Here is a 139911-nt window from a genome sequence, read left to right as displayed (position 1 = left end):
AGTTTAGTTTCATCTGCAAACTTGCTGAGAGTGCAGTCCACACCATCCTCCAGATCATTAATGAAGATATTGAACAAAACCGGCCCCAGGACCGACCCCTGAGGCACTCCACTTGAAACCGTCTGCCAACTAGACATGGAGCCGTTGATCACTACTCGTTGAGCCTGACGATCTAGCCAACTTTCTATCCACCTTACAGTCCATTCATCCAGCCCATACTTCTTTAACTTGTTGGCAAGAATACTGTGGGAGACCGTATCAAAAGCTTTGCTAAAGTCAAGGAATAACACATCCACTGCTTTCCCCTCATCCACAGACCCAGTTATCTCCTCATAGAAGGCAATTAGGTTAGTCAGGCATAACTTGCCCTTGGTGAATCCATGCTGACTGTTCCTGATCATTTTCCTCTCCTCTAAGTGCTTCAGAATTGATACCTTGAGGACCTACTCCATGATTTTTCCAGGGACTGAGGTGAGGCTGACTGGCCTGTAGTTCCCTGAATCCTCCTCCTTCCCTTTTTTAAAGATGGGCACTACATTAGCCTTTTTCCAGTCATCCGGGATCTCCCCCGATCGCCATGAGTTTCCAAAGATAATGGCCAATGGCTCTGCAATCACCTCCGCCAACTCCTTTAGCACCCTCGGATGCAGCGCATCTGGCCCCATGGACTTGTGCTCGTCCAGCTTTTCTAAATAGTCTTGAACCACTTCTTTCTCCACAGAGGGCTGGTCACCTCCTCCCCATGCTGTGCTGCCCAGTGCAGCAGTCTGGGAGCTGACCTTGTTCGTGAAAACAGAGGCAAAAAAAGCATTGAGTCCCTAGTCTCATTCCACATCCTCTGTTACTAGGTTGCCTCCCTCATTCAGTAAGGGGCCCACACTTCCCTTGTCTTTCTTCTTGTTGCTAACATACCTGAAGAAACCCTTCTTGTTACTCTTAACATCTCTTGCTAGCTGCAACTCCAAGTGTGATTTGGCCTTCCTGATTTCACTCCTGCATGCCTAAGCAATATTTTTATACTCGTCCCTGGTCATTTGTCCATAGACAACCAGTTTATCAAAGTAATTTATAGTAATAAAAAATGTTTTCCCCTATGCTTTTGCTAACATTGGTTCTTTTTTAGTGAGGACAATTTGAAGCAGCCTTTTTAAGTTAGTGGATTAGAAAAGGAGAAGACCCCTTGGTAAGACAAGCCTATCTGAAGATACATCCCTCCATTTAACACTTTTACATGTGTGTTTCAATAAGAAATGAGCATGCAGAAGCACCCCAGGATTAAACCCACAAACCCTTACTAACAAAAAGTGTTTAAAAGCGTTTCCCTAGGCTTTTAGTGAGGACAATTTGAAGCTGCAGCAAAACCAGCGTCTGTGAGCCAGTAGATCAGAGATGAGAAGGCTGCTTCTTCCCGCACTTTTTAACAAATAGAGGAAAGTTATATTGAGATTTGTAAAGGAATAAACACATCAATAGACAAACCTATGTGAAGACACACCCCTTTATTTAACATTTTTACATGTGTGTTTCAATAAAAAAAAAAGAGCATGAGAAACACCCGAGTGAAAACCACAGAACCTTAGTAACAGCCAGTTTATATTCCCCTTATTCTGTAATCCAGTGGATCAGAGAGAAGTTTATTTTCCTCCCCACTTTTTAACAAATCCATGTGACAGTTATATTAAGCTTGCATTTTCTTAGCACTTTTAGACTGAAGTAGGAATTTTTCTGTTGCATGATCAGAATGTCTTTGTTTTTAAGTAATAAGGAGTCTGGTGGCACCTTAAAGACGAACAGATTTATTTGGGCATAAGCTTTCGTGGGTAAAAAACCCACTTCTTTCCAAATATGCCCAAATAAATCTGTTCATCTTTAAGGAGCCACCGGACTCCTTGTTGTTTTGGGGATACAGACTAACACGGCCACCCCCTGATATTTGTTTTTGAATGTTTGCAGTCCATGTGCTGAGACACAGGTACAAGCTCCTGTGTTTGGTTTGGGTCCATAGATTTTATTAAAATAATACAGCGCAGGCTGGAGCTGTGGCTTTCGCTACATCGGGGGTGGCCAACCTGAGCCTGAGAAGGAGCCAGAATTTACCAATGTACATTGCCAAAGAGCCCCAGTAATACGTCAGCAGCCCCCCATCCGCTCCCCCCACCCCGCTCCCAGATCTTCCCACCCACCAGCAGCCCCGCGGATCAGCGCCTCCCCCTCCCTCCCCTCACATCCCATCAGCTGTTTCATGGCATGCAGGAGGCTGGCGGGGGAGAGAGGAGCGAGGGCATGGCAGGCTCAGGTAGGGTTACCATATTCTGTGCCTCCAAATGGAGGACACTCCACGGCCCCCGGCCCCGCCCCCAGCCCCGCCCATACCCCCGCCCCAACCCCGCCCCCTCCCCAAAGTCTCCGCCCCCTCCCCTGCTTCCCGCGAACATTTGATTCGCGGGAAGCCTGAAGCAGGTAAGGGGGGTGTGGGGGGGAGGAGGCGCGGCCCAGGCTGGCCCCCCGGCGGCTCCAGCCTGGGTCGGCTCGGGCCCTGGGGTGCCGGCCCCGGCCGACCACCCCCGGCCCGCCCAGCACTGCCGGCCCCCGGCGGCCCGGCGCACCCCCGGGCTCCCCGCGGGCCCGGCTCCCCGGCTCCCCGCGGGCCCGGCTCCCCGCGGGCCCGGCTCCCCGGCTCCCCGCCGGCCCGGCTCCCCGCGGGCCCGGCTGACCGGCTCCCCGCCGGCCCGGCTCCCCGCCGGCCCGGCTGACCGGCTCCCCGCCGGCCCGGCTCCCCGCGGGCCCGGCTCCCCGCCGGCCCGGCTCCCCGCCGGCCCGGCTCCCCGCCAGCCCGGCTGACCGGCTCCCCGCCGGCCCGGCTCCCCGCCGGCCCGGCTCCCCGCGGGCCCGGCTGACCGGCTCCCAGCCCGGACCCCGGCCCGGCACCGCGCCCCCGGCTCCCCGTCCGGCCCCGCACCCGGCACTGCGCCCCTAGTTCCCGGCCCGGCACCATGCCACCGGCCCCGCACCGCCGGCCCAGCACCACCCAGCCCTCCCGATTTTCCCGGACATGCCCGGCTTTTGGGGATTTCCCCCCGGACGGGGATTTGAGCCCCCAAAAGCCGGACATGTCCGGGAAAATCCGGACGTATGGTAACCCTAGCTCAGGGGAGGGGGTGGGAAGGGGTGGAGTGGGGTCAGGGCCTGTGTCAGAGCCAGGGGTTGAGCAATGAGGCCCACCCCCCCACTTCCCGGCATATTGGAAAGTTGGTGCCTAGACAAGGAGCCGCACACAGGCGAGTCTCATCTTACGCGCATTTAACATGCATGAATTCAGCTTTGCACGATCGGCAAAAAAAAAAAAAAAAAACCATTTAAATACTGTACCTGCGATTCCGCCCACCATTACACTCAAAGTAATTTTGACTATACGCGAGTTTCGCTTTACGCGCTGACAGCGGAACGTAACCCCAGCGTGAGATGAAACTCGCCTGTATTAACTTCTGAGGAGCCGCATGTGGCTTCGGAGCCACAGATTGGCCACCCCTGCTCTACATTTAAAAAACAGATCAGACTAGCAGATAAGGGTAGCCAGTGACCATGCACTATAGTCTGCCTTACAATGCTCTAGGGGTCAGTCACCCCTTCGGTTTGCTTGTTTTTTACACAGACATCTTCTTTCCTAACTTTTTAAATGCTGTTAAAGTTTTAACAAATGGTGAGATTGCATTGAAAGACACTTTGTGAAAGTTATCATAAGTATTTTATTCCATTTACTGATTGTAAAAGACAAAAACCATCACTTTGTGACTGCATGAAGCTCAGAGATAGCCTGTCTGAAGGACACCCCACGCTTGACTTTCCCCCATACTTTTAACACTTGCTAAACATGCAGTGTTTCATTATATAAAGGTGTTTTTAACATTTAACATGAAAATACAGCATTGACTGAGATGAAACACAACATGACCTTTTTTAAAGATAGTCTGTGTGCAGTGAGGCCTATATGAAGCATTATGTTTGTTTGTTTTGTTTTTTAAAAGTTTAACATGAAAAAGCAACATTGACTGAGCTGTAACAAAACAAGGCCCCTCTTAGGGATATTTTGTAGAAGTTTAGGGAACTGAAAAGGCTGAAGATACCAGCCTGTCCTTTTCAAAATAGTGTTTTTAAAGTACCAAAACAGCAACTGGGTAAGAATATGAAAACTGGCAATTGAGAGGAGTTTACAGATGTGTTTTAATTTAAAAAAAAAAAAATTAACAAAAAAATAAACAAGATTGCTTTTTAAAGTTTGGATTTATACAAAAAACACAAGAAAAAATTAAGTATCAGAGGGGTAGCCATGTTAGTCTGGATCTGTAAAAAGCAACAAAGAGTCCTGTGGCACCTTATAGACTAACAGATGTATTGGAGCATGAGCTTTCGTGGGTGAATGCCCACTGCGTCAGATGCAAGAAAAACTTAGCTTAAGTGAAAAAAAGTTAGTTGGTTTTTTTTACCAGCGATAAGAAGTTGCCCCCTCTCCCCCCCCCACAACTTCCTACTCTCCCCCCACTTGCTTCTTTTCGAATATTTTTTAAAATATAAACCGAGGACAAACAAATTTTAAAAAACGCCACAGCCACAGAGCTCAGGCCACGGGGTAAGAAAGCTGACCTGAGTGTCAGGGGAAAGTTGATAACTCTTTTAGTGAAACAGGTTTGTAGGCAGCCATTCCATGTTAGTTGTTATGCTTTAGCACCAGCAAGCGGTTGTCATCAGAAGCACTTTCTCACTTTATGAGGTATTATCTCCCCCATCCTACGGCCTATCAGAAATATTAACAAAAACAAACTTAAAGATACCTTGTAGCAGGGCCTGCAAAGCAACAATTACAATTTTGTTTATCGTTATCTTGTCTAAGCCCCTAGAGAATAGGAAATCAGAGGGGTCATGATTAAGTCCTAATGCAGAGGGCTTGGGGTGGAAAATGAAAAGGTCCAGCCGAAGCAGAAGACGGTATGATTGAAGAGGGGTTCTGGGGCTGCTTTGCAATGGTCCAGATGCCCCAACGGCTTATATACCTCATGCACAAGCGCCTAGAGTGGGTGGGCCTTTGTTAGAGTAACAGGCCGCTCAGATACTTCTTGTTGTTGAAAAACTGTAACCTAACTGCACATATACTATGGGGCAACCTACTGCCCTTTTGACAAACCCCACGCCCCTTGAACTCCATAAAGACCATGCTCTGCTTTCATACAGGCTTGTCTTTTAAAGTGTTTATTCCTTTACAAAACTGAATATACCTTTCTTCTATTTGTTAAAAGTGGGGGAAGAAGCAGCCTTCTCATCTCTGAACCACTGGCTCACAGACGCTGGTTTTGCTGACAGTGGCTTAGCTGCACAAGCCTGCTGTTTCAAACTGTCCTTACTAAAAAATGACCAATGCTAGTCTACAACATCGGGGGAAACTTTTTTATCACTATAATTTACTTTTATAAACAGGTTCTCTGTGTTTTTAACCCTGGGATGTTTCTACATGCTCACTTTTTATTGAAACATATGCAAAAGTGCTACGTGAAGGGATGTGTCTTCATATAGGCTTGTCTTTTAAAGTGTTTATTCCTTTACAAGACTTTGTAGTAAAATGAGACCCTGAAATATAAATCCTTGTATCAGAGGCCCGGTGTGAGGCCTGAACTAAAGGAATGGTCAAGACTTTGCTAACATAGAGCAAAGTTAAGCTGTGAGGCAGAGGCAGGCCCTGCTCACAGAAGCTGGCAAGAAGAAGGTTGTTAATTGGACGTATACACGTATCTGAAGGGTATCAAGCACTAATAGAATAAACATGGACCAGGACGGCACCAGAACAGTCCGGTACAAACGCATTCCACAGAGATAACAAGGAACAGGCTGAGCCATCCTAAAAGACAGGGTCAAAAGGATAATATGATGGACAGACTTGTTTGTTCAAACCAACCTGTACCAGGAGAGAGGCAGCACCCCAACACGCAGAGGGGTTGTACCTCGAGGTGTCAGGAGTGATGTGTAACTTGTTTGTACCTGTGTATAAAAATGCAGCCCTGGGGCGGTGTCTTTGTCCGGCCTAGGGGGCAGTGGAGTGTCCCGCCACTGACTGAGCCGGGTCCATTGTCAGGGAGAACATATGTACTAGCAGAACTGTAGACGTCTGATCCAGGGAGCTAGAGACTGTTTTTTGTTTGGCAATAAACCTGCCGGGTGCCTTCGTACCTTATCAGAGTCTGTGGTCATTGGGGGTTCTCCCGGGTCTGCTGTGTCAGCTATCTGCGCACAGAGAGGGAACACACGCACGCAGCCGACTGTTATCAACATTGGGTAGAGCAGAGCACACACCGGTGACGTCTGACAACAGACTCAATATAACTGTCACCTCTATTTGTTAAAAAGTGGGGGAAGAAGTAGCTTTCTTATCTCTGATCCACTGGCTCACAGACGCTGTTTTTGCTGCAGCTTCAAATTGTCCTCACTAAAAGCCTAGGGAAAAGCTTTTAAACACTTTTTGTTAGTAAGGTGTCACGGAGTCCCCGGGCGATGCTCTGGAACTTCTCCCCACAAAGCCAGTCAGGACTTTGGGGAGCCTCCTCTCCCATGGAGCAGACTGTCTTCAGGGCAAGAAGCTCACACGGCTTCACCTCCTGGGTCTGACCTTGGAGCATTCAGCATATGCCCCTCCGTGCGCTTCCCACAGCGAGTCCGCCCCGGCGGGGTCCTGGGGAAGCCAGAGGGTCCTGCACCCCCACTTCACAGTCAGACATGACTCTCAGCCAGCCAGTAACACAGAGGTTTATTAGATGACAGGAACATGGTCTAAAACAGAGCTTGTAGGTACAAAGAACCGGACCCCTCAGCCGGATCCATCCTGGGGTCCCGCGAGCCAGACACCCCAGTCTCCTGCCCTCCCTCCTAGTCCCCAGCCAACTCCAAAACTCTCACTCCCTCCAGCATCTCTCACCCAGCCTCCCCCCGGCTCCTCCCCCAGCCTTTGTCCAGTTTCCCGGGCAGAGGTGTCACCTGGCCTCCAACCCCCTTCCTAGGTTAGAATCATAGAATATCAGGGTTGGAAGAGACCTCAGGAGGTATCTAGTCCCACCCCCTGCTCAAAGCAGGGCCAATTCCCAACTAAATCATCCCAGTCAGGGCTTTGACAAGCCTGACCTTAAAAACCTCTAAGGAAGGAGATTCCACCACCTCCCTAGGTAACCCATTCCAGTGCTTCACCACCCTCCTAGTGAAAAAGTTTTTCCTAATATCCAACCTAAACCTCCCCCACTGCAACTTGAGACCATTACTCCTTATTCTGTCATCTGCCACCACTGAGAACAGTCTAGATCCATCCTCTTTGGAACCCCCTTTCAGGTAGTTGAAAGCAGCTATCAAATCCCCCCTCATTCTTCTCTTCTGCAGACTAAACAATCCCAGTTCCCTCAGCCTCTCCTCATAGGTCATGTGCTCCAGACCCCTAATCATTTTTGTTGCCGTCCGCTGGACTCTTTCCAATTTTTCAACAGCCTTCTTGTAGTGTGGGGCCCAAAACTGGACACAGTACTCCAGATGAGGCCTCACCAATGTCGAATAGAGGGGAATGATCACGTCCCTCAATCTGCTGGCAATGCCCCTACTTATACAGCCCAAAATGCCATTAGCCTTCTTGGCAACAAGAGCACACTGTTGACTCATATCCAGCTTTTCGTCCACTGTAACCCCTAGGTCCTTTTCTGCAGAACTGCTGCCTAGCCATTCGGTCTCTAATCTGCAGCAGTGCATGGGATTCTTCCATCCTAAGTGCAGGACTCTGCACTTGTCCTTGTTGAACCTCATCAGGTTTCTTTTGGCCGAATCCTCTAATTTGTCTAGGTCCCTCTGTATCATGTCCCTACCCTCCAGCGTATCTACCACTCCTCCCAGTTTAGTGTAATCTGTAAACTTGCTGAGAGTGCAGTCCACTCCATCCTCCAGATCCTTAATGAAGATATTGAACAAAACCGGCCCCAGGACCGACCCCTGGGGCACTCCACTTGAAACCGTCTGCCAACTAGACATGGAGCCGTTGATCACTACCCGTTGAGCCCGACGATCTAGCCAGCTTTCTATCCACCTTACAGTCCATTCATCCAGCCCATACTTCTTTAACTTGTTGGCAAGAATACTGTGGGAGACCGTATCAAAAGCTTTGCTAAAGTCAAGGAATAACACATCCACTGCTTTCCCTTCATCCACAGACCCAGTTATCTCCTCATAGAAGGGAATTAGGTTAGTCAGGCATAACTTGCCCTTGGTGAATCCATGCTGACTGTTCCTGATCACTTTCCTCTCCTCTAAGTGCTTCAGAATCGATCACTTGAGGACCTGCTCCATGATTTTTCCAGGGACTGAGGTGAGGCTGACTGGCCTGTAGTTCCCCAGATCCTCCTTCTTCCCTTTTTTAAAGATGGGCACTACATTAGCCTTTTTCCAGTCATCTGGGACCTCCCCCGATCGCCATGAGTTTTCAAAGATAATGACCAATGGCTCTGCAATCACAGTTACATGCTTCTCATGTTACATGCTCAGGTATCTTCCCTCGGCCAGTCTCCCGTCCCCCAATGCAGACCGTCCCAGCCAAACTCCCCTGCAACCTTCCCCGGGCAACACTCCCCACTCAGCATTCAAAGACCACAGTCAGAACAGTCCCAGTTCGTCACAGAAGGGTTTGTGGGTTTAACCATGCGGTGCTTCTGCATGCTCATTTTTTATTGAAACACGCATGTAAAAGTGTTAAATGGAGGGATGTTTCTTCAGATAGGCTTGTCTTACCAAGTGGTCTTCTCCTTTTCTAATCCACTAATTTAAAAAGGCTGCTTCAAATTGTCCTCACTAAAAAAGAACCAATGTTAGCAAAAGCATAGGGGAAAACTTTTTTTATTACTGTAAATTACTTTATAGTAAAAAAATAAAAAAATAAAAAAATAAACTGATTGTCTGTGGTTTTAACAATTTGAAGCTGCAACAAAAACAGTGTCTGTGAGTCAGTGGATCAGAGATAACAAGATTGCTTCTTCCCCCATGTTTTAACAAATACAAGTGAAAGTTATATTAAGATCTGTAAAGGAATAAACACTTTAAAAGACAAACCTATATGAAGACACATCCCTTTATTTAACATTTTTACATGCGTGTTTCAATAAAAAAAATGAGCATGAGAAACACCCGATGAAAACCACAGAACCTTAGTAACAGCCAGTTTATATTCCCCTTATTCTGTAATCCAGTGGATCAGAGAGAAGTTTATTTTCCTCCCACTTTTTAACAAATCCACGTGAAAGTTATATTAAGCTTGCATTTTCTTAGCACTTTTAGACTGAAGTAGGAATTTTTCTGTTGCACGATCAGAATATCTTTGTTTTTAAGTAATAAGGAGTCCGGTGGCTCCTTAAAGACGAACAGATTTATTTGGGCATAAGCTTTCATGGGTAAAAAACCCACTTCTTTCCAAATATGCCCAAATAAATCTGTTCGTCTTTAAGGTGTCACCTGACTCCTCGTTGTTTTGGGGATACAGACTAACACGGCCACCCCCTGATATTTGTTTTTAAATGTTTGCAGTCCATGTATTCAGACACAGGTACAAGCTCCTGTGTTTGGTTTGGGTCCATAGATTTTATAAAATAATACAGCACAGGCTGGAGCTGTGGCTTTCTCTACATTTAAAAAACAGATCAGACTAGCAGATAAGGGTAGCCAGTGACCATGCACTATAGTCTGCCCTAGCAATGCTCTAGGGGTCAGTCACCCCTTCGGTTTGCTTGTTTTTTTACACAGACTTCTTCTTTCCTAACTTTTTAAATGCTGTTAAAGTTTTAACAAATGGTGAGATTGCATTGAAAGACACTTTGTGAAAGTTATCATAAGTACTTTATTCCATTTACTGATTGTAAAAGACAAAAACCATCACTTTGTGACTGCATGAAGCTCAGAGATAGCCTGTCTGAAGAACACCCCACGCTTGACTTTCCCCCCTACTTTTAACACTTGCTAAACATGCAGTGTTTCATTATATAAAGGTGTTTTTAACATGAAAATACAGCGCTGACTGAGATGTAACACAACATGACCTTTTTTAAAGATAGTCTGTGTGCAGTGAGGCCTATATGAAGCATTATGTTTATTTGTTTTTTAAAAGTTTAACATGAAAAAGCAACATTGACTGAGCTATAACAAAACAAGGCCCCTCTTAGGGATATTTTGTAGAAGTTTAGGGAACTGAAAAGGCTGAAGATACCAGCCTGTCCTTTTAAAAATAGTGTTTTTAAAGTACCAAAACAGCAACTGGGTAAGAATATGAAAACTGGCAATTGAGAGGAGTTTACAAAAAAAACCCAAATTAACAAAAAAATAAACAAGATTGCTTTTTAAAGTTTGGATTTATACAAAAAACACAAGAAAAAATTAGCTTATGTAAAAAAAGGTAGCTGTTTTTTTTTCACTGGAGATAAGGAGTGTGCCCCCCCCCCCCACACACACACACTTTCTTCTTTTCTAATGTTTTTTTTTTTATCTAAACCGAGGACAAACAAATTTTCTAAAAAGCCACAGAGCTCAGGCCACGGGGTAAGAAAGCTGACCTGAGTGTCAGGGGAAAGTTGATAACTCTTTTAGTGAAACAGTTTTGTAGGCAGCCATTCCGTGTTAGTTGTTATGCTTTAGCACCGGCAAGCGTTTGTCATTCAGAAGCACTTTCTCAGTTTATGAGGTATTATCTCCCCCATCCTACGGCCTATCAGAAATATTAACAAAAACAAACTTAACAATACCTTGTAGCAGGGCCTGCAATGCAACAAAACAATTTTGTTTATTGTTATCTTGTCTAAGCCCCGAGAGAATATTTTTTGGTTTGTTTTTATAAAACACTTTTTATAAAACAAACAGTAACCCTAGATGCTGCACATCATTAAATCATAGGAACCAGTAGACGAGAGACCTGAGACACTGTTGAAATCAGAAGGGTCATGATTAAGTCCTAATGCAGAGGGCCTGCGGAGGGAAATGAAAAGGTCCAGTCGAAGTGGAAGATGGCATAGGTGCCAACTTTCTCCGGCGCCGGTGGGTGCTCGTGCCCCTGGCCCCGCCCCAACTCCACCCTTTCTCCACCCCTGGCCCCGCCCCCATTCCAACCCCTTCCCCAAAGTCCCTGCCCCAAGTCTGCCCCCTCCCTGCCCCTATTGGATCCCTTCCCCAAATCCCCGTCCCAGCCCCGCCTCTTACCCCAGCATCTTACCTTCCACCATTTCCCCCCTCGTTCCCTGCCCTGCAAAACAGCTGTTTCGCAGCACAAGCACTGGCAGGGAGTGGCGAGAAGCAGGATGCAGTGGCGTGCTGGCGGAGGAAGTGGAGGTGAGCTGGAGCAGTAGGGTGGGGCCACAGGGAGCTGCTGGTGGGTGCTCAGCACCCACTAATTTTTTTCTGTGGGTGCTCCAGCCCTGGAAGACGGTTTGATTTAAGAGGGGTTCTGGGGCTGCTTTGCAATGGTCCAGATGCCCCAACAGCCTATATACCTCATGCACAAGCGCCTGGGGTGGGTGGGCCTTTGTTAGAGGAACAGGCCGCTCAGATACTACTTCTTGTCGTTGACAAACTGTAACCTAACTTCACGTATACTGTGGGGCAACCTACTGCCCTTTTGACAAACCCCACGCCCCTTGAACTCCATAAAAACACGTTCTGTCTTCATATAGGCTTCTCTTTTAAAGTGTTTATTCCTTTATAAAACTTAATATAACTTTCACTTGGATTTGTTATAAAGTGGGGGAAGAAACAAACTTCTTCTCTCTGATCCCCTGGTTTATAGAATAAGGGGGATGTAAACTGGCTGTTACTAAGGACCTGTGCTTTTAAACCTGGAGTGTTTCTCATGCTCTTTTTTTCTTGAAACACACCTGTTAAAATGTTAAATAAAGGGGTGTGTCTTCATACAGGTTTGTCTTTTCAGGTGTTTATTCCTTTACAAATCTCAATATAACTTTCCTCTATTTGTTAAAAAGTGCGGGAAGAAGCAGCCTTCTCATCTCTGATCTACTGGCTCACAGACGCTGGTTTTGCTGCCGCTTCAAATTGTCCTCACTAAAAGCCTAGGGAAACGCTTTTAAACACTTGTTGTTAGTAAGGGTTTGTGGGTTTAACCCTGGGGTGCTTCTGCATGCTCGTTTTTTATTGAAACACGCATGTAAAAGTGTTAAATGGAGGGATGTTTCTTCAGATAGGCTTGTCTTACCAAGGGGTCTTCTCCTTTTCTAATCCACTAATAATCCTGATATAAGGGCTAAGGGAGGCGCTGGGTCAGTCTCACTCCAGTCTTGGAGTGGGAAGGGCCTGGCTGCCTGGGAGCACAGGGCACCTGAAGCAGAGCAGTGCTGGGGAAGGGCAAGAGGAGCTGGGAAGCTTCAGCCTGGTAACTCCCCAGGCTGAGGCCTGGTTAAGGCTAAGGAGGTACTGGGCTGGGAGGTGCAGCCCGGGGATGGGCAGAGGCAGCAGGTCCGACCCCCTTGCCAGTGATGAGTGGCCATGACAGACTGCATCTGCCCAGAGAACGGGGGCAAGATGACGACTGGCAGTAGCCCCTGAGGCAAGATGGGCATAGAAAAAGGGAGTTCCCCGGGGAGGGGACACCCAGAGTGTGGGGGCACTGCTGTGGGACAACACCCCAAGGGTAAGGGGCACCGGGTCCGGGAGGGACATGGGTCCTGAGACAGGAGAGACACTGGCCAGCAGGAGGCGCTCCAAGTGTTGGAATTGAGCTAATTCCTGGATGACCAGTGGGAGGCACTATGGCAGTGAGTGCTTGAAATGCTATGGGGGGTATGGAAGGGAGATGGCTCTTGTTTAAAAATCTTGGGACTATAGGAATGGTTCAGGAAAATATATTCTATGACGCAGCTGTAGAACAGCCTCTGATTGGTCTGACCCAAAGGCGGCGATAACTAGCCTGAGGGGTTATGAGCCTTGGGAGCTCCCTCTTTCCCCAGGAACAGCCGCAAGGGTAAGACCTCTCTCTCTCTCTGACTCACCCATGTGCTGCCTATCTTCGCCCTTTGCAAAGGGGCTTTCTATTCCCTTTTCCTGCCCTGTTCTTGCTTTTAACCTATCTTTATATTTTTCAATATTATTTAATGTTTTTAAATCCTCTTTTCTTAACCTACCCTTATATTTAATAGTTTAAATGCTTTTCTCTTAACCTCCTTTTATATTTTACCATGTGCTTACCAAGCAGTCTCCACTTTATAAAATTTTCTTTTTTTGCCATTTGTTCTTTTTTTAACCTATCTTTATATTTAATAAACGTTTTAAATGTATTTCAAATTTTGTTTATTCTTTAATAACATGCCAAACTAGGGCCTTTAAAATCATCTCTCCTTACTAAATCTAACCAAAAGTCTTTCTTTTCTTTAATAATTTGCCTCTATTCTTTCAAACTAACCCTTTAAAAACAAAAATCTTTATTTTTCTTTAAGTTCTCTCTTTCTGTTCTTTCAATGTTTTTCTCTAAACAATCAACCAAATATATCAAAGTACAAGCATGCAACATACCCCATCGTCAAACATAAAAAATCATTAAAAAGAAATTCAAAATGGCCAGTGGCGCCAAACCTCAACACCAACGGGAATGGAGGGCGGAATATGAGCCCTAAGTGGGGCGTGGAAACCTGTCAAAAAATACATAGTGGTGAATACTATGGTGGTATATACTACTGAGGTCTATAAAATTATGACTGGTGTGGAGAAAGTAGATAAGGAAGTGTTATTTACTCCTCATAACACAAGAACTAGGGGCTACCAAATGAAATGAATATACAGCAGGGTTATAACAAACAAAAGGAAGTATTTTTTCACACAATGCACAGTCAACCTGTGGAACTCCTTGCCAGAGGATATTGTGAAGGCCAAGACTATAACAGGGTTCAAAAAAGAACTAGATACATTCATGGAGGATATGGCTACTAGCCACGATAGGCAGGGATGATGTCCCTAGCCTCTGTTTATCAGAAGCTGGGAATGGGAAACAGGAGGTGAATCACTTGATGATTACCTGTTCTGTTCATTCCCTCTGAAGCACCTGGCATTGGCCACTGTTGGAAGACAGGATACTGGGCTAGATGGACCTTTGGGCTGACCCAGTATGGCCATTCTTATGTTGAAACTGGTTGAAAGATTGTACTCAGAGATTAGGTCTGAATGGTTTGCTGTCAGACTTAGAAGGCGTATCTGGTAGGGTCCTGTAGGGGTTAGTCCTGGTTCTGGTACTACTGCATTGATAATGGAGTGGGAAATATGCTTATAAAATGTGTGGATGACACCACAGTGGGAGGGGTTACATGCACTTTGGAGGACAGGATTAGAATTCAAAATGACCTTAGGGTGACCAGACAGCAAATGTGAAAAATCGGGACAGGGGGTGGGAGTAATAGGAGCCTATATAAGAAAAAGACCCCAAAATCGGGACTGTCCCTATTAAATCAGGACATCTGGTCACCCTAAATGACCTTGACAAATTAGAGAATTCATCTGAAATCAACAAGATGAAATTCAATAAAGACAAGAGCAAAGTACTGCACTTGGGAAGGCAAAATGAAATACACAGCTACAAATTGGGGAATAACTGGGTGGGCAGTAGTAGTGCAGAAAAGGATCTGGGGGTTGTAGTGGATCAGAAACTGAATACGAGTCCACAATGTAGTGAAGTTGTGACAAAGTGTAATGTCCCCCTGAGGTGCACTATCCGGAGTGTCACATGTCAGGCGCGGGAGGTCATTGTCCCTCTGTACTCGGCACTGGTGAGGTCTGAGCTGGCTACTGTGTCCAGTTCTGCGCACCCCACTTAGGCAAGATGTGCACAGATTGGAGAGACTCCAGGGGAGAGAAACAAAACAAGAAAAGTCTCAGAGGGGTAGCCGTGTTAGTCTGGATCTGTAAAAGCAACAGAGAGTCCTGTGGCACCTTTAAGACTAACAGACGTATTGGAGCATGAGCTTTCGTGGGTGAATACCCACTTCGTCGGATGCATGTATTCACCCACGAAAGCTCATGCTCCAATACGTCTGTTAATCTATAAGGTGCCACAGGACTCTTTGCTGCTAAAACAAGAAAAGGTTTAGAAAACCTGGCCTGTGCGGAAAGGTTAGACCGGGTATGTTTAGCCTTGAGAACAGGAGACTGAGGGGGGACCTGCTAACAGTCTTCAGCTACATTAAGAGCTGTTACAAAGATGTCAGGGATCAATTGTTCTCCATGGCCAGGGATGGGAGAACAAGAAACAAACTGCAACACGGGATGGGCTTAATCTGCAGCATGTAAGATGTAGGTGAGATTAGGAAGGACTTTCGAACTCTTAAGGGAAGCTAAACTCTGGAGCAGGTGCCCAGAGGTTGTGAGATCCCCGTCATCAGAGGTTTGTAAGACCAGGTTGGACAAACCCCTGTCAGGGCTGGTCTAGGATTACTTGGCCCTGCCGAGATCCCTTCCCGCCCCACATTTCTACTTTGATGCGTCTCTGGAAAGGTTCTTTCCCAAGAGCCTGGGCAGATTGTGGGCATTCATAGACACCACCCCAACAACTCTCTCTGCTGCTAGAAGGCAAACAGCCAAGACACACACACCCCGCCCGCCCCAGACAGCCCTCTCATGGGGAACTCACTGCCACCCAGTCTGCACCTTGCACCAGCTCCGCTACCTTGATCTTAGGTGGCACTTACCGACTGGGGCATGAGGACGTAGATATCTCTATATAGGATCAGATCAGGGGTCCTCAAGTCCAGTCTCCTGTCTCTGGCAGTGGCCACCACTGCCTCCTTCAGAGAAAGGGGCAAGAACCCTGTGGTGATGAGCTAATCTGCCCCCAGAGGAAGTCCCCCCCCACACACACACACAGGGTCTTGTTATTCATAGAAATGTCCAGCTCTTCTCTGAATCCCGCTAAGCTCTCAGCCTCAAAGTCCTGTGGCAATGAGTTCCACGGGCTGATTCTGTGTTATGTGAAAAAGCATTTGCTCTGATCCATTTTGAATTTCCCACCTTTCAGTCTTGTCAAATATCACCTTGGCCCTGTACCTGGAGACAGTGGGAACAGAACCTCCTACTCTCCCTTCTCTATCCCCATCGGTAATCTCTTATTTGTCTCCTCGCTAATATGACAGTCCCTATCTTTTCAACCAGGGGCAGGACAGGGGAGAAACCCACCTTGAGGCAGACTGTAATCTCTGCTGTGCTGGGTGAGGTGCAGAAGGTCTCCCAGATGCATGTGAAGACTGGAGATCTGCTAGATCACATGACAAAGGGTCCTTCTGCCACAGCGGGGGGGCTGAATGCGGTCCAGAGTGGGGGGCCAGAGCCTGCACAGGGGAGCCCCCTGCTCAAGGGGGAAGAGATGGTCCTTAGCCAGACACCGCAAGCCTGGGAAAGAAGGGCAGAGCGCTCATCGGAGGGACGTGTGAATGGGGCGAGAAGGGGGAATGGTCTGTGTGCTCTACTCTTCACATGGGCCGCTAAGGGGCAGGGCATAGGACTCTGGGCAGCCCTGGTCTGCCTGGGGAGGGCTTGGACACTGCAGTGCTGGGCAGGCAGGCGGAGACAGGCCGAGCGAGGAAACACTAAGAAATGTCTGTTAGTGGGCGCCCCCTTGCCCCCCTCGCTGGGTAACAGAACAGTAAATCTGGCCTCTCTGCCTGGGATGGACACTATGTGGCCCATCCGTGGCTGCAAGAGCCTGACCTGCCCGCAGCAGTCCACCAGTCACACACATCCTCCCCTCCTCTGCACAGCAGGGCCTGGTCTGCCGGCCATACGCAAAGCCCTATCCCCCACCCCGTGGTTTTCTCCAGCAGGGCTCCCAGAAGGCCCTCACCCTGGGGTCTAGGCTTGGGAGGGAGCCTGAGTCCCCACAAAGCCACTAGAACAGTCCATCAACAGGTACGTGAACAGGAGACCGGTTGTCCCGGTGCACGAGGAGCCAGGCTCCAGGGCAGTGAGCATTAATCCCTTCTCTTTTCCTCAGCCCGCTTCCCAGCATAGCCCAAAGGGGTGCTGCCTGTGGGGGGGACCTCAGCGTCTGTGTTATACAGACAAAATTACACGGGATCTTTTCAGGGGGCAAGACAAAGATGCCACATTTATGATGATAATTTGATTTATGACCAATAACTAATATCTTAATCCTTATACACACACATTCACACACACACACACATATCCATCAGATGTTCTGCATCTGCTGCATAGTTACCAGTCCTGAACATAGCTTGAGTCTGTGGCTTGAGTTTGCAGCTTGGGTTCGTAGCTTGTGGCAGTAACTGGCCAGGAAAGCCGGGCACAAGGACGAGCTGGGTCTCTGTTGGGCGCACCGATGCCCTTCCATGTTGGCAGCAGAATGTTACCCTCCAAAGTCTTTCATCTCAACAATCCTTTTTGTAGGCTTTAGTTTGAATCCAGAGTCTATAGGTCTTGCTGTGTCACGCTGCCTCTGGGTTTGGTGATTGATCACCTGTCAATTGCAGACATGACTTTCAGCCTTGGACCTGGCTTTGATCTTCCTTCTATTGTACCTTTTCTTTTTAGGGTGGATTCTTCTTACTTTGTTAGGGCTCTTGTCTGCATCTTCAGCCCTTGGTGTTTGAACTCTATTTCATCAGGACAGGCTGGGGCTGGAGGTTGATTCCATCATCCATACATACCTCATTCACACATCTAAACTAAACTAATAAGATTACCGCAGGGTTTGCAAAAATGAAGGTTGCAGCAAGCCCTTACAAAATGGAGTAAGCGTTTTAAAATGGGGTTTGAATTACAATATGGCAAACAGTGAACAGAAGTTACAATATAGACAAGTGTAATAAATGGTGAACAGAAGTTACAATACTAAAACAGTGCAAGTCTCAGGGTACATCTACACTACAGGGGGGAGTCGATTTAAGATACGCAAATTCAGCTACGTGAATAGCGTAGCTGAATTCGACGTATCGCAGCCGACTTACCCCGCTGTGAGGACGGCGGCAAAATCGACTTCTGCGGCTTCCTGTCGACGGCGCTTACTCCCACCTCCGCTGGTGGTGTAAGAGCATCGATTCGGGGATCGATTGTCGCGTCCCGACGGGACGCGATAAATTGATCCCCGAGAGGTCGATTTCTACCCGCCGATTCAGGCGGGTAGTGTAGACCTAGCCTCAGTGATTTAAGCAGGAATTGGATTGATAGTGAAACTTACAAAGGCAGCTGACTGAACAGCTATGGCTCTTAACAAGCATCTTAATTGTCAATTAGCTGGTTATTGGGGTAACCGGTTTTATGAATGAATATTGTTTCATTCATAAAACTTTACTTATGAAGTTATATTAATACAGTGAACAATTAAAACCAATTTCATTGATCAGTTCTACATCTGCACGTAACGAGCACTGATGGGCCTGACTTTCGCATTTAAATCTGTGCAGCTCCGTGCACAAAACCGCATGTGCAGTCGCCTGGCTGATAGGCAGGTGCAATGCCGGGACGTGCACACACCTGTGATCAGAGAGGGGCACACCAGGTGTTTAGGCATGGAACTGTGCACCCCGCAGGCCCTGGGCGAAAGGCCAGCTCTGTGCACAGATGGGCCTGGCGTTCTATGGGGAGTGTCTTTCTCCCTTCGTGTGTGCTCTCTACAGAGACAGGCCGGGGTCTCGCCCTCTCCAGGGCTGGGCGGAGAGCTGCAGTGGCCTGTCTGCACAGCTCCCCGGGCGGGAGGGAAGTTTGGGGCTGGTGTGAGCTCCGGAGGCAGGTGCGACATGCTGCTGCAGAACAGCCCAGCCCCAGCTGCACCACGTGGCTGCACCACGACTTCGCTGGGGCCAGGCCCGAAAGGAGCCCCAGCACTAGGCCTGGGACAGTCCCTGGCTTCAGTGAGGCAGGGACCCCCCAGCACTGAGCGCCCGTGCGGTGTGACGGCTGGGCGGCAGGCACGGGGCGGCCGGCTGACGGGGGAAGGACAGGAGTCTGGTGGTGCCCCCTCTCCTGGGGGGAAACAGCCACTCCGAGCTGCATCCCCCCCTCCCCCGGAGCCAGAGGAGTTTGGGGGGGAGGGAGGAGGGAGCAGCTCACAGGAGGGGAGGGGGAACAGAAAGAGCCCTGCCTACTCCCTGCAGCCCCCACCTGGGAAGGGGCCGAGTAGGGTGAGGGGCCCCTGGAGGAGCCGGCCTGGGTGGGGGTAGAACTGATGTCGGAGCAGAGCAGGGCAGAATTAATTGCTGGGGGGGGGGGGGGGGGGGAGCTGGGAGCCCAGTGCTGAATCCAGCTCCCTGTAACTTGATCTCAGTCGCCTTGTTCCAGCTCCAGAAATGTGGGTTGCTGGCAGGAGCGCGGAGGCCGTGAGGCGCTGGGGGAGCTCGACAGCCAGAGGCCAGGCCAAAAGGCACACGCTCCTCGTGTGAAGATTTGTGGGGCTGGCTCGTGCAGTATGACCTTGGGGGCCACATCCCGCAGGCTTGGCTCCTTGGCCAGCTGCCCCGGGAGCTGGAGGGAGCCTGGATTTCCACCGGTGGCCACCAGGTGTCACCTCATGTCAGTAAAGCCACCCCATAGCTGGCCGGGGGCACTGAGGCAGCCCCCAGAGAGGGAGAGCAGGCCCCAGCCCCAGGGTGCGGCTCTGGGGCAGAGCAGGGGGCTCCACGTGTGGGCCCACGAGTGACGGCCGGGGCGCTCTGGAAGCATAGGCGTAATTTGATGTCTACAGTAGAACTCAGCGTTACGACCCCTCGAGGATGGAGGGTTTGTAACTCTGAAACGGGCGAAACTCGGACAAAACCTCCTGGTTCCTTCCAAAGTTACAGCAGAACAGTGACACTGCAGCTTCAAAACGTTTCTGTGCAGAAGGAAAATGCTGCTTTTACCCATGTGAGTTTAAATGAAAGACGCACGGGAAACAGTTTCCTTCCCCATCAAAGCTTTTGTAAACTTGCCCTTCATCTTGTAGTAGTTCACGTTTAACACAGAACTGTGTGGGATTCGCTTCATTTATTTTATTTCTTTACTGGTCTCTGCTGCTGCCCGACTGTACTTCCGGATCCCATGAGGTGTGTGCTGACCGGCCAGTTTGTAACCCTGCTGTCCATAACTCCGGGGTTCTGCTGTATATTTGGGTGGGGCAGCTCCGGTCAGGCCAATGGGGCCGTGCGTCTGTGTGTGTGGGGGCGGGGAATTCTACACCTGCCCCAAGCTTGCAGTCTGGGGGGACTATGCCCCCCCACCCTCCCCAAACTACGCCCATGGTTGGAATGTGCCCATTGGGGCCGGGGCCTCACCCCACGGAGTGCCCTGCCCCACCTGCAACCTCCCTCAGGCCTAGTGTCTGTGCCTGAGGGCAGGGATGGGGGGGAATTATCCCCACCCCACTGTGCACTGTTTTCCCCATCCCACAAACCACTGCCCACCCTCCCCTACTGGGCCCTGTCCCATCCCCCAAATAGGCCTTGCCCCCCCCCCACCACAGCCCACTGCTCCCACCTCCACCAGGCCCCTCCTTGTCACCCACATAGAAGAACTGAATATCAGGGTTGGACGGGACCTCAGGAGGTATCTAGTCCAACCCCCTGCTCAAAGCAGGACCAATTCCCAACTAAATCATCCCAGCCAGGGCTTTGTCAAGCCAGGCCTTAAAAATCTCCAAGGAAGGAGATTCCACCACCTCCCTAGGTAACCCATTACAGTGCTTCACCACCCGCCTAGTGAAATAGTGTTTCCTAATATCCAACCTGGACCTCCCCCACTGCAGCTTGAGATCATTGCTCCTTGTTCTGTCATCTGCCACCACTGAGAATAGCTGAGCTCCATCCTCTTTGGAACCCCCCTTCAGGTAGTTGAAAGCAGCTATCAAATCCCCCCTCATTCTTCTCTTCTGGAGACTAAACAATCCCAATTCCCTCAGCCTCTCCTCATAAGTCATGTGCTCCAACCCCCTAATCATTTTTGTTGCCCTCCGCTGGACTCTCTCCAATTTTTCCACATCCTTCTTGTAGTGTGGGGCCCAAAACTGGACACAGTATTCCAGATGAGGCCTCACCAATGTCGAATAAAGGGGAACGATCACGTTCCTCGATCTGCTAGCAGTGCCCCTACTTATACAGCCCAAAATGCCGTTAGCCTTCTTGGCAACAAGAGCACACTGTTGACTCATATCCAGCTTCTCGTCCACTGTGACCCCTAGGTCCTTTTCTGCAGAACTGCTGCCTAGCCATTCGGTCCCTAGTCTGTAGCAGTGCATGGGATTCTTCCGTCCTAAGTGCAGGACTCTGCACTTGTCCTTGTTGAACCTCATCAGATTTTTTTTGGCCCAATCCTCTAATTTGTCTAGGTCCCTCTCTATCCTTCCCTACCCTCCAGCGTATCTACCACTCCTCCCAGTTTAGTGTCATCTGCAAACTTGCTGAGAGTGCAGTCCACACCATCCTCCAGATCATTAATGAAGATATTGAACAAAACCGGCCCCAGGACTGACCCTTGGGGCACTCCACTTGAAACTGGCTGCCAACTAGACATGGAGCCATTGATCACTACCCGTTGAGCCCGACGATCTAGCCAGCTTTCTATCCATCTTATAGTCCATTCATCCAGCCCATACTTCTTTAACTTGGCGGCAAGAATACTGTGGGAGACCGTATCAAAAGCTTTGCTAAAGTCAAGGAATAACACATCCACTGCTTTCCCCTCATCCACAGAGCCAGTTATCTCATCATAGAAGGCAATTAGGTTTGTCAGGCACGACTTCCCCTTGGTGAATCCATGCTGACTGTTCCTGATCACTTTCCTCTCCTCTAAGTGTTTCATAATTGATTCCTTGAGGACCTGCTCCATGATTTTTCCAGGGACTGAGGTGAGGCTGACTGGCCTGTAGTTCCCCGGATCCTCCTTCTTCCCTTTTTTAAAGGTGGGCACTACATTAGCCTTTTTCCAGTCATCCGGGACCTCCCCGATCGCCATGAGTTTTCAAAGATAATGGCTAATGGCTCTGCAATCTCACCCGCCAACTCCTTTAGCACCCTCGGACGCAGCGCATCCGGCCCCATGGACTTGTTCACGTCCAGTTTTTCTAAATAGTCCCGGACCACTTCTTTCTCCACAGAGGGTTGGTCACCTCCTCCCCATACTGTGCTGCCCAGTGCAGCAGTCTGGGAGCTGACCTTGTTCGTGAAGACAGAGGCAAAAAAATCATTGAGTACATTAGCTTTTTCCACATCCTCGGTCACTAGGTTGCCTCCCTCATTCAGTAAGGGGCCCACACTTTCCTTGACTTTCTTCTTGTAGCTAACATACCTGAAGAAACCCTTCTTGTTACTCTTAACATCTCTTGCTAGCTGCAACTCCAAGTGTGATTTGGCCTTCCTGATTTCACTCCTGCATGCCTGAGCGATATTTTTATACTCCTCCCTGGTCATTTGTCCAATCTTCCACTTCTTGTAAGCTTCTTTTTTGCGTTTAAGCTCAGCAAGGATTTCACTGTTTAGCCAAGCTGGTCGCCTGCCATATTTACTGTTCTTTCTACACATCGGGATGGTTTGTTCCTGCAACCGCAATAAGGATTCTTTAAAATACAGCCAGCTCTCCTGGACCCCTTTGCCCTTCATGTTATTCTCCCAGGGGATCCTGCCCATCTGTTCCCTGAGGGAGTCAAAGTCTGCTTTTCTGAAGTCCATAGTCCCATGCACGCCACAGGGCACTGCTCCCCCTGATGGGCACTGGCCCTGCCAGGCCTCCCCTCTTCCTCTGAACCCTTTTCTTTCCCTGTTTGCAAGCCCATCCTCGGCCCTTTGTACTTCTGTGTCTGCTTCCCCCCTCCCTGGGTCCTATCTGCTCCTGGGAGCTCCGAGCACCACTCCCCAGCATCACTGACAGCTCCTTGTGTGTGGATCAGTGGGCACCGGGGGGGGGCAGGGGATTGGTGCCCCCCGCACATCAGGCCAGGCTCTTTCCCACAGCCCTGCTGCAGGCTGCAGCCCGGGCCCCCGGGGAAGCTGCGTCTGTGGCGGGGTGGGGAGCAGCTCTCACATCTGCTGCCGAGTTTACGAGCGTTGGCGTTGCGTGCAGCAGGCCCTGCTCCAGGGCCGGCCCCGCAGGACCATGGGGCCTGCCCAGGAATGAGAGGAATGCTGCGTCGCAGCGCGAGACAGACACATGCGAACCTGCTTTGTGCTGCGCGGCCCAGGCTGGGCGCTGGGCACCGGCCCCAGCTCCAGGGCCCCAGGCAGAGGCGCCTGCTCCCCCAGCCCAGCGCTTCCTCTCACAACAGCAGCCTGGAGAAAACAGGAGGTGGCAGCCAGACAGGAGGGTGGCCACAGGCACCCGTAGTGCATTTGGGTGCAACCCCCAATGGGCAGGGCCATTCCAGCCCTTTGCCACTGGGCCACTCCTGCAGAGCCTGCCTGAACTCGGCTCTGAGCCCTGCTTCTGGAGGGGACCGAGCGCCCTTCCCTCAGAGCCTGTTGGGCCGTGTCGGCCCGAGAGCCTCTCCCTGCCTGGGGAGGGGTGATGCCAGTGGGCTGGGGCAGGGCTGTGGGTTACGCTGGCTGATCGAGGGTTTCCGGGCTCTGTGAGGGAGGCAGCGGGGCGCGTAGGGTGCTGTGTCTAGAGGCACACACTTGTACAGCGTGGGGGCTGTTTGGTGATCACTGGCTCCTTGCGCTGGCCTCAGGGCAGAGCCGGTCAGGCAGCCCCACAGAGACCTCAGCCCCCTAGGGCATTCGGGCAAGGGCACAGCTCAGCTCTCAATGGGCGACTCACCAGGGACGAGGCTGGGAGGGGATTTGGGGGGCAGGACAGGCTCTGAGGTGGCTGAAGGCAGCGTGTCCGAGGGGGAGCCAGGGACGAGGCTGGGAGGGGATTTGGGGGGCAGGACCGGCTCTGAGGCAGCTGAAGGCAGCGTGTCCGAGGGGGGAGCCAGGGACGAGGCTGGGAGGGGATTTGGGGGGCAGGACAGGCTCTGAGGCGGCTGAAGGCAGCATGTCCGAGGGGGGAGCCAGGGACGAGGCTGGGAGGGAATTTGGGGGGCAGGACCGGCTCTGAGGCAGCTGAAGGCAGCGGGTCTGAGGGGGGAGCCAGGGACGAGGCTGGGAGGGGATTGATGCGGGGGCTCCCAAGCAGCTCCAGTTGTTTGGAACCTCAGATCCGAAGTTTTACGGAGCTCGTAAAATACTTCCCATGGAAACGTCTGGCAGTAACCAGGCCGATGAGCTAGAGCGGCAGAGACCAGTGGAGTACCCGCAAGCTGCTCAGACAGGTGTAAGAGCCCTCCTGGGCCTGCCCCATGCTCTCCAGGGAAGGGCCACTGCAGCCGAGCCCGGGGCTCGTCCCCCGGCCACCCTCCCACGCTACAGCTGCGGTTCCCAGGCTGCCAGATGTTGCACACCCGCACTGGTGCTACGGCGGACACCCAGTGCACTGGAGTCGCCCCTGGGGAGCTGTGCTGAGCTCTGCGCCCTGGAGCCGCCCGAATTCCCGCCAGCAGCGCCCCTGGAGCCCACGCGTGGGAGTCTGCTGAGGCTGCGGCCTGCTGAGAAAACAGCCGTAGCCGGGCCCCGAGCGCGTAGGCTCAGGCCTGTCCAGGGGAGAGCAGCGCTGCCACCCCTCTGCCCTGCAAGGCAGGGTGCGGGACCCCGTCCCATCCACACCCCCAACGCGCTCGGGTGCTCGCACCCATGGGACCACGAGGCCTCCTGCTCCAGGTGTGTGGGGAGCAGAGCTCGGCGCGGCACAGCTCCACTCTGAGTTTGCCAGCTGAGAGCCCCTCTGCCACCCCCATGCCACTTCCACACCCCCCCCCCCACATGCTCTGGCTCCAGTCCTGTGCCAGTGCCCTGTAAGCTACATGGCACGGCGACTCCACCGGGGACATTGCTAGAGGCCGTGGGTACATGGGAGGGGCGCAGGGGGAGCGCAGGGGTTGCACCTGGTTTGACAGCTGGGGGCTGCAGTTCTGCTGGGGAAGTACCATCCAAGGGCCTGGGGAGGGTCTGGGGAGCAGCTCAGCAGGGGCACAGGTCGGGGAAGGCGCCAGGCAGGGATGGGGGGCTTCTAGTGGAAGCTAGGGGGGAGGATGATATGGAGGGGAGCCTGGTCCTGCTGCCGGCGAGGGGGATACTCCTGATGGTGGCTTGATGCAGAGGCTCACCCCCAGGACCACACTCCCATCACACCCGTCCCGCAGTGCGGGTCCGGCTGGGGATTGGCTGCCCTGAGCTCCCAGAACAGGCAGCCCACCCCAGAGAGGCGGAGTGCCCCTTCCACCCCCTGGGGCGTTGACTCTTGTCCCTAAGGATGGCGGAGCGCTGTGAGCTTTCAGCGGGGAGCTGGTGAATGTGCTTCCTCCCCCGTGACCGCCTGCAGCCCGGGGCGTCCCGGCCGCGCTCCAGGATTTGGTGCCGGGATCGTGGGGCCAGCGCGCGAGGCGCCCACGGGCTGCAGCCGCCGGCCCCGATCCCCGCAGCCCCCAGCTGAGCGCTGGCCTGGGGCGGGGCTGGCCGAGGGGGCGCCCAGCTCTACCGGGCCGCGGATCCGCCTCCAAGCCCCGGTGCAGAGCCCCGCGGGCCGCCCCGGCCCAGGCCAGCGCGCAGCCCGGGGAGGGACCGGCGGGCGGGCACCGGCGGGCGGCTGGGTCGCTCCTGGCGGCGTCGGAGGCGGCAGGGGGCGCTGGGCGGCTCCGCGGCGGCGGGCTCTGTGCAGTCACGTCCGGAGGGAGGCGCAGGGCAGCGGGGGCCGGGGCCGGGGCCGGGCCGGGGGAGGAGGCGCCTCTCCTGGGGAGCTCGGCGCATTCGGAGCCAGCGGCGGCCGAGGGAGCAGGAGCCGCGTCCGGAGCGTGGCACCGACAGCCCCGCACGGCTTCCCCCGGGGCAGGCTCGGGCCCCCCATGGCGCCGCCGCTGCTGCTCCTGGCCGCACTCTGGGCCGCCGGGCGCGCCGAGCCCGAGGACGCGAACCGCAGCCTGAGCCTGGCCGTGGTGCTGCCGGAGCGCAACGTGAGCTACCCGTGGGCCTGGCCGCGCGTGGGCCCCGCCATCCGCCTGGCGCTCGAGGCGCTGGAGCGCGGCGACCCCCCGCTGCTGCCCGGCCCGCTCGCCGTCCGCCTCCACTTCAGGAGCTCGGAGCTGGAGGGCGCCTGCTCCGAGTACGTGGCGCCCCTCAACGCCGTGGACCTGAAACTCTACCACGACCCCGACGTGCTCTTCGGGCCGGGCTGCGTCTACCCGGCCGCCTCGGTGGGGCGCTTCGCCTCGCACTGGCGCCTGCCGCTTATCACGGCCGGGGCCGTGGCCACGGGCTTCAGCCACAAGCGGGAGCACTACGGCACCACGGTGCGCACCGGGCCCTCCGCGCCCAAGCTGGGCGCCTTCGTCTCGCAGCTCCACGCGCACTTCAACTGGAGCGCCCGCGCCGCGCTGCTCTACGCCGACCACAAGACCGACGACCGGCCCTACTACTTCACCATCGAGGGCGTGTACCAGGAGCTGCAGGACGCGCTCAACCTCACCGTGCGCTACCACATCTACGCGCCCGACGAGGGCGGCGCCGACGCGGCCATGCACTTCCTCCGGGCCAGCGGGCGCGGTGAGTGCGCGGGGCAGGGCGCAGCGCGGGGCGCACGGGCAGAGGGGGCCCGGGCTGCAGCGGGACGGCCGGGCGCACTCATGGCTCGGTTCCCGAGGGGTCCGCACCCCCGTTTTGCTCCCTGGGTGGGCACTGTGGGCGCGCGCAGCCCTTGGGAAATTGGGCTGAGTGTCCGCGCAGGAGGTATCACCGGGCCGTCAGCGGAGCAGGAGGCATCGCCGCGCCCGGAGGAGTCCTGCTACCAGCCCGGGGTTCCGCCCGGTGCCCAGACACCAGCCACGCCTTGGTCTCCTCCACGCTCCATGGCACCTGATACAGCGCCCCCCAGCCCGGCCCCCTGCGAGGGGCAGCCCCCCGCCGCCCCCAGCCCAGAAGCACCAGCCGCCCAGCTCTCCTCGGGCCCCGGCGCGGACCCAGCCTCCCCGGCGCTGTGGCCGTCCGGCGGTCCCGGGGGGTGGAGCGGGGACAAGCGGCCGAGCCGGAGCCGGGGCAGGGACCGAGCGCGAGGGCGGCTCAGCTCTGCGGGGGCCGGAGGCGGGGGACGCGGCTCCGGCCGGAGAGTAAATGGAGCTGGCCGGGTGGGGCGGGGCCCGCAGAAGCCAGGAGAGACCCCGGCGACTCCTGGGCGAGCTCTGTGCCCGGGGGGGGGGTGAGACCGGCCAGAGGGGAAGGAACTAGCCCGGACTGAGCTGCAGGAACCCCCAGCCACCGGGCTGCGCCTTACAGGAACTGCACCCCTCTGGCGCAGCCCGCCCCCCACAGGCTGTGTAGGCCTGGCTCTGGTGTGGGGTCCCGGGCTGTTCCAGGGGCACCCTGGTCCTGTCCTGGCAATGTGGCTCAGGGGCACTGGGTGGGACTTTATTATTATTATTTGTGATAGCAGCACTTAGACCCCGGCTGAGATCGGGCCCCCGTCATGCCCAGAACCTGGCCGAGGTTGGGGCCCCCGTCGGGCCGGGTGCTGCCCAGGGCCCCCGTCAGGCCGGGCGCTGCCCAGAACCTGGCCAAGGTTGGGGCCCCCGTCGGGCCGGGCGCTGCCCAGGGCCCAGCCAAGGTTGGGCCCCCGTCGGGCCGGGCGCTGCCCAGAACCTGGCCGAGGTCAGGGGCCCCGTCAGGCCGGGCGCTGCCCAGAACCTGGCCGAGGTCGGGGCCCCGTCGGGCCGGGCGCTGCCCAGAACCTGGCCGAGGTCGGGGCCCCCGTCGGGCCGGGCGCTGCCCAGAGCCCGGCCGAGGTCGGGGTCCCCGTCCGCTGCACTGATGCAGCGAGAGACAAGCAGAGGGGAGGGGAGCAGCGCAGTAGTGGTGAAGGACATGCTAGTGCCATGATGGGGGTGGGGTTTGGCCTGGGCAGAGCCTGGGGAAGGCACCGTGGGCTAAAACCCCCTTGCAGGGAGCGGCAGAGCAGTGCCAATCTCTGAGCTGTCATGCGCCCTCTGGGCCAGGCTGGGCAGTGTCACCTTCTCCGGCCCCAGCCCGGTCCCCAAGAGGGGCAGCTGCAAGGGAGCAGAGCATGGAGCTGGAAACAAGTGCGTGACTTTTCCCGGCAGCTGGCTGGAGCTGGGATTCCAGGCCCGGGTGATGGGGGGAGGGGGCTGGGGGCTGCGCCAGCCTGCTGATGGATTGATAAAGCTGCCGGCCCACCGGGGAGGTGGCCCTGGGAGAGCGGCTATATCGGGAGCAGGAGGAAATGGAGAGGATTACGGAGCAGCTGGAGCCCAAGGGCAGCCTGAGGCTGGTTCATTATTGATGAGAAGGGGTTATTGATTCCGGAGGCAGCTGCTCGACTGCTGGCTAATGGATCTTAAGATGCTGTGTCATTAAGAAGGGCAGGGAGTCTGGGATGCTGGAGCCGGTGTGGCTGGTGGGCGCTCCGCTCTGATCCCATGGAAGCCCGGTCACAGCAGGAGTGGAGCATGGGGCAGTCGGTGCTTCGCACCGGCTCCTGCCCCAGGTGCTGGGCCTGGGGTGCCCCCTGTGCTGCCCCACACTCCTGCTGGGAGCAGGCAGGTGCAGGCCCAGGCTGGAGACGCAGTTTTTGCTGCTGAGAGTTAGGAACGGGGAACTGCAGTGCCCTGGCCCTTGGGCGGCATCCCTGAGAGCGTGAGGGGACCTGGCCCCTGAGCCCAGCGGAGGGTCTGAATGCTGGGCCCTCAGGGCCCCATGCCCAGCTCAGGGAGGGGTCAGTGACCCGGCCCTCACCTTGTGCCAGGGCTCTGTGACTGACAATAGGCAGTGGTTGGGCTAGGTCAGAGGAAGGGGACTGGGGGTGGTCCAGCGGCCAGGGCACTCGCTAGGTGCTGGAGACCTAGGCTGAGTCCCTGCTCCAGGGATGGTTTAATTAGTTATACGGGTGGCAGCGAGTCCCTGACCCCATTGCTCAGGGTGGGGAGACACCCACCGCCAGGTCTCCTCTGTTCATTGCTCTGTGGGTGCCCAGCGTCTCCTACGTCCCGGGGGAACGTGCTCGGGGCTAGAAGGCCCAGCAGGCCTCAGCTTGGGCTAAAGGGCCTGAGATCAACCGGAGAAGCGCTGGGCTGAGACGGAACGTGGGCATTCGGTCGCATTAATGTGGGCATTAGCAGATCCCTGCCCGGGAGCGATACTGGCACCGGGGCCCTGCACCCTCCTGGTTCCTTCCAGCGCCCAGGCCTGTCCCAGAGCCCAGGCCTGTCCCAGAGCCCAGGCCTGTCCCAGAGCCTGGCGTCTCCCCTGTCCCGCTGCGCCTGCTCCCCCCACGGCAGGGCGTGGGCATGCCTGTGTGCAAGCACCCTGTGACATTCCTGCTGCAGCCTCCTCCCACGGCTTGCTCAATCCCACGGCCTGCGAGTGGCTGGGGGCCCCCTTGGGGAGGGGATTTCAGCTGGCGGCCGGGGTGCTGAGCAGGGCTCTGGCCTGGCCGGGGAGACAGCCTGGCCGTCCCGTTCCTGGCCGGGGAGGCGCCGGCAGGGCAGCCGCTCTGTTTCCAATTAGCGCCGGGGCGGCGCTAGGGGCAGGAATCCAGGGACCTGCACATTCCTGCCGCCGCCGCAAACCCAAACATGTTTTCACCCCGCTTGGAGCCTGGTGGCTTTGGCCAGGGATTCCCCAGCTGCGCCAGACTTTGCCCCATGTGGGTGTCAGGGGCTCCTGGACCCAGGGCCGGGGCTGAGCCAAGGGGGACGGCTCAGAGCAGGCTCCCCCAGCACTTTTCTGCTCCACACTGAGGGGCCCGCAGAGCAGCCGGGGCCTGTTTCGAAGCCTGTCTCCCATCAAAGGCAGGCCCTGGGCTCCATCGGTGCCCCCCCAGCGGCTGCTCATGTTGTGGGTCCCCGGGCTGTTCTAGGGGCAGAGGCCCAGGCTCCGTCGGGGGCAGAGGGGCTAGGCCGGGGATAGAGAGGAAGAGGGGCAGGGATCTGGGGGCAGGTGGGCGCTGAGTTCTGGAGCTGCCAGAGCAGGAGATGGGGGTCAGGAGGGGCAGGTGCAAGGCTGGAGCAGTGGGAAAGGGCAGGTCCCCACTTAGCTACTGGAACACTTGCTGGGGTTGGCCTGGTACATGGGGCTGGCTGGAGGCCTGCAAGGGGGGGGATGCCCAGCATGTGGGGGGCTGGCGAAGGCGTTTGGCTGGAGGTCTGCTGGGGGGGGGGCTGTCACAGGGGTCTCACTGTGGATGTCTGTGGGGCTGGCTAGGGTTCTATGGGAGCTAGTTAGAGGGCGGTGTATGGGGGGGCTGGCCGGCCGGGGGTGTGCAGTGGGCTGGCTGTGGGCATGTGGGGGAGAGGGGCTGGCTGGCGGTGTGTAGGGGGACTGGCCGGAGGCATGGGGGGGGCTGGCTAGCAGTGGGGGGGGGGGGCTGGCTGGCTGGGGGTCACTTTGTTGTATGTAATTTTTTCTCCTGTAAGATCACACAAGTCTCTGCAGGTGTCCCCCTCGTCCCCCACCCTGGGGATAGAACCTCCTGCCGGCCACCCTAGAAATGGCACTTTCATTCTCCGTGGGCACTTAACAAAGGGGGGACCGGCAGGGCCATAAGCTCTGGTCCCGGTGTGCCGAGAGAGAGGAGGTGGGCGGGGGAAGTTCTCCCCCAGTGACCGTTTTTCACTCAGGATGGGATGGGTTGCTAAGAGATCTGCCCCTGGTGTCTCTGGCCCATGTCCTGGGTGGGCACAGGGGTCCTGCTGCCCTTAGAATCATAGAATCATAGAATATCAGGGTTGGAAGGGACCTCAGGAGGTATCTAGTCCAATCCCCTGCTCAAAGCAGGACCAATCCCCAACTAAATCATCCCAGCCAGGGCTTTGTCAAGCCTGACCTTAAAAACCCCTAAGGAAGGAGATTCCACCACCTCCCTAGGTAACCCATTCCAGTGTTTCACCACCCTCCTAGTAAAAAAGTTTTTCCTAATATCCAACCTAGACCTCCCCCACTGCAACTTGAGACCATTACTCCTTGTTCTGTCATCAGGTACCACTGAGAACAATCCAGCTCCATCCTCTTTGGAACCCCCCTTCAGGTAGTTGAAAGCAGCTATCAAATCCCCCCTCATTCTTCTCTTCTGGAGACTAAACAATCCCAGTTCCCTCAGCCTCTCCTCATAAGACATGTGCTCCAGACCCCTAATCAGTTTGTTGCCCTCCGCTGGACTCTTTCCAATATTTCCACATCCTTCTTGTGGTGTGGGGCCCAGAACTGGACACAGTATTCCAGATGAGGCCTCACCAATGTCGAATAAAGGGGAACGATCACGTTCCTCGATCTGCTGGCAATGCCTCTACTTATACAGCCCAATATGCCGTTAGCCTTCTTGGCAACAAGAGCACACTGTTGACTCATATCCAGCTTCTCGTCCACTGTAACCCCTAGGTCCTTTTCTGCAAAACTGCTACCTAGCCATTCGGTCCCTAGTCTGTAGCAGTGCATGGGATTCTTCCGTCCTAAGTGCAGGACTCTGCACTTGTCCTTGTTGAACCTCATCAGGGTTTTTTTGGCCCAATCCTCTAATTTGTCTAGGTCCCTCTGTATCCGATCCCTACCCTCTAGTGTATCTACCATGCCTCCTAGTTTAGTTTCATCTGCAAACTTGCTGAGAGTGCAGTCCACACCATCCTCCAGATCATTAATAAAAATATTAAACAAAACCAGCCCCAGGACCGACCCTTGGGGCACTCCGCTTGAAACCGCGTCTGCCAACTAGACATGGAGTCATTGATCACTACCCGTTGAGCCCGACGATCTAGCCAGCTTTCTATCCACCTTACAGTCCATTCATCCAGCCCATACTTCTTTAACTTGGCGGCAAGAATACTGTGGGAGACCGTATCAAAAGCTTTGCTAAAGTCAAGGAATAACACATCCACTGCTTTCCCCTCATCCCCAGACCCAGTTATCTTATCATAGAAGGCAATTAGGTTAGTCAGGCACGACTTCCTCTTGGTGAATCCATGCTGACTGTTCCTGATGACTTTCCTCTCCTCTAAGTGTTTCATAATTGATTCCTTGAGGACCTGCTCCATGATTTTTCCAGGGACTGAGGTGAGGCTGACTGGCCTGTAGTTCCCCGGATCCTCCTTCTTCCCTTTTTTAAAGATGGGCACTACATTAGCCTTTTTCCAGTCATCCGGGACCTCCCCCGATCGCCATGAGTTTTCAAAGATGATGGCCAATGGCTCTGCAATCTCACCCGCCAACTCCTTTAGCACCCTCGGATGCAGCGCGTCCGGCCCCATGGACTTGTGCTCGTCCAGTTTTTCTAAATAGTCCCGAACCACTTCTTTCTCCACAGAGGGCTTGTCACCTCCTCCCCATACTGTGCTGCCCAGTGCAGCAGTCTGGGAGCTGACCTTGTTCGTGAAGACAGAGGCAAAAAAAGCATTGAGTACATTAGCTTTTTCCACATCCTCGGTGTCACGGAGTATTGGGGGACTCAGGGCCCTGCACCCCCGGCTTCCTGCGATTCACCATGACTCTCAGCCAGCCAGTAGAGCAGAAGGTTTATTTGGATGACAGGAATACAGTCCAAGACAGGTCTTGCAGGCACAGACAACAGGGCCCCCCCCTCAGTTAGGTCCAGCTTGGGGTCCCAGGGCATGCCAGCCCACCCCCCTTTGGGGGGTCAGAGCCATCTCTGCCTCCCAGCCATCTCTCCAGCCTGCTTCCAGCACTCTGCTTTCAGCGACCCCTCCCACCGCCTTTGTTCAGTTTCCCCGGCTAAGGAGTCGCCTCGCCTTCAACCCCTTCCTGGGTTCTCATGTTACACACTCAGGTATGCGCCCTCGGGCAGCTCCCATCCTGTAATGCAGACTATCCCAGCACACTCCCCTGTCAGCATTCACAGACCACCGTGAGAACAGGCCCAGTTCGTCACATCTCTCCCCCCTTCGAGACCGAACTGAGCAGGGTCACTTTAGCCAGTGACCCGGGGAAGTTCGAACCTACCCCCGTTCCCATGGATGCCCCCGCATCCCTCCCATTCCTTGGTGAGAATTACACCAGGCCCCTCCAGTTTTACGCTCCCCCTTAGGTTGGGGTTGCTTGATGGCACTCGCAGTTCGCATGTGGGAAGGTTTATGCGGCCTGCGCCCTTTTCCCACCCCCATACCTCTGGGGCTCCGACTGGGCTGTGGTCTTCTCCCAGCGCTCCAGTCTGGAGGTCTGTGCTTTGGGCTCTCTTGGTTTAGAGCCGCCCTTTTTACCTTGGCCACCCTCCGAAAAGGCTCCTCTATGCTGGGCAAGGGTCCTAAAGCTGTTTTCCCCTTGTCCCAGGCCTTCCTCCCCCTCTGACAGGGGTCACAGGATCTGCAGTACTGTCGGACAGTAACAAAGACCCCAGGCCAGTAAAAGCTCCGTAGCAGCCTCTGCTGGGTACGCCAGGTTCCCTGGTGCCCTGAGAGAGGAATGTCATGGGCCCGGCACAGCAGCTGGCGGCGATACTTCTGGGGTACCACCAGCTGCCTCCTGATCCCCCCTGACTCCATTTTCCCTGGGGGAGCCCATTCTCGGTACAGGAACCCCTTCTCCCACAGGAACCTTTTCCGGCCACCTCGTCCCATTGTCTGTACCGCATTGAGGTCGGCCAGGTCCCTTATCTTCCGCAAGGAGGGATCTCTCTGTAACTCGGCCTGGAACTCAGCAGCTGGGACGGGGATGGCCACCTGCTCTTTCTCGCCCGCTGGGTCCGAAGCTGCAGCCTCCCTGAGCCGCGTCCCTGGGCGTTCCCTCCCCACCAGGTTAGGGTCCCGCGCCTCAGGCAAGGCACCCCCCCTAAGGCCAGGGCGCAGTGCCCCTCGCCGGCTCTGACCGCGGGTCACAACTAAGGCGGTCTGGGGGCTGCTTGGCCAGTCCTCTAGGTCCCCCCCCATCAACACCTCAGTGGGCAAATGGTGGTGCACTCCCACGTCCTTGGGGCCCTCCTTGGCCCCCCATTTCAGGTGTACCCTCGCTACGGGAACCTTGAATGGGGTCCCGCCCACCCCGGTCAGGGTCAGGAAGGTGTTGGGCACCACCCGATCTGGGGCCACCACCTCGGGCCGGGCCAGTGTCACCTCTGCGCCCGTGTCCCAGTAACCATAAACTTTCTTCCCATCCACCTCCAGGGGAACAAGGCACTCGCTCCGCAGGGACAGCCCCGCGCCAACCCTGTAAACGGAGAACTTTGAATCCGGAGCATCTGGCCCCCCAGAGAAGCTGGCCTGGGGCTCTCCTCCCACCTTAGCAGGTGGTACTCTGCCAGCCCCCCTTCCCTGGGAATGCTGCCTCTCGCCGGGCTGGGTCTCTACCCAGTCAACCCTCTGTGGGTTCGGCCTGCTCAGTCTGTCCCTGAGCCTGGGGCACTGGGCCCGTATGTGGCCCTTTTGGCCACAGTGGTAGCAGCCCATGTCCCATGGGTCCCCTTGAGTGGGTCGGATGGTCCTGATGCTGGGCATTCCCCGTGGGAGGGGATTCCCCATATTCCCCCTTTGGGAGGTCCCAGGGTGACTCTCTCTCTGCATCGCGGCGGGCCTGTTCCTTTGGGGCTCCTCCCTGCCATCCCCTGACCGGCTCTTTACAAACTCATCGGCCAGCTGCCCGGCGTGTCGCGGGTTCTCTGGCTTTCTGTCCACCAACCACAGCCTCAGGTCAGATGGGCACCGCTCATACAGTTGCTCCAGTACCAGCAGTTTAATCAGGTCCTCCTTCGTCTGGGCCCCATCAGCCCACTTGCTGGCGTATCTTTCCATGCTGACGGCTAGATGCAGATATGAGATCTCAGGGGTTTTATCTTGACTCCGGAACCTTTCCCGGTACATCTCAGGAGTCAGCCCAAACTCACGTAGCAGGGCCCTTTTGAATAGTTCGTAGTCCCCTTTCTCTGCCTCTCCCAGTTGGCGGTACAATGCCACGGCTTTGGGGTCCAGTAAGGGGGTAAGGACCCGGAGTCTGTCCGCGGGATCAACCTGGTGCAGCTCGCAGGCCGTCTCAAAGGCCTCCAGGAAGTCATCCATGTCCTCCCCCTCCTTGTATGGGGCCATGATGCACTTATCAAAGCTCCGTGCAGTCCTGGGTCCCCCCTCACTCACCGCAGCCGGGGGTTCGCTGCCCTTCAATCTCGCCAGTTCCAGGTCATGCTGACGCTGTCTCTCATTCTCCTGTCTCTGTCTCTCATTCTCCTCCCGTTCCTGCTGACGCTGTCTCTCTTCACGCTGATGCTGTCTCTCTTCATGCTGTCTCTGTTGTTCACGATCCTCCAGCTCTTTCAGTTTTAGCTCTTTCTCCCATTCCAGCCAATTCCGCTCCCCGGATGCCGAACGTCGCCGGGAGGATCCTCTGCTGGCCGGGGGGGCCACGGCGCCTTCGGTATTTGCTGGGCTCCTCCCCACCCTTCCCCTAGGCATAGGAAGGAGGGGTCTCGGGAAGCCCTCAGCAGCCGGCTGACCACTCCCAGCTGGGACAGACACTGGTGCCTGCGCTGCATTTGCCAGGCTGCTTCCCTGAGACACAGGGATCAGTTCATTTGCGCGATCTTCCGCCTCTAGCTGGGCAATGAGCTGTTCTTTGGTGAGCCTCCCAATGCGCAGCCGCCTCTGCTTGCACAGCTCCACCAGGTCGCTCTTAAGCCGCTTGGCATACATCTTCCTGCTGGCCACTCACCGGCCTGTGTGCTCACAGCTCCCCACAGTTCCCAGGGGGACCCCTAGTGTGCCAGCCCTTCTCGAGGTCACCACCTCTCTGCCAGGGTCGAGCTGCAGACTCCTCCGCCCCTGGGACCACTCGCTGCGATCCCCCCGGGGGACCCTGTTACTGCAAAAGTCCTTCTCGCTGGTCACACACTCCCAGGGGTAATAACCGTCTCTCTCCCACTCTTCAGCCGGCCTGGTCCCCGTCAATCCCCCTTCGTTTTACTGCTCCCCAGTCACTTACTGCAGGAAGCGCCGTCCACGGGGTGCAGTAGATCCCACCGCTGCCACCAGTTGTCACGGAGTATTGGGGGACTCAGGGCCCTGCACCCCCGGCTTCCTGCGATTCACCATGACTCTCAGCCAGCCAGTAGAGCAGAAGGTTTATTTGGATGACAGGAATACAGTCCAAGACAGGTCTTGCAGGCACAGACAACAGGGCCCCCCCCTCAGTTAGGTCCAGCTTGGGGTCCCAGGGCATGCCAGCCCACCCCCCTTTGGGGGGTCAGAGCCATCTCTGCCTCCCAGCCATCTCTCCAGCCTCCTTCCAGCCTGCTTCCAGCACTCTGCTTTCAGTGACCCCTCCCACCGCCTTTGTTCAGTTTCCCCGGCTAAGGAGTCGCCTCGCCTTCAACCCCTTCCTGGGTTCTCATGTTACACACTCAGGTATGCTCCCATCCTGTAATGCAGACTATCCCAGCACACTCCCCTGTCAGCATTCACAGACCACAGTGAGAACAGGCCCAGTTCGTCACACTCGGTCACTAGGTTGCCTCCCTCATTCAGTAAGGGGCCCACACTTTCCTTGACTTTCTTCTTGTTGCTAACATACCTGAAGAAACCCTTCTTGTTACTCTTAACATCTCTTGCTAGCTGCAACTCCAAGTGTGATTTGGCCTTCCTGATTTCACTCCTGCACGCCTGAGCAATATTTTTATACTCCTCCCTGGTCATTTGTCCAATCTTCCACTTCTTGTAAGCTTCTTTTTTGCGTTTAAGATCAGCAAGGATTTCACTGTTTAGCCAAGCTGGTCGCCTGCCATATTTACTATTCTTTCTACATATCGGGATGATTTGTTCCTGCAACCGCAATAAGGATTCTTTAAAATACAGCCAGCTCTCCTGGACTCCTTTCCCCCCCATGTTATTCTCCCAGGGGATCCTGCCCATCAGTTCCCTGAGGGAGTCAAAGTCTGCTTTTCTGAAGTCCAGGGTCCGTATTCTGCTGCTCTCCTTTCTTCCTTGTGTCAGGATCCTGAACTTGACCATTTCATGGTCACTGCCTCCCAGGTTCCCATCCACTTTTGCTTCCCCTATTAATTCTTCCCTGTTTGTGAGCAGCAGGTCTAGAAGAGCTCTGCCCCTAGTTGGTTCCTACAGCACTTGCACCAGGAAATTGTCCCCTACACTTTCCAAAAACTTCCTGGATTGTCTGTGCACCGCTGTATTGCTCTCCCAGCAGATATCAGGGTGATTAAAGTCTCCCATGAGAACCAGGGCCTGCGATCTAGCAACTTCTGTTAGTTGCCAGAAGAAAGCCTCGTCTGCCTCATCCCCCTGGTCTGGTGGTCTATAGCAGACTCCCACCACGACATCACCCTTGTTGCTCACACTTCTCAACTTTATCCAGAGACTCTCAGGTTTTTCTGCAGTTTCATACCAGAGCTCTGAGCAGTCATACTCCTCTCTTACATACAATGCAACTTCCCCACCTTTTCTGCCCTGCCTGTCCTTCCTGAACAGTTTATATCCATCCAGGACAGTACTTCAGTCATGTGAGTTATCCCACCGAGTCTCTGTTATTCCAATCACATCATAGTTCCCTGACTGTGCCAGGACTTCCAGTTCTCCCTGCTTGTTTCCCAGGCTTCTTGCATTTGTGTATAGGCACTTAAGATAACTCATCGATCGTCCCTCTTTCTCAGCATGAGACAGGAGTCCTCCCCTGTTGCGCTCTCCTGCTTGTGCTTCCTCCCAGGATCCCATTTCCCCACTTACCTCAGGGCTTTGGTCTCCTTCCCCCGGTGAACCTAGTTTAAAGCCCTCCTCACTAGGTTAGCCAGCCTGCTGGCGAAGATGCTCTTCCCTCTCTTCGTTAGGTGGAGCCCGTCTCTGCCTAGCACTCCTCCTTCTTGGAACACCATCCCATGGTCGAAGAATCCAAAGCCTTCTCTCCGACACCACCTGCGTAGCCATGCGTTGAGTCGCCAACCCTGGGAAGGGGCCGTGGGGGGATGTTCACGTTCTGGCTCTTGGTTAGTGCCATGTACAGCAATGGGCCCATCACGGCTCGGGCCCCATCGGCTCTCGGGCCACAGCTTGAGGTGTGGGAGAGGGAGAGAGGCGGGGGGCGGGGGAAGTGTGCGTACGGGGGGGTGCACACGTGGGGTGTGGGGGGGCGTGTGCACGCGTGGGTCGGGGGGGTTTCCTGCACTGCCGGAACGGTGTGTTCCTACCTCGAGCTCCATTAGCGGCGTTGGCTTGGCCCCGTGGCATTTAACCGGGCGCAGGAGCCTGATTTACACCCTGTGGGGAGCCTGGGCTAGAACTCGGTGAGCCGCGGGCCGACTGCGCCACTCTGCCTCTGCTTGCAGTGAAGAGGCACATTGAGTGACAGCGGGGGTGGGGGTCTGCGGGTGATAGCGGGGGGTGAGGGTGTCACGGGGTGGGTGACAGCAAGGTGGGGAAGTGGGGGTGAGTAATAGCAGGGTGGGGGCGATGAGAACTGGGGGGCTGTGGGTGACAGCAGCGGGGGGTGATGGGCTGGGGGGGGCTGTGGGTGACAGCAGCGGGGGGTGATGGGCTGGGGGGGGCTGTGGGTAACAGCAGTGGGGGGGTGATGAGAGCGGGGGGGCTGTGGGTGACAGCAGGGTGGGGGTGATGGGCTGTGGGGGCTGTGGGTGACAGCAGTGGGGGGTGATGAGAGCGGGGGGGCTGTGGGTGACGGGGGAGCTTTTCTTGGAGAAGGAGCCAGGTGAACTTTCCATTCTTCCTTAGCGAGCTGTCTGCCCCTCAGCCTCGTCCCTTCACCTTTACTCCCTTTGCTGGCCCCCGGCTCGCTTGTGGGTGGGGGCAGGGCTGGTCCAGGGGCACCACCTGCAGGGGTCCCCAGTGCCATGAGGGACATGCATTGGGGAGCTCAGAGCATGGAGGCGAGTGGGTTCGGGCCATTGGACTCCAGCCGGGGCTGCCCTGAATGTAGCGTGGGATGGGGTCGCTGGAGCCAGCATCCTAGGGACCAGTCTGACCATCTGGGGCTGCCCGAGCTCCAGCATCACCTGGCCAGAGACACCCCCCCGAGCCACGGGGAGCCAGAGCCCAGCTGCAGGAAGAGATGCCCCATCTCTTGCAAGGACCCGAGTGATGGAGGATGTGACGAACTGGGCCTGTTCTTACTGTGGTCTGTGAATGCTGACAGGGGAGTGTGGCTAGGATAGTCTGCATTGGGGGATGGGTTTGGGAGTCTGCCCGAAGGCGAATACCTGAGCGTGTAACATGAGAACCCAGGAAGGGGTTGGAGGCCAGGTGACACCTTGGCCCGGGAAACTGAACAAAGGCTGTGGGAGGGGTCGCTGAAGGCAGAGTGTTGGAAGCGGGCTGGAGAGATGGCTGGGAGGCAGAGATGGCTCTGACCCCCCCAAAGGGGGGTGGGCTGGGATGCCCTGGGACCCCAAGCTGGACCTAACTGAGGGGGGCCCTGTTGTCTGTGCCTGCAAGACCTGTCTTGGACTGTATTCCTGTCATCCAAATAAACCTTCTGCTTTACTGGCTGGCTGAGAGTCATGGTGAATCGCAGGAAGCCAGGGGTGCAGGGCCCTGAGTCCCCCAATACTCCGTGACAGAGACCCCCCCACCCCTCCCCCCGTCTCCAGGGCAGGGCAGCTCTTCCCAGGCATCGTGCCCCTCCCTAGGCCGCGTCTGGCTGGGTTTGCCCAGTGCCAGCTGCCGGCTCACTGCCCTGCGTGCGCTCCCCCGCCGAGGGGCTGACAGGTCGGGGGGATGTCGCCGCTGAGCCGTCCCTTCAGCAATCTCACCGACAGGCCAAGTTCTCCACTGTCCCCATCCTCCGGGGAGCGGGATTCCCAGGATGGGCTCCTGGCGCTGTGTGCTGCGTGTGGGGCCGCCCCTGCAGAGCTGAGACGCAGTGTGGGGAGCAGGGGACAGACGTGGGTCTGTCTCTGCGGGGAGGTTCCCCGGCAGGCGGTGCGGGCCACTGAGCGCAGCAGAGCAGGGGTAGCGCCATATTGGCTGGGGGAAGGGTCTTGCCCCACCCAGGAAGGGCAGCGGCCTTGACCCGGCACCAGCCCCTTCGCCTCCGCTACTCGCAATAGTCTGACCAGTGTCGGCAGCGCTGCAGAGCATGAGAGTAACGCGCCCGGCATCAGCCACACAGCACCGGGGCAGGCGGGCAGGGGCTGGGGGCGGCCGAGATAAACCAGGGAGCAGGGCCGGGGTTAGACTCACTGGGGCTCAGGCAGGGCCGGTGTAACCGCTAGGCAAACTAGGCAGCTGCCTAAGGCGCCAAGATTTGGGGGTGCCAAAAGGGGGTTGTGACGTTATTGATATAATCTGGGACCATATAGATCATTGTTGCAACCAAGGTCCTGTGGTGGCACCCAAATCTTGTATAAAGGGGGTCAAATGGGGTGTCTAGGACAAGGTTATGGTTTACTGGTTATGATTATGCTGTCTATATGTGTGTATCAGTTTTGTAGTTGAAGTTATGAATATTGGCTCTATACTGTCTGTATGGCAAACTTATGCTATGCTTCTGGGTGACATCCCAGACAAGCTGAGATTAGCTCTGCATAGCCTGCTTAATGGCCCATTAAGGACCATCAGCTATACAATGGACCCATTGAGAGAAGGCAGATACGCCTTGTAACTCAGCAAAGTATGCAGGGACTGGCCCATGTGACTCCAGACTCCATCTTGCTGTAATTTTCCACAGTAAGAACAAAGGTGTTCTTACACCTGGAAAAGACTATATAAGGCTGATGCCTCATCTCCATCTGGTCTTCAATCCTGCTTCATACCTCTGGAGGAACTTTGCTACAAGCTGAAGCTTTGAACAAAGGACTGAGGACCCATCCCAGCGGGGGATGTATTCCAGAGACTTGATTTGAACCTGCAGTTTATTCCATCGCTGCTGCAAGCCTGAACCAAGAACTTTGCCATTACTGTATGTAATTGATTCCATTTAACCAATCCTAACTCTCATCTCTACCTTTTTCCTTTTACGAATAAACCTTTAGATTTTAGATTCTAAAGGACTGGCAACAGCGTGATTTGTGGATAAGATCTGATTTGTATATTGACCTGGGTCTGGGGCTTGGTCCTTTGGGATCGGGAGAACCTTTTTCTTTTACTGGGGTATTGGTATTCATAACCATTTGTCCCCATAACGAGTGGCACTGGTGGTAATACTGGGAAACTGGGGTGTCTAAGGAGATTGCTTGTGAGACTTGCGGTTAGCCAGGGGGTGAGACCGAAGTCCTCCTAGTCTGGCTGGTTTGGTTTGCCTTAGAGGTGGAAAAAACCCCAGCCTTGGGCTGTAACTGCCCTGTTTGAGCAATTTGTCCTGAGTTGGCACTCTCAGTTGGGTTCCACCAGAACCGCATTGTCACAGTGGCGTAGTCGTGCTTGGATCCACAGAACCAGGTCAATTAAGCTTTGGGTCAGAACCCCACGCTATCCAAATTTGAATTTTGGGATTGAGAGTTTTGTTGGTTAAAGAGCTGCTGCAATGGCTGAGCAAAGAGCATATGAGGGACTTGGCAAAAAAGCCCTGGAAAATTTGTGTTCAGAAAAGAGGATAAGCTTTAGAAAGAAAGCTACAAATCAAGAACTGAGAAACCTGTTAATAGCCAGTGATCAGGGGGCAAGAGCACAGCCCTTACCTGAGGCTGCAGAAGAGGCAGAAAAAATTAGAATGCAAAGGGTGACAAGTAAACTGCAATTTGAGCATGAACAGAAGCTAGCAGATCTTCGATTGCTGGAGAAGCAAAAAATAGCAGAATTAGAAAGAGAGAGAGAGAAGGAGGCTGATGAGAGAGAAGAGAGAGCTCGTAAGGGACGTCTAGAGCTGCTCGCTGCTGAACAGGAGACGGCCAGACTTCAGCTCCAAGTACTGGAAGAGCGGAGAAAGTCATCCCCACCTGGTACTCCACCTCCCCCCCGCCATGAGAAAAACTGGGAAAGGATGTGTCCCATTTACAATGATACTGAGGATATAGAGGAGTTTTTGTCTACCTTTGAACGCCTCTGCAATCTGTACCAGATCCCCGAGGGTCAGCGAATGCCTGTCCTGCTGACCAGACTGACTGGAAAAGCCAGGGAGGTGTTCAATGACTTGGGGGAACAAGAAGCCTTGGATTATGAGCGGTTTAAGGATTCTGTGTTAAGGCGGTTCAAGGTTACTCCTGAATCTTACAGAGTTAAGTTTAGAGAGTTTAAAATGCCTAAGGATTGTACTTTTGTAGAATGTGCTCATAAGCTGATGGGTTTTGTTAAAAAGTGGGTTGTGGGGGCCAAGGCGCATGGGAGTTTTGAAAAACTGCTGGATTTAATAACTTTGGAACAGTTCTTAGACATTGTGCCTGACAATGTGAGAGCAGCTGTGTGTGACAGGGACCCTGAGTCAGTCCTACGGGCAGCAGAGATTGCGGATGCCCATACCCAAAACAGGGCTCGAGAAGGGTGTAAAACCCCGGGGAAAAGTAATCACCATTCTCCCCAGTTCAAGAGGAGGGAAGGATTTAAAAATAAACCTGACTCTTCTAAAGGAGTTCAAGGGGGCCTGGAGGGTAGGAACTCACATCCCAGGACGGAACAGGTTACATGCTATCACTGTGGTATCCTGGGCCACATGAGACCAGACTGCCCGACACTGAAGGGCAGCCCAAAACCAGCAACCCCAAATGCCACGGCCAATGCTAACTCTGTTGTGGTAAACTCACAGGCAAGCCACACAGAGCCCAGCATTGGTGCCCTGTGTGCAAATGCTGTTTCTGTGGTCTCTGAAGAATTTGACCTTAAAACTCACATTAAAGCTAAATATGGGGGAAATAACGCAGAGTTTATTAGCAGTGCAGAAGTGAATGGAGTAAGGTGTATGGCATGGAGGGACACCGCAGCAGATATTACTCTGGTTAAAGCAAGTCTTGTCAGGAAGGAAGATTATTTGCCAGGTGAAGATGTAACTGTTGTAGCCTTATCTAAGTATTTTGTCAGGGTGCCTTTGGCTAAAATCCACCTGAAATGGAAGGGTTTGGAGGGCACCATGGTTGTGGGAGTAAAAGACATAATCCCTAAGGATATCATGATTGGAAATGATATTAAAGCTATGGTCAGTCAAGTTAATACAAACCAAGCACAAGAGAGGATTGATCCCAAGGTTGTGCCTATGGAGGGTTTCTCCAAAAGCTTGTCCTTGGAAAGTAGCTGTTTGGCTGTGAATGAAGTTTCTGAATGTCCATCTAATGTCTCAGAAATAAATCTGGAATTAGATCAAGCGAAGGGAGAGGAGAACAAGGAGATTTTGGATGAGTCTAGGCAGTCTTGTGAACTGATGGCTTTATCTAGTCAGCAGTTTGGGGAGGCAAGGAGAGTGGAAGATGAGTGTCCCTATACCTTATCTGTTTCCTGTGCGAAGAATAGCGACAGTGAAGGAAATGTGCCTGTGTCCGTCAGGGGTATTAACTTGCCTATGGAGGAAGCTACCCCAGTCTCCAAGCAGTTGTCTGTGAACAGCCCGGTTTGCTGGGACAAGGGAAATGAAATCCCAAACCGTATGTCTAGTAAAGAAAAATGCGTCTCCAACTCTTTTTTGTCTGTGGAGCAGACAGAAGGTGCCTTTCGGCCTGTGATGGTTGAGAGTAATTTAGCTGTCTCAGAGTTGGTTCTGGATTCAACTAAAGCCCAGGAAGGGAATGGTCCTAAGTTTGCATCTGCTGGGGAGAATGGCACCATAACTAGGTTGCATCCAGTTAGTGTCTTAGCAAAATCCCAGAGACCAGAAAATTCTGGTGCTTGTATTTTGCCTGTTGCTCATGTGTGGTTGGAGAAGGGTGTAACAACTCTGTCTGATCAGGGTGATACCCTAGCCAGGGCACAAGGAGAGCGAAAAGGTAGTTTGGTTGTGGTACCTACGGACAGTTTAACGACTTGTAGCAAAAAGGAAAAAATTCCTAAGCTTGTGTGTGGCAAAGAGAAGGGAAGTATTTCTAACCGTTTATCTAGGAAGTCTATGGGTTTGCCTGAAAGGGGATTGTGTAGAGATCTGCCTGATGGGCCAAAGGTGATCCTGAATGCAAGTAAAACCCAGACAGAGCCTGTTGTTGCTCAGGAAAGTGTTCCTTTAGAGCAAGCCCTAGGTGAAGAGGGTAAGGGCAGAATTTCTGTGAGGGGTGATTTGCTGCTTAAAAAAGCTCCTGGAGAAAGGAATCCTCATGGTACTCGGTGCAAGCAGTTCCCTGCAACTGAAGGGTGTGAGAGTGATTTAATCAAGGAAGTTTCAGTTCCTAGCAGCCAGAAATTGTCTGTTGCGAATGGATCCACTGACTGTCCTTTTAAAAGATCCAGTGTGGGTAGCTTTGAGAAGGTCTCAGAGGAAGTAAAAGTTGTTAAGGAATTGAGGCAGCCCTATAACCAAGTGGCTGTGTGGGGCCAACTTGTTGGGGAGACAATGGTGTTGGAACAGAAATGTCTCCTTTCTGATTCTTTAAACGAGCAGTTTGTGCTTCAGGGTTTGAGGACAGATTTGGTTACTGATGTGTCAGAGCAGAGCAGTTTTATGGCTAAATGCTTGAGGATGCGGGGGAGATCAAGCAAACTCTCACCCGCAGACTCTTTGGATTTGTGTGGTATCTCTTTAAGGCAGAGTCCAGCCTTGGAAATTATAGCAGTTAAGGATATGAAAACTGGTGGACTGGCTCTGGTCTGGGGTAGTGCAAATTACTTGCCTGGCTGGGAAAGGGAGGACTTGCTAATAGCTGTTAGCACAGAGGGCCCACCCCATCAGCCAGTGAATTCTGTTAAGCAAGAGAAATCAGGGTTTGATTCTGCAGGACAAGGAGGACAGAGAAAACTAAATTTTGCAAAGGGAAGCCACAGGTTAACCCTAAAATGCCCAAACTCCAATGGTATTAAGCCAAAGGGGTGGCATGACAACCATGATTGCAGATGGACACTTGCAATGAACTTGTTGTTATTGCTTAAGTTTGTAATGAATGTGTTGCTATTGCCACAGACTGTAAAAATGTACAATGTGTCTAATCTTTGGGAGAATCCCTTGAACATGTTAAAAGGAATACATGAGAACACACATTATGTTAAAAGGCCTTGTTACACTGGGGTTTCACAGGTAATGCCTGTAAACAATATTGGAACTTTTCACAGGGGAAAAGACATTCCAGACCTAATGTGCGGTATGAAAAGGAAGACTGAGGCACACTACCATATTGCTTTCATAGCTAAATGCCAAGATTCCTGTACTATGAAGAACATTAATATCTGCATTTATTCGATGTTAATGGGGTTCCAAACATTTGCCCGAGCTTGTATAAATAAAGTAGCTGTTTTCTTTAGCTCTTGGCAAGATCACATGACACATACAGGAACCATGCTGCCAGAGCAGATCCAATCCACTATTGTTCTAACTAAGTGTTACCTTGAGTTTGTAAAGAGGTTCAATCATGTGGTTGAACATGATTTTGATAAACCATTTCTGTTATACACTGGTACGGCTTCTAACCCAATATTAGTTGTAGTGAGACAGAACCCAGGATGGGGAGCTCTTGGGATGCAGTCAGTGATGTTTGTGTCATCCCTTCCTGCATCAATTTTGCGTTGGGGGTGTGACGTTATTGATATAATCTGGGACCATATAGATCATTGTTGCAACCAAGGTCCTGTGGTGGCACCCAAATCTGGTATAAAGGGGGTCAAATGGGGTGTCTAGGACAAGGTTATGGTTTACTGGTTAGGATTATGCTGTCTATATGTGTGTATCAGTTTTGTAGTTGAAGTTATGAATATTGGCTCTATACTGTCTGTATGGCAAACTTATGCTATGCTTCTGGGTGACATCCCAGACAAGCTGAGATTAGCTCTGCATAGCCTGCTTAATGGCCCATTAAGGACCATCAGCTATACAATGGACCCATTGAGAGAAGGCAGATACGCCTTGTAACTCAGCAAAGTATGCAGGGACTGGCCCATGTGACTCCAGACTCCATCTTGCTGTAATTTTCCACAGTAAGAACAAAGGTGTTCTTACACCTGGAAAAGACTATATAAGGCTGATGCCTCATCTCCATCTGGTCTTCAATCCTGCTTCATACCTCTGGAGGAACTTTGCTACAAGCTGAAGCTTTGAACAAAGGACTGAGGACCCATCCCAGCGGGGGATGTATTCCAGAGACTTGATTTGATCCTGCAGTTTATTCCATCGCTGCTGCAAGCCTGAACCAAGAACTTTGCCATTACTGTATGTAATTGATTCCATTTAACCAATCCTAACTCTCATCTCTACCTTTTTCCTTTTACGAATAAACCTTTAGATTTTAGATTCTAAAGGATTGGCAACAGCGTGATTTGTGGATAAGATCTGATTTGTATATTGACCTGGGTCTGGGGCTTGGTCCTTTGGGATCGGGAGAACCTTTTTCTTTTACTGGGGTATTGGTATTCATAACCATTTGTCCCCATAACGAGTGGCACTGGTGGTAATACTGGGAAACTGGGGTGTCTAAGGAGATTGCTTGTGAGACTTGCGGTTAGCCAGGGGGTGAGACCGAAGTCCTCCTAGTCTGGCTGGTTTGGTTTGCCTTAGAGGTGGAAAAAACCCCAGCCTTGGGCTGTAACTGCCCTGTTTGAGCAATTTGTCCTGAGTTGGCACTCTCAGTTGGGTTCCACCAGAACCGCATTGTCACAGGGGTACCCCAATTTTTTTTTATACTATTGCTTAGGGGCAGGTACCTGTCAGTCTCCAGCGCTTGGGCCGCGCCAGCAGCCTGTTCACCTCGGAGTCTCCCCCACTTGCCCGGGGGCCGCTCCTCCTCTCAGGCTTCCCGGCCCTGCTGCACGGTGCAGAAGGACGGCTGTAGGCGGGAAACAACAGCAGCAGCGCGGCCTCTCCTACCCCATGGCGGGCTACGCTCCCTGTCTGCCCCTGCTGCCGCGCAGGCTGCCACCGCCCTGGCCTCGGGCCGCCCGGCTCCCCCTGAGCGGCGCCCGGTTCCTGCTGCTCTCGGCCAGCAGGCGCAGGGCCCCGGCTGAGCCCGGCCCCTCGCGTCTCCTCCGCGGCGGTGCCCCCCGCCCGTGTCCTGAGAAGAGGAGCGGCCCCCGGGCAAGTAGGGGAGACTCTGAGGGGTACAGGGGGTGACTCATTGGGGGGGCTGTCCCGGGCGGTGATTTGGGGGGCAGGTTGGGGCCGTCCCGGGGGGTGACTCTTGTTGGAGGGGTACAGGGGGTGACTCATTGGGGGGGCAGTCCCGGGCGGTGATTCGGGGGGCAGGTTGGGGCCATCCCGGGGGGTGACTGTCACGGAGTCACAGCGGGAACGGCTCTGGATGAAGTCAGCCAGGACTCTGGGGCAGCGTCTCCCCTCAGGGCACCTTCACCAGGGCAAGGAGCCTGCTCGGCGTCGGCACCTCTTGGGTCTGACCTCGGAGCGCTCAGCCCCCCGCTCACCCCGGGAGCTCCCCGCAGCGAGTCCCCCTGGACGGGACCCCTGGGGACCCTCACGCCCCCCACAGAGCCCTGCCCCCACTCCACAGCCAGCAGTGACCCAGCCAGTGTGTGACACAGACGCGTTATTAGTCGTCGGGACCCCAGCGTAGAGCAGAGCTTGTTAGTTCAGAAACATTCAGCAAAGTCCATCTTGGGGGGGACCCAGGGCTCCCTCCCCCCATCCCCACCTCCGAGTCCCAAAACAGGAGACTGACCAGCCCAGCCTCTGTCAGGCCCAGCTGCCCCCCTCTGGGGTTTGTCTCTTTCCCGGGCAAACAGCAGGTCACCTCACCTGGCCTCCACCTCTCTTTGTTCTCCACCATCTCCACCTGATTCTTGCAGGGGCTGGCTCCGGCCATCAGTTACCAGGCTACAGATTGTTGGCCATTCTCTGTCCCTGGCAGCCAGTCGGTGTCACACTTGCCCTCTAGGGGCCTCTGCAATGATCACACACCCTTGTCCCACCACCTAGGTACATGAGTAACACGTAGGGGAAACTGAGGCACACGCCGTATTCTAGGGTGACCAGACAGCCTGTGTGAAAAATCGGGATGGGGGTGGGGGGTAATAGGAGCCTATATAAGAAAAAGACCCAAAAATCAGGACTGTCCCTATAAAATCGGGACATCTGGTCACCCTACCGAATTCAGACAAAATATTAAGAACATTCCCACTTCGTCACAGACTCATTGGGGGGTTGGGGTGTGACAGGGTTGCCAACTTTCCAGTTTCCGAAAACCGGACACCCTGCTCTGGCCCCTCTCCCTGAGGCCCAGCCCCCGCTCACTCCTCTCCCCTCCAATCCAAACAAAAACCCCTAAACCCCAAAGCAGGAATTATGGCAGGAAATCGCATGTTTCCTACCCCCTCTTATCCGTGTTCTGAGGAAAGGGGTGGTGAAGCTTTGCTGCGACACTTCTCTCGTCTTTGTCGGGGACGCTGGGAAATGTCAAGGAGTTGCTCACTCCTACTGCAGTAAGTGCCGTTCCCGGTATCCCTGCCCACGCTGTGGGAAAGAGGCATGAGACTTCTGCCTTAACAACCCGTCAGCAGAGAACCGTTGGGATACGGACAGTTATACACAAGTACTGTGCAGCACGAACTATAAACCCAGAAAATGCATTTCAGCAGCAGAACCCTGCTCTGATTCCCCCTCTGTACAACGAAAGCAAACATGGATTTTTGCCGGCTGCATTTTCACTTTGGCTGAGAAGTTCATTCTTGCCCCTCCTCTATGCGAAGAGCCAGCCCCGAGCCCCACCTTCGCCAAGATCCCACTGAGATCAGGTGATGCGTTCCTCTCTGCCGAGATCTCGGCGCTGTGCAGAGAAAAGGTCCACGGCTCAACAAGGCAAGTCCTGGAATAACCCCAACGAGGTAGCGGGTATTTAGGACCCTTGTTAAGACACAGCATTGAGGGAAGCAGGGGGGGAGAAGGAGCGATATGGGCTCTACTGAGCTAAACCTCCAGCGCCCTCCCCAAAAAGAGGTTCCTAAAAAAGTCAAAGACCTTTAAATAAACTCCAATACTGACGGAATGACACCCCGGCCCCCCGCCCTCCTACACACCAGAGGTGCTGCAGCACAGAGTAATTCTGGGGGGGGGGGGGCATTGTGGTATCTGTGTTCCTCCTGGGGAATGAATGGCAGGGGAGCTGGCTCTAGTCCTGCGCGGGGAGAGGGGAGGGCTGCATGGGCAGGGTGCAGGCCTGGGAAGGGGGATGAGGCTGAGAGCCAAGGTGGCCCCATTGGGGGAGTGGGGCACACGGGGGTTTTGCAGCCACAGGGGCTGGCTGAGGGCTGTGTGTGGGGGGGAGTCGGCAGTGAGGTGACACTGCCAAGGGACAGGTGGGCTGCCCTGGGCAGGGGGGACAGCCAGGGCTGGCTTTAGGCCGATTCCCCCGATTCGGGCTGTGACGGAGCAGGGAGCGGGGCAGATTTGACCTGGGAATGTAGCCTGGGAGTTACATAGAGATACCTGAGCTGTAACCTGAGCCGGGAGGGGGGAGAAGTGACACCTTCTGCCCAGGAGACGAACAAAGGAGAGGAGGAGCAGAGGGGAGGGGGGAGAGAGCTGCTGGAGGGATTTTTGGTCTCTCTTCAGTTTTGGGCTGGGAGATGCAACGCAGGGAACCCCAAGCTGGGGTCTAAGTTCCCTGCACTCCCCAAAAGGACTTGATTGAGGGGTCCTGGTTGTATCTACAAGCTCTGCTGTAGACTGTGTTCCTGTTACCCAACAAACCTTCCGCTTTACTGGCTGGCTGAGAGTCACGGTGAATCGCAGGAAGCCCGGAGTGCTGGGCCCTGACTCCCCCACACTCCGCGACACAGGCCCCGCGCCCTAAAGAAGAGCGCCTAACTTTTAAATTTTGACTCACCTGGGGGCGGTCCGGGTCTTCGGCGGCATTTCGGCGGCGGGTCCTTCAGTGCCGCGGAAGACCCGGAGCACTGCCGGGTGAGTCATCCCTGCCAGGGCCCCGTCAAATCGGGCCCCGCACTTCCTAAAGCCGGCCCTGGGCGGGCACCCTGCCCCGGCTACTCGCCCATGCCAGGCGGGAGCTGGCGGCAGTGCAGCAGGGGCGCAGATTTGGGGGGGGGGTTGCGGAGGGCAGCTGGGCAGGAGCAGGGGGCAGGGGGGAGCCTAGGCTGCTCCTGGCTGCCCATCCCTGCTGCTGCCGCTGCTGGAGGAGGCAGCAATGGAGACTCCAGCGCGGGCACACGCTAGGAGGAGCAAAGGGGGGGGGGGGCACGGCCGCTTGCTGCCCCCGCTGCCGGCACTGTGCCCGATTCCCTCACAGCGCCTCCCTGTCTGCCAGCCTGCCTGCTTGGCCCCAACTGTTCGGCGCCCGTTGGGTGTCCAGTCAGCGTTTCTGACTGGATACTGTCAGGTGCCTTTTCAACTGGAAAGTTCAGTCGAAAAGAAGGGGCACCTGGCAATCCTAGGCCGTGTGGAGGGGGCGTCCCAGAGGGGTGATGCTTGTTGTGGGGGAATGGGGTGTGGAGGAGCTGTCACGAGGGGTTGGGATGTAGAGGGGCCGTCTCGGGAGGGTGCCTCATTTGGCGGGGGGAGGGGGGGGTTTGAGGTGCAGAGGTGCTGTCCCATGGGGGTGACTTGTTGGGGGGGTTGGGGCTCAGAAGTGCCATCCAGCTGGGGATGATGGAGCATTGAGGGTTTTTTGTGGGGGTGTAGTCACCTTAAATAGAAAGGTAGATTGGGAACTTTCCCTGTCCCCATTCCCCGCACGAGGAGAAAGGGGGAACGCCCAATGAGACTGAAAGGAGGGAAATTGAAAACGGATCAAATGAAACTCTTTTGCACATGGTGTGTAATTAGCCTGTGGAACTCACTGCCACAGGATTTCATTGAGGCCAAACTTTTAACAAGTTTCAAAGGGGATCGGCCATTCCTGAGCATTATAGCAATATTCAGGGTACAGTTAAGGCTAACAGTTCTGGCAGGGAGTGTCACGGAGTATTGGGGGACTCAGGGCCCTGCACCCCCGACTTCCTGCGATTCACCATGACTCTCAGCCAGCCAGTAAAGCAGAAGGTTTATTTGGATGACAGGAATACAGTCCAAGACAGGTCTTGCAGGCACAGACAACAGGGCCCCCCTCAGTTAGGTCCAGCTTGGGGTCCCAGGGCATGCCAGCCCACCCCCCTTTGGGGGGTCAGAGCCATCTCTGCCCCCCAGCCCTCTCTCCTGCCTGCTTCCAGCACACTGCCTTCAGCGACCCCTCCCACAGCCTTTGTTCAGTTTCCCGGGCTAAGGAGTCGCCTGGCCTCCAACCCCCTCCTGGGTTCTCATGTTACACACTCAGGTATGCGCCCTCGGGCAGATCCCATCCTGCAATGCAGACTATCCCAGCACACTCCCCTGTCAGCATTCACAGACCACCGTGAGAACAGGCCCAGTTCGTCACATCTCTCCCCCCTTCGAGACCGAACTGAGCAGGGTCACTTTAGCCAGTGACCCGGGGAAGTTCGAACCTACCCCCGTTCCCATGGATGCCCCCGCATCCCTCCCATTCCTTGGTGAGAATTACACCAGGCCCCTCCAGTTTCACGCCCCCCCTTAGGTCGGGGTGCTTGATGGCACTTGCAGTTCGCATGTGGGAAGGTTTATGCGGCCTGTGCCCTTTTCCCACCCCCATACCTCTGGGGCTCCGACTGGGCTGTGGTCTTCTCCCAGCGCTCCAGTCTGGAGGTCTGTGCTTTGGGCTCTCTTGGTTTAGAGCCACCCTTTTTACCTTGGCCACCCTCCGAAAAGGCTCCTCTATGCTGGGCAAGGGTCCTAAAGCTGTTTTCCCCTTGTCCCAGGCCTTCCTCCCCCTCTGACAGGGGTCACAGGATCCGCAGTACTGTCGGACAGTAACAAAGACCCCCGGCCAGTAAAAGCTCCGTAGCAGCCTCTGCTGGGTACGCCAGGTTCCCTGGTGCCCTGAGAGAGGAATGTCATGGGCCCGGCACAGCAGCTGGCGGCGATACTTCTGGGGTACCACCAGCTGCCTCCTGATCCCCCCTGACTCCATTTTCCCTGGGGGAGCCCATTCTCGGTACAGGAACCCCTTCTCCCACAGGAACCTTTTCCGGCCACCTCGTCCCATGGTCTGTACCGCATTGAGGTCGGCCAGGTCCCTTATCTTCCGCAAGGAGGGATCTCTCTGCAACTCGCCTGGAACTCAGCAGCTGGGACGGGGATGGCCACCTGCTCTTTCTCGCCCGCTGGGTCCGAAGCTGCAGCCTCCCTGAGCCGCGTCCCTGGGCGTTCCCTCCCCACCAGGTTAGGGTCCCGCGCCTCAGGCAAGGCACCCCCCCCAAGGCCAGGGCGCAGTGCCCCTCGCCGGCTCTGACCGCGGGTCACAACTAAGGCGGTCTGGGGGCTGCTGGGCCAGTCCTCTAGGTCCCCCCCATCAACACCTCAGTGGGCAAATGGTGGTGCACTCCCACGTCCTTGGGGCCCTCCTTGGCCCCCCATTTCAGGTGTACCCTCGCTACGGGAACCTTGAATGGGGTCCCGCCCACCCCGGTCAGGGTCAGGAAGGTGTTGGGCACCACCCGATCTGGGGCCACCACCTCGGGCCGGGCCAGTGTCACCTCTGCGCCCGTGTCCCAGTAACCATAAACTTCCTTCCCATCCACCTCCAGGGGAACAAGGCACTCGCTCCGCAGGGACAGCCCCGCGCCAACCCTGTAAACGGAGAACTTTGAATCCGGAGCATCTGGCCCCCCAGAGAAGCTGGCCTGGGGCTCTCCTCCCTCCTTAGCAGGTGGTACTCTGCCAGCCCCCCTTCCCTGGGAATGCTGCCTCTCGCCGGGCTGGGTCTCTACCCAGTCAACCCTCTGTGGGTTCGGCCTGCTCAGTCTGTCCCTGAGCCTGGGGCACTGGGCCCGTATGTGGCCCTTTTGGCCACAGTGGTAGCAGCCCATGTCCCATGGGTCCCCTTGAGTGGGTCAGATGGTCCTGATGCCGGATGTTCCCCTCTGATGGGGTTTTTCTGTATTTTCCCACGGGGAGGTCCCATGGTGACTCTCTCTCTGCGTTGTGGTGGGATTGCTCTTTTGGGACTCCTCCCTGCCACCCCCTGACCGGCTCTTTACAAACTCATCAGCCAGCTGCCCGGCGTGTCGCGGGTTCTCTGGCTTTCTGTCCACCAACCACAGCCTCAGGTCGGATGGGCACCGCTCATACAGTTGCTCCAGTACCAGCAGTTTAATCAGGTCCTCCTTCGTCTGGGCCCCACCAGCCCACTTGCTGGCGTATCTTTCCATGCGGGCGGCTAGTTGCAGATATGAGATCTCAGGGGTTTTATCTTGACTCCGGAACCTTTCCCGGTACATCTCAGGAGTCAGCCCAAACTCTCGTAGCAGGGCCTTTTTGAATAGTTCGTAGTCCCCTTTCTCTGCCTCTCCCAGTTGGCGGTACAGTGCCACGGATTTGGGGTCCAGTAAGGGGGTAAGGACCCGGAGTCTGTCCGCGGGATCCACCCGGTGCAGCTCGCAGGCCGTCTCAAAGGCCTCCAGGAAGTCATCCATGTCCTCCCCCTCCTTGTATGGGGCCATGATGCACTTATCAAAGCTCCGTGCAGTCCTGGGTCCCCCCTCACTCACCGCAGCCGGGGGTTCGCTGCCCTTCAATCTCGCCAGTTCCAGGTCATGCTGACGCTGTCTCTCATTCTCCTGTCTCTGTCTCTCATTCTCCTCCCGTTCCTGCTGACGCTGTCTCTCTTCACGCTGATGCTGTCTCTCTTTCTCCTCCCGTTCATGCTGACGCTGTCTCTCTTCATGCTGTCTCTGTTGTTCACGATCCTCCAGCTCCCTCAGTTTTAGCTCTTTCTCCCATTCCAGCCAATTCCGCTCCCCGGATGCCGAACGTCGCCGGGAGGATCCTCTGCTGGCCGGCGAGCTTCGCCGGGGGGACCCCCTGCTGGCCGGGGGGGTCACGGCGCCTTCGGTATTTGCTGGGCTCCTCCCCACCCTTCCCCTAGGCATAGGAAGGAGGGGTCTCGGGGAGCCCTCAGCAGCCGGCTGACCACTCCCAGCTGGGACAGACACTGGTGCCTCCGCTGCATTTGCCAGGCTGCTTCCCTGAGACACAGGGATCAGTTCATTCGCGCGATCTTCCGCCTCCAGCTGGGCAATGAGCTGTTCTTTAGTGAGCCTCCCAATGCGCAGCCGCCTCTGCTTGCACAGCTCCACCAGGTCGCTCTTAAGCCGCTTGGCATACATCTTCCTGCTGGCCACTCACCGGCCTGTGTGCTCACAGCTCCCCACAGTTCCCAGGGGGACCCCTAGTGTGCCAGCTCTTCTCGAGGTCACCGCCTCTCTGCCAGGGTCGAGCTGCAGACTCCTCCGCCCCTGGGACCACTCGCTGCGATCCCCCCGGGGGACCCTGTGTGACGGAGCAGGGAGCAGGGCAGATTTGACCTGGGAATGTTGCAGGGGGGTTGCAGTGGGGATGTGGGACTTCCCTTGAAGGAAGCTACCTGAGCTGTAACCTGAGCCAGGAACGGGGGTGGGGAGAATTAACACCTTCTGCCCGGGAGACTGAACAAAGGAGAGGAGCAGCGGGAGGGGCTTGGAGTTTAGTTTGAGTTGGGGCTGGGTGGTGCAACGCAGGGAACCCCAAGCTGGGGTCCAAGCTCCCTGAACCTCCCCGAGGGACCTAATTGAGGGGGTCTGGTCGTACCTACACGCTCTGCTTGAGACTGTGTTCCTGTCCTTAAATAAACCTTCTGCTTTACTGGCTGGCTGAGAGTCACAGTGAATCTCGGGAAGAGGGGTGCAGGGCCCTAACTCCCCCACAATCCGCAACAACTGGTGGCAGCGGCGGGATCTACTGCACCCCGTGGACGGCGCTTCCTGCAGTAAGTGACTGGGGAGCAGTAAAATGAAGGGGGATTGACGGGGACCAGGCGCGCTGAAGAGTGAGAGAGAGACGGTTATTACCCCTGGGAGTGTGTGACCAGCGAGAAGGACTTTTGCAGTAACAGGGTCCCCCGAGGGGATCGCAGCGAGTGGTCCCAGGGGCGGAGGAGTCTGCAGCTCGACCCTGGCAGAGAGGTGGTGACCTCGAGAAGGGCTGGCACACTAGGGGGCCCCCTGGGAACTGTGGGGAGCTGTGAGCACACAGGCCGGTGAGTGGCCAGCAGGAAGATGTATGCCAAGCGGCTTAAGAGCGACCTGGTGGAGCTGTGCAAGCAGAGGCGGCTGCGCATTGGGAGGCTCACCAAAGAACAGCTCATTGCCCAGCTGGAGGCGGAAGATCGCGCGAATGAACTGATCCCTGTGTCTCAGGGAAGCAGCCTGGCAAATGCAGCGCAGGCCCCAGTGTCTGTCCCAGCTGGGAGTGGTCAGCCGGCTGCTGAGGGCGTCCCGAGACCCCTCCTTCCTATGCCTAGGGGAAGGGTGGGGAGGAGCCCAGCAAATACCGAAGGCGCCGTGACCCCCCCGGCCAGCAGGGGGTCCCCCCGGCGAAGCTCGCCGGCCAGCAGAGGATCCTCCCGGCGACGTTCGGCATCCGGGGAGCGGAATTGGTTGGAATGGGAGAAAGAGCTAAAACTGAGGGAGCTGGAGGATCGTGAACAACAGAGACAGCATGAACGGGAGGAGAAAGAGAGACAGAGACAGCATGAACGGGAGGAGAAAGAGAGACAGCATCAGCGTGAACGGGAGGAGAAAGAGAGACAGAGACAGGAGAATGAGAGACAGCGTCAGCATGACCTGGAACTGGCGAGATTGAAGGGCAGCGAACCCCCGGCTGCGGTGAGTGAGGGAGGACCCAGGACTGCACGGAGCTTTGATAAGTGCATCATGGCCCCATACAAGGAGGGGGAGGACATGGATGACTTCCTGGAGGCCTTTGAGACGGCCTGCGAGCTGCACCAGGTTGATCCCGCGGACAGACTCCGGGTCCTTACCCCCTTACTGGACCCCAAATCCGTGGCATTGTACCGCCAACTGGGAGAGGCAGAGAAAGGGGACTACGAACTATTCAAAAAGGCCCTGCTACGAGAGTTTGGGCTGACTCCTGAGATGTACCGGGAAAGGTTCCGGAGTCAAGATAAAACCCCTGAGATCTCATATCTGCAACTAGCCGTCCGCATGGAAAGATACGCCAGCAAGTGGGCTGGTGGGGCCCAGACGAAGGAGGACCTGATTAAACTGCTGGTACTGGAGCAACTGTATGAGCGGTGCCCATCCGACCTGAGGCTGTGGTTGGTGGACAGAAAGCCAGAGAACCCGCGACACGCCGGGCAGCTGGCTGATGAGTTTGTAAAGAGCCGGTCAGGGGGTGGCAGGGAGGAGCCCCAAAGGAACAGGCCTGCCGCGATGCAGAGAGAGAGTCACCCTGGGACCTCCCAAAGGGGGAATATGGGGAATCCCCTCCCACGGGGAAGGCCCAGCATCAGGGACAACCGACCGGCTCGAGGGGACCCACGGGACCTGAGCTGCTATTACTGCGGCCGAAGAGGCCACGTTCGGGCCCAGTGCCCCAAGCTCAAGGACAGACTGAGCAGACCGAACCCGCACCGGGTTAACTTGGTAGAGGCCCAGACGGACGAGGGGCCGGCTTCCCACGCGAGAGGGGCTGGCAGCTTATCAACTGCTCAAGAGAGAGAAGGGCCCCCGGCCAGCTTCTCTGGGGGGCCAGATGCTCCGGATTCAAAGTTCTCCGTTTACAGGGTTGGCGCGGGGCTGTCCCTGCGGAGCGAGTGCCTTGTTCCCCTGGAGGTGGATGGGAAGAAAGTTTATGGATACTGGGACACGGGCGCAGAGGTGACACTGGCCCGGCCCGAGGTGGTGGCCCCAGATCGGGTGGTGCCCAACACCTTCCTGACCCTGACCGGGGTGGGCGGGACCCCATTCAAGGTTCCCGTAGCGAGGGTACACCTGAAATGGGGGGCCAAGGAGGGCCCCAAGGACGTGGGAGTGCACCACCATTTGCCCACTGAGGTGTTGATGGGGGGGGACCTAGAGGACTGGCCAAGCAGCCCCCAGACCGCCTTAGTCGTGACCCGTAGCCAGAGCCGGCGAGGGGCACTACGCCCTGACCTTGGGAAGGATGTCCCACCGGAGGCACCGAACCCTTCCCGGGTGGGGAGGGAACACCCAAGGACAGGCCACGGGGTGGCTGGGGCTTCCGACCCAGCCGACGAGAGGGAGCAGGTCCCCATCCCTTCCCCAGCCGCCGAGTTCCAGGCCGAGTTGCAGAAGGACCCCTCCCTGCGGAAGCTAAGGGGCCTGGCTGACCTCAGTGTGGTACAGACCATGAGGAGAGGATGCAAGGAGAGGTTCCTGTGGGAGAAGGGGTTCCTGTACCGAGAGTGGGCTCCCCCGGGGGAAGTGGAGTCGTGGGGGATCAGGAGGCAGCTGGTGGTTCCCCAGAAGTTTCGCCACAAGCTACTGTACCTGGCCCATGACATCCCTCTCGCAGGGCACCAGGGGATCCGGCGCACCAGGCAGAGGCTGCTACAGAACTTTTACTGGCCCGGGGTCTTCACCAACGTCCGGCAGTACTGCCGATCCTGTGACCCCTGCCAGAGGGTGGGGAAGGCCCGGGACAAGGGGAAGGCAGCATTGAGACCTTTGCCCATCATAGAGGAGCCTTTCCAGAAGGTGGCCATGGACATAGTGGGACCTCTCAGCAAGACGACCCGGTCTGGGAAGAAATACATCCTGGTGGTGGTAGATTTCGCCACCCGCTACCCCGAGGCAGTGCCCTTATCGTCCATTGAAGCAGACACTGTGGCGGATGCGCTGCTGACCATTTTCAGCCGAGTGGGGTTCCCCAAGGAAGTCTTGACGGACCAAGGGTCCAACTTCATGTCGGCCCTACTCCGGTGCTTGTGGGAGAGATGTGGGGTCCGGCACAACTGGGCCTCAGCATATCACCCCCAATCCAACGGGCTGGTGGAAAGGTTCAATGGGACGCTAAAAATGATGCTGAAAACATTTATGAATCAGCACCCGCAGGACTGGGACAAGTACTTACCTCACCTGCTGTTTGCGTACAGGGAGGTACCCCAGGAGTCTACCGGGTTTTCGCCTTTCGAACTGCTATATGGAAGGCGGGTAAGGGGGCCCCTGGACCTGATGAGAGACGAATGGGAGGGGAAGGCCACTCCTGACGGAGAGTCGGTGGTGGAGTATGTCCTGACCTTCCGGGAACGACTTGCCGAGCTCATGGGCCTGGCCAGGGAGAATCTGGCCAGAGCCCAGAGGAAGCAGAAGGTCTGGTATGACCGCACAGCACGGGCCCGCACCTTCGCCACTGGGGATCAGGTGATGGTCCTCATCCCCGTGAGGAAAAACAAACTCCAGGCCGCCTGGGAAGGGCCCTTCAAGGTTGTCAAGCAACTAAACGAGGTAAACTATGTGGTGGAGCTGTCGAACCGGGCACACCACCACCGGGTGTACCATGTGAATATGATGAAGCCATATTATGACAGGGGGAATATGGTGTTGGCCGTGTGTGGACAGTGGGAGGGGCAGGGAGATGACCCTTTAGTAGATCTATTCCCTGGGACAAGAGTTGGCTTCCCCCTGGAAGCAATTCCCCTCTCTGATCGGCTAACCCCTGCCCAGCGAGCTGAGATCGGAGGGGTGCTGCATCTGTACCAACAGCTGTTTTCCAACCAGCCTGGACGCACTAATCTGACTGTCCACCGGGTGCAGACAGGATCGCACCCGCCTATAAAATGCTCCCCCTTCCGAGCCACAGGGAAAACTGCTCAGGACCTGGAAAGAGAGGTCAATGACATGCTGGCTTTGGGGGTGATCCAGCCGTCTTCCAGCCCTTGGGCCTCGCCGGTGGTGCTGGTCCCCAAAAAGGACGGGTCGATCCGGTTCTGTGTGGACTATCGGAAGCTCAATGCCATCACTGTAGCCGATGCCTACCCCATGCCCAGGCCGGACGAGCTCCTAGACAAGCTGGGAGGTGCTCGGTACCTTACCACCATGGATCTTACAAAGGGCTATTGGCAAGTGCCGCTGGATGCAGATGCCAGGCTGAAATCGGCCTTTGTCACCCCTCTGGGGCTCTATGAGTTCCTGACCCTGCCCTTCGGCCTCAAGGGAGCGCCGGCCACCTTCCAGCGCCTGGTGGATCAGCTACTGAGGGGGATGGAGAGTTTTGCCGTGGCGTATATCGATGACATCTGTGTCTTTAGCCAGACCTGGGAGGACCACATATCCCAGGTTAGACAAGTGCTGGACCGACTCCAGAAGGCTGGGCTGACCGTAAAACCGGAGAAGTGCAAGGTGGGGATGGCTGAGGTATCCTACCTAGGCCACCGGGTGGGAAGCGGCTGCCTAAAGCCGGAACCAGCCAAAGTGGAGGTGATCAGAGACTGGCCCGCTCCTCAAACCAAAAAGCAGGTCCAAGCCTTTATTGGGATGGCAGGGTACTATCGGAGGTTCGTGCCCCACTTTAGCGCCATAGCCGCCCCCATCACTGAGCTGTGCAAGAAGGGGAAGCCAGACAAAGTGGTCTGGACCGAGGAGTGCCAGGAGGCTCTCCGGGCGCTGAAGGAGGCTCTGGTCAGTGGCCCAGTTCTGGCAAACCCAGACTTTGACAAGCCCTTTATGGTGTTCACCGACGCCTCAGACACAGGACTGGGGGTGGTGTTAATGCAGGAGGATGAAAAGGGGGAGAGACACCCCATCGTGTACCTGAGCAAGAAGTTGCTACCCCGGGAGCAGAACTACGCGGCCATCGAGAAGGAATGCCTGGCCATGGTGTGGGCCCTCAAGAAACTAGAGCCATATCTCTTTGGGCGTCACTTCACCGTGCACACCGACCACTCTCCCCTGACCTGGCTGCACCAGATGAAAGGAGCCAACGCCAAGCTCCTGAGGTGGAGCCTGCTCCTGCAGGATTATGACATGGACGTGGTCCATGTGAAGGGACGTGACAACGTGATAGCGGACGCGTTGTCCCGGAGAGGGAGCCCTGAACTTCCCCAGGTCACTGGTCAGAGTGACCCCGCTCAGTTCAGTCTCGAAGGGGGGAGAGATGTGACGGAGCAGGGAGCAGGGCAGATTTGACCTGGGAATGTTGCAGGGGGGTTGCAGTGGGGATGTGGGACTTCCCTTGAAGGAAGCTACCTGAGCTGTAACCTGAGCCAGGAACTGGGGTGGGGAGAATTAACACCTTCTGCCCGGGAGACTGAACAAAGGAGAGGAGCAGCGGGAGGGGCTTGGAGTTTAGTTTCGGTTGGGGCTGGGTGGTGCAACGCAGGGAACCCCAAGCTGGGGTCCAAGCTCCCTGAACCTCCCCGAGGGACCTAATTGAGGGGGTCTGGTCGTACCTACACGCTCTGCTTGAGACTGTGTTCCTGTCCTTAAATAAACCTTCTGCTTTACTGGCTGGCTGAGAGTCACAGTGAATCTCGGGAAGAGGGGTGCAGGGCCCTAACTCCCCCACAATCCGCAACACCCTGTTACTGCAAAAGTCCTTCTCGCTGGTCACACACTCCCAGGGGTAATAACCGTCTCTCTCCCACTCTTCAGCCGGCCTGGTCCCCGTCAATCCCCCTTCGTTTTACTGCTCCCCAGTCACTTACTGCAGGAAGCGCCGTCCACGGGGTGCAGTAGATCCCACCGCTGCCACCAGTTGTCACGGAGTATTGGGGGACTCAGGGCCCTGCACCCCCGACTTCCTGCGATTCACCATGACTCTCAGCCAGCCAGTAAAGCAGAAGGTTTATTTGGATGACAGGAATACAGTCCAAGACAGGTCTTGCAGGCACAGACAACAGGGCCCCCCTCAGTTAGGTCCAGCTTGGGGTCCCAGGGCATGCCAGCCCACCCCCCTTTGGGGGGTCAGAGCCATCTCTGCCCCCCAGCCCTCTCTCCTGCCTGCTTCCAGCACACTGCCTTCAGCGACCCCTCCCACAGCCTTTGTTCAGTTTCCCGGGCTAAGGAGTCGCCTGGCCTCCAACCCCCTCCTGGGTTCTCATGTTACACACTCAGGTATGCGCCCTCGGGCGCCCTCGGGCAGATCCCATCCTGCAATGCAGACTATCCCAGCACACTCCCCTGTCAGCATTCACAGACCACCATGAGAACAGGCCCAGTTCGTCACAGGGAGATTAAACTTTGTTCTCAGGGCTTGAAGCAATCTCTAACAATTAGAGACCAGGATGGGGCCTAATGTGGGGTACATAATCCCACACCTGCTACTGCGGGGTGGTTGCGCCTTCCTCTGGAGTATCTCGCATTGCCCCTGGTCGGGACCCTGGGCTGATGGTTGCCGGGTCAATCCTGTCTGGCAGTGCCTGCGAACCCGTCCACGTGGTGGGGCTGGGCTCTGGGTACATTCCTCTGCTGATCTGGTGTGAGTCCTGCATTGGCCCTGAGCCTCGTGCGCTGACCTTCCATGAGGCCTGGGCCGTCGGGGCTCTGGGCCCTGCATCACACTGGGACCAGTCCCCCCGGCTCTGTGCAGACTCCCAGCTTTTCCTGCCTGGGACAGCTCGGTGTGTTCCCAGGGGGCCCGGAGCCCTCAGCCGCATGGCAGATCCCAGCTGGCCAGCGTCGGGAGAGCCCAGGCCTGCGGGTGTGAGCAGGGGCATGTGTTTGTGCAGTGAGGTGTGACTGATGCTTACTCTCCACCTGTCTCTGCCCTGCAGCGACTGACACCACATCACCCCCATTCTCTGCCTGTCTCTGCCCCACAGCGACTGACACTGCCTGTCCCCCCTCCTCCGCCTGTCTCTGCTCTGCAGCGATTGACACCACATCACCCCCATTCTCTGCCTGTCTCTGCCCCACAGCGACTGACACTGCCTGTCCCCCCTCCTCCACCTGTCTCTGCCCTGCAGCGACTGACACCACATCACCCCCATTCTCTGCCTGTCTCTGCCCCACAGCGACTGACACTGCCTGTCCCCCCTCCTCCGCCTGTCTCTGCTCTGCAGCGATTGACACCACATCACCCCCATTCTCTGCCTGTCTCTGCCCCACAGCGACTGACACTGCCTGTCCCCCCTCCTCCACCTGTCTCTGCCCCGCAGCGATTGACACCACATCACCCCCATTCTCTGCCTGTCTCTGCCCCACAGCGACTGACACTGCCTGTCCCCCCTCCTCCGCCTGTCTCTGCCCTGCAGCGACTGACACCACATCACCCCCATTCTCTGCCTGTCTCTGCCCCACAGCGACTGACACTGCCTGTCCCCCTCCTCCGCCTGTCTCTGTTCTGCAGCAAACTGACACCTCCCCTTCCCTCCCATCTCTTCCCCACAGTGACTGACGCCCCCCTGTGTTTCCCCCCACAGTCATCTACATCTGCGGCCCCCTGGAGATGCTGCACCAGATTATGAGGCTGGCCCAGCGGGAGAGCCTGACCAACGGCGACTACGTCTTCTTCTATGTGGACGTGTTTGGGGAGAGCCTGCGTGCCAGTGCCACCCGCGACGCCTTGAAACCCTGGCAGAACAAACAGAGTCAGGACGTGGGCCTGCGTCAGGCCTTCCAGGTATCCCCGGGGCTGGGGCTCGGGGCTCGGGCCTGTCCCGCGCCAGTCCCGTGTCAGCCCCTAGGCAGGCCCCCAGTCTCCAAGGATCCAATTGCCCCTGCCCCTCCAGCCCCAGCTCAGCGTCTCTCTCATGATAAACTCAAATAGCAGTCGCCCACTCAGGCAGCCGGGCACAGTCCTGCCCCCCAGCACCTCCCACCTGGAGTGGGGCCTTCCCCCAGCTGCTGACTCTGGGCCCTGCCGGAGCCTCCTCAGGCCATGTCTAGCTACAGACCTCGGCTGGCGCACAGGACGCTGGCACGAAGCCGCTGCAGTTAGTACATGGCTCGGGCACATGCCTGCTGGGGTCCTCGTGCCGGGCTGGTGGCCATGCTCCATGGGTAGGTGTCCCAGCGTGAACTCGCATCATCCGGCACGCCGGCTTGGGGCAAATGTTGGTGATGCGACGTGGGGCAGAGACGACTCGTGCAGGGGTGACAGGGAGTGAGGCAGCAAGTCCCCAGCACGCGACATCCTCCCAAATGCCATCCCTAGGCTGTACGTTTTGCACCTTTTTCAAAAGTCCTGCAGACCTGCCCAGCACTTCGCAGTCTGCTGGCTGTGACGGGAGCGTGGAGCCTGCACCGCTCTGCACTCTTGTCAGACGTGTTGCGAACATGGGATGCACGAGCCTCTGGTGTTTGCAGAGCTGCAGGAAGAACCGCATCAACAGGGAATGTGACGATTTCGTAGAGGACAGATTGCCGTGGGACGTACGAAAACCAATTCAGCGTTGTTGGTGGTCTTCACAGGACAGCTGCAGACGATGGAGCATCGCTTCTGGGCTGGGAAACGAGCAGTGACCGGTGGGATCGCATTGCGGTGCAGGTTTGGGATGACGAGCATTGGCACAGTCCTGGATCTGTGTGCCGAGCTCACCCCAGGCCACCAGCGCAGGGACACCAGAGCGAGAGCGGCAGTGACAGAGAGAAGCGAGTGGTGATTGCACTGTGGAAGCTTGCAACGCCCCATGCTACCGGTCAGTGGGAAATCAGTTTGCAATTGGAAAATGCGCAGCGCAAGCCGTCATCATGCAAGCCTGCAGGACCATTAATCGTCTCCTGTTCTGCAGGACTGTGGCTTTTGGCAGCGTGTAGGACATAGTGGATGGGTTTGCAGCTATGGGGTTCCCGAACAGCGTGGAGCCAATAGACGGCACGTATAGCTCTATTTTGGCCCCAGGCCACCTTGCCACAGAGCCCATCGGCAGAACGGGCTTTTCTGTGGTTCTGCAACGCTGGTGCATCACGGGGACGCTTCACCAACATCAGCGTTGGCTGTCAGGGAAGGTGCTGACGCTCCCATCTTTAGAACCCAGGGCTGATCAGAAAGCTGCAACCAGGGACTTCCTTCCCGCTCAGTGGATCGTCACTGGCGATGCTGAAATGCCCGTAGTGATCCTGGGGGAGCCAGCCCACCCCTTGCTCCTCGGGCTCCGGAAGTGTACTCCGGCCACCTGGACAGCACCAAGGAAAGATGTGCCAGTGGAATGTGCTTTGGTCAAGTGAAGAGACACTGGTGGTGTTTGCTCACAAGATTAGCTCTCAGTGAGAAAAAACATCCCAGTGGTTAGAGCTGCCTGCTGAATACCGGTGAGGCACTGGGGGAAAAGCTGCTGCTAGCGTGCAGGGGGAGTGGCTGTCTCCTGAGTTTGGCCAGACAGGCAGAAGGACTGAGAGAAGAGTTCAGTGCAGAGCTGTGCGGTTGCGGGAGGCGTTGAAAGCGCCCTTTACCCGTGAGCCAGACAGTGCGGCGTGGGGGACAGGGCTGCACCTGGCCCTTACGTGTTGGGGCTGTTAGAATTATGGAGGGGCTGGGGGCCATTTCTGATGAGAACAGCTTGTCAGTGGACCTGTTCATTTGGCGCTGCGTGCTGTACCTTTATCCTGGTCACACTGTGTGTGTGGCTGAGCCCAAGAATTCTGGTGCCCTGGACAATAACAAGTCGGGGGTGCTTTCAGTAGCACTGGCCTTCTGTAGCACGTGTGGCTAAATAAAGATCAATTATGGTCCCCAAACCAGACTCTATTGGGTACCAAAACCAGTGCACAGAAATGGCGTGCAATTAAAAACCAATACGATAAAAAGTTCAGAAAGAAAGGAACAGACCTAATCAAGGGGAAAGAACATTCTTGTCCATTTCATCCCATTTTGGCCGTGGCTCTCTCCTGTCAGTGTACAGGAAGCTGGCTTGTCCTGGCTGGTGTAGGGGTGCAGGCAGGGCTGCGCCCCCATGCGACATGGACTGTTAGCAGGGCTGTAGTGAGGTGCTGCAGTGGAGCTCTCCACGGACTGCAGAGGGAGGCGAGCCCGGGCTTGTTGAACCTGTAGGTCCACAAGAGTCTGCAGCATCTGTGTTTGCTGCGGGAGACGCTCCATCATGGCTTGGTGCATCTCCCTCTCCTTGGCCTGCCGGGACCCTGGGGCCTTTCTCTTGTCTGCTCTTTCCTTCTCAGTCTGCAATATTCTCGCTCTGGGCCCTCTGCTCACAATCGGATGCAGCGCTGGCTTGCAGGATCTCACTGGACATGGCATCCTGTCACGGACTCACAGACCGTGCCCACTTGTGGCCCTGTGCGGTCCGGGGGGGGGTGCCCCTTTCAGGGGACAGCCCTTCTCGGGGGTCCACTCTCTCTTGGGGTTAGGCCCCTCCACCTCCTGGAGCTGCACCTCTCTGAGCCTTAGCACGTCTGTCTCTGCCATGGCCCCCCCCAGGGAGTCCCCTCGCTCTGGACCACCTGGGCCTCCACCCCCGAAAGGGTTGATGCCACCCTGTTCTCTAGCCCGGCGTGACTCCCAGCCAGCGTAACACAAAAGGGTTATTGAGCGTTGAACACAGCACAGGAAACTCTCTGACCCTCAGGCCTGGCCTCCCTCAGCCCAGCACATCCCTGTCTCTCTGCATCCAGGTGGGCTCTGCCTGCTTCCCATCTCCAGCCCAGAGCCCCCCTGCTCCCAGCTGGGCATCTGAGATCACCGGCCCCAGGCCCTGCCTCTGTCCACTGTTTTCTCTCCAGGTAAACAGGATTGTGAACCGGGGCCTCCTCTCCTCCCTTCTGTCCTCTGTCTGGAACCGGCTGGTTAGGTCACTGGGTCCTCACTCTGCAGCCCATTGTCCTCCCACTGGCCAGAACCGGCTGGGCCTCCTCAGCTGGGCCTCCGGGTCACCAGGACACTGGTCGCTGGAGTATCCATCCTCCCGGCCATTGGCTGAGGTCCCAAGTTCCCTCTCCGGTCCTCTGTAACAACAAACTCCCTCTCCCCTCACCTCGTTAAACCAGTAACACCCGGGGAAACTGTGTCCCACTCCCTCTGCATGCAAACCATTGGAAACCCACAGAAAACAACCCCCCCCCCCCACTTCATCACACCTCCCAAGTCCTCTTCTTTCTCCTCCTCGTCTGGCTCAGGAGGGGGAACCCCCCGAAGCCGCAGTGGCAGAGCTGGAGCTGAAGCACACAGCGGTACCTTGTCAGCGTAGTCACAACGGAAAGTGAACGCAAAGGTGCAGAACTCCCCTTGCATTTTAAACAAGACTTTCTCGTTGACACCTGCCCTGAGTGATTGTGCCCAGCTCCGTTCTGCCGTCTGGGGAGTCTGGCGGCAGGGGGGCGAGGGAATGTTACACACACGCATGGGGCAAAGGCACTGAGTACAGGCACTCGATGGGCCGTGCGGATTTCAGCTGAGCTCTCGCTCACGAGAAGCACAGAGACCACAGCGGCTGCTGGTGTCCCGAAGCCAGTTTCCTGCAGTGGTGCCAGCCGAGCTCATCACAGACTGGTGTGGGACGGGGTCCTACTGTGGAGGAAGAAATCGGGCTGCCATCCCTAGAGTCCTTCGGGAGAGGATTGCAGAGTCTCTCCGTGAACATTTCACCGAGAGCTCGCGGGAGGAGGCAAGGAACATCCCTCAGCACATCAATAAGCTGCTCCACCTGCCACCCTTGCCTAACTCTACAGGGCAGATACCACCTCTCCCTCTGGTCGGTGTGCTGCTGTCTCCTCTTGTACGAGTAAATGAGTGAGAAGTTGATGGCTGTCCTTTCACAGTGCGCTCCGTCACCACCACTGCATTTAAACTGTCATAAGAAATGCATTCCTGTTCCTTCCCATGCGTCAGGCGCATCCAGGCGGGAGTGACTGGCCTGGGGGAGTCTCAGACGGGTCTTGTCTCGTGGCGTAGCAGGACCCACCAGTTGCATGTCCCTCCTCGTCCTCTCCGTTCGCTGCAGTGGTCTGGCTCCGGCTCTTGGAGGCATCCATGGTGGTGTGCGGGGGTGTGTGTGTGTCTCTGCTGAGGGTGGCTTGCAGCTCTTCGTATAAGCAGCAGGTCTGTGGCTTGGCCTCCCTGGCTGACTGGTACACCCACCACAGCTGCTTTGCTTTCATGCGACGCTGCCGCTGGTCCCTGCCGTACCCCTTCTCCTGCATCCCCCAAGCAATCTGCTCACGGCTGTCACGTTTCTATGGCCGGTGCATAGCGGTGTTCCCACAGGCCCGGGAGATCCGGCACCTCCGGGAAGGAGCGCGTCTGGAGCGCGTCGCTGGCTGGGCGCTTGCACGTGACCGTGGAGAGCTGCTAGGTGAGCTGGGCACCCAGGGAAAGGCATTTCAGAAATGTCTGGTGGTGGGTTCCGGTCTTCGTGACTCCTGGGCAGCCGAGTTCACAGTTGTGACCAGAGTGGTTGTGCTGGGCATTGTGGGATAGCAGCTGGAGGACTGGTGGTGTTACTGCGTCGCCGTAACAGGGCGCGTGCATGGGCGGGAGACAAGTGGAAGCGTAGAGACATGCACAGCTCGTTCGACACAAGCCTGACTCTGAGTGTAGACAAGCCTGGCTCTCTGCAGACATAACCACAACTTCCTGGACTTCCCCTTCTCCGCGGCCTCCTGCTGCTTCTCTCCTGGCATCACCCGATTCCTCTTGGGGGGGCTCAGTCTGCAACCAGGGTGGGCCAGCCCCAGCTCTCCAGCTGTTAAGGGGTGAGCCAGCCTGTTATCGGTTCCCTGCAGAGCCAGACCCCCGAGGGAGCTCCCCCAGGGCACGAGGCAGCAGCTTATTAGCCACCTGGCGCAGCGGGCGAAGGTCCCGAGGTCAGCAGACAGATGCAGAGGTTCAGACGGGTCAGTCTAGCCAAGCCCCAGCCAAGCTGCTGCAGAATCCATTTGGGCCCTGTCTCGCCGTCTCGCCCTTTGTCATTTGTCCCAGGTGTGTGCTCAGTGTCTCTGCACACTCCGCTCTTGGCACCGCCACCTGTGCTCTCCGCTCCGGGCTTTGCTTTGCTTCCCCGCAACGAGGCAGAGAACCTCCTTCCTCGGCTGTTATCACTCGGTGCGACTGTCCCGCCACTGGGGCTCTCTGGAGCCTCCACTCACACGCCTGTGGGGGTTTATTCATGTGAATGACTCTGGTTTCCAGCCGGACTGCTGAGTCAGCACCTCCTCCCTTCCCTTCCACGCAGAGCCTGGCCACGCCACGTCCAGAGGGAAATGGAGGCACACATGGGGGTCATAAAAATATTACCAAAATTTCCACATGGCACAGGCCGGGCACTGGGCTGGGGGTCAGTGGTCAGGACTAGGGCTGGGGTCAGGGGTCAGGCCTACGCCAGGCGAGGGCTGAGATCAGGGGTCGGGATTAGGTCAGGGGTCGGGCCTATGCCAGGCCAGGGCTAGGGTCAGGGGTCAGGACTAGGGCTGGGGGTCAGGGGACAGGCCAGGGCTAGGGATTGGGGGTTGGGCCTATGCCAGGCTGGAGCTGGGGGTTGGGCATCGTGCCAATGCCAGGCTGGGGGGTCAGGCCTACGCCAGGTGAGGGCTGAGATCAGGGGTCGGGATTAGGTCAGGGGTCGGGCCTACGCCAGGCTGGGGCTGGGGGTCAGGGGTCGGGATTAGGTCAGGGGTCGGGGCTGCACCAGGCTGGAGCTGGAGGTCAGGGGTCGGCCTATGCCAGGCCTGGCTAGAGGTCGGGGGTCGGACCTGTGCCAGGCCAGGGCTGGAGTCAGGGTCAGGCCTATGCTAGCCTGGGGGTCAGGGGTCAGGGGTCAGGACTGCACCAGGGCTTCCAGGTCCATGCCTGGGGTTGGGTTTGGGGGCCCCTACCAAAGCCATTCCCTCTTCAGTGATTGTGGGGAGCCTGACCTAGTGCCCTCTCCCTCAGGAGCAGGCCACAGGGCGTGGGACCCCACCCGTGGGGGGGATTCCGGGAGACTCCAGGGGGCACATGGTGTCAGACCCACAGGACCGGTGCTATGACCCCAACTTTGGAACAGCTTCTGCAGGGATCCCATCATGTGCCAGACCCCCTAGAGTGTCACTTTTCCTCCAGGGTGAGCCACGCGGCCTCTCCACCTCCTTAGGCTGGACCCCTGGGCCTGCAGCCCCCCGCTCCACCCCGTGAGCTCCGCTCAACGAGTCCGAGGCAGACCTGTCCGATCCTGGGGAGCAACGCACCCCTCCACCAGCGTCTGCAGGGACACTGCGCCAGCGGGGGCAGACAGTCGGGCTCACAGCATAGGGCGTCATTGGTTAGCCTAGAGAAAAGAAAGTTATAGCTGGTCAGGTCCGCCCAGAGCCCCAAGCCTTGGCCCCTGACCGCTGTGTCCCAGTCGGTGTGTGCCCCAAGCCCTCAGCAGCCAGCCCTTAACCACCCCCTGGCACCTCCCCAGCCCTTTGTTCTCCAGCTGGGCAAATGCTGCTGGGCTTCCTGGTGAGAGGTAGCCGTCCATGGCCGCTGGTTGCTAGGCATCAAAGTCCCAGTGACTGGGGTTGCCATTGTCTTCTCACAAACTCCCTGGATATGGGGCCCAAGCCTCAGACTGCAGGGAACCATCCACACCTGAGTCTCTGAGCCGCTGCAGAGAGCACCAAGCCTTTCTACCCACTAGGTAACACTGCAGCACACAGGGGAAACTGAGGCACACATAGACTACATAAAAATGTTACAGAAAATTCCCACGTGGTCACCCCTGGGCCCCTGAGACAGAGCACCCCTCTCTGAGTGGGGCTGTCGCCCTCCCCTCCCTGGCCCCAGCAGGGTGGGTTCGCTGCTGGGTACGAGGCAGTGGCCTGTGCTTTGCCTTGCAGACGGTGCTGGTGATCACCTACCACGAACCCCAGAACCCCGAGTACCAGCACTTCCAGACCCAGCTGATCCTGCGAGCCAAGGAGGAGTTCAAGGTGGAGCTCGGCTACTCGCTGGTAAGTGGGCTGGGCCTGCCGGTGCGTTGCCAGGCCTGCTGTGGGCCCGGCACCTTCCCTGCTGGGCTTTGGGCAGGGGTGCCGTGGCACGACCCAAGAGGCCTACGGGGACTGGGCCCGGCCCGAGCATCCTTGGCAAGGCCTGTAAAATGTTGGTCCTGGTCCCTGGGCTGGGCTGGGCCGGGCCGGCCTGCCCCATGTGTGCCGTAGGCATAGACCAGCCTGGGGGCGGGCGTGCAGGCTGGCTCCCCTCCCCGGAGCAGGGGTGGGCTGGGCGAGCCAGCAGGAGATGAAGGGCGCAGGGTGGGATGGAGAGAATGAAAAAGTGAGAGAGGAAGCGGGACCCAGCACAGGAGTGTGGAGGATGAGCCGCCCCCCCCCCCACACACACACACACACACGCGCGCGCGCGCTGCTGGCTGGGAAGCGGCCGGCCAGTCCCATCCCACCCATCTGCCCTGCTCCGGGAAACCTCTCCCAGGGCTCCAAGCAGGAAGGGAACAGGCTGGTAGGAGCAAAGGACCCTTCTGGCTGTGCCACGGGTCAGCAGGGGCCCCTCCTGGCCCACTCGCGCCGGGGGATCTAGGGCCCCGCCCAGCCCCCGTTCCTGATAGTGCTTCTCTGTGAGCCCCAGCTGTTGAGGTCTGTGCTGTGGGGCTGCAGGGTCCTGTTCACACGCGCATGGCACTGGCTGAACTTGTAGGAAGCCCTTACACAGACAAACACACACTGTCCTTACACGTGTGCACGCTCGCTGACACACATGCTGGCCTTACACGTGTGCACATGCAGCCACACACACGCTGCCCATACACGTGTGCACGCTGCCCTGACACACACCACCCTTACACGTGTGCACGCCGCCCATACATGTGTGCACGCTGCCCTGACACACACACACCGCCCTTACACATGTGCACGCTGCCCTGACACACATGCACCCCCTTACACATGTGCACGCTGCCCTGACACACACACCACCCTTTCACGTGTGCATGCTGCCCTGACACACACACGCTGCCCATACATGTGTGCATACTGCCCTGACACACACACACCGCCCTTACATGTGTGCACGCTGCCCTGACACACACGCACCCCCTTACACATGTGCACACTGCCCAGACACACAAGTGCTGCCCTGACACACACACGCCCTGCCCTGACACACACACACACCCTGCCCTTACACGTGTGCACGCTACCCAGACACACAAACGCCGCCCTTACATGTGTGCACGCTGCCCTGACACACGGACATACACCCTTACACGTGTGCACGCTGCCCTGACACACGGACATACACCCTTACACGTGTGCACGCTACCCAGACACACAAGCGCTGCCCTTTCACGTGTGCACGCTGCCCTGACACACACACCACCCTTTCACGTGTGCACACTGCCCTGACACACAAGCGCTGCCCAGACACACAAGCGCCGCCCTTACACGTGTGCACGCTGCCCTGACACATACACCACCCTTTCACGTGTGCACGCTGCCCTGACACACACACAACCTGCCCTTACACGTGTGCGCGCTGCCTTGACACACACACGCTTCCCTCTGTCTCTGGCATGTCAACCCCACGCAGCAGTGGCAGTGGGGGCTCCCCACAGACTCTGTCCCTCGCTGAGGCCTGGCCCTGGGGATGGTCCCTGTTGAAGGACAGCAGGGCCATGTCTCATGGTGGCAGCGTGGGCTGCGCCCTGCCGGCAGCGCTCCCGGAGTTACTGCCGCTGCAGTGCCCTGCCCAGTGACAGCAACCCCTGATTGCGGTGCGGGCAGGTGGAGGCTGAGGGCATCCTTGACCTATCGTTTCTGTGCTGCTAAGGGCCTGGGCTTCTGAATGCTCCGAGAGCGTCGCTTAGCAACCTCCGGATTCAGAAGGAGCGCCGCGTGCAGTCGAATCTGGCACGCTGCCGCGGGAGTTGCCTGGGCTGTCGCTCTCGGCAGTGCCTGTGGTGCACGTGGGCTGGGGGTGGCTGCTCGTGAGAGCCTCTCTCTCCTCTCACGTGCCATGAGGACAGGGAAGTTCCAGGGAAACCAAGGGGCAGCAGATCAAAGGAAATGCACAATGTGTGATCGGCCTGCGGAACTCTCCGCCACAAGGTGTCACTGAGGCTGCAAGCTCAGGGAAGGCTCAGCTACTTCTGTGCTGAATGAGACCAGCCAGACTCACAATACTAAGGGTTAAAAGCAGTTTGGGAGGGACCTGTGCCTCGCCGTGGGAGAGCCCTGAGTGATGGGGCTACCGTCCCGTCCTTGGCCGAGGGGCTGCGGCAGGTTCAGCTCCTCTGGTGCTGTGTCTGGGGATCATTGGCTCAGGTAGCACCATGAGTTGCTTAACTTCTCCGTATCTTTATGAACAAAGGGAATTGCCCTGATTATGCCGTGTGCTGGGATCCCTCCTATGAGGGCAGAGTGGCTGTAGTGGGGATACTCTAGGAGTGCAGCCCCATCATGTGAAAGTCGTGGGTAGAGCTGGACCCCAGACTTCACTGCCCTGTGGCCAGGGGGCTGGGAGTCACTGCTCTGCCAGGAGGCTGGAGTCGTCTCAGGGTCTGTCTACACAGCAAAGCAAACCCCCCGGCTGGCCGTGGGGCTCGTCCCTGCAGTGTGGATTCTGCAGTCTGAGCTCTGGGATCCTCCCGCCCTGCAGGGTCCTAGAGCCCTGAGCTCCAGCCCCAGCCATGAAACAGCCCCGCAGCGCAACCCAAGTCAGCTGGCAGGGACCAGCCATGGGGGTTTCTTTGGTGTGTAGACAGACCTTTAGGAGCTTCCCCATGGGGCTGGGCTGGTGGGTGGCCGAGGGCCCCAGGATGGAATGGCTGGAGCAGGGGCTTGGAGCCGGGGGTCGCTCTTGCTGTTGGTGAGTCTCTGGAGCGTGGCACTCCCAGTTGGGCTGGGCTGGGCAGGGCCCTGGGGTGGCTGCCTGGCAGACCCCGTCCCCAGCACTGTGATGGGCGACACTCAGGCTGTGGCACTGCCTGGCTCCCTGTGTCGGGCGGCACCCGGTCCCCTGGTGTTGCCCGTGCGGAGCGGGGGGTGCGGACGCTCCCCTCACAAGGAGCCAGCTCACGGCCTGCACAGCAATGACGGGCAGGGGACAGCTCCAGTGGTGGATCCAGGCTTGCTGGGCCAGAGGCCAGGAAGCTCCAGCGCTCGGTGCCTGGGTGCAGACCCTCTCTGCCAAGCAGTCTCTGGAGTGAGATTGGGAAGCTGCCCTCTCCCCCAACCCCCACTGTCCCCAAGGGCCTCGCGCAGCCCCCCAGGTGTGACCCCACGGAGCTGGAGTGGGTTCTCCCGCTGCCTGCCGGTGCGGCCCAGGGCAAGCCAGGGGATCTGATGGTGCCCTGGGGAGCGTGTGGGGAGCCCACCTGCTGTGTGCAGGCCCCAGGCACCTCCCGCTGGGAGCTTGGACAGAGAGATGTCAGCTGCTTAGCTGGGAGGTCTCCTGCCCCACGGAGCTGGGAGGTCTTGCTGCAGGTGGGAGAGACGGGCGGGTGCTCACACAGCCCCTAGGACAGCAGCCCCTGCACCCCACAGCCCGGACCTCTGAGGGGAGCAGCAGCACCCCAGCCCCCTTCCCTCACCTGTCACCCTGGGTCCCTCCTGTACAGCCCCAATCTTTGCACTCTCCCCCTATACCGGGCGTCTCCCCAGCCCCTGCTCATTCCGTGCCCTTCTCAGAAGCCCTGCATTTCTGCGCCATCCTTGCCAGGTGGGGCACGGGGGCTGTGGGGTCGTGTCAGGGATAGGGGCCATGTCGGGTGCGGGGCTCTCTGGTAATTGGGACTGTGGCAGGCATGGGCGGCTGTATGGCCTGTGTTGTGGATCAGAGCCATGGAGCTGTGACTGTGTCAGGCATAAGGGCCTGTATCGGGGCCATGGAGCTGGGGGCTGTGCTGGGGATTGGCGCTGTGGTGGGTGTGGGGCTGTCTCCGGTGCAGGGCACCGTGGAGGAGGTATGGGGGGGGTGTATGGGCCGTGTCGGGGATCAGGGCTGGGGGCCGTGCTGGGTGCGGGGCTGTCTCCGGTTCAGGCACCAGGACGGGCGCAGGGCTCTGATGTCTTTCTCCCTGGGCAGATGAACCTGGTGGCCGGCTGCTTCTACGACGGTGTGCTGCTCTACGCCATGGCGCTGAACGAGACGCTGGCCGAGGGCGGCTCCAAGAAGGACGGCACCCGCATCGTGCACAAGATGCGGGACCGGAAGTTCCAGGGTACCGGCCTGGGGAGCCTGTGGGGGGAGGAGATACCAGCCCAGGCGCTCTGGCTGGCACGGGCTGCGTCCCCCGCACGATCCCAGCAACGCTTTGCCAGGGCAGCCGTGGCCTGGGCTGGCCCCGCTGGGTGCGCTCGGGCTCAGCGCCCGGCCTGGCACACAAGTTGCCGGGTGTGTGTGCGGGGGAAGCAGGCCCAGCTGCTGCTCGTTGGTGTACGGGAGAGAAGCTGGTGCCGAGTGCTCACTGGTCAGGAGGGGACCCCCGCACCCCAACACCCCCACACCCTCCCTCTGCCTCCCCAGCCCCAGGGCGCTCACCCCTGCCCCTCCCTTCCAGGGGTCACCGGACTGGTGAGCATGGACGGCAACAACGACCGGGACACGGACTTCAGTCTGTGGGCGATGGGCGACCCCGAGAGCGGGGAATACGAGGTGGGTGTGGCCCCGAGGCAGGGGGGCTGCAGAGTGCACAGGACTGTCCCAGCTGCTGAGCCACCTCCCAGGGCAGGAGCCTGCCGTGGCCTTTGGGGAGGGAGATGCAGCAGGGTCAGTGCCCCCGGCAGGAGTCAGGGGGACACAGGGATGTGTGGGGGGAGGGGGAGGCTCTGGGCTGTTGGGGGGCTGCTCGTCAAGGAAGGGGGTGCATAGAGGGGTGGGGGGTGTCTGCTGGTCTGAGCCTGGGGGAGAGGCTGGTGGTCTGGCTGGGGAGGGGTCGCTGTGGCCCAGCTGTGCCCTCTCTCCGTGCAGGTGGCAGGGCACTACGCCGGGGCGGAGAAGAAACTGAACTGGCTGGGGAGGCCCATTCGCTGGGTGAAGGGGGCGCCCCCCCTCGACAACCCTCCCTGCGTCTTCGATGTGGATGACCCCTCCTGTGATAAAAGTGGGTGTGATGGGGAGCCCCTGGGCAGTCTGCATCCTGCTGGGCCTGTCTTCTGAGCTCCCAGCATCCCTGCCTCCCATTCGCCTGCCCTGGGGTGGTCGGGGGGCCCTGGATCCCCCTGTCCCAGCAGCGTCTGGACTGGAAGGCACCTGCCCCATATGCAGGAAAATGCCCAGCTAAGCCAGGAGCCTTGGGGCTGCAGGACGCCTGCTCCCCTGCCAGACCTGGGGCTGCCCGACCTCCTGAGCCCCCGGCCCCAATCTCTGGGCATGGGGAGCTCTGCCAGGTCTCTGGCTGCTGCCCTCAGGGCTGGGGTTGGGGCCCGGCTGGGCCGGGCAGCACATGCTGGGTGCCCCAAGGGAAGGGCAGAGCATTCGACGGGGAGCTGGACAGGGCCTGGGGGCTGTTTGGGGAGCCCTGCCCCCGCTAACCAGCTCTCCGCTCGTCTCTCCAGCCCCACTCTCCACGCTGGCCATCGTGGCGCTGGGCACCGGCCTCACCCTCGTCATGTTTGGAATCTCCAGCTTCCTGATTTTCAGGTGAGACGGCCGTGCCCAGTCCTGGCACCCTGCTCCCGGGGCCCCGCTCCCTGCTCCCGGGGCCCCGCCCACGGCTCCCTGCTCCCGGGGCCCCGCCCACGGCACCCTGCTCCCGGGGCCCCGCCAACGGCTCCCTGCTCCCGGGGTCCCGCCCACGGCACCTGGGGCCCCGCCCAGGGCTCCCTGCTCCTGGGGCCCCGCCCACGGCTCCCTGTTCCCGGGGCCCCGCCCACAGCACCCTGCTCCCAGGGCCCCGGCCTGGCACCCTGCTTCCCAGTCTGGACCCTGCTCCCGGGGCCTGGCCTGGGGCTCTGCTGCCGGGAACACCAAGGGAGTCTGGTGCCCCACCCGGGTCGGATCACAGCCAGTGCATGTGCACTGCCGGGTGCGTGTGCAGGGTGGGTGAGGTGAATCCTCAGCAGCCCCCTCCCCACTGGCACCCAGCAGCCCCCCAGCAGAAGCCAAAGGCAGAGGGGCCTGTAGAGTGGAGCCCCCAGAAGGGGGGGCTGGCTGGGAGTGGGGGGCGGCTCTGCCAATGCGCCGGGTGCTCTATGCCTGGCCCAGCCAGTCCCATCCACAGAGCGCCAAGGTGCAGGGCCTGGCTGGTGGCCACCCCGGCAGAGACGTCGTGTCCTGGGGGCTCCTGGGCGAATATCCCACCCTGTGATCACAGCCCAGGCAGCCCCAGCGGGGAGGGAGTCGTACACAGCACAGCCAGATCCCTCGATACCAGCCGCCCTTCGGAGGGCAGCTCTGGGTCTTCCACCCGGCCGGCTCCAGCCCCACGCTGCCCAGCCTGGAGCCACCCCCACATTCCAGAGCACCAGGCCCACCTCCGGCAGCTGGGTTCCTCTGGGAATCACTCTGCTCAGAGCTGTATAAACCCCGGAGCCTCCCGGGGAGCTCAGCCCCATGGCACCATCCTGCTCCGTGGTGTCAACTGGGAAACCATTAGCCTGGCACCCCCGGCGCGGGATCTGAGCTGCCGGCCGGCCTGCCCCCCCGCCCCGCAGTATCCGAAGGCATTGGCTGGCGTCACAGCACTGGGGCAGGGCCTGGGAGGCTGCGGCCAGGGCTTTCCGGGGCCCCTCCAGCAGCGAGCCTGCCACGTGCACCACCCTGGGGAGTGTGTGCTGGCCCCCTGCTCCCACCTACTCTGCACTGAGTGCCACGTCCGGCGCAGGGGGACTGGGTCCCCCCCAGGGATCCCACAGCAGGTTCCGGAGGATGCAGCTCCCAGGGGACAGCGCCCCATTTCCTCAGACACCCCGGTGCTGTGGCTAATGGTCACAGGCCCCCACCCCATCTCATATGTGCACATGCTTGTGCTCCACTGCACGCGTGTGCTGCACACACACAGCATAGCCCACTGCACATGCCTGGTGAATCTCACACCCAGCGTGACTGGACTCTGAGAGCAGACGTGGGGCGGGCTGCGTGGCAGTAGGGTCTGACTCCACCCCGGGCAGACGTTGGTGGAGACAGGCCCTGAGGCTGGACTCTCTGGGACACTCCAGAGGTGTCACCTGTGAGCACGGTGCCCCTGGGGATCCGGGGGCTCCCCTGACACCCTGTGCTTCCCAGGAAGCTGATGCTGGAGAAAGAGCTGGCCAGTATGCTGTGGCGGATCCGCTGGGATGAGCTGCAGTTTGGGAACGCCGAGCGCTACTACAAGGGGGCAGGCAGCCGTCTCACCCTGTCGCTGGTGAGAACGCCCATCCCCGTACGCCCCACGCCTCCAGAGCCATCGTTGCGCCCGTACGCCTCGGCCCCTCTGTGACGAACTGGGACTGGTCTTAATGTGGTCTTTGAATGCTGAGTGGGGAGTGTTGGCTGGGAAGGCAGGGGAGTGTGGCTAGGATGGTCTGCATTGGGGGATGGGAGACTGGCCGACGGAGAATACCTGAGCATGTAACGTGAGACCCCAGGAAGGGGTTAGAGGCCAGGTGACACCTCGGCCCGGGAAACTGAACAAAGGGTGGGGGGAGAGTTTCAGAGCTGGCTGGTGGAATGGCTGGGAAGTAGACGGATCTCTGATCTTCCAAGGGGGCTGTGGTGCCCTGGGACCCCCAAGATGGACCTAACGGAGGGAGTCCTGTTCTCTGTGCCTGCAAGACCTGTCTTGGACTGTGTTCCTGTCGTCTAAATAAACCTTCTGCTTTACTGGCTGGCTGAGAGTCATGGTGAATAGCAGGAAGCCGGGTGTGCCGGGCCCTTTGTCCCCGCACACTCCGTGACAACTGGTGGCAGCGGTGGGATCTACTGCACCCCATGGACGGCGCTTCCTGCAGAAAGTGACGGGGGAACAGTAAAATGAAGGGGGATCGACAGGGACCAGGTGGGCTGAAGAGTCAGAGAGAGACGGTTCAGGGGGCAATTAACCCCTGGGAGTGTGTGACCAGAGAGAGGGACTGTTGCAGTAACAGGGTCCCCCGGGGGGATCGCAGCGAGCGGTCCCAGGTTGGAGGAGTCTGCAGCTCGACCCTGGCAGAGAGGGGGTGACCTGAAGAAGGGCTGGCACACTAGGGGCCTCCCTGGAACGGTGGAAAGCGGAGAGCACAGGCCGGCGAGTGGCCAGCAGGAGGATGGATGCTAAACGCCTTAAGAGCGACCTGGTGGAGCTGTGCAAGCAGAGGGGGCTGCGCATTGGGAGGTCCACCAAAGAACAGCTCACTGCCCAGCTGGAGGAGAGGGATCGCTTGGATGAACCGAGCCCTGTCCCTGAGGGAAGCCGCCCGGCGGATGCAGCGTGGACCCCGGGGCCTGACATGGCTGGGAGGGGTCAGACTGCTGCCGAGGACATCCCGAGACCCTGCCTACCTATACCTAGGGGAGGGGTTGTGGGAAGCCCAGCGAATACCGAGGGCACCCTGACCCCGGCAGCCAGCAGGGGATCGTCCCGGCGGAGCTCCCCGTCCCGGGAGCGGATGCGACTGGAATGTGACAGGGAGCTGAGACTGAAAGAGCTCGAGCTCGAGTTAAGGCAGCAAGAACTGAAGGAGAAGCGGGAAGAGAAGGAGAAACAGCATCAGCATGAGCTGGAACTGGCCAGGCTGAGGAGCTCATGTGGGGCCCCGGCTGCAGTGAGCGAGGGGGGACCCAAGACTGCAAAGAGCTTTGATAAGTGCTTCCTGGCCCAGCGTAAGGAGGGGGAGGACATGGATACTTTCCTGACGGCCTTTGAGAATACCTGCGAGCTGCACCGGGTTGACCTGCACACAGGCTCCAGTTTCTCATCCCCTCACTGGACCCCACAGCCAGGGAGGTGTACAGCCGACTGAAAGGGGCAGAGACGGGGGACTACGAACTGTTCAAAAAGGCCCTGCTCCGCGAGTTTGGGCTGACCCCTGAGATGTACCGGAAAAGGTTCCGGCGTCAGCGTAAAACCTGTGAGGTCACATACCTACAACTAGCCAACCGGGCGCAGGGGTATGCCCGCAAGTGGACAGCTGGGGCCCAAACTAAAGACGACCTGCTTGACCTATTCGTACTGGAGCACGTGTATGAGCAGTGCCCATCCGACCTGAGGCGATGGTTGATGGACCAGAAGCCAGAGAACCCGCAGCACGCAGGCCAGCTGGCCGACGAGTTTGTGAACAGTCGGGCAGGGGATAACAGGGAGGAGTCCCAAAGGAACAGGCCCGCCACAACGCAGAGAGAGAGTCACCATGGGACCTCACAGCGAGGAAATATGGAGAACCCCCACCAAAGGGGAACATCCAGCGTCAGGGCCATCCGACCCGCTCGAGGGGACCCATGGGACATGGGCTGCTATCACTGTGGCCAAAGGGGCCACATATTGACCCAATGCCCCAGGCTCAGGGAGAGACTGAGCAGGCTGAACCCACAGAGGGTTGACTGGGTAGAGACCTAGCCGGACGAGGGGCAGCATTCCCAGGGAAGGGGGGCTGGCCGCGTACCACCTGCTAAGGAGGGAGGAGAGCTCCAGGCCAGCTCCTCTGGGGGGCCGGATGCTCCAGACTCAGGAGTTTTGGTTTACACGGTGAGCACAGGGCTGTCTCTCCGGAGAGAGTACCTTGTTCCCCTGGAGGTGGATGGGAGGAAGGTCAATGGATACTGGGATATGGTCGCTGAGGTCACGCTGGCCCGGCCCGAGATGGTGGCCCCTCATCGGGTGGTGCCCAACACCTACCTGACCCTGATGGGGGTGGACGGGACCCCAGTCAAAGTGCCTGTGGCGAGGGTACACCTGAAGTGGAGGCCAAGGAGGGCCCCAAGGACGTGGGGGTACCCCTGTATTTGCCCACTGAGGTGTTGATGGGGGGGACCTGGAGGACTGGCCAAGCAACCCCCAGGGTGCACTGGTCATGACCTGCAGTCAGAGCTGGCGAGGGGCACGGCGCCCTGACCTTGGGGAGGGTGCCTTGCCCGAGGCACAGGACCCTAACCTGGTGGGGAGGGAACGCCCAGGGACACGGCTCAGGGAGGCTGCGGCTTCAGACCCAGCCGGCGAGAGAGAGCAGGTGGCCATCCCTGTCTCAGCTGCTGAGTTCCAGGCCGAGGTGCAGAAAGATCCCTCCTTGCAGAAGATAAGGGACCTGGCCGACCTCAATGCGGTACAGACCATGGGACGAGGTGGACGGAAAAGGTTCCTGTGGGAGAAGGGGTTCCTGTACCGAGAATGGGCTCCCCCAGGGAAAATGGAGTCAAGGGGGATCAGGAGGCAGCTGGCGGTACCCCAGAAGTATCGCCGCCAGCTGCTGTACCGTGCCCATGACATTCTCCTCTCAGGGCACCAGGGAACCTGGCGTACCCAGCAGAGGCTGCTACGGAGCTTTTACTGGCCTGGGGTCTTTGTTACTGTCCGACAGTACTGTGGATCCTGTGACCCCTGTCAGAGGGGGAAGAAGGCCTGGGACAAGGGGAAAACAGCTTTAGGACCCTTGCCCAGCATAGAGGAGCCTTTCCAGAGGGTGGCCAAGGTTAAAAGGGGGGTTCTGAACCAAGAGAGCCCGAAGCTCAGACCTCCAGACTGGAGCGCTGGGAGAAGACCACAGCCCAGTTGGAACCCCAGGGGTATTGGGGTGGGAAAAGGGCACAGGCCACATAAACCTTCCCACATGCGAACTACGAGTGTCATCGAGCACCCCCGACCTAAGGGGGGTGGGTGTGAAACTGGAAGGGCCTGGTGTAATTCTCACCAAGGAATGGGAGGGATGCGGGGGCATCCATGGGAATGTGGGTAGGTTCGAACTTCCCCAGGTCACTGGCTGAAGTGACCCCATTCAGTTCGGTCTCGAAGGGGGGAGAGATATGACAAACTGAGACTGTTCTTAATGTGGTCTTTGAATGCTGAGTGGGGAGTGTTGGCTGGGAAGGCAGGGGAGTGTGGCTAGGATGTTCTGTGTGGTGGGATGGGAGACTGGCTGAGGAAAGATACCTGAGCAGGTAATGTGAAAACCCAGGAAGGGGTTAGAGGCCAGGTGACACCTTTGCTGAACAAAGGGTGGGGGGAGAGTTTCAGAGCTGGCTGGTGGAATGGCTGGGAAGCAGACGAGGCTCTGACCTCCCAAGGGGGCTGTGGTGCCCTGGGACCCCCAAGATGGACCTAACTGAGGGGGGTCCTGTTGTCTGTGCCTGCAAGACCTGTCTTGGACTGTGTTCCTGTCGTCTAAATAAATTTTCTGCTTTACTGACTGGCTGAGAGTCATGGTGAATCACAGGAAGCCGGGGGTGCTGGGCCCTGTGTCCCCCCCCACACACTCCGTGACTCCCTCCCCGATAGAGCCCGTACATCTCGGCTTCTTCGCTATAGAGCCCCTACGCCTCGGCCCCTCTGTCACGGAGTGTGGGGGACTCAGGGCCCTGTACCCCGGGCTTCCTGCGATTCACCGTGACTCTCAGCCAGCCAGTAAAGCGGAAGGTTTATTGGATAACAGGACCACAGTCTACAGCAGAGCTTGTAGATACAACCAGGACCCCTCAATCAAGTCCTCTTGGGGAGTGCAGGCTTAGACCCCAGCTTGGGGTTCCCTGCATTGCACCTCCCAGCCCAAAACTGAAAACTCCCAAATCCCTCCAGCAGCTCTCTCCCCTCCCCTCTGCTCCTCCTCTCCTTTGTTCCTCTCCGGGGCAGAAGGTGTCACTTCCCCCACCCCCCCTCCTGGCTCAGGTTACAGCTCAGGTAGCTCCATGTAACTCCCAGGCTCCATTCCCAGGTCAATCTGCCCCACTCCCTGCTCCGTCACATCTCTCCCCTTGGAGACTGAATTGAGCAGGGTCACTCGAACCAGGGATGTGGGGAAGTTCAGGGCCCCCTCTCCGGGACAACGCGTCCGCTATCAGGTTGTCACTTCCCTTCACATGGACCACGTCCATGTCATAATCCTGCAGGAGCAGGCTCCCCCTCAGGAGCTTGGCGTTGGCTCCTTTCATCTGGTGCAGCCAGGTCAGGGGAGAGTGGTCGGTGTGCACGGTGAAGTGACGCCCAAAGAGATATGGCTCTAGTTTCTTGAGGGCCCACACCATGGCCAGGCATTCCTTCTCGATGGCCGCGTAGTTCTGCTCCCGGGGTAGCAACTTCTTGCTCAGGTACACGATGGGGTGTCTCTCCCCCTTTTCATCATCCTGCATTAACACCGCCCCCCAGTCCCGTGTCTGAGGCGTCGGTGAACACCATAAAGGGCTTGTCAAAGTCTGGGTTTGCCAGAACTGGGCCACTGACCAGAGCCTCCTTCAGCGCCCGGAGAGCCTCCTGGCACTCCTCGGTCCAGACCACCTTGTCTGGCTTCCCCTTCTTGCACAGCTCAGTGATGGGGGCGGCTATGGAGCTAAAGTGGGGCACAAACCTTCGACAGTACCCTGCCATCCCAATAAAGGCTTGGACCTGCTTTTTGGTTTGGGGGGCAGGCCAGTCTCTGATCACCTCCACTTTGGCTGGTTCCGGCTTTAGGCAGCCGCTCCCCACCCGGTGACCTAGGTAGGATACCTCAGCCATCCCCACCTTGCACTTCTCCGGTTTTACGGTCAGCCCAGCCTCCTGGAGTCGGTCCAGCACTTGTCTAACCTGGGACACATGGTCCTCCCAGGTCTGGCTAAAGACACAGATGTCATCGATATACGCCCCGGCAAAACTCTCCATCCCCCTCAGTAGCTGATCCACCAGGCGCTGGAAGGTGGCCGGCGCTCCCTTGAGGCCGAAGGGCAGGGTCAGGAACTCATAGAGCCCCAGAGGGGTGGTAAAGGCCGATTTCAGCCTGGCATCTGCATCCAGCGGCACTTGCCAATAGCCCTTTGTAAGATCCATGGTGGTAAGGTACCGAGCGCTTCCCAGCTTGTCTAGGAGCTCGTCAGGCCTGGGCATGGGATAGGCATCGGCTACAGTGATGGCATTGAGCTTCCGATAGTCCACACAGAACCGGATCGACCCGTCCTTTTTGGGGACCAGCACCACCGGCGAGGCCCAAGGGCTGGCAGACGGCTGGATCACCCCCAAAGCCAGCATGTCATTGACCTCTCTTTCCAGGTCCTGAGCAGTTTTCCCTGTGGCTCGGAAGGGGGAGCATTTTATAGGCGGGTGCGATCCTGTCTGCACCCGGTGGACAGTCAGATTAGTGCGTCCAGGCTGGTTGGAAAACAGCTGCTGGTACAGATGCAGCACCCCTCCGATCTCAGCTCGCTGGGCAGGGGTTAGCCGATCAGAGAGGGGAATTGCTTCCAGGGGGAAGCCAGCTCTCGTCCCAGGGAATAGATCTACTAAAGGTTCATCTCCCTGCTCCTCCCAGTGCCCACACACAACCAACAGCACATTCCCCCTGTCATAATATGGCTTCATCATATTCACATGGTACACCCGGCAGTGGTGCGCCCGGTTCGACAGCTCCACCACATAGTTTACCTCAGTTAGTTGCTTGACAATCTTGAAGGGCCCTTCCCATGCGGCCTGGAGTTTGTTCTTCCTCATGGGGATGAGGACCATCACCTGATTCCCGGTGGTGAAGGCGCGGGCCTGCACCGTGCGGTCATACCAGACCTTCTGCTTCCTCTGGGCTCAGGCCAGATTCTCCCTGCCCAGACCCATGAGTTCAGCAAGTCTTTCCCGGAAGGTCAGGACATACTCCACCACCGACTCTCCGTCAGGAGTGGCCTTCCCCTCCCATTCGTCTCTCATCAGGTTCAGGGGCCCCCTTACCCGCCTTCCATATAGCAGTTCGAAAGGCGAAAACCCGGTAGACTCCTGGGGCACTTCCCTGTACGCGAACAGCAGGTGAGGTAAGTACTTGTCCCAGTCCTGCGGGTGCTGGTTCATAAATGTTTTTAGCATCATCTTTAGTGTCCTGTTGAACCTCTCCACCAGCCCATTGGATTGGGGGTGATATGCTGAGGCCCAGTTGTGCCGGACCCCACATCTCTCCCACAAGCACCGGAGTAGGGCCGACATGAAGTTGGACCCTTGGTCTGTTAAGAATTCCTTGGGAAACCGCAGTTGGCTGAAAATGGTCAGCAGCGCATCTGCCACAGTGTCTGCTTCGATGGACGATAAGGGCACTGCCTCGGGGTAGCAGGTGGTGAAATCTACCACCACCAGAATGTATTTCTTCCCCGACCGGGTTGTCTTGCTGAGAGGTCACACTGTGTCCATGGCCACCTTCTGGAAAGGCTCCTCTATGATGGGCAAAGGCCTCAACGCTGCTTTCCCCTTGTCCTGGGCCTTCCCCACCCTCTGGCAGGGGTCACAGGATCGGCAGTACTGCCGGACGTTGGTGAAGACCCCGGGCCAGTAAAAGTTCTGTAGCAGCCTCTGCCTGGTGTGCCGGATTCCCTGGTGCCCTGCGAGAGGGATGTCATGGGCCAGGTACAGTAGCTTGTGGTGAAACTTCTGGGGAACCACCAGCTGCCTCCTCATCCCCCACGACTCCATTTTCCCTGGGGGAGCCCACTCTCGGTACAGGAACCCCTTCTCCCATAGGAACCTGTGACAATGCGGTTCTGGCGGAACCCAACTGAGAGTGCCAACTCAGGACAAATTGCTAAAATAGGGCAGTTACAGCCCAAGGCTGGGGTTTTTCCACCTCTAAGGCCAACCAAACCAGCCAGACTAAGACTTCGGTCTCATCCCACTGGCTAACCGCAAGTCTCACAAGCAATCTCCTAGACACTCCAGTTTCCCAGTATTACCACCAGTGCCACTCGTTATGGGGACAAATGGTTATGAAAACCAATACCCCAGTAAAAGAAAAAGGTTCTCCTGATCCCAAAGGACCAAGCCCCAGACCCAGGTCAATATACAAATCAGATTCTACCCACAAATCACGCTGTTGCCAATCCTTTAGAATCTAAAATCTAAAGGTTTATTCATAAAAGGAAAAAGATAGAGATGAGAGCTAGAATTGGTTAAATGGAATCAATTACATACAGTAATGGCAAAGTTCTTGGTTCAGGCTTGGAGCAGCGATGGAATAAACTGCAGGTTCAAATCAAGTCTCTGGAATACATCCCACGCTGGGATGGGTCCTCAGTCCTTTGTTCAAAGCTTCAGCTTGTAGCAAAGTTTCTTCAGAGGTAAGAAGCAGGATTGAAGACAAGATGGAGATGAGGCATCAGCCTTATATAGTCTTTTCCAGGTGTAAGAACACCTCTTTGTTCTTACTGTGGAAAATTACAGCAAAATGGAGTCTGGAGTCACATGGGCCAGTCCCTGCATACTTTGCTGAGGTACAAGGCGTATCTGCATTCTCTCAATGGGTCCATTGTATAGCTGATGGTCCTTAATGGGCCATCAAGCAGGCTAGGCAGAGCTAATCTCAGCTTGTCTGGGATGTCACCCAGAAGCATAGCATAAGTTTGCCATACAGACAGTATAGAGCCAATATTCATAACTTCAACTACAAAATTGATACACACATATAGACAGCATAATCATAACCAGTAAACCATAACCTTGTCCTAGACACCCCATTTGACCCACTTTATACAAGATTTGGGTGCCACTACAGGACCTTGGTTGCAACAATGATCTATATGGTCCCAGTTTATGTCAATAACGTCACAGAACCTTTTCCGGCCACCTCTCCCCATGGTCTGTACCGCACTGAGGTCGGCCAGGTCCCTTATCTTCCGCAAGGAGGGATCTGTCTGCAACTCGCCCTGGAACTCAGCAGCTGCGGAAGGGATGGGCACTTGCTCTCTCTCGCTGGCTGGGTCTGAGGCCGCAGCCCCCGTGAGCTGTGTCCTTGGGCGTTCCTTCCCCACCGGGTTAGGGTCGTGTGCCTCGGGCAAGGCACCCTCCCCAAGGTCAGGACACAGTGCCCCTCGCCGGCTCTGGCTATGGGTCACGACCAGGGCACCCCGGGGGTTGCTTGGCCAGTCCTCCAGGTCCCCCCCATCAACACCTCAGTGGGCAAATACGGGTATACCCCCACGTCCTTGGGGCCCTCCTTGGCCCCCCACTTCAGGTGCACCCTCTCCATGGGCACTTTGACTGGGGTCCCACCCACCCCGTCAGGGTCAGGTAGGTGTTGGGCACCACCTGATCTGGAGCCACCACCTCGGGCCGGGCCAGCATCACCTCTGCGCCCGTATCCCAGTATCCATTGACCTTCCTCCCATCCACCTCCAGGGGAACAAGGTACTCTCTCTGGAGGGACAGCCCCGCGCCTACCGTATAAACCAAAAACCCTGAGTCTGGAGCATCCAGCCCCCCAGAGGAGCTGGCCTGGAGCTCTCCTCCCTCCTTAGCAGGTGGTACTCTGCCAGCCCCCCTTGCCTGGAAATGCTGCCTCTCGCCCGGCTGGGTCTCTACCCAGTTAACCCTCTGTGGGTTCGGTCTGCTCAGTCTGTCCCTGAGCCTGGGGCACTGGGCCCATATGTGGCCCCTTTGGCCACAGTGATAGCAGCCCATGTCCCGTGGGTGCCCTCGAGCGGGTCGGATGGCCCTGACGCTGGATGTTCCCCTTTGGTGGGGGTTCTCCATATTTCCCTGCGGGGAGGTCCCAGGGTCACACTCTCTCTGTGTTGTGGCGGGCCTGTTCCTTTGGGACTCCTCCCTGTTATCCCCTGCCTGACTGTTCACAAACTCGTCGGCCAGCTGGCCTGCGTGCTGCGGGTTCTCTGGCTTTTGGTCCATCAACCATCACCTCAGGTTGGATGGGCACTGCTCATACACGTGCTCCAGTACGAATAGGTCAAGCAGGTCTTCTTTAGTTCGGGCCCCAGCTGTCCACTTGCGGGCATACCCCTGCGCCCGGTTGGCCAGTTGTAGGTATGTGACCTCACGGGTTTTACGCTGACTCCGGAACCTTTTCCGGTACATCTCAGGGGTCAGCCCAAACTCGCGGAGCAGGGCCTTTTTGAACAGTTCGTAGTCCCCTGTCTCCGCCCCTTTCAGTCGGCTGTACACCTCCCTGGCTGTGGAGTCCAGTAAGGGGGTGAGAAACTAGAGCCTGTCTGCAGGGTCAACCTGGAGCAGCTCGCAGGTATTCTCAAAGGCCGTCAGGAAGGTATCCATGTCCTCCCCCTCCTTACGCTGGGCCAGGAAGCACTGATCAAAGCTCTTTGCAGTCTTGGGTCCCCCCTCGCTCACCGCAGCCGGGGCCCCACTGCTCCTCAGCCTGGCCAGTTCCAGCTCATGCTGACGTTGGTCCCGCTCATGCTGACGTTGTTTCTCCTTCTCTTCCCGCTTCTGCTTCAGTTCTTGCTGCCTTAACTCAAGCTCTTCCCGTCTCAGCTCCCTGTCACATTCCAGCCGCATCCGCTCCCGGGACAGGGAGCTCCACCGGGACAATCCCCTGCTGGCTGCCGGGGTCGGGGTGCCCTCGGTATTCGCTGGGCTTCTCCCAACCCCTCCCCGAGGCACAGTAGACAGGGTCTCGGGATGTCCTCGGCAACAGTCTCACCCCTCCGAGCCACGTCAGGCCCCGGGGCCCACGCTGCATCCGCCGGGCGGCTTCCCTCAGGGACAGGGCTCGGTTCATCCAAGCGATCCCTCTCCTCCAGCTGGGCAATGAGCTGTTCTTTGGTGGACCTCCCAATGCACAGCCCCCTCTGCCTGCACAGCTCCACCAAGTCACTCTTAAGGCGTTTAGCATCCATCCTCCTGCTGGCCACTCGCCGGCCTGTGCTCTCCGCTTTCCACCGTTCCAGGGAGGCCCCTAGTGTGCCAGCCCTTCTTCAGGTCACCCCCTCTCTGCCAGGGTCGAGCTGCAGACTCCTCCGCCCCGGGACCGCTCGCTGCGATCCCCCGGGGGACCCTGTTACTGCAAAAGTCCTTCTCGCTGGTCACACACTCCCAGGGGTAATAACCGTCTCTCTCTGACTCTTCAGCACGCCTGGTCCCCGTCAATCCCCCTTCGTTTTACTGCTCCCCAGTCACTTACTGCAGGAAGCGTCGTCCACGGGGTGCAGTAGATCCCACCACTGCCACCAGGTGTCACGGAGTGTGGGGGACTCAGGGCCCTGTACCCCCGGCTTCCTGCGATTCACCGTGACTCTCAGCCAGCCAGTAAAGCGGAAGGTTTGTTGGGTAACAGGAACACAGTCTACAGCAGAGCTCGTAGATACAACCAGGACCCCTCAATCAAGTCCTCGTGGGGAGTGCAGGGAGCTTAGACCCCAGCTTGGGGTTCCCTGCATTGCACCTCCCAGCCCAAAACTGAAAAACTCCCCAAACCTCTCCAGCAGCTCTCTCCCTCCTCCCCTCTGCTCCTCCTCTCCTTTGTGCCTCTCCGGGGCAGAAGGTGTCACTTCCCCCAACCCCCTCCTGGCTCAGGTTACAGCTCAGGTAGCTCCATGTAACTCCCAGGCTCCATTCCCAGGTCAAATCCGCCCTGCTCCCTGCTCGTCACATCCTCCCCAATAGAGCCCCTACGCCTCGACCTCTCCCCGATAGAGCCCGTACGCCTCGGCTTCTTCCCTATAGAGCCCGTACGCCTCGGCTTCTTCCCTATAGAGCCCATACGCCTCGGCTTCTTCCCTATAGAGCCCGTACGCCTCGGCTTCTTCCCTATAGAGCCCATACGCCTCGGCTTCTTCCCTATAGAGCCCCTATGCCTCGGCCCCCCCGTAGAGCCCTACCCTTTGTGCCATGCCCTATACACTCCCTCAGTCATCCCCCACAGAACCTTTCTATGCACTATCCCCTGTCGCCTCCCCAGCCATCCCCACGTAGCTCTTCTAACTCACCCATCACCTCGAGGTCCCCACCACGCCAGCCCCTGGCCTAGAGCGCCCCCCAGGCCACACCCTGCCCCCCACTCTCCCTACCACGCTCTCCTAATTGCCTTGTTCCCTTCCAGCGCGGCTCCAGCTACGGCTCCCTGATGACGGCCCACGGCAAGTACCAGATCTTCGCCAACACTGGCCACTTCAAGGTGAGTCCCTGGCGTTCGCCTGCCCCGTCCCCTTGCATTGAGCCCCCCCGTGTGGCGCTGACCCTGTCCCTGTCCCTACCCCCCAGGGGAACGTGGTATTCAAAAGGCATCCGCGCCTGCCCCGTCCCCTTGCATTGACTTCCCGCCCGTGCGGCGCTGACCCTGTCCCTGTCCCTGGCCCCCAGGGGAACGTGGTGGCTATCAAGCATGTGAATAAGAAGCGGATCGAGCTGACGAGGCAGGTGCTCTTCGAACTCAAACACGTATGTACTGGGGAGCTGGGCAGGCGATGGGGGGTCCAGGGGTCTGTGCTGGGGCAGGAGTGAAGCGACGCTGGGGGGGTTCCCAGCTTGCCCCAGCACTGGCTGAGTGTGGAGTGGTTCAGAGCCCTGGCCATGCTCAGCTCACAACCAGGTGCCTTGTGGAGCCTGGTGGGTCTCACGTGGTGCCAGGTGCCAGAGACATGTCAGGGACACGTGTGTCCATGGGGGGGCACACAGGCAGCAACGCACACGTGCAGATGCACCCACCTCCCTGCTCCGCCCAGGACTCCACAAGCCCCATTTTATCATCCAGCCTGACTCTGGCTCTCAGGGCCTGAGCCGAGGTCCAGGAACGGCCGTCGCTGTGGTAGCGTCAAGCATGTCGCGAGGCTTTGATTCCAGAGTGCCTGCGGCCTAGGGCTTTGCAGCGACTGCGCTGGTCGCTGGACACCCAGACCGGCCCCATCCCCTCCCAGCCTGGGTGGTGCGGGGTTACCCAGCCACGGCTCTGATGGGTCCCTGCTTCTGTTTCCGGCCCTAGATGAGGGACATCCAGTTCAACCACCTGACCAGGTTCATCGGCGCCTGCATCGACCCGCCCAACGTCTGCATCGTGACGGAGTACTGCCCGCGGGGCAGCCTGCAGGTGAGGGGGCTGGGCGTGCCGCCGGCTTGCTGCTGGGCGGTGACCCCTGGAGAGGCTGCGGCGGCCGACAGAGCCCAGGAAAGGGGCTGGCGGGGTCTGTTACAGGGCACTGGCCCAACAAGAGAGCAAGACGAACTCCTTAGGCACCTCTCTGCAACGTGCAGAAGGAAAATTGCATTGTTGTGGGTGACGTCAGTCGGGAGGTCTCCTGCCGCCCGTGGTACAAGATCAGCAGTTTCTAGACATTATAGATGAGGCTTTTCTAAGACGAAAGGTGTTACACGCAGCACGGGTGCAGATGAATTCATCCCTGGTGTGGAGGCTGGTGGTTGCCCAGGGACCAGTGATTGACATCTGACCACTTTCAGTGCGAGCAAGCGGAGGACAGTGAGATCAGAACTTGCTGCTTCAGAAGGGCTTCCCCCAACCCAGAGGAAAATTATGAGTAAAATTTATTGGGAGGAAAAATTTAGACAGAAAAGTGGGAATGAAAAGTGGGAATTTTGAAAGCAGAGTTTATTGGCTGGCCAAAAACGATCCCACAACTGTGCAAGAGGGAAACTCTGGTGAAGAGCCCGTCAGGGCCGTCCTTACCCATACACAAAGCACGCAGCTGCGTAGGGCACCAGGAGATTTGGGGCACCACATTTCCTAGTGCCCTGCGCAGCTGCGTGCTGCTCCAGCCCCTGCCCCGCCTCTTCCCCATGGCCCCAGCTCCGCCCCTTCCCTTCCCTGCCCCATGCCTGCCTCTTCTCGCCCTTGCTCCGCCCCACCCCGCCCCTGCTCCAGCCCCTGCCCCGCCCCTTCCCCATGGCCCCAGCTCCGCCCCTTCCCTTCCCTGCCCCATGCCTGCCTCTCCTCGCCCTTGCTCCGCCCCACCCCGCCCCTGCTCCACCCCAGCCCTGCCTCTTCCCCATGGCCCCAGCTCCGCCCCTTCCCTTCCCTGCCCCATGCCTGCCTCTTCTCGCCCTTGCTCCGCCCCACCCCGCCCCTGCTCCACCCCAGCCCTGCCTCTTCCCCATGGCCCCAGCTCCGCCCCTTCCCTTCCCTGCCCCATGCCTGCCTCTTCTCGCCCTTGCTCCGCCCCACCCCGCCCCTGCTCCACCCCTGCCCCGCCTCTTCCCCATGGCCCCAGCTCCGCCCCTTCCCTTCCCTGCCCCATGCCTGCCTCTTCTCGCCCTTGCTCCGCCCCACCCCGCCCCTGCTCCAGCCCCTGCCCCGCCTCTTCCCCATGGCCCCAGCTCCGCCCCTTCCCTTCCCTGCCCCATGCCTGCCTCTTCTCGCCCTTGCTCCGCCCCACCCCGCCCCTGCTCCAGCCCCTGCCCCGCCTCTTCCCCATGGCCCCAGCTCCGCCCCTTCCCTTCCCTGCCCCATGCCTGCCTCTTCTCGCCCTTGCTCCGCCCCACCCCGCCCCTGCTCCAGCCCCTGCCCCGCCCCTTCCCCATGGCCCCAGCTCCGCCCCTTCCCTTCCCTGCCCCATGCCTGCCTCTTCTCGCCCTTGCTCCGCCCCACCCCGCCCCTGCTCCACCCCAGCCCCGCCTCTTCCCCATGGCCCCAGCTCCGCCCCTTCCCTTCCCTGCCCCATGCCTGCCTCTTCTCGCCCTTGCTCCGCCCCAGCCCGCCCCTGCTCCAGCCCCTGCCCCGCCTCTTCCCCATGGCCCCAGCTCCGCCCCTTCCCTTCCCTGCCCCATGCCTGCCTCTTCTCGCCCTTGCTCCGCCCCAGCCCGCCCCTGCTCCAGCCCCTGCCCCGCCTCTTCCCCATGGCCCCAGCTCCGCCCCTTCCCTTCCCTGCCCCATGCCTGCCTCTTCTCGCCCTTGCTCCGCCCCACCCCGCCCCTGCTCCAGCCCCTGCCCCGCCTCTTCCCCATGGCCCCAGCTCCGCCCCTTCCCTTCCCTGCCCCATGCCTGCCTCTTCTCGCCCTTGCTCCGCCCCACCCCGCCCCTGCTCCACCCCAGCCCTGCCTCTTCCCCATGGCCCCTGCTCTGCCCCTTCCCTTCCCTGCCCCATGCCTGCCTCTTCTCGCCCTTGCTCCGCCCCACCCCGCCCCTGCTCCACCCCAGCCCTGCCTCTTCCCCATGGCCCCAGCTCCGCCCCTTCCCTTCCCTGCCCCATGCCTGCCTCTTCTCGCCCTTGCTCCGCCCCACCCCGCCCCTGCTCCAGCCCCTGCCCCGCCTCTTCCCCATGGCCCCAGCTCCGCCCCTTCCCTTCCCTGCCCCATGCCTGCCTCTTCTCGCCCTTGCTCCGCCCCACCCCGCCCCTGCTCCACCCCAGCCCTGCCCCTTCCCCATGGCCCCTGCTCTGCCCCCACCCCTTCCCTGCCCCATGCCTGCCTCTTCTCGCCCTTGCTCCGCCCCACCCCGCCCCTGCTCCACCCCAGCCCTGCCCCTTCCCCATGGCCCCTGCTCTGCCCCCACCCCTTCCCTTCCCTTCCCTGCCCCAGGCGAACTAGGTATTGCTGGCAAACGATGTGAATGAGAATGTACAACGTGAAGAACATTCCTGTACTCGTCGAGTTTAAATGGCTAGTCTGCCAGTGACCCCCTGCAGAGCACAGGCCAGCGAAATCCCCCCAGTTACCCTGGGACTGAGCCCCAGAACTTGGGTTTGACTAAAGCATCTTCCAGGAAGGCCTCCGGGGCTGATCTGTGGACACGAAGGGATGGAGAGTCCACCACTGCCCATGGCAGTCAGTTCCCATGCTTCAGCAGCCGTGTTTCCAACTGAAATTTGTCTGGCTTTAACATCCAGCCATCAGTGGTGGTTCTGCCTTTCCCTGCTAGATTGGGAGCCCTTCGGTGCCCAGGATTTTCCGTCTGTGAAGGCGTTTACACGCTGATCGCGCACTCGCCAGCGTTTGGACTGAGCTCTTTGTCTCTCACTGTCAGGCATTTTCTGCAGCCCTCGAATCATTGTTGTGGCTCTTTTCTGCCCCCTCGCCAAGATCTGGCTCAAGATGTGGACCCCAGAACTGGACGCAGTATCTGGTATCGGGCTCCCCAGTGCTGCAGAGAGGTAAAATCACCTCCCTGCTTCATGGCAAAGGGAAGACTGAGCAGCGACTTGCTGACAGCGTGTAAGGACCTTCCCAGGCAGCAAACCCTGGGCACCGAAGGCTGAAGCCAGATACATTCAGCTTGGAAATACAGCATCAGTGAGGGTGGCTGACCACTGGATCAGACTGCCAAGGGCCCTGGCGTTTCTCCGTCTCGGGTCCTGCACACCCAGGAGCCTTTCCGGGAGATGCTTTGCCAAACACAGTCGGTGGGCTCTGTACAGGGGTATGCAGGGAACTGGAACGGCCTGTGCTCTGTGGCAGTTCAGACTAGATGATCTAATGGCCCCTTCTGACCTGGCGCTCTGTGAATCTATGAAAGAGAAACCCCATGCAGCGCCGTCTCTCAGCGCGGAGGTTGCTGTGTCCAGGGGCTGAGGGCCTTGGCATGGGGCCACGAGGGGGAGTCATGGTGCTGGTGGCTGGAGTGTCCCATGGGGTGTGGCCCACCTGCCCAATGGAGAGGGCCAAGCTGGGGGTGGCTTGGCTGGAGTGCCCGGAGCCCACACCTGACACACTTCCCTCTCCGGCTCCTCCCAGGACATCCTGGAGAACGACAGCATCAACCTGGACTGGATGTTCCGCTACTCGCTCATCAACGACATTGTGAAGGTAGGAGTGCGTGGGGCAGGGCTCCTCTCTGCCCTGGACCTGCGGGTCTGGGGCCCTGCTAGCAATGGGGGGGCAGCGCTGGGGTGAGGGAGCTCTGTGGCCAGACAGCATCACCGGCCCTGCAGGCATCGCTCCCTGCGCTGGGCTGTGGTGTCGGTGCTGGGGGGACCCTGTTAGGCCCCACCCCACACTAGGGAAGGTGCCAGGGAACCACCTGTCCCTGCTCTTGGTGCCTCAGGGAGTGTGGAGCCCCGTGGCACCAGCCCGCTAGCCAGGGTGGGACTAGTCCCTGCTGGTGACCCCTGGGTAGCCGTGGCTGGGTCATGCCAGCTCTTGTGCCCCCTGGGCCGTAGGGGGTAGAGTTTCTGCCCCGATGGGGTGCCCCCAGGTTCTGGCTGGGGGGTAGGTCGGGGCTGTCTCCTGGTCTGGAAGCCCCAGGGGTCCCGACGGGCGACATCTCAGCAGCGTCTGTCTGGCACAGGGAATGGCCTTTCTGCACAACAGCATCATTGGGCACCACGGCAGCCTCAAGTCCTCCAACTGCGTGGTGGACAGCCGCTTCGTGCTGAAGATCACGGACTACGGGCTGGCCAGCTTCCGCTCCAGCTGCGATGCTGAGGACAGCCACGCGCTGTATGCCAGTGAGTGCCCCCCCATCCCCCCGGAGTGCACCTGCTCTCCATCCTCCCCCTCCTCCCCAGGAGCCCCGCTTCCTTCCCTGCCAGCAGCATGTAACGATGTGACCTCTGGCGGGACACAACTGAGAGTATCAATTGAGGACAAATTGCTCAGAGCAGGGCAGTCACAGCCCAAGGCTGGGGTTTCTCCACCTCTAAGGCACCAAACCAGCCAGACTGAGAGGACTTCGGGCTAACCACAAGTCTCACAAGCAATCTCCTTAGACACTCCAGTTTCCCAGTATTACCACCAGTGCCACACGTTATGGGGACAAATGGTTATAAAAACCAATACCCCAGTACAAGAAAAAGGTTCTCCTGATCCCAAAGGGCCAAGCCCCAGACCCAGGTCAATATACAAGTCAGATCTTGCCCACAAATCACGCTGTTGCCAAACCTTTAGAATCTAAAATCTAAAGGTTTATTCATAAAAGGGAAAAGATAGAGATGAGAGCTAGAATTGGTTAAATGGGATCAATTACAGACAGTAATGGCAAAGTTCTTGGTTCAGGCTTGTAGCAGTGATAGAATAAACTGCAGGTTCAAATCAAGTCTCTGGAACACATCCCCCGCTGGGATGGGTCATTCAGTCACTAGCGTAGCTAGCGGGGTGCAGGGGAAGCAGCCACTTCCCCGGCCTTTCCAAAAGCAGCCGGAGGAGCGAGGGGGGGCGCAGGCTGGAGACCCGCAGCGCGGCCAGAGGAGCCATGGGGGGCGGCGGGCGCAGCCAGAGGGGGGGGGGGACACAGCATGGCGGCCGGAGGAGCGAGAGCGTGGGCCACGGACTGGCACGGCAGGGCCGGAGGAGCCATGGAGGGGGAGGGTCAGTGCGGCCGGAGGAGGAGTCAAGGGGGCGTGGCCAGAGGAGGAGCCAAGGGGGGGCGCCTTTTTTATCTTTGCGCCCCCTCCTCTTAAAAGCTGGCTACGCCACTGCATTCAGTCCTTTGTTCAGAGCTTCAGTTTGTAGCAAGGTCCCTCCAGAGGTCAGAAGCAGGATTGAAGACAAGATGGAGGAGTTTCTAGGGCCTTTTATATCCTCTGCCCATGGAAGGTGTGACAATGCGGTTCTGGCGGAACCCAACTGAGAGTGCCAACTCAGGACAAATTGCTCAAATAGGGCAGTTACAGCCCAAGGCTGGGGTTTTTTCACCTCTAAGGCAAACCAAACCAGCCAGACTAGGCCGACTTTGGTCTCACCCCACTGGCTAACCGCAAGTCTCACAAGCAATCTCCTTAGACACTCCAGTTTCCCAGCACTCCCACCAGTGCCACTCGTTATGGGGACAAATGGTTATGAAAACCAATACCCCAGTAAAAGAAAAAGGTTCTCCTGATCCCAAAGGACCAAGCCCCAGACCCAGGTCAATATACAAGTCAGATCTTACCCACAAATCACGCTGTTGCCAATCCTTTAGAATCTAAAATCTAAAGGTTTATTCATAAGAGGAAAAAGATAGAGATGAGAGTTAGAATTGGTTAAATGGAATCAATTACATACAGTAATGGCAAAGTTCTTGGATCAGGCTTGCAGCAGCGATGGAATAAACTGCAGGTTCAAATCAAGTCTCTGGAATACATCCCCCGCTGGGATGGGTCCTCAGTCCTTTGTTCAAAGCTTCAGCTTGTAGCAAAGTCCCTCCAGAGGTAAGAAGCAGGATTGAAGACCAGATGGAGATGAGGCATCAGCCTTATATAGTCTTTTCCAGGTGTAAGAACACCTCTTTGTTCTTACTGTGGAAAATTACAGCAAAATGGAGTCTGGAGTCACATGGGCCAGTCCCTGCATACTTTGCTGAGGTACAAGGCGTATCTGCCTTCTCTCAATGGATCCATTGTATAGCTGATGGTCCTTAATGGGCACTATGGCTTAGCTGGCTAAAGAACAACAGAAATGGTTTATCAAAATTGTGTTCAACAACATGATTGAACCTCTTTACAAACTCAAGGTAAAACTTGGTTAGAACAATAGTGGATTGGATCTGCTTTGGCAGCATCGTCCCTGTATGTCTCATGTGATCTTGCCAAGAGCTAAAGAAAACAGCTACTTTATCCATACAAGCTCGGGCAAATGTTTGGAACCCAATTAACATCAAATAAATGCAGATATTAATGATGTTTATAGTACAGAAATCTTGGCATTTAGCCATGAAGGCAATATGGTAGTGTGCCTTAGTTTCCCTTCTCATACGGCACATTAGGTCTGGAATGTCTTTTCTCCTGTGAAATGTTCCAATACTGTTTACAGGCATCAACTGTGAAACATTAGTATAGCAAGACCTTTTAACAGAACGTGTGTTCTCATGTATTTCTTTTAACATGTTCAAGGGATTTTCCAACAGATTAGGAACATTGTACATTCTTACAGTTCTTGGTAATAGCAACACATTAGTTACAAAATTACCATTAGCATTAACAACAAATCCATTTCAAGTGTCCATCTACAATCATGGTTGTCATGCCACACCTTTGGCTCAATACCATTGGAGTTTGGGCATTTTAGGGTTAACCTGTGGCTTTCCTTTGCCAAATTCAGTTTTCTCTTTCCTCCTTGTCCTGCAGGATCACACCCTGATTTTTCTTGCTTAACAGAATTCACTGGCTGATGGGGTGGGCTCTCTGTGCTAACAGCTATTAGCAAGTCCTTCCCCTCCCAGCCAGACAAGTAATTTGCATTACCACAGACAGAAGCCAGTCCACCAGTTTTCATATCCTTAACTGCTATCATTTCCAAGGCTGGACTCTGTCTTAAAGAGATACCACACAAATCCAAAGAGTCTGAGGGTGAGAGTTTGCTTGCTCTCCCCTGCATCCTCAAGCATTTAGCCATAAAACTGTTCTGCTTTGACACCCCATTAACCGAATCTGTCTTCAGACCCTGAAGCACAGACTGCTCACTCACATAATTAGCATGAAGACATTCCTGTCCCAACACCATTGTCTTCCCAACAAGCTGGCCACACACAGCCACTTGGTTATAGGGCTGCTTAACTTTCTTAACAGCTCTTACTCCATTTAAGACCTTCTCAAAGCTACCCACACTGGATCTTTCGAAAGGAAAGTCAGTGGATCCATTCACAACAGAACATTTCTGGCTGTTAGGAACTGAAACTTCCTTGATTAAATCACTCTCACATCCTTCAGTTGCAGGGAACTGCTTGCACAGATTACCATGAGGATTTTTTTTCCCAGGAGCTTTTCTAAGCAGCAAATCACCCCTCACAGAAATTTTGCCCTTACCCTCTTCATCTAGGGCCTGCTCTAAAGGAACACTTTCCTGAGAAACGACAGACTTTTTCCGGGTCTTACTTACATCCAGGATCACCTTTGGCCCATCAGACAGATTTTTACACAATCCCCTTTCAGGCAAACCCATAGACTTCCTAGATAAAAGGTTAGAAACATTTTCCTTCCCTTTGCCACACACAAGTTCAGGAATCCTTTCCTTCTTGCTACAAGTTTCCACACCATCAGTAGATAACACAACCAAATCACCTTCATGCTCTCTTTGTGCCCTGGCTAGGGTATTACCCTGATTAGACAGAGTTGCTACACCCTCTACCAACAACACACTAGCAATAGGCAAAATATAAGCACCAGAATTGTCTGGTCTCTGGGATTTTGCTAAAACACTAACTGGATGCAACTTAGTTACAGTGCCATCCTCCCCAGCAGACACAGACTTAGGACCATTCCCTTCCTGGGCTTTAGTTGAATTCAGAACCAACTCTGAGACAACTGCACTATTCTCAACCATCCCAGGCCGAAAGGCACCTTCTGTCTGCTCCACAGACAAAGACGAGCTGGAGACACCTTCTTTTTTACCAGACACACAGCTCGGGATTTCATTTCCCTCGTCCCAGCACACAGGGCCGTTCACAGACAACTGCTTGGAGACTGAGGTAGCTTCCTCCATAGGCAAGTCAATACCCCTGACAGATACAGGCACATTTCCTTCACTGTCACTATTCTCCACACAGGAAACAGGTAAGGTATAGGGACATTCATCTTCCACTATCCCTGCCTTCCCAAACTGCTGACTAGACAAAGCCATCAGCTCACAAGGCTGCCCAGGCTCCTCCAAACTTTTCCTGCCTTCCTCTCCTTTGTCCCAGCACACCGGGCTGATTACAGACAAAGACTGGGAGAGTGGGGCAGCTTCCTTACCAGGCACCTTGCCACTCCCAACAGATAAACTGCTCTTCTTACTACACTGAGCCACTGCCAGCAAATCACAGTTACCCTTTTCAGGTTCACTTTTGCAAGCTGTACTAGCCACCAATGCATCACCCATCCAAAATCCACCCTTTCCTTCCTCAGTTAGGGCTTCCACCTGACCATCCACTTTAATCTGCTCCAGAGAAACATTTTCCTGCCCAATAAGATTTTGCTGCTCTTGATTTAACTCCAGATTCACTTCTGAGACACTAGACCGACATTCAGAAACTTCATTTACAGACAAATGGCTCCTCTCAGACAAACCTTTGGAGCAACCCTCCCCAGGCAAATCATTGCCCACAATAGACACAGGTTTAAGATTATTCCTGTCCTGTGACTGACTACCTGGACTGAACAAAGCTTTAACATTTTCCCCAATCAAAAGATCCTTAGGCAATAACTTCATGCTTAGCACCATTCCATTCAAGGTGGATTCTGGCTAAAGGCACGCTTACAGTAAACTCACAGAAGACTACAACATTCACACTCTGATTTGGTAAATAATCTTCCTCTTTGACAAGATCTGCTTTAACCAGAGTGATGTTAGAAGCCATCATTTGCCCTAAACAGCTTTTACCATTGATTTTTACATTCTCTGTGAATTTTTCATTACCACTCCCATACAGAGCATTGGCACAAGTTATGGAGCCACTCTTTACTGAACACACAGTAAAAGCATTTACATAAAAGGTGGCAGAATTGGGGTACATTTGGTTACACCCAGACAACTGCTCAGAGTTATACAACATACCAACATTGTTATAAACTGGACTTTCAAGAGGATACAATTTCTGCTTTTCTTCCCTTGCTTTTTTGACTTGGAGCTGAAATCTTTGCACCTTTGCCTCAGCTTCTAGTTCCTGCAATCGAATTTCTGCCAGTCTTTGTTCATGCTCAAGTTGCAGTTTACTTGCTGCCTTTTGCTTTTCAATTGCCTCTGCCTTCTGATCACTGGCCATTAACAGATCTCTCAGTTCTTGATTTGTAGCTTTCTTTCTAAAGCTTATCCCCTTTTCTGAACACAAATCTTTCAGGGCTTTTTTGTCAAGGCCCTCATATGCTCTTTGCTCACCCATTGCAACTCTTCTTTAACCAACCAAACTCTCAATCCCAAAATTCAAATTTGGACAGCGTGGGGTTCTGACCCAAAGCTTAATTGACCTGGTTCTGTGGATCCAAGCACGACTACGCCACTGTGACAATGCGGTTCTGGCGGAACCCAACTGAGAGTGCCAACTCAGGACAAATTGCTTAAACAGGGCAGTTACAGCCCAAGGCTGGGGTTTTTTCACCTCTAAGGCAAACCAAACCAGCCAGACTAGGAGAACTTCGGTCTCACCCCACTGGCTAACCGCAAGTCTCACAAGCAATCTCCTTAGACACTCCAGTTTCCCAGCACTCCCACCAGTGCCACTCGTTATGGGGACAAATGGTTATGAAAACCAATACCCCAGTAAAAGAAAAAGGTTCTCCTGATCCCAAAGGACCAAGCCCCAGACCCAGGTCAATATACAAATCAGGTCTTACCCACAAATCACGCTGTTGCCAATCCTTTAGAATCTAAAATCTAAAGGTTTATTCATAAGAGGAAAAAGATAGAGATGAGAGTTAGAATTGGTTAAATGGAATCAATTACATACAGTAATGGCACAGTTCTTGGTTCAGGTTTGCAACAGCGATGGAATAAACTGCAGGTTCAAATCAAGTCTCTGGAATACATCCCCCGCTGGGATGGGTCCTCAGTCCTTTGTTCAAAGCTTCAGCTTGTAGCAAAGTTCCTCCAGAGGTATGAAGCAGGATTGAAGACAAGATGGAGATGAGGCATCAGCCTTATATAGTCTTTTCCAGGTGTAAGAACACCTCTTTGTTCTTACTGTGGAAAATTACAGCAAAATGGAGTCTGGAGTCACATGGGCCAGTCCCTGCATACTTTGCTGAGGTACAAGGCGTAGCTGCCTTCTCTCAATGGGTCCATTGTATAGCTGATGGTCCTTAATGGGCCATCAAGCAGGCTAGGCAGAGCTAACACCAGCTTGTCTGGGATGTCACCCAGCAGCATAGCACAAGTTTGAAACACAGACAGTATAGAGCCAATATTCATAACTTCAACTACAAAACTGATACATACATATAGACAGCATAATCATAACCAGTAAACCATAACCTTGTCCTAGACACCCCATTTGACCCCCTTTATACAAGATTTGGGTGCCACTACAGGACCTTGGTTGCAACAATGATCTATATGGTCCCAGATTATATCAATAACGTCACAGAAGGACACCCCTCCGTTCTTACTGTGGAAATCACAGTAACAAGATGGAGTTTGGAGTCACATGGGCAAGTCACATGTCCAGGCACGACTCAGTTTGCAGGCGGCAGCCATTGGTCACATGCTGCCTTAAACATTCCCAGGAAAGCTCAGATGTGGATTGGCGTCTCCCAAGGTCCATTGTCAGTTCAGTGTTTCTTGGTTGGGCACGTCCTGAGAATAGTCCTTTCTCCAGAAGCTGACCAAATGCTTCACTGAGGCTACTTGGAATCAAATACATCTGAGCTACAAGTACAGAGCCAATATTCCTAACTTCAAATACAAAATTGATACACCCATACAGACAGCATCATCATAACCAGCAAATCACCTTCCCATAGACGCCTCCCACGACAACCTTGGCACAATATTTGCTGCAAATATAGACCAGCGGCTGCAACAATGATCTATACAGTCACAGTTCATGTCAATAGCGTCACAGAGGAGAAGGGGTCCCCTATGCTCTCCAACCTGCCCAGGGCCGAGAGGGCAGCTCCGCGTCGTCCTTCAGGCCTGGGCTGCCCCACAGCCTGCTCCCCCGGCAGCACCCAGCCTGGCCCCTGCACTAGGCTGGGGGGCTCTGGGCTGCTGGGTTCTCTCTGGGCGGGTGGAGGTCGGGCGCGTTGGCTCGGCTCAGATGTGGCTGTGCTCCTTGCTGCTCCCAGAGAAGCTGTGGACGGCCCCCGAGCTGCTGCAGCAGGGGCGCCTGCCCCCCCCGGGCATGCAGAAGGCGGATGTCTACAGCTTCAGCATCATCCTGCAGGAGATCGCCCTGCGCAACGGGCCCTTCTACATCGAGGGCATGGACCTGAGCCCCAAGGGTGAGTGGGCTGGGGCCCTAGGGACGGGGCGGTGGGGCCTGGACCCCAGAGCTCAGAGTGCAGGGGGGCAGGGCTGGGGCCCTAGGGACGGGGCAGCGTGAGCCTGGACCCCGAGGTGAGATGCTGCAGGGGGGGCAGGGCTGGGGCCCTAGGGACGGGGGGGAGAGGGAGCTGGACCCCGAGGTGAGATGCTGCAGGGGGGGCAGGGTTGGGTCCCTAGAGATGGGGCGGCGGGGTCTGGACCCCAAGGTCAGAGTTCAGGGGGGCAGGGCTGGGTCCCTAGGGATGGGGCGGCGGGGTCTGGACCCCAAGGTCAGAGTTCGGGGGGCAGGGCTGGGGCCCTAGGGATGGGACGACGGGGACCCAGACCCCAAGGTCAGAGTTCAGGGGGGCAGGGCTGGGTCCCTAGGGATGGGGCGGCGGGGTCTGGACCCCAAGGTCAGAGTTCGGGGGGGCAGGGCTGGTCCCTAGGGATGAGGTGGTGGGGTCTGGACCCCAAGGTCAGAGTTCGGGGGGGCAGGGCTGGTCCCTAGGGATGGGGCGACGGGGACCCGGACCCCAGGTGCGAGGGCTGGTCCAGCCCAGGGCGAAGACACCCCGGCCGCTCAGCCGGCAGTGCAGGCGTTGGTCCCCCGGCTGGCCCAGGCCGTGACGCTCCCGTCCCCGCAGAGATTGTGCAGAAGGTGCGGAACAGCCAGAAGCCGTACTTCCGGCCCTCCATCGACCTGGGTCTGCACAGCGAGGAGCTGGCCGTGCTGATGGAGCGCTGCTGGGCGCAGGAGCCCGCCGAGCGCCCCGACTTCACCCAGCTCAAGATCTTCATCCGCAGATTCAACAAGTGGGTGCCCCGGCCGGGGCGGGACGGCTTGGGGCGCAGCCGCACGCAGGGGGCGCTGGGGGAGGTGTCGGGCGCGGGAGCAGGGCTGGGATGGGGGAGGGGGGTGGGGACGCAGGACGGGGAGTGCGTGCGAACACAGGAGCATTACATGGTCTTATCTCCCACCTCCCCAGTCCCGTGTTCTCAGCTGGGGCACGCTCAGGGGCGTTGGGTGCCAGGTGTCACTGTCCTGCCTGGTGACTGGGTTTTCGGATCCTCCATTGCTATGGGGCCGGCCTCAGACCCCGCAGGGTGACGTTCAGACCTGTGTCCTTTCTAACCCCCGCCCCTCCCCGTAGCCATGAAAAATATAGGGGAAACTGGGGCACACTAAAAGGTCATGTAACATATTCCAGAAATTTCCCACTCGGTCACAGTACCAGCCGGGGTTGTGTGGTGCCACAGCCTCTCCTTGAGTGCCAGCTCCAGGAGGAGACTGGGGAGCAGCAGCCCTTGGGGAGCAGGCACTGGGGGGGTGGGCGTTATGGTTCCCCCCATGTCGTGGACACAAGGTCCCCCCATTAGTCTCCTCCCATGGCCTCCCTGCCGGCCTGTCTCTGCAGGGAAGGCAGCACCAGCATCCTGGACAACCTGCTGTCGCGCATGGAGCAGTACGCCAACAACCTGGAGAAGCTGGTGGAGGAGCGGACGCAGGCCTACCTGGAGGAGAAGCGCAAGGCCGAGAACCTGCTCTACCAGATCCTGCCCCAGTAAGAGACCCACACAAGCCCCTAGGCATGTGCTGGCAAGGGGGAGAGCCGGGGGGGCATATGCCAAGCTCCCCCATGGGTGTGTGCTGGCACGGGCTGGGTGTGCAGAGCACCTCCATGAGGGTGCGGTGGGGTGCGGGGCAGCGTGCCCCCAGGAGTGTGCTCTGGCGAGGGGGTGTCAGCACCTGGTGCACATGCATATTGCCTGGGACTTTGGCACAAGCAGGGGAGGGCAGGTGGGCTGGGCCTCGGTGAGCCCGAGGAGTTAGGTCAGTAGGTCAGGGCGGCCCCCTGAGGTGAGAGGCACAGACGTGCTCCCCTGCCCTGGCTGGCCGCCCACCCTCGCACACTGCCCCTGCCCAGAGCCTGGGGTGGGGGGGCCAGCGCAGAAGCTGTGCAATTGCTGGGCTGGGGGCTTGTGGGGGGCAGGTCTGGGGATGGGTTTGGGGGAGGGGTGTCAAGCAGCAGATGCCTGAGCCACCATTGAGCGCCCCTTGGGCCCTCCCAGAGCCCCACAGGATCCTTGCCATTCCCGCAGAAACCCTTCCTCGCCCTGGCCCCCAGACTGACTGGGGGGGCAAGGGGGCTGATGGGCAGAGTCGCGGGAGTGGCTGGGGGTTAGAGGCCTTAGCACTGGTGCACCCGGCCCCGTGCCTGGGCGGGGGGGGATGTGGGGGTGTGGGAGGGGCAGGGACCTGGTGCTCCTGCCTTGCTCCCATTTCACAGCGGTGGGGCCACCAGTCTGGGGCAGCAGCTCACACTGACCTGCTCCCCCCAAGCTCCGTGGCCGAGCAGCTGAAGCGCGGGGAAACGGTGCAGGCCGAGGCCTTCGACAGCGTCACCATCTACTTCAGCGACATTGTGGGGTTCACAGCCCTGTCGGCTGAGAGCACCCCCATGCAGGTAACTGGGGAGAGAGAACACACCTGTGCAGGTAACCAGGGGGAGAGCCCCCCATGCAGGTGTCACGGAGTGTGGGGAAGTCAGGGCCCTGCACCCCCGGCTTCCTGCGATTCACCAGGACTCTCAGCCAGCCAGTAAAGCAGAAGGTTTATTTAGACGACAGGAATACAGTCCAAGACAGGTCTTGCAGGCACAGACAACCAGATCCCCCCCCAGTTAGGTCCATCTTGGGGTCCCAGGGTGCCCCAGCCCCATTGGGGGATCAGAGCCCCGTCTGGGCTCCCTCCATTACCAGCCAGCTCCTGACCAACCTCAACTCCCTCCAGCGTCTCTCACCCCTCCTCCCCCGGCTCCTCCCCCAGCCTTTGTCCAGTTTCCTGGGCAGAGGTGTCACCTGGTTCCAACCCCACTCCTGGGTTCTCACTTATATGCTCAGGTATCTCCCTCGGCCAGTCTCCCATCCCCCAATGCAGACTGTCCCAGCCAAACTCCCCACTCAGCATTCAAAGACCACATTAAGAACAGTCCCAGTTCATCACAGCAGGTAAGCGGGGAGAGAACACACCTGTGCAGGTAACTGGGAGGGCAAGAGCCCCCCATGCAAGTCACCTAGGTGGGGGGAGAGCGGCGCCCCTGCAGGGAGCCAGGGGGACCCTGCGGGGGTGGATCTGTAGGGAAGCAGCCAGTGAGCAGCCCTCCTCTCCCCCTGGCAGCCCAGTTCCTGGGGCTCTGAGCATGGGCTGGCCCGTGCGTGGGGGGCTGTGGCCCGTGGTGTGGGTGTGGCTGGGCGCCCCGGGACAGTGCCAGCTGCGGAGCGAGTGGCCAAGGAGACTGGGCGCCCAGCCCACACCTGTGCTCCCCGCCCCCAGGTGGTGACCCTGCTGAACGATCTCTACACCTGCTTCGACGCCATCATCGATAACTTCGACGTGTACAAGGTGAGACTGGCCAGCCGCTGCGCATGGCGCTGTCAGGGCAGGGCCTGGACACAGCCCTGGCACTTGGGCGGGTGGGGGGAAACCGTGCCCCGAGAGGGCGTGGGGAGCTGAGACGGTGCACCTCGGCAAGGGGCCTGGGGCCTGGCTGTCAGCGGGATGGGAGTGTGGGTGGGGTCTCTCCCCTTTGCACTCCCTGGGGTGGCAGACCGGGGCATGCGTTTGCGGGTGCTCGTCCTTGACTCTGCTTGGTCCCCAGGTGGAGACGATTGGAGACGCCTACATGGTGGTGTCGGGGCTGCCGGTGCGGAACGGGAAACTGCACGCCAACGAGATCGTCCGCATGGCGCTGGCACTGCTGGAGGCCGTGAAAACCTTCAAAATCCGGCATCGGCCCAACGACCAGCTCCGGCTGCGCATCGGCATCCACACTGGTGAGAGACCAGGCTCCTGCAGCCAGCGGGTGGGCCCGGGGGGGCACCACGCTCTGAGTCACCAGCAGGACTGGGGGGACGTGCTGGCCTGGGAGGGGAGGGGTTCCCGGGGCCTGCACAGAGGTAACGACTCTCTCCCCCGGCAGGTCCTGTCTGTGCCGGGGTCGTAGGGCTGAAGATGCCTCGGTACTGCCTGTTTGGGGACACGGTGAACACTGCCTCGCGCATGGAGTCCAACGGGCAGGGTAAGTCTCCTCCCCCGTGGGGCAGCTCACCCAGCCCCCACCCAGGGCCCGCCCAGCTGCAGGGCGCGGTCAGGGTCTGGCCCTCACCACCCAGTGGCAAGGTGAGTTGGCAGCAGCGCCGTGGGCACTGCCCAGTAGGGGTGCCCCAGCCCAGATCCAAGCGGTGGGTCTGCGGGTGTAGCTCCAGACCCCCTGTTCTGGCCCCTGGTGACGCCTCCCCCTCCTCTGACCAGCACTGAAGATCCACATCTCATCCACCACCAAGGAGGTCCTGGATGAGTTCGGCTGCTTTGAGCTGGAGCTCCGAGGGGACGTGGAAATGAAGGTGAGTCTGGGGCTGGCTGGCCGGGGGCAGGGCTCCTGGGCAGGGACAGGCGGGCTGGGCCCCCAGCGGGGACGGAGGTACAGAATCGACGGGGCACCGGGAGGTGAGCACGGAGCTGGGGGCAGGTGGAGGGGCCAGGCGCGGGGCTGGCAGCCCCGGATGCCAGGGCCGTGGGAATGCACAGACTTGCCCCTGCACAGCTGAGAGCCCAGCAGCCCCTGTGCCAGCTTCAGCCACAGGAGCTGTGCCCATGGAGGGCACATCCTGGCAGCCGGGAGACCCCTCGGCAGCTCATTGCACGGCCTGGAACGACGGGCACAGCCGAGCTCTCGGATGCGACGTCCCTTCCCAGGGCATGGGCGGCCCCGGCTCTGCGGTGGGGGGGCCTGGCTCCAGCTCTGGGCCATGGAGGACGCGGGTGTGTGTGGCACTGGCCTGACCTGCTCCCCTCTGGCTTCCAGGGGAAAGGGAAGATGCGGACGTACTGGCTGCTGGGCGAGCGGACAGACGACAGCATCATCTGAGGCCGGCCCTGGGCTGACTCGGGCTCTGCGCTGAGCGGGGCTCTGTCGCTGAGCTCCACGCGCAGGAGGCTGCGCTCCGTCTCCGAGCACCACTCCCTGGCCACAGCAGGGAGCGCCCGGCACGCAGGCCCCGACCAAAGCAGCCGAGCTCCACGGGGCCGAGCAGCGGGGCCCTGCTCTGCTGGCAGATGCGCAGGGCTGGCACTCAGCCGAGGCGCCCTGTGCACGGTGAGCCGTGCTGCCCACCCGGCCCTGCCCGCCCCAGCTGAGTCTCCAGGGCCTGGTGGTGATGGCGGGAGCCAACCAGGCCCTGACTGGTGCCAGCAGGGCCGGCACGACCCCACAGTGCTCCTCAGAGCCTGGCTATACTCTGTGCCAGGGAGAGGCTGGTGGAGCCCTGGGCACCGCCTGAGAACGAGCCCTCAGGGTCCTGAGTCTCTGTAACCCGTGATCCCCTCTCCAGGCTCGGCTGGCTCTGAGCCCCTAAGCCTCGCCACCCCCGGGCCCAGCCGGCTCTGAGCCCGTCCCCCCAGGGGCCTGGCTGCTCCCCATGGCACTTGGCCTTCTCTCCAGTACTCAGCACCCTCCCCCCAGGTGGGCGAGTTGGGGCTGCTGCCAGGGGTGGCCCTCAGCTGGGGGGGTGGCTTCCTCACCCACTGTCCTGTGGCCTGGTTCACACGAGCACGATGCAGCTGCTCGCGCCGTCCCTTGCCCTGTAACTACCCAGTAGGCTGGGCAAACACCCACACCCTGGCAGTGCCCACAGCCTCCCCCGGATGTAAATACAGGGATCAAACCGTGTACACGACTGTGCTGAAATACAGACTTTCTGAACCGGACCCTGTGTGTCTCTGGGGGCTGGCGGGGAGACGCTGCCGCGGTACGACCCCGGGTGGCTGTCGGGGGGGGGGGGGGGGGGGGAGAGACGCTGCTGCGGTGCGACCCCGGGCGGCTGTCGGGGGGGGGGGACGCTGCTGCGGTGCGACCCCGGGTGGCTGTCGGGGGGGGGGGACGCTGCTGCGGTGCGACCCCGGGTGGCTGTCGGGGGGGGGGGGGGGACGCTGCTGCGGTGCGACCCCGGGCGGCTGTCGGGGGGGGGGGGAGAGACGCTGCTGCGGTGCGACCCCGGGTGGCTGTCGGGGGGGGGGGGGGGGGGGGGGGGGGGGGGGGAGAGACGCTGCTTTGCCTGGCCAGGTAGTTGGTGACCAGCTGCAGGGGCTGCTGTGAACACTGGCTCCTGCAGTGTGTGCCCGTGCCACGGGAGGGGGCCCTGCGTGCAGTGATGCCCTGGACACTGCCCTGCAGCAGCCGTGGGCTGCGCCTGGCTCCTGGGCGCGGGGCGGGGCGGGAGGCTGCCTCGCTGCGTCTCCTGGGGCACGTTCAGGGAAGGGCTCACTGCCCCCGCCAGGTTTGCTTTGGCCGGTGGCCGGAGCGCTTTCCTGCTCAGCCAGCCCCTTCCTGGAAGGCACCTTTGCCCGGAGCTCTGCAGCGGGCGGGGGCTCTGCCTGGCCAAGGGGCTGGCGGTAATGAGATCACCCCCGCTTCCCAGAGAGCGTGGGGGGAGCAGTGGGCCATGACCGGTCCCATCCCTGCAGGAGTGGGGCTGCTCCCCCTTTCAAGGCAGGAGGGGGGTCTAGGGCCAGGGCTCTACTCATGCCGTCACTGGGGTTGCACTGGTGTCATGGGGAGCAGGGTACGGCCCCCTGAGGCCTGTTCAGCTTCTGGGCTCACCAGCAGGAGGCAGGAGTGAGCAGGCTGAGACACGGGGGTGGGCAAGACCCCCCAGCTGGCAGATCTGGTCCGTCCCATGGGGGCCAGCATAGGCGGGCTCCCCGTTCCATGATGCCAGGAGAGCGAGGATGGGTGAGCCCTGTGCAGGCTCACGGTGCTGTCTGTGCCCAGAGGAGGCAAGGCTTAGCTGGCAGCTCTGGTACCCCACCCTGTGCCGCATCTGTCTGCACCAACCCCAGAGCTGCAAGGAACTCAGCAAACCTGCCACCCCACGGCCTGATGGCAGCAGCTGCTGCCTCCGCCAGCCCCAATGGCGCCAGGGCTGGATTGGGCCACGCCTGCCCCGCTGGGCAGCCAGCCTCGCCCTGGGGAACTGCCTGCTACTGCCCCGAACAACTGCATGAGACTCCGGCAGAGAGGGGGCTCTGGGGAGGCCCTGGCCTCAGGTCGGAAGTGGCTGGGACAGGAGCCCTTTGCCTGGGCCAATGCCCCCTGACCAGGCTCCCTGGCCTGCAGCTCGGCTCACTGGGCAGGCCGGGCTAACAGGCCCCATGCAAGCGGGGCAGCACCCTGGCTCAGCACAGCACCTCGCTCCCCCCCCAATGCACTGGGGAGGGGGCAGGGCTGGCGGGGGAGTACCCCGCGCCTGCACTGAGCACTACCAGCCGTGCGCCCTACCCCCACTGCACACGCAGCATCCCCCCAGCCCAGCGCGGGGCCCCCAGCGTCACACCAGCCAGCCGCTCCCGTCCACTCTTTATTGCCCTGCGGGGCCTAGAGTTTGGGGTAGTTCTCTGGGGCGTAGGGCAGGGGCTGGTCCAGGTACTCGCTGATCGGGGTGGTGAAGGTCGCGTTCCTCCTAAAGGGGGTGTCGCTGGTACGGATGTTGGAGACGCCCTGAAAGAAGAGGAATTGGACAGTGTCCCAGGTGAACAGAGCAGGGCTTCCAGGGAGGGGCCTCAGCTGGGGGATGTGGCAGGCCCCTCGCTGGGGGCGGGGCAGAGGCAGCAGGGCCCCGGCTGGGGGATGTGGCAGAGGCGGCAGGCCCCCGGCTGGGAGATGTGGCGGACGTGGCAGGGCCCCAGCTGGATGTGGCAGAGGCGCAGGGCCCCGGATGGGGGGACGGGACAGGCCCCCGGCTGCAGGGATGTGGCAGAGGCGGCAGGGCCCCAGCTGGGAGATGGGGCGGACGCGGCAGGGCCCCGGCTGGGAGATGGGGCGGACGCGGCAGGGCCCCTGGCTGGGAGATGTGGCGGACGTGGCAGGGCCCCGGCTGGGGGGATGTGGCGGACGCGGCAGGGCCCCCGGCTGCAGGGATGTGGCGGACGCGGCAGGGCCCCGGCTGCAGGGATGTGGCGGACGCGGCAGGGCCCCGGCTGCAGGGATGTGGCGGACGCGGCAGGGCCCCGGCTGCAGGGATGTGGCGGACGCGGCAGGGCCCCGGCTGCAGGGATGTGGCGGACGCGGCAGGGCCCCGGCTGCAGGGATGTGGCGGACGCGGCAGGCCCCTGGCTGGGAGATGTGGCGGACGGGACAGGGCCCCGGCTGGGGGGATGGGGCGGACGCAGCAGGGCCCCGGCTGGGAGATGGGGCGGACGCGGCAGGGCCTCGGCTGCAGGGATGTGGCGGACGTGGCAGGCCCCTGGCTGGGGGACGGGGCAGAGGTGTGCTGAGGAGAGGAGCAGGCGTCACTCCACTCCCCTGCCCGCGGGGGTGGCTGCCAGTCTGTTGGGTCAGGAGCCGTGCGCAGGAGGCAGGTGGGAGCGGCTGCACTGCTGGGGCAGTCGCTCGCTGCCCGCAGGCAGCCTGGCTGGCATGGACTGGGGGTACTTACAGGCAGCTGGTGGGCGCTCTCCAGCCAGAAGGTGTGGGGCTGCTCCAGGCGATAGTCGTGGGGCTGGGAGAAGCACAAACACAGAGCGTTCCCATCAGCAGGGCGTGCCCGCCGGCTGTGCAGGGAGCTGCACCCCCCAAGGCTTCCCAAGCTCCTGGGATGGGCGCTCGGCTTGCCCTGTCTGAGGAGCCCCCAGGGGAGTTTCCTGGCCACGGCATGCCCCAGCCTCCCCGAGGCGGGCACTACAGTGTGGGCAGCTCAGCCCCCGTCAGCGCTGGCTGTGATGCCGAGCGCCAGGACCAGCAGGGGCTGAAAGGCTGCGCATTACCCCAGCTGGGAGAGTGCAGGTGCCAGGTCCCTGCCCTGGCCATGTACCCGGCCACGTGCCCGTCCAGCTACCCCTCTGCCTGGCCCCTCCTCCCCCACCCAGCCCACCCGCCCTGTGCCCCACCTCCCTTCCCTGCAGGCTGGTGCAGAGCCCTGGGCCCTGGTCTCACCCTGCTGGGGGGCGGCAGCACGGGCTGGAAGCCCTCCTTGCAGTAGTGCCGGTGGGTGGTGGAGAGCGACTCCATGGGCCCGGCGGGAGGGTAAAGCTCCGTCAGGGTCTCCTTCCTGCAGAGAGATTCAGGGGTTATTGAGGGACGGGGTCGCGGCTCCCCAGGCACCTGCCCCTGTGGCCCCGGGGCGAAGTTCTGCAACCACACAGGACCCAAGCTGCAAAGAGCCCCGCCCCCACGGGGAGGAGCCTGCACAGAGTTCTCCCCTGGCCCCGCCCCAGGGGAGGAGTCTGTGAAGAGTCCCGCCCCCTCCCAAGGGTGGCGCTGGGGGAGTGTTAACATGCTCAGGAGCAGGGCTTGGCTGTGCCCTGGTGCCCACGCGGGCACTGGCTGCAGAATGGCACCTATCAGGCTGGGCTGCAGCCTCCCAGGGGCTGGCCAGGGGGAGCGAAGCCGACGTCCTCTCTGTCCCGGCAAGCCAGTGCCCCTGCAGCATCACGTGGGCCCTGCCTGGGCCGTGCCCCCAGGGCTCCCATTAGTCAGACACCCAAAGCCGCTGGCCGCCCCCTGTGACTCCCCAGAACAGTCCCTCTTCGGGGCTCCATGGGCCAGCTGGGACACCCCACCAGACCCAGAGACGGTGCCCCTCCTCGGCCTCCAGCTGCCATCCCCCAGGCCAGGCCCATGGCCACCCGGGCATTTCCCTCCCCACTGGGCATGTGCTAGAACAGGTACCCCCAGTGCTCCCGGGCCCAGCCACTGGAGCAGCTGCTCCCAGCCCCGCCTGCTCACACTGCGCCTGGGGGGAGCACTGCCCCCCAGACTCCTTGGAAGGGCTCCTAATCTCTCCTGCTGCCTCTGCTTTCCCAGGCTCACAACAATGGCTTCCCTTATCACGGGCTGGGGAAGCTGGTCAGCACATGGGCCCCAGGCGCTATCACGAAGGAAAAGCAACAGGAAACCCCCAGGCCTGGAGCATGACGTAGCCCCACGGCTCAGCACAGAGTGCAGACGAGGAACAAGGAGGCCGCAGGCCTCGACTTGACTCTGAGCTGGACTTGCCCTGTCCCTAGGGACCCAGCCCTGCCCCCCCGAACTCTGAGCTCTGAGGTCTGGGCCCACGTTGCCCTGTCCCTAGGGACCCAGCCCTGCCCCTCCCCCCCCGAACTCTGAGCTCTGGGGTCCGGGGCCCACGCTGCCCTGTCCCTAGGGAGCCAGCCCTGCCCCCCCGAACTCTGAGCTCTGGGGTCCAGGGCCCACGCTGCCCTGTCCCTGGGGAGCCAGCCCTGCCCCCCCGAACTCTGAGCTCTGGGGTCCGGCCCATGCTGCCCTGTCCCTAGGGACCCAGCCCTGCCCCCCCGAACTCTGAGCTCTGGGGTCCGGGCCCACGCTGCCCTGTCCCTGGGGAGCCAGCCCTGCCCCCCCGAACTCTGAGCTCTGGGGTCCGGGCCCACGCTGCCCTGTCCCTAGGGAGCCAGCCCTGCCCCCCCGAACTCTGAGCTCTGGGGTCCGGGCCCACGCTGCCCTGTCCCTGGGGAGCCAGCCCTGCCCCCCCGAACTCTGAGCTCTGGGGTCCGGGCCCACGCTGCCCTGTCCCTAGGGAGCCAGCCCTGCCCCCCCGAACTCTGAGCTCTGGGGTCTGGCCCACGCTGCCCTGTCCCTAGGGACCCAGCCCTGCCCCCCTGAACTCACACCTCGGGGTCTGGGCCCACGCTGCCCTGTCACCATAGGGCTGAACCAGGAACCAGTCGGCACTGGTCCCAGGCCCTTTGCAGCAGTGACCCACCTCAGTGAGCCCGCCAGCCGCCCCGCAGGGGTGCTGCAGTCCAGACAGGTACCCGGCACTGGGCCACACGGAGCGCTCACCTGGCGGGGCCTGGGCCACCCAAGTGTCTCATACCCCTGTCCAGGCTGAGTACCCGTCTGGGCCGGGCAGCCTCGGGAGGGGCCGCGCCGGGCTGGGGCTCTAGGTATGCAGGATAAAACTGCGCATGAGACAGATGCACCCCTCCCCCCCCCCAGCTCCCAATCTGGCTCCCCAGCACCTCAGTGATCAGGACCCCCACAGGATGTCCCCGTGCCCTAGCCCCTTGGGGCGCCCTGTGACACTGTGCTGGAGCTGTGGAAATCTGGAGGGCCTGTACCCAGGGCTGGGGGCGGGAATTCAGGGCAAGCAGCACCCAGGGGGGCAGGAGGCACAGGAATGCTGGCAGTGCCACGGCAGCCAAGCAGCACATCGGGGCATTTCCACAGGCTCTTCTCCAGCACCGGCTGCTCAGCGCTCGACTCTGCCGCAGCTGGCACCCAGCCTCCCCGCCGGGGGGACAGACTCCGCTAGTGGGACGCCGGCCAGCACGCTAAGAACAGCAATGGAGACACTGCAGCACCAGCGGAGACTCAGGGGGAGCCCACACTTGGCCCCCGGGGTCGGTAGGGCAGGCGGGTTAGAGCCCGGGAGGCTAGCCCGAGCCCCTGCCGCAGCTGCAATGCCCAACTGTGATTCAGAGCGGCCTGGTGAGGGCTGCTACCCAGGCTGGAGATCCATCTCCCACTGCAGCATAGACACCCAGCCCCAGAACTGCCCTACCCGCCCTCCCTGCAGGGAGCCTGAGCGTGGGCAGGGAAGGGGCAGCAGCTCACCTGTATTTCTGGTACAGCATTAACTCCAGCATGGCCTCCCGCTGCCCTGCAGGGAGAGACGGGGCAGGCACTGTAGTGCATCTCCTGGACTCAGAGCCCCTGCCAAGGCAGTGGCGTGGGGCGGGCTGGGAGGCCAAGAGAAAACACAAGGGCAGCCCGCGAGGCGCAGGGAGCACCATGGCCAGATAGGGAAGGGCAGCGACCTAGACCCACAGATACAGCCCGGGCGTCTGAGACCCAGAGTGAGCCATGCTGCCCAGCCGAGAGCCCATGAGCACCAGCCCGCAAGGAGCGGCGTAGGGGGGTCACAGATCAGCCAGCCTGAGACGTAGCACGGAGCACAGGCCGGTCCTGCTGCATCCCTACTCGCCCCCCTGCCCACACGGGATGCTGGGGCACTGTGCCGCCTCACACACCATGGTACAGCTTCATTTCCTGTCCCACATGGCTATGTCACTGTGGGGCTGTTAAACAGCTGGCATGCCCCACCCCAGAGGCAGCTGCATTCCAGTGGTGGGTAAGTGATCCCTGCATAGACAGTTACAAAAAGCTTGGGAGCTGCCTGGAGGAAAAGCTAAGACTGATGCTGTTACTGCCCCCAAGCCAGATGGGCTCCCTGCCCGTGGAACAGGGATGGGGGCTGCCATGGCAGAGGTGGGGCGCTCACCCTTCCACAGACCAGCGCTGCCAGGCCCGCCCAGCCACACTGGGTCTTGGCGATGGGGCCCATCCCCACAGACAGAGACTGAGCCTGCAGGCCCCTGGGAAGCCAGTTGGGCAGAGACAGGCCCCAGAGCACAGGGACAGGCGAGTGGCCCAGGGTGCTACAACACCCCACCTTCACACTGGAGCACATGGAACCACATCCCTGCGCCCCCCACCCGAGCTGCTCCAGGGCCCTGGGCCTCACCTCTCACAGGCAGCCCGGTCCTCCGGGGCCTGCGGTAGGAATCCTTCATGGTGGTGCTGTCGGCCAGCTGCGAGAGGAGCTGGAGGGTGAGCAGCCCGCGGTGCCCGTGCCGGTAGAAGAAGCCCTCGCTGCCCAGCTCTGGACTCGGCACTTGATCCAGCTCGTTCGTGGCTCTCTGGAAACAAGCAGCAGCAGCACGAAGTCCAGGATGAGGAGGGCACAGCCAGCCCCAGCCCCGGCCCCAGCCTCCCACGCCAAAGGAGGACGGCTATAGGGCAGTGCGGCCTGTGGAGACTGCAGTACCCAGCATGCACCGCTCCTCTGCAGCGAAGCAGCCTGCCAAGGAGACGGGTCTGAGGGCAGCTCACCCCAAGCCCAGCTCCTTCTCCAGCTTCCTCTGCTCCCCCAATCCCCGAGGAGCTCCGAGCCACAGAGCTGCTGTGCCAACGCCTGCTAATGCCAGGACTGTGCCCTTGGCGGGGGCCGCCACAACACCAGGGCCTTGCAGACCCCTCCTCACAGCGAGACGTGCTGCACGGATACAGCCTCGCACCAACACGAGCCCAGAGAGCAGCAGGGCCTGAGACCGGGGCACTTTCTCCTGCAGGTCCAGACAAGCAAGGCTTCCTCGCTGTGTCAGGACTTGTCTCAGAGACTCTCAAAAGGGGAAGAGGGAAACCAGCCCTTGGCCCTGGGGAAGGAAAAAGGTGCAGATGGCAGCAAACAGTCCAGCCCATCCCCCCTCCACCAGGGGTCACACCCCACTGTTCCTCTCTCTGCCTCAGATCCCCTGTGACGATCCCTGGTGACCCCTCCTAGGCCAGCACCCCGGGGCACAGTCTGCACATATCTACAAGGGGAACAAATACTGACTAGTGGCTCTTCAGTCTAGCAGAGGAAGGTGTAACATGATCCCACAGCTGGGAGTTGAAGCCAGACACATTCAGACAGGAACTACGGTGTAAGTGCTTTGCAGGGAGGGGAATTCACCATTGGAGCCATTTACTGAGGGTCCTGGGGGATGCTCCATCACTGACCCTTGTAACTCAAGATAGGATGTTTTCCTAAAAGCTGCTCTCCTTCGAACAGGAATTCATCCAGGGTAGTTCTCCAGCCGCTGTTATTCAGCAGGTCAGACCGGTCCTGGGGCCCTGTGCCGTGCAGGGGGGTCGGACCGGTCCTGGGGCCTGGGCCATGCACGGGGTCGGACCGGTCCTAGGGCCCGTGCCGTGCAGGGGTCAGACGAGTCCTAGGGCCTGTGCCGTGCAGGGGGTCGGACCGGTCCTAGGACCTGTGCCGTGCAGGGGGCTCGGATCGGTCCTAGGCCCTGTGCCGTGCAGGGGGTCGGACCGGTCCTAGGCCCTGTGCCGTGCAGGGGTCAGACCAGTCCTAGGCCCTGTGCCGTGCAGAGGGTCGGACTGGTCCTAGGCCCTGTGCCGTACAGGGGGTCGGACTGGTCCTAGGGCCTGTGCCGTGCAGAGGGTCGGACTGGTCCTGGGGCCTGTGCCGTGCAGGGGGTCGGACTGGTCCTAGGGCCTGTGCCGTGCAGGGGTCAGAACGGTCCTGGGGCCTGTGCCGTGCAGGGGTCAGAACGGTCCTGGGGCCTGTGCCGTGCAGGGGGTCGGACTGGTCCTAGGGCCTGTGCCGTGCAGGGGTCAGACCAGTCCTAGGCACTGTGCCGTGCAGGGGGTCGGACTGGTCCTAGGGCCTGTGCCGTGCAGGGGTTGGACCGGTCCTGGGGCCTGTGCCGTGCAGGGGTCAGACCAGTCCTAGGCCCTGTGCCGTGCGGGGGTCAGACCGGTCCTGGCCCTGTGCTGTGCAGGAGGTCGGACTGGTCCTAGGGCCTGTGCCGTGCAGGGGGTCGGACCGGTCCTAGGCCCTGTGCTGTGCAGGGGTTGGACTGGATGATCACACTGGTCCCTTCCAGCCTTGGAGTCTAGGATTTATGATGGAACACTGGCATCAGGGTATTGGACTCTCTGTGACGGAGCAGGGAGCAGGGCAGATTTGACCTGGGAATGTTGCAGGGGGGTTGCAGTGGGGATGTGGGACTTCCCTTGAAGGAAGCTACCTGAGCTGTAACCTGAGCCAGGAACGGGGGTGGGGAGAATTAACACCTTCTGCCCGGGAGACTGAACAAAGGAGAGGAGCAGTGGGAGGAGTTTGGAGTTTAGTTTCGGTTGGGGCTGGGTGGTGCAACGCAGGGAACCCCAAGCTGGGGTCCAAGCTCCCTGAACCTCCCCGAGGGACCTAATTGAGGGGGTCTGGTCGTACCTACACGCTCTGCTTGAGACTGTGTTCCTGTCCTTAAATAAACCTTCTGCTTTACTGGCTGGCTGAGAGTCACAGTGAATCTCGGGAAGAGGGGTGCAGGGCCCTAACTCCCCCACAATCCGCAACAACTGGTGGCAGAGGTGGGATCTACTGCACCCCGTGGACGGCACTTCCTGCAGTAAGTGACTGGGGAGCAGTAAAACGAAGGGGGATTGACGGGGACCAGGCGCGCTGAAGAGTGAGAGAGAGACGGTTATTACCCCTGGGAGTGTGTGACCAGCGAGAAGGACTTTTGCAGTAACAGGGTCCCCCGAGGGGATCGCAGCGAGTGGTCCCAGGGGCGGAGGAGTCTGCAGCTCGACCCTGGCAGAGAGGTGGTGACCTCGAGAAGGGCTGGCACACTAGGGGTCTCCCTGGGAACTGTGGGGAGCTGTGAGCACACAGGCCGGTGAGTGGCCAGCAGGAAGATGTATGCCAAGCGGCTTAAGAGCGACCTGGTGGAGCTGTGCAAGCAGAGGCGGCTGCGCATTGGGAGGCTCACCAAAGAACAGCTCATTGCCCAGCTGGAGGCAGAAGATCGCGCGAATGAACTGATCCCTGTGTCTCAGGGAAGCAGCCTGGCAAATGCAGCGCAGGCACCAGTGTCTGTCCCAGCTGGGAGTGGTCAGCCGGCTGCTGAGGGCGTCCCGAGACCCCTCCTTCCTATGCCTAGGGGAAGGGTGGGGAGGAGCCCAGCAAATACCGAAGGCGCCGTGGCCCCCCCGGCCAGCAGGGGGTCCCCCCGGCGAAGCTCGCCGGCCAGCAGAGGATCCTCCCGGCGACGTTCGGCATCCGGGGAGCGGAATTGGCTGGAATGGGAGAAAGAGCTAAAACTGAGAGAGCTGGAGGATCGTGAACAACAGAGACAGCATGAACGGGAGGAGAAAGAGAGACAGCATCAGCGTGAACGGGAGGAGAAAGAGAGACAGCATCAGCGTGAACGGGAGGAGAAAGAGAGACAGCATCAGTGTGAAGAGAGACAGCGTCAGCAGGAACGGGAGGAGAATGAGAGACAGAGACAGGAGAATGAGAGACAGCGTCAGCATGACCTGGAACTGGCGAGATTGAAGGGCAGCGAACCCCCGGCTGCGGTGAGTGAGGGGGGACCCAGGACTGCACGGAGCTTTGATAAGTGCATCATGGCCCCATACAAGGAGGGGGAGGACATGGATGACTTCCTGGAGGCCTTTGAGACGGCCTGCGAGCTGCACCGGGTGGATCCCGCGGACAGACTCCGGGTCCTTACCCCCTTACTGGACCCCAAATCCGTGGCATTGTACCGCCAACTGGGAGAGGCAGAGAAAGGGGACTACGAACTATTCAAAAAGGCCCTGCTACGAGAGTTTGGGCTGACTCCTGAGATGTACCGGGAAAGGTTCCGGAGTCAAGATAAAACCCCTGAGATCTCATATCTGCAACTAGCCGTCCGCATGGAAAGATACGCCAGCAAGTGGGCTGGTGGGGCCCAGACGAAGGAGGACCTGATTAAACTGCTGGTACTGGAGCAACTGTATGAGCGGTGCCCATCCGACCTGAGGCTGTGGTTGGTGGACAGAAAGCCAGAGAACCCGCGACACGCCGGGCAGCTGGCTGATGAGTTTGTAAAGAGCCGGTCAGGGGGTGGCAGGGAGGAGCCCCAAAGGAACAGGCCCGCCGCGATGCAGAGAGAGAGTCACCCTGGGACCTCCCAAAGGGGGAATATGGGGAATCCCCTCCCACGGGGAAGGCCCAGCATCAGGGACAACCGACCGGCTCGAGGGGACCCACGGGACCTGAGCTGCTATTACTGCGGCCGAAGAGGCCACGTTCGGGCCCAGTGCCCCAAGCTCAAGGACAGACTGAGCAGACCGAACCCGCACCGGGTTAACTTGGTAGAGGCCCAGACGGACGAGGGGCCGGCTTCCCACGCGAGAGGGGCTGGCAGCTTATCAACTGCTCAAGAGAGAGAAGGGCCCCCGGCCAGCTTCTCTGGGGGGCCAGATGCTCCGGATTCAAAGTTCTCCGTTTACAGGGTTGGCGCGGGGCTGTCCCTGCGGAGCGAGTGCCTTGTTCCCCTGGAGGTGGATGGGAAGAAAGTTTATGGATACTGGGACACGGGCGCAGAGGTGACACTGGCCCGGCCCGAGGTGGTGGCCCCAGATCGGGTGGTGCCCAACACCTTCCTGACCCTGACCGGGGTGGGCGGGACCCCATTCAAGGTTCCCGTAGCGAGGGTACACCTGAAATGGGGGGCCAAGGAGGGCCCCAAGGACGTGGGAGTGCACCACCATTTGCCCACTGAGGTGTTGTTGGGGGGGGACCTAGAGGACTGGCCAAGCAGCCCCCAGACCGCCTTAGTCGTGACCCGTAGCCAGAGCCGGCGAGGGGCACTACGCCCTGACCTTGGGAAGGATGTCCCACCGGAGGCACCGAACCCTTCCCGGGTGGGGAGGGAACACCCAAGGACAGGCCACGGGGTGGCTGGGGCTTCCGACCCAGCCGACGAGAGGGAGCAGGTCCCCATCCCTTCCCCAGCCGCCGAGTTCCAGGCCGAGTTGCAGAAGGACCCCTCCCTGCGGAAGCTAAGGGGCCTGGCTGACCTCAGTGTGGTACAGACCATGAGGAGAGGATGCAAGGAGAGGTTCCTGTGGGAGAAGGGGTTCCTGTACCGAGAGTGGGCTCCCCCGGGGGAAGTGGAGTCGTGGGGGATCAGGAGGCAGCTGGTGGTTCCCCAGAAGTTTCGCCACAAGCTACTGTACCTGGCCCATGACATCCCTCTCGCAGGGCACCAGGGGATCCGGCGCACCAGGCAGAGGCTGCTACAGAACTTTTACTGGCCCGGGGTCTTCACCAACGTCCGGCAGTACTGCCGATCCTGTGACCCCTGCCAGAGGGTGGGGAAGGCCCGGGACAAGGGGAAGGCAGCATTGAGACCTTTGCCCATCATAGAGGAGCCTTTCCAGAAGGTGGCCATGGACATAGTGGGACCTCTCAGCAAGACGACCCGGTCTGGGAAGAAATACATCCTGGTGGTGGTAGATTTCGCCACCCGCTACCCCGAGGCAGTGCCCTTATCGTCCATTGAAGCAGACACTGTGGCGGATGCGCTGCTGACCATTTTCAGCCGAGTGGGGTTCCCCAAGGAAGTCTTGACGGACCAAGGGTCCAACTTCATGTCGGCCCTACTCCGGTGCTTGTGGGAGAGATGTGGGGTCCGGCACAACTGGGCCTCAGCATATCACCCCCAATCCAACGGGCTGGTGGAAAGGTTCAATGGGACGCTAAAAATGATGCTGAAAACATTTATGAATCAGCACCCGCAGGACTGGGACAAGTACTTACCTCACCTGCTGTTTGCGTACAGGGAGGTACCCCAGGAGTCTACCGGGTTTTCGCCTTTCGAACTGCTATATGGAAGGCGGGTAAGGGGGCCCCTGGACCTGATGAGAGACGAATGGGAGGGGAAGGCCACTCCTGACGGAGAGTCGGTGGTGGAGTATGTCCTGACCTTCCGGGAACGACTTGCCGAGCTCATGGGCCTGGCCAGGGAGAATCTGGCCAGAGCCCAGAGGAAGCAGAAGGTCTGGTATGACCGCACAGCACGGGCCCGCACCTTCGCCACTGGGGATCAGGTGATGGTCCTCATCCCCGTGAGGAAAAACAAACTCCAGGCCGCCTGGGAAGGGCCCTTCAAGGTTGTCAAGCAACTAAACGAGGTAAACTATGTGGTGGAGCTGTCGAACCGGGCACACCACCACCGGGTGTACCATGTGAATATGATGAAGCCATATTATGACAGGGGGAATATGGTGTTGGCCGTGTGTGGACAGTGGGAGGGGCAGGGAGATGACCCTTTAGTAGATCTATTCCCTGGGACAAGAGTTGGCTTCCCCCTGGAAGCAATTCCCCTCTCTGATCGGCTAACCCCTGCCCAGCGAGCTGAGATCGGAGGGGTGCTGCATCTGTACCAGCAGCTGTTTTCCAACCAGCCTGGACGCACTAATCTGACTGTCCACCGGGTGCAGACAGGATCGCACCCGCCTATAAAATGCTCCCCCTTCCGAGCCACAGGGAAAAACTGCTCAGGACCTGGAAAGAGAGGTCAATGACATGCTGGCTTTGGGGGTGATCCAGCCATCTTCCAGCCCTTGGGCCTCGCCGGTGGTGCTGGTCCCCAAAAAGGACGGGTCGATCCGGTTCTGTGTGGACTATCGGAAGCTCAATGCCATCACTGTAGCCGATGCCTACCCCATGCCCAGGCCGGACGAGCTCCTAGACAAGCTGGGAGGTGCTCGGTACCTTACCACCATGGATCTTACAAAGGGCTATTGGCAAGTGCCGCTGGATGCAGATGCCAGGCTGAAATCGGCCTTTGTCACCCCTCTGGGGCTCTATGAGTTCCTGACCCTGCCCTTCGGCCTCAAGGGAGCGCCGGCCACCTTCCAGCGCCTGGTGGATCAGCTACTGAGGGGGATGGAGAGTTTTGCCGTGGCGTATATCGATGACATCTGTGTCTTTAGCCAGACCTGGGAGGACCACATATCCCAGGTTAGACAAGTGCTGGACCGACTCCAGAAGGCTGGGCTGACCGTAAAACCGGAGAAGTGCAAGGTGGGGATGGCTGAGGTATCCTACCTAGGCCACCGGGTGGGAAGCGGCTGCCTAAAGCCGGAACCAGCCAAAGTGGAGGTGATCAGAGACTGGCCCGCTCCTCAAACCAAAAAGCAGGTCCAAGCCTTTATTGGGATGGCAGGGTACTATCAGAGGTTCGTGCCCCACTTTAGCGCCATAGCCGCCCCCATCACTGAGCTGTGCAAGAAGGGGAAGCCAGACAAAGTGGTCTGGACCGAGGAGTGCCAGGAGGCTCTCCGGGCGCTGAAGGAGGCTCTGGTCAGTGGCCCAGTTCTGGCAAACCCAGACTTTGACAAGCCCTTTATGGTGTTCACCGACGCCTCAGACACAGGACTGGGGGCGGTGTTAATGCAGGAGGATGAAAAGGGGGAGAGACACCCCATCGTGTACCTGAGCAAGAAGTTGCTACCCCGGGAGCAGAACTACGCGGCCATCGAGAAGGAATGCCTGGCCATGGTGTGGGCCCTCAAGAAACTAGAGCCATATCTCTTTGGGCGTCACTTCACCGTGCACACCGACCACTCTCCCCTGACCTGGCTGCACCAGATGAAAGGAGCCAACGCCAAGCTCCTGAGATGGAGCCTGCTCCTGCAGGATTATGACATGGACGTGGTCCATGTGAAGGGACGTGACAACCTGATAGCGGACGCGTTGTCCCGGAGAGGGAGCCCTGAACTTCCCCAGGTCACTGGTCAGAGTGACCCCGCTCAGTTCAGTCTCGAAGGGGGGAGAGATGTGACGGAGCAGGGAGCAGGGCAGATTTGACCTGGGAATGTTGCAGGGGGGTTGCAGTGGGGATGTGGGACTTCCCTTGAAGGAAGCTACCTGAGCTGTAACCTGAGCCAGGAACGGGGGTGGGGAGAATTAACACCTTCTGCCCGGGAGACTGAACAAAGGAGAGGAGCAGCGGGAGGAGTTTGGAGTTTAGTTTCGGTTGGGGCTGGGTGGTGCAACGCAGGGAACCCCAAGCTGGGGTCCAAGCTCCCTGAACCTCCCCGAGGGACCTAATTGAGGGGGTCTGGTTGTACCTACACGCTCTGCTTGAGACTGTGTTCCTGTCCTTAAATAAACCTTCTGCTTTACTGGCTGGCTGAGAGTCACAGTGAATCTCGGGAAGAGGGGTGCAGGGCCCTAACTCCCCCACAATCCGCAACACTCTCCCACCCTGGAATTCAGTTCACTGAGCCACGACTGGCTTGGAGAGTCAGACAAGTGTTGCCATAGCATGAAAGAGACAGATCCTTTGAGACTCTGAACAGAAAGGCCCATCCCCACACACCCTGTGGCTCTTTATCCTGGCAGGCACTGGGGCTACTGGGAGGATAGGACTCCCCCCGGGAACCCCATCCTGGCTGGTGCTGAGTGTACAGGGTTGGGAGAGCCCTCTCCAGGAGGGGGGGCCCTGATGCTGACATTTCAATAATGAATGAGATATTAGGTCGGGTGGAGATCAGCCATGTGGGCCAAGTGCAGACAAGCAGCTTAGGTTGGCTGGAAAAGCCAGGGCAAGGAGAATGACCTGGGTAGCAGCATTGCGAAGGGATCTGAGTGGGGCAGGGCTGCATTGTCAAGGCCAGAGAGAGGGATGCGAGGCGCTGGGATCCCGGAGGACAGTTTTCACTGTGTGGGTGGACAGGAAAGACTGGGTCTTCCAGACATGATGCAGAAAGAATCAGTAAGATATAGACCTAGCCTGGGTGTGAGGACCTAGAGAAGTGCCCGAGTGGAAGAGGAGGCGAGGTTACAGCCCCGGGCAGCAGGCAGGATGGTGGGTCATACCAAACTCTGCCTGGGGGGGGGGTGGGTCTGATACATGTGACCTCCCACCAGGAATGGCTCCAGTGCAGCCACTGGCACCATTCAGCACAAGACAGTGCCGTAGGACTCCACAGCACCCCCACTGCTCACAGGGATGGCGAAGCAGCCATGAAACTGACCAGAGTCTCGTTAGTTCCTTGCTGCTGCTGCTTGGGAAGCCCAGAGCAGCAGCAGCAGCCGCAGGGGCCTACAGACTCAGGCAAACGCTAGGCATTGCTCTGATCCGGTACAGTGAGGGGTGAGGGGTGGGTACCAGGCTAGATGGGCCCTGATGCGGAATGCAGGGGGGGGATAGCGGCCTCGCTGGGCCATTGGCCTGATGCAGAGTGCGGGGCAGGGGGATAGCAGCCTCCCTGGGCCATTGGCAGAGTGGGGTGATGCCAGGCTGGTGGCCACGGGGCAGTGATGTAGGGACGTCACCGTGCTTTGCATCAATGTGGCATTGTCTGTGCTGCTGTGTGAATACCAGCAGGCAGCCGCTTTGCTGCAAACAGATGGGGGAATTACCTCTTCCTGCCAGTTATGGACTAGGCATTTCCCTCGGGACACAAGCCTCGGTTGCTCCTCAGGCATCTCAGCCTTGCTGGGCAGCATCTCGACCACGCAGGGCAGCAGTTCTCCAAGGCTGCCCCCCGGCTCTCCATGGCAGGGTGGCATCTCAACCAGACAGGGCTCCATCTCAGCGTTGCTGGGTGGCATTTCTCCAGGCGTCTCTGCCATGCAAGGCGATTGCTCTCTGTGGCAGGGCGGCATCTCAGCCACATTGAACGGCGTCTCTCCGTTGCTCCCTGGCAGCTCTCCCTGGCTGTGCAGCAAGGCTTGCTCTGTAAGATCTGACCTGTTTGTAGGAGGAAGGAGAAAGCGCTGTCATTTACACTACGGTCACAGCGCAATGGGCTCACAATCGACGCCTGCTCTCCAGAGCAAACGCCGTCTCACCCTTGGCCCAACCCAGACAGCCAGCAAGACCAGGGCCTAGGTGCACCTTGATGCAGAGGTCCATGGGGCTCTACCTATGCAGCCCTGCCCCATGGCCCTCTCCTCTCCCCCTGGTCCCGCCATTCTCCCCCACAATGAGGCAGGAGCTGCAGCAGGGCCCCTCTCCCTTCAGGAGCACCAGGGTTTCCTGTTCCTTCCTGGAGAGGAACGGTGTGAGGAAATTGGAATTTTCTGTAATATTTTTGAGAATCCTGTGTGCCTCAGTTTCCCCTGTGTGCTGCATTATTGCCAAGTGGGTGGAAAAGGGCTGTTTGCTCTAGGGCGGGCTAAAAGAGACAGGTGTGTGTGTCATCGAGCTGTGTGGGCCTTGATCCCCACATCAGTAGAGCATTTGAGAAAACAGTGGCAACTCCAGTCACCCAGACATTGACTCCCTGTGACCAAGGCCCCAGAGGGATCGGGATTTCCCACCTCTCAGCAGGGAGGCTGAACACCATTCCCCAGCCAGAGAACAAAGGACTGGGAGGTGGGAGATCAGAGCTGGCAGCTGGGAGGAGTCCAGTTCTCACCTAGAGTCTGACCTACAAGATCAGATGGTAAGACAGACAGAGCTTGACCCAAGGGCAGGAGTGCAAGTAGGGCAGGACCCTCCAGTATGCAGTACCGGCAAGAGATTTTAGCGGGTACAGGGTACCGGAAAGACTTGGAGCTAGTCCCCCCCCCCCCCCAACCATCCTCGGGCTGCACGCTGTTCCTTAAAGGAGCAGAACGCTGTTAGGGAGGGCATTCATTCTTTAACTGGCTTTAACAGCACAATACATATGCTAACAAACTTAAACAAAGGCTGTTAGCATCTGTATTGTGCTGTTACCTTGGTCAGGAGTCCTCAAGAGGGGAGAGTGGGGGGATGGAAGGTGTTTAACCAGTGTTTTTGATTCTGTTTCTCCCCATTGGTCTGAATTATCCATGATGTCCATACTGCATCACATCAAGTTCAGATCATTAGAGGAATGCCTCTGCTTGCACTGGCCAGAGGATGTTTGGATTCTGATGTCAGCCCAGTTCTGCAGCCTGACGGGAATCAGGTGTTGGCCCCAGCATACAAAGAATTCTTCTTTGCAGCCAAACTAGTCTAACATGCAGTTTGTTAACTGGAACTGGAGCAGCAAAACAAAGAAAACAAATGCCTCATTTTCCAGCTTTGTGGGTCAGAGAACTAGAAGTGAAGATTATAATGCCGGACACTGACGGCCTTAAACCAGCTGCCTCAGGAATCTGCCAAGAACTTTGCTGACAAGATGTTCCTCATCTTAGCAATGGCGCTAAGAGTTATCACACGTCTGCCCCCCTTTATTCGAATGAAGTTCCTTCTGATCTGACAGCTCAGGCATCAGTTTTGTCCAGAACAATTTACAAACTTGGAACCTAATCCTGTAAACCCTTAATCATTTGATCAATCCCATTGAAGACAGTGAGACTATTTGCATGACTATGGACCACTTCTGTGGGCTGGTAAGAGTTTCAGGAGTCTGTTCCTGTAAAGGAAGTTGAATCCCCCATTGAAATACAATGGTAGGTACAATAGTTAGTTAAGGATACAGTTCTACTTAAAATTTGTCTTTTAATAAGTCATACATATGCTGAAATGGCTCCTCACCCAACTCCCATATTCCACATAAACAGACTGAATACTACATATGAGGGGGGAAGTGAGTAGTTAAACACGTTGATGTTTGTATATACAAAGGAGGTGTTGCAGGGGACGGGGAGAGCGTGAGGGCCCCGGGCTGGGGCAGGGAGGATTCACATGGAGGGTCATGTAGGCAGGTCACATCCCCCCCTTATGTCCCTCCCATGAGTGCAGTACCGGCAAGAAATGATTTCTACTTGCACCACTGCCCATGGAGTTCCCTACAGCGCAGCTGGGCTCTGGGCTGGCCAGACTGGACGATGCTCCAACCGTCAGTTCTCTGGGCTACCCTAAGGGCTCCCTGTGCTGTGTCCAGATGACGGACAGACCCGACTGTTCTGGCAGCGCTGGGTGAGGGTCACTGCAGATGCTGGGTGAGGTGCATCAATCCCTGAGGAGTGGACAGGTCTCCATTGGGGTCTGTCTCAGTGGGACTCGCTAACCAGAGCTCACGGGGTGGAGCAGGGGGGCTGCAGGCCCAGAGGTCCAGTCTCAGGAGGTGGTGAAGCTGTGTGGCTGACCCTGGAGGAAGAGTGAGACCCCCAGGGGTCTGGCCCACTGACGGGCTCCTCTTAGAGACTGTTCCAAAGCTGGTGACACAGTTCCAGTCTTGTGGGTCTGTGACACGGGGTAGCAGCAAGGAGGTCCCCCAGCATTCACAACCCAGCTTCTGAGATATCTGCTTTGATAGGAGCCATGCCCCCGGTGCTATTCCCCACCTGGTCTATACAGATCCCTCTGCTGCGGTGGGGCTGGCAGGGCATCTAACACTCCACTGAGATGCCTGGGGAACTTCCCCCTCTCACAGCACTCATCTCAACCTCAGGCAGACAGGGCTGTATCGGTTCCTCCAGCCCCAGCTCCCCGCCTCAGAGAGATCAGCTCAGACTCTCTGCAGACACAGACAGCGTCGCTGCAACGCTCACCCGGGGTCAGTTTCAAGCTTTACTTTATGGCTGCAAGAGCCAGAAACTTCCCTTCTTTAAATGAAAGCAGAAGTTGTGCTGTGGTGGCCGGGCCCCTGAGGCTCGGTCCAGCCCGGCTCATGCCCCATCTCCAGATACTCCGGACACCCTGAGCCTAAATCCCGCACATGCCCTAGGTCCGGCCCCTCCCGTGCTCTGTGCCCCACACCAGGCCCCACACCCCACGTGCCCAGTGCCCCACACCAAGCCCCACACCCCATGTGCCCAGTGCCCCACACCAGGCCCCACACCCCATGTGCCCAGTGCCCCACACCAAGCCCCGCCCCCACGTGCCCAGTGCCCCACACCAGGCCCCGCCCCCACGTGCCCAGTGCCCGACACCAGGCCCCGCCCCCCACATGCCCAGTGCCCCACACCAGGCCCCGCCCCCTGTTCCCCACACCGGGCCCCGCCCCCCACGTGCCCTGACCCAACGCCAGCCCCCCCCCCAGCGTTACCTTGATCCACTTGCACTCTGACCCCACCCATGACCCCGTTGCCCTGGCACCGCCCCCTCACCCCTGCGGGGTCCCGTCCTCGCGCGGCCGCTCTCGCTCCATCGCGGGTCTGCCAATCACTTCTGCGCCTGCGCAATCCGCCTTGCTGTCTCCATGGAGACAGTAAACACCGTGAGGACCAGCCCTCGGAGGGCGCATGCGCTCACGGCCCCACCGGCCCTGTCGCCTAAGCGACGGAACGCCACCCGCCCATTGGCTGAACGGAACCCTTGACATCTAAGAAGCACCTCCCATTGGGCGGCTGCAGGGCGAGCGTGGGCCCGGGGGGCGGGACTCCAGCGACCCCCCCCCCTTCGGCCCCGGGTTGCGCAGGACCCCGCCCCCTGCTGGAAAGAGCCGCCTGGGAGCAGCCGGGTGGGCGGGGCTGATGGGCGGGGTCAGATGGGAAGGGGCGGGGCCTAGTGGACGGGGCATGCGGGAAGGGGCGGGGTCAATGAGCAGGTTCAGCTGGAAGGGGCGTGGCCAAGCAGGGGCTGTCTTTGGGCCAGGGTCCGGGAGACCAGTCCTTTCCCCTGTTAACTCTGAACCCTACTGATGGCTCTGTGACAATGTCCTGCCCAGCTTGCAGAGCCCAGGGAAGGGCAGGGTGATGGGGTGGGCACCTGCAACCCTGGGGTGTGGTGGGACCATCACCGCTACACCCACCCCCTGCCTCTTGTGTTAGCCTTGACTGGGGTGCTGCAGGGCAGGTGCTGTTTCAGGCCACCTGCCTGTGCAGCACCCGACGGCACCCTTATGCTGCCTAGTATCAGAGGGGTAGCCGTGTTAGTCTGAATCTGCCTATGAAGCCAAATATCCTGCCAGGCCTCTTCAGTTGTCAGAAAGGCGCCAAACGCACGCAGTGCTGTGCAGCCCACCTGTATGCATAGCAGGTGCTTCACAAACTCCACACAGCAGCACTGAAATGCAGCCACCTCTGGGGTGGATGATCGCGGCCAAGCAGAGCATTGCACCCGACTACACAAGGAGGACAGCCGTCCGTGGACATACATTGGCCTGCCCTTGCTCTCTGCTCCCCTCCTCCCTCCCCCAGGCTTTCCACACACTCTCCTGCTGCGGCTGTGAGAGCCTTCTCCACTGCAGTCCTGCTGGCTGGAGCAGCCTCTCTCCACATCATTTCAAGCTTGAGCTGAACCCCAGGTCTCCTCTCCTGCCCGGGGCTGCGTGATCAGCGCTGCAGGACGGGGCGAGCGGGGGTGCTGCCTTTGGCTCCTCTGGGCTGTGCAAACGCCATGGGCTGTGGGGGGAGCTGCATTGCCCCATGCCGTGCTGCTGACCTTGAATGTAAAACCAGGGGTCCTGCCCCGCTCCCCACTGCCTGCTTGGTCTGTGTCTGACCCAGACGGGGTCTCGGCCCCGCAGGTGTCAGGGGTTCCCCCAGACAGCCCTGCAGGAGCAGCCCCTCCCCGCCCTTTCTGCCCTGGGGGGAGACGGCCTCAGCCGTGTAGCATTCGGACCATCTGCCCCCCACACTGCACTGTGTTCACCTCCACGCCTGCAGAGTCGGGGTCCCTGCCCTGGGACGTGCCCCCAGCGGGCTGCCTGTCACACCCCACACACCCCACTCCACACACTGCACCCGGTGATACACACACACCTCACCCTGTCCCCCCACCTCACCCTGCCCTGGGACGTGCCCCTAGCGGGCTGCCTGCCACACCCCACATCCCACACTTCACCCGGTGATACACACACATCACCCTGCCCACCCCACCTCACACTGACCTGGGACGTGCCCCCAGCGGGCAGCCGGCCACACCCCACAACCCCCACTCCACACACTTCACCCGGTGATACACACACACACCTCACCCTGCCCCCCCCCCCCACCTCACCCTGCCCTGGGACGTGCCTGTGACGAACTGGGACTGTTGAATGCTGAGTGGGGAGTGTTGGCTGGGAAGGCAGGGGAGTCCTGTTCTTTTTATTGGGGGATGGGAGACTGGCCGAGGGAGAATACCTGAGCATGTAATGTGAGACCCCAGGAAGGGGTTAGAGGCCAGGTGTGACGAACTGGGCCTGTTCTCACTGTGGTCTGTGAATGCTGACAGGGGAGTGTGACTAGGATGGTCTGCATTGCAGGATGGGATCTGCCCGAGGGCGCATACCTGAGTGTGTAACATGAGAACCCAGGAGGGGGTTGAAGGCGAGGCGACTCCTTAGCCCGGGAAACTGAACAAAGGCTGTGGGAGGGATCGCTGAAGGCAGAGTGCTGGAAGCAGGCAGGGAGAGAGGGCTGGGGGGCAGAGATGGCTCTGACCTCCCAAGGGGGGCTGGGCTGGGATGCCCGGGGACCCCAAGATGGACCTAACTGAGGGGGTCCCTGTTGTCTGTGCCGGCAAGACCTGTCTTGGACTGTATTCCTGTCATCCAAATAAACCTTCTGCTTTACTGGCTGGCTGAGAGTCATGGTGAATCGCAGGAAGCCGGGGGTGCAGGGCCCTGAGTCCCCCAATACTCCGTGACACCAGGTGACACCTTTGCCCGGGAAACTGAACAAAGGAAGGGGAAGGAGAGTTTCAGAGCTGGCTGGTGGAATGGCTGGGAGGCAGACGGGGCTCTGACCTCCCAAGGGGGCTGTGGTGCCCTGGGACCCCAAGATGCACCTAATTGAGGGGCGGGGGTCCTGTTGTCTGTGCCTGCAAGACCTGTCTTGGACTGTGTTCCTGTTGTCAGCCGGGGGTGCAGAGCCTTGTGTCCCCCCACACTCTGTGATAGTGCCCTTGCCCCCAGCAGGCTGCCTGCCACCCACACACTCATCCCCCTACACCCTCGGACACACCCCACTCCACACACCCCCCACGCCCTGCCCGTGGGACACAGCCTCACCTCCAAGAGGCTGCCTGTCACACCCACCACACCCTGCGACACACACAGACCACACAGCCCCCCCCACCCCCACAACACACACACACAGCTGGCATGTGCTCCCTCCCCCGCACCCCCATACACACCGCCACACCCTACAATCCACACAGCCCGACCCTGCCTGCTCCACACATGGCCGGGCCCGGCACCGCGATGCAGGCTGCCCGTGTGCTGGCTGATATAAATACCCAGCCGGGTGTTTTCTTTGGGAGCAGGAACGTCCCCAGAGCCGAACTGAGAGAAACCAGCTGCCTCCCCTCCCCAAACCCACAAGTGGGCCCCAGGCCAGGAGCCCCCGGCAGCCCAGAGCCAATAGCAGGGCTGCGCGGGCCCGGGCGGGGCCCTGAGCCCCAGCCAAACCCCACAGAGCCAGGCCTCAGCTCCCCCGCCACGGGATATTTATAACAACAAGCAGCGCCTTGAGCCGTGTGTACAGAGCAAGCCGGCCCGCGTGCCCTGCGCCGCCCCAGCCCCGCCACTGCATGCCCAGCTCCTGAGGGCAGCTTTGCTCCCGGGCCTGGGGCGCAGGGGGCACCGCTCCAGGGGTCTCTGCCCAGCCAGCCAGGCCAACACGCATGGCCCGGAAGGGGTTTCAGACCAGCGAACTGAGCTGCCAGCCTGTGCACTAGCCCCCCCCCCCGGGGCACAGACCCCCCCGGGCTGGGGAGGGGGGGGGTCCCAGCCCCAGCCCCCCACCTCCCCCGGGCACAGACCCCACTGGGCTGGGGGTGGATTCCAGCACCCCTCCCCCAGGACGCAGACCCCACCTGGCTGGGGGGATCCCAGAACAGCCCCCCCCGGGGCACAGACCCCACTGGGCTGGGGAGGGGGGGATCCCAGCCCCAGCCCCAGCCCCCCACCTGCCCCGGGCACAGACCCCACTGGGCTGGGGGTGGATCCCAGCACCCCTCCCCCAGGACGCAGACCCCACCTGGCTGGGGGGATCCCAGAACAGCCCCCCCCCCCGGGGCACAGACCCCACTGGGCTGGGGAGGGGGGGATCCAAGCCCCAGCCCCCCACCTCCCCCGGGCACAGACCCCACCGGGCTGGGGGGGATCCCGGCCTCACCCCCCAAGGGCACGGACCCCACTGGGCTGGGGGAGATCCCGGCCTCACCCCCCAGGGGCACAGACCCCACTGGGCTGGGGGGGATCCCGGCCTCACCCCCCAGGGGCACAGACCCTACCGGGCTAGGGGCGGGGTCCAGCCCTAGCGTCCCAGGGCAGATCCTGTTGCCCTCAGGGGCTGTGTGTGTGAGACCCGGTGGAGTGAGGGGTGTGCTCGGGAGATGGGGCTGTGAATCTTGGCTCCAGTGACTGCTCCGAGGTTCCTGTCCTGCCCCTCCCGCCCAGCTGGGGTGCCACGGCTCTGACGCCAGGATCCACTACCCTGGTCATGCCCCTGGGTAGCTCTGTGTAGGGGCGTCCGTCATGGCACTGCACCCAGCACAAGGGGCAGGGCTTCACCATGGCCCAGGGAGTGAGGGCACCACAGACGATCGAAGGGCCTCTCCCACAGGGGGGCAAGTGCACACCCACACTCACTGTCACACCCATTCACAACTCCCACGCACAACCACTGTCGCAGCTAGACACAACACCCACGCACAATCACTATCACCCACATTCACCCCCGGATGCAACTCCTGCGCATAATCACTGCCGTCACCACCCCCGACGCAACACCCAACACAACCATTGTCACACCCAGACACAACACCCATGCACAATCACTGCCACACCTGGACGCAACTCCCACACACAACCACTGTCACACCCAGACATGACACCCACACATAATCACTGTCACAGCTGATGACTGAATACATTACATCCCCCCAAGTCCTTGTCAGACCTGTTTGCAACACACTATCACTGTCACTAGTAACTGTTAATGGGGAGTCATCATCCTGTAGGGTTGTGTCTAGTGGGTCCTGCAGGGATCCAGTCAATGTTGTTGTGAGCTGGATGACACCTCGTGATGACGTGAATTAAATCCCATTGAGAGTGATAGGGGTGAACTCACCCTTGTAAGCATAAGCCCCTACTTGAGACAAAACAGGGGGTGTGCCCCAGCCCAGAGGCTTTTGGCTGAGTACTCTTTTCGGGGTGGGGGTGTGCAGGGAGAGCATCGAGACCAGAGAGGGGGAGAAGCAAGAAGGCCAAGCAGGAGCCTGTGAGCACAGTGGGAGCCTGGAAAAAGCGCGAGAGCTTTTGGGTCTGGTGCTGGCTGAAGAGGCTTGGGGCTGTAAGCGAAGACGCTGCTGCTTTTGATCCTGGTTCCTCCTCTGTTCAGGGAAGCAGGACTTTGTACAGTGCTTGTAAATAAACAAAGAAAACACCAGACCGTGTCAATGTCTTCCAGCCAGAACATCCCCAGGACCCCAAACTCTGACTGGCTGCTTGGGTCGAGAAAGGGCAGCACTGTCTTTATCAATGCTCTGGAAGGAAATCTAAAGTCTGTACTGCTAACGTGCAGATGAAACAACATTGGGGGGGTTGGTGAATGCGGCTGGGGACTGGCTGTTTACACAGAGCAGCCGGGGTCGCTTGGCAAGGTGAGCTCATTTGAACAACGGGCATTTTAACACAGTCAGCTGCCCGTCATACAGTGAGGAACAAGGACCCTGTCCTGGAAAGCGGGGAATGAAAAGGACTTTGGGACCTGCTAGATAACCAGCTGGACATGAGCTCCCAGCGCGATGCTGTAGCTACGATAGAGAACGTGGTCGATCCTTGGATGTCTGTGCAGGGGAAGATGGAGGTAGAGGAGAAACCACCTCTGTATACACATTCATGAGACTATTACTGGCTGTGTCCAGTTCTGGCGGCCACACTTCCGGAAGGCCGCTGACCAACGGAGAAGGGCTTAGAAAAGAGCAACAAGAATGATTCCAGGTCTGGAAAACCTGCCTGGCAGGAAGAGACCAAAGACGTTCAATCCATTTAGCTTAGCAAAGCGAAATGTTAGCGGTGACTTCGGGCATGGGGAGCAGCTTTCTGACAGTAGCTGCCTCTTTATCCTAGCAGACGAAGACAGCACAAGATCCAATGGCTGGAAACGGAGCCAGACAGATTCCAATTGGATATACGGCTGTGACGAAGTGGGACTGTTCTTAATGTTTTCCTCAGTTTCCCCTATGCAGTTCTTAAGTATCTAGGTGGTGGGATAAGGGTGTATGGTTGCTGCAGAGCAAAGGGCCAGGGTACATAAATTCCCGACACTCTGTCTCCTAGCAACTGATGGCCTGGGCCCCTCCTCTGCAAAGGTGCCAACTGAAGGTGTTGGAGACAAAGGGATCAGGTGACCTCCTGGCCTGGGAAAGAGACAAAGCCCAGAGAAGGAGGGGCTGGACGGGAGTTTGGAGCTAACTGGGGACTGGAAGGGAGGGCAGACAGGGATCTGCCTCGCTGGGCCCTGGAATGGACCCAGTGGAGGGGTCCCGTTCGCTGGACCTACAAGCTCTGTGTTAGACCGTGTTCCTGTCATCTAATAAACCTCTGTGTTACTGGCTGGCTGAGAGTCACGTCTGACTGCGAAGTGGGGGTGCAGGACCCTCTGGCTTCTCCAGGACCCTGCCTGGGCGGACTCGCTGTGGGAAGCGCACGGAGGGGCATATGCTGAATGCTCCCAGGAGAGACCCAGGAGGTGAAGCCGTGTGAGCTTCCTGCCCTGAAGACGGTCTGCTCCGAGGGAGAGGAGGCTCCCCAGAGTCCTGACTGGCTTTGTGGGGAGCAGTTCCAGAGCATCGCCCGGGGACTCCATGACAACGGCACCAGTGTTTAGCAGTGATGGGAATTTAACCGCAGGAGCAACTTACCCAGATTCGCCATTGCTGGGAGGTTTGTTGAAACCAAGACTTAGTGTCTCCTTCTAAAAGGTCCACTGGCTCTCCCAGAAGTGCTACTGCAGGAACCCCTGGCCGGGCTGGTGGCCTGGGAAAGCAGGCGGGCCAGTCAGCTTGGATGGTCCTAATGGGCCCCTCTCACCTTGGCAGCTACACACGAGAGGGTCACACAGCTCATTGCTTCTGCAGGTCGAGCTCATCACACCGGCCAGGGGCTCTGTGTGTCCTGCCATCCCCCCACAAGCGCCCCTCCCCTCTATTTCAGGAACGCCCTGCAAACCCCTGCTGTCAGGGGCTCTGTGTCCCCCCCACATTCCCCTCTCCCGCATCCCAGGGACTCCATTCTCCCACCATGTCATGAGCTCTGTGCGCCCCCATTCTCCCCTTCCCTCCCCATACCGGGGTCCCCCTTTTCCCCCGCCTCCCACCATTCTTATTGATTTTTCTTTCATGCCGGAAGTCACCCTTTGAACTCCACTGGACGAGGGCAGAGCTGAGTTGGGGCTTGTTCTTAGCAAGGGCCTTTGCTCTCTAGGCAGTTTGGCTGGTGGTTCTGCTAACCAGATTCCAGGGGCTCCGTGTCTCCCTCATTTGCCCCCTTCCAGCTTCCCGCTTTTCACCACAATCAACGGGCTCTGCCCACAACTGTCTCAACTGTCCCTGGGCCTGGGTCCTGGAGCTGCTGTGGAATTGGCAGCTAGAGAAATGCCTGTGAGCTGAGCGTATGGCTGTGCAAGCGGGGTCAGCGAGTCAGTGGATCACCCGCCACACCCACTCATGCACAATCCCCATTGCACACCCAGAGCCCAGCCCACACACTCAGTGGCCACACACATGCTGCTCTTCGGCCAGTTTCCGAGCGGCTCATTGTGGTTTTGCTCGCCCTCATTCCTGACCAACTCCAGCGACGCCCCAAAGAGGAGCTGCTCCCCCGAGGGCCGAGCGTCCCCTCACCTGTGTTACATTCACACTGTTGCTTCAACAGGTGCCACTGTGTGTCCTCACCAGGAACAGGTGCCTTCGTCCTGCATGTGAGCCAGCTACCCCGGGGACCTGTCCCGCGTGGCCACGGCAGCTGTGGTGTTAGCAGATGGAGCTGGGCCGGGTAAGCCCAGGCTGCTTGATTCACCACAACCAGCTAACCTGTGAGAAAACCACAGCCCTGCCCGGGCGGTACCTTTCCCCGTCAGTTCCCACCTGGCTAGGTGCTGGGGAGAACACCCCTCTGCCTAGTCTGGTTGCCCCCCAAGAGACACCCACACACCCAGGGCCAAATTCTTTGCTGGCATAAGAACTGGGCCAAAGACATGGAGTCTCTCTCTCTCACACGCATGCACTCCACTCTGCCTCACCCGAGGGCTCTGCCCAGGAAGCCTGGGGGAGTCTGGACTGTGCCATGCGGCAGGACAGACCGGATGGTCAGAACGGGCCCTTTCAGCCTGGACGTCTCCGACCAGTCTACACACAGGCCCCTTGCGCCGCTTCTGGTGTGTCACATCTCAGTGCAGAGTGGGTGCAAACAGCCTGAAACAGGCATGCTGGTGCTTGGTGCCCATGCTGCCCGGGCTGGCTGGGGCCTGCCCGGATCCCGCCCAGTGTGGTGCCGTCTGGAATTCCCAGCCCCGCACGCCGGGGAGAAGAAGGGCCCTTTGATTGCTGAGCGGCAGGTTCCTGCTGGAATGTGCCGGGCGCCTGACGCAGGCTGTTATTCCAGGCAGCTCTGCGGTGTGTGCCGAAGGGGCGACCTTGTGTGAGGGGGCACCAGCAAGGGGCTGGGGGACTCTGTTCAGCCTGGCTCTGCCTCCCTTGTCCCTCCTGCCCCCAGCACGCTGGGAAGCCCTCTGCAAGCCAGGGGCAGGGCAGCCTGGGGAGCCAGCAGCAGTCACAGACCTTCCTGCTGGCCACTGGATGGGAGCGACTGGAAAGGGCTGGGGGGACCCAGCTCCCAGCGACGGGTGCTGGCTGGGAGGGAGGAGGAGGAGGTGATGGCGCCGGAGGCAGACGCTGGGAGCTGAGTGGAAAGCATTAAGGGCTGTTGATGTTGCCAGCCCCGCCAGCCAAGGGGGCTCCAAGTGGACACGTCTCATCTGCGTCCATCTGCCGAACAGCTGCTGGGAAAGAGAAACAAACAACCCTGGAGTTCTGGCTCCGTACACAGCCCCCTGTGAGTCATGACGGCTGCCAGCTCCGGCGCCACACACAGCCCCCCATGACGCTGCCATTGCCGGCTCCACACACAGCCCCCCTATTACGCTGCTGTTACCGGCTCTGCACACAGCCCTCTGTGACACTGCCAGTGCCGGCTCCACACACAGCCCCCCATGACAGCTCCAGCTCTGCCCACAGCCCCCCATTACACTCCTGTTACCGGCTCCACACACAGCTCCTGTGACAGCTCCAGCTCTGCACACAGCCCCCCATTACACTCCTGTTACCGGCTCCACACACAGCTCCCGTGACAGCTCCAGCTCTGCCCACAGCCCCCCATTACACTCCTGTTACCGGCTCCACACATAGCCCCCCGTGACAGCTCCAGCTCTGCCCACAGCCCCCCATTACACTCCTGTTACCGGCTCCACACACAGCTCCTGTGACAGCTCCAGCTCTGCACACAGCCCCCCATTACACTCCTGTTACCGGCTCCACACATAGCTCCCGTGACAGCTCCAGCTCTGCACACAGCCCCCCATTACACTCCTGTTACCGGCTCCACACACAGCCCCCCATGACAGCTCCAGCTCTGCCCACAGCCCCCCATTACACTCCTGTTACCGGCTCCACACACAGCTCCCGTGACAGCTCCAGCTCTGCACACAGCCCCCCATTACACTCCTGTTACCGGCTCCACACACAGCCCCCCATGACAGCTCCAGCTCTGCCCACAGCCCCCCATTACACTCCTGTTACCGGCTCCACACACAGCTCCTGTGACAGCTCCAGCTCTGCACACAGCCCCCCATTACACTCCTGTTACCGGCTCCACACACAGCCCCCCATGACAGCTCCAGCTCTGCCCACAGCCCCCCATTACACTCCTGTTACCGGCTCCACACACAGCCCCCCATGACAGCTCCAGCTCTGCCCACAGCCCCCCATTACACTCCTGTTACCGGCTCCACACACAGCTCCCATGACAGCTCCAGCTCTGCCCACAGCCCCCCATTACACTCCTGTTACCGGCTCCACACACAGCTCCTGTGACAGCTCCAGCTCTGCACACAGCCCCCCATTACACTCCTGTTACCGGCTCCACACACAGCTCCTGTGACAGCTCCAGCTCTGCACACAGCCCCCCATTACACTCCTGTTACCGGCTCCACACACAGCTCCTGTGACAGCTCCAGCTCTGCCCACAGCCCCCCATTACACTCCTGTTACCGGCTCCACACACAGCCCCCCATGACAGCTCCAGCTCTGCCCACAGCCCCCCATTACACTCCTGTTACCGGCTCCACACACAGCTCCCGTGACAGCTCCAGCTCTGCACACAGCCCCCCATTACACTCCTGTTACCGGCTCCACACACAGCTCCCATGACAGCTCCAGCTCTGCCCACAGCCCCCCATTACACTCCTGTTACCGGCTCCACACACAGCTCCCGTGACAGCTCCAGCTCTGCCCACAGCCCCCCATTACACTCCTGTTACCGGCTCCACACACAGCCCCCATGACAGCTCCAGCTCTGCCCACAGCCCCCCGTGACAGCTCCAGCTCTGCACACAGCCCCCCATTACACTCCTGTTACCGGCTCCACACACAGCCCCCATGACAGCTCCAGCTCTGCCCACAGCCCCCCGTGACGGCTCCAGCTCCGCACACAGCCCCCCCTATTATGCTGCTGGTACCAGCTCCACACACAGCCCCCCATGAGTCATGACGGCTTCCGGCTCCTGCTCCGCACACAGCCCCCCGTGACAGCTCCAGCTCTGCCCACAGCCCCCCCCATTACACTCCTGTTACCAGCTCCACACACAGCCCCCATGACAGCTCCAGCTCTGCACACAGCCCCCCCCCATTACACTCCTGTTACCGGCTCCACACACAGCCCCTGTGACAGCTCCAGCTCTGCCCACAGCCCCCCGTGACACTGCCAATGCCAGCTCCACACACAGCCCCCGTGACAGCTCCGACTCCGGCTCCGGCTCCGCACACAGCCCCCCGTGACACTGCCAATGCCAGCTCCACACACAGCCCCCATGACAGCTCCGACTCCGGCTCCGGCTCCGCACATAGCCCCCCGTGACGGCTGCTGGCTCTCACTGAGCACATAGACAACGGTCTCACAACTCTCCGGGCCCAGCCGACTCAGCTTTGGGGGGTGCTAGTGGCCTAGTGCGTGTGTGTGGCACTGTGTGCCGGGGTGATGTGTGCAGGGCAGTGACCAGGGGAGTGTGAGCACAGTGCAGTGAGCACGCTGGGCCCAGGGGCCGGGTCTGGAGCGCGGCAGGCCCCATTCACCGAGCCCAGGGACTGGGCCCACGTCGGGCCAGAGGTTCTGGTGTGCTGAGCCCAGGGGCTGGGCCTGAGTGGTGTGTGTGTGGGGGGGAAGGCCCTGGGGTGCTGAGCCCAGGGGCTGGGCCTGAGTGGGGTGTGTGTGTGGGGGAAGGCCCTGGGGTGCTGAGCCCAGGGGCTGGGCCTGAGGGGTGTGTGTGTGGGGGGAAGGCCCCGGGGCGCTGAGCCCAGGGGCTGGGCCTGAGGGGGGGGGGGAAGGCCCTGGGGTGCTGAGCCCAGGGGCTGGGCCTGGGGGTGTGTGTGGGGGGGGAAGGCCCCGGGGCGCTGAGCCCAGGGGCCGGGCCTGGGGGGGGGGAGGCCCCGGGGTGCTGAGCCCAGGAGCTGGGCCTGAGGGGGGTGTGGGGGGGGGAGGGCCCTGGGGCGCTGAGCCCAGGGGCTGGGCCTGGGGGGCGGAGGGGAAGGCCCCGGGGCGCTGAGCCCAGGGGCTGGGCCTGAGGGGTGTGTGTGGGAGGGAGGCCCCGGGGCGCTGAGCTGAACCACTCTGATGCAGGGCCACGCTGTGCCCTTGACGAGGACGAGCCGGGACATGATCAAAAATAACACCTGGGCTTTAAGCCAAAGTGCTGCTGTGAGGCCCGGCGCCATCTGCCCGCGCCTGTGAAGGACGAGGGGGCTGGGCAGGGCAGGGCAGCACCGGGTCCCTCCTGCCTCCCTGGGGCTCGGACGCCGGGCACCCCAGGGAGGATTTGCTGTGGCTGGCACAGCGTGCCAGGAGCCTGCTGCTTCGGGCTGGCGGGATCCCCGGCCTTGTCGTGCCATGGCTGAGCAGGGCAGCCCCTCGGGGGGGAGCGAGAGCCGCGCAGACGTGCCCTGAGCATGGCCGGGCACCCAGAGCCCTGCATGGGCTGCGCTGCCAGCGGGGAGCGGACGGGGTCAGCTCGCAGGGACCCGAGCAAGGGCCGGCGCAGGCCCAGCGGAAGCAGCAGCTCCAAGCTCAGCCCAGAGAGCATCTGGGCAGCTCCTGCAGGGATTGGGAGCTGCAGCAGAGAGGGGCCGGCCCCCCCGGGCGTCCCAGGGCCCCTGCTGCTGCCCATCACCCAGCACAGCCAGCCCCAGCCCCAGTACGTCCGGCCCCAGCCCCATCCCCTGCCCCGGCCCCAGCACAGCTGACCCGCAATGTTCAGCTGGCACGAGTCAGACCCTCACAACGAGGCTATTGGGTTCTTTGGTTGCTCTTCTGAGCCCACCCCCACCCCGGTGCCATGTGTGGGGGGAGGGGCAAGGGAGTCCCAGCTCCCCCCACTCCCAGAGCAAGGGGCTCATGCGGCTGCCGGCTGGTGCGGGGGCCCCACCTACTCCCCAAACCCCAATGTTCTCATTAATCCTGCCCCTCCCCACACCCGGCAAATAAGTCTCACCCCCCTCCATCTCCTCCTTCTGCTCCAGTGGCTCGTCACCCCCCTTCCCAGGCTGGATGCTGCAGGAGGGGGGGAGCAGGGAGCAGACTGACCCATGGCTCATGGGGGGGAGGGGCTGGGTTCTTCAGCTCTCCCCCCAGCCTGGGAGAATGGTGTCGGCTGCCCCCCCAACCTTCCTGGGTCTGACCTCGGCGCATTCAGCATCCCCTGCCCCTCCGTGCGCTTCCCACAGCGAGTCCGCCCAGGCGGGGTCCTGGGGAAGCCAGAGAGCCCTGCACCCCCACTTCGCAGTCAGACGTGACTCTCAGCCAGCGTAAAACGGAAGGTTTATTAATCGACAGGAACACAGCGTAGGGCAGAACTCGTTAGCACAGAAATCAGTGACTTTCAGCCAAGTCCATCTTGGGGAATCCTGGGTCAGGCGGCCTGGACTCCCCCTTTTCCAGTCCCCCCATGTCGACTACCAGCTTCCAGCAACCCGACCTCAGACACCCCTGTTGCTCCTCCTCCTGGTCTTTGTCTCGCTTCCCGGGCAAAGAGTCACCTGGTTGTCACCAGGTTGCATCCCCCTCCTGGGTCTCAGGTTACGAAGCGCTCTGGCCATAGCACACATGCAGGCAGCTGGAGCAGCCTCACCTGCCCCGAGGGTCTCTG

General features: G+C 58.7%; 2 protein-coding genes across 2 annotated transcripts; one reads left to right on the top strand and one right to left on the bottom strand.

Moving 5' to 3' along the window:
• Window positions 1-25752: 25752 nt before the first annotated feature.
• On the top strand, window positions 25753-107044 carry NPR2 (natriuretic peptide receptor 2). The gene is made up of 22 exons (XM_054031912.1): window positions 25753-26594; window positions 62239-62438; window positions 69566-69679; window positions 73770-73905; window positions 74245-74339; window positions 74655-74787; window positions 75242-75326; window positions 76911-77031; window positions 88580-88654; window positions 88840-88917; window positions 89459-89563; window positions 93157-93228; window positions 93710-93869; window positions 101097-101252; window positions 101922-102090; window positions 102693-102839; window positions 103619-103742; window positions 104612-104680; window positions 104937-105111; window positions 105258-105356; window positions 105590-105681; window positions 106143-107044. Exons 1-22 carry the CDS (start codon window positions 25898-25900, stop codon window positions 106203-106205), a joined length of 3165 nt encoding a protein of 1054 aa, XP_053887887.1. The 5' UTR covers window positions 25753-25897; the 3' UTR covers window positions 106206-107044.
• Window positions 107045-108680: 1636 nt separating this feature from the next.
• On the bottom strand, window positions 108681-126741 carry SPAG8 (sperm associated antigen 8). Its single transcript, XM_054031913.1, has 7 exons — window positions 126673-126741; window positions 123067-123397; window positions 113818-113992; window positions 112908-112953; window positions 110268-110382; window positions 109771-109833; window positions 108681-108833 (listed from the first exon to the last, which is right to left on the bottom strand). The coding sequence occupies exons 1-7, from the start codon at window positions 126711-126713 to the stop codon at window positions 108711-108713; spliced, it is 894 nt and encodes a 297-aa protein (XP_053887888.1). The 5' UTR covers window positions 126714-126741; the 3' UTR covers window positions 108681-108710.
• Between the last annotated feature and the right edge of the window lie 13170 nt (window positions 126742-139911).

This window comes from Malaclemys terrapin, chromosome 6 (genome assembly GCF_027887155.1).
Source record: "Malaclemys terrapin pileata isolate rMalTer1 chromosome 6, rMalTer1.hap1, whole genome shotgun sequence".
NCBI lineage: Eukaryota > Metazoa > Chordata > Testudines > Emydidae > Malaclemys > Malaclemys terrapin.
The sequence above is the reverse complement of the archived record's forward strand: the minus strand, read 5'-3'. Positions and strand labels throughout refer to the sequence as shown.

What these genes read in the sequence shown, in the direction of transcription:
- NPR2 (XM_054031912.1), top strand. Translation starts at nt 25,898, where the DNA reads ATGGCGCCGCCGCTGCTGCTCCTGGCCGCACTCTGGGCCGCCGGGCGC. An exon ending in CCAACACTGGCCACTTCAAG is followed by an intron (nt 88,655 to 88,839) that starts GTGAGTCCCTGG and finishes CCTGGCCCCCAG; the next exon opens with GGGAACGTGGTGGCTATCAA. An exon ending in GAGGGGACGTGGAAATGAAG is followed by an intron (nt 105,682 to 106,142) that starts GTGAGTCTGGGG and finishes TCTGGCTTCCAG; the next exon opens with GGGAAAGGGAAGATGCGGAC.
- SPAG8 (XM_054031913.1), bottom strand. Translation starts at nt 126,713, where the DNA reads ATGGAGCGAGAGCGGCCGCGCGAGGACGGGACCCCGCAGGG. An exon ending in TGCTGCCGCCCCCCAGCAGG is followed by an intron (nt 109,834 to 110,267) that starts GTGAGACCAGGG and finishes TGCTTCTCCCAG; the next exon opens with CCCCACGACTATCGCCTGGA. An exon ending in AGAGCGCCCACCAGCTGCCT is followed by an intron (nt 108,834 to 109,770) that starts GTAAGTACCCCC and finishes CTCTTCTTTCAG; the next exon opens with GGCGTCTCCAACATCCGTAC.